A 114,458-nucleotide genomic window follows, 5' to 3' on the forward strand; every position below is an offset into this window, starting at 1 on the left:
ATATAAATACTGAGCTGGGACTGTGAAACCGAGGTTGTCTAGACAAACGATGCACTGAAATGGGATTTATTAAAACTGACAGTTGCACAAATGAACGATGGGGTGTGAAAATCAGTAATGTTCGCCATTGGAGCAACGCATGGATGTGTGTCGTGAGCTGTGGAGGTGTTGATGAGAAAGCTATGCATAGTTTGTGACTGCTCTATTGGAAAATACAGCGTGATCACATGGACCAGTGTGTGGAAGGCCAGCGTCCTGGTCCTGAATGTTCTCTGAAGAATAACCTTCTGTTTGCAGCTGTAACCTTGAGAGAAGCTTTGGGAACGTTCTGTGACAGTTACCCAAACACCACGATCACTGCAGCCATCAGCAAAATAAAAAATGAATCACATAGACAGAAGCTGAAGTAGGTGACCGCAGGTTCAGTAAATATTTTAGTAAAGAGCCATTGTTGTCAAGCTCACAGGCCTTGCTCAAGTTCCTGAGCATATGCAAGACTGCCCTCTGCTGGTTGATATAATGAACAGTCCGACACAATAAATATATATTTTTTTAAACAATGACTGAGGATGATCAAAGTCTCTTGAAAGGCCTTGCGGTCATAAAGTTGTATTAAAAATAGAGATAGTTATAGAACTCATGTGTAAAAAAAAAGATGTGTTCATGGCATATGTTCTAAAAAGGCATTTAAAACAAAGATACATATTATCTAACATAAATGAATATAAATCTTTTGGACATCATAGTCAAAAAAACTCAACATGCATGTGTCCAGTTGCTGTTCTCCAGGGAGCATATGACAACAAGTCCCAAGCATTTCCTGTTCATCATTTGTTCATTGGCAGAACTGAATGTGTGATCACATGAGAGAAATAGTTTATCGGCAGATTTAAAAGTCGAGATAAGACGAGCGTTTCACTCCCGAAGCTCGTTGAAAAGGAAATAAAACAAAGGAAAGGAACAGACTGTGGCCTATTAACGTATACATCTGTGTGACCTGAGGATGAACCTTTAACTGCAGTATAAAGTAGAAGAGGGGGTGAATGAAGCTTAATATATTATCCTTGTCTCCTACAGACCCTGATTGATAAAGCAGGGGCTCAAGTGAGTTGCAGTGACCTCAGTAGTGCTGGTGTTAAACCTCAAGTATCTGAATACTGAACATGATTTGATTCTATTCTACTTTAAATAAAAGTCACTGCAGGCTATAGGATATGGACAGCAACCATTGGATAAGCCAATATACATACTATGAAATTATCAGTAGGAATATCAGGAGAATTTATAGATCTGGCTTCAGTCTGATGCATATTTGTCCCCGGTTAAAAGTTGGGTGAGGAATGTTAAAGGTTAAATGATCCTGTAACCTTGTGTCATGATTGATCACTGGGAACTCAACCAAGGATGTTAAATATCAAAGCCCTAAATTAAAACACAGGCCCACTGAGGCCTTCTACGTGTCACTGATGACCATCTGACCTTTTCTGGTAACTCACAGGAGACAGCTGTCCTCTTGGGTGATGCAGGGAACAGCACTGCTGCAAGAACACCCCAGCAATAGAGTAGAATGGAATGGAATGGAATGGAATGGAATAGAATACTGGTCCTGTATCCAATCATGAACATCTCCAGTAGAATAACCAATATAACTTATATCTATATCAATAATTTTAATCTAGTTTGATATCTAGTCATGACCATAATTAACTGCCAGAATAGAGAAGATATATTACAAATGGTAAAAAAAACAAGAAGATCAGTAATAAAGAGAATAGATTGTAACATAATGACATTATAGTAAAATGTTATCAAGGACTCAAAGCAGAATAGAATACCTAATAAAACTATAATTGTATTGTGGTTTACTGTTATTAGAAAAACTGAAAACAACAGAACAGGTTATTTTATGAAATCATAATTACCTATTACTAGGGTAAAGCTGAACTGAATAGAACTTTAATAACATTATAATTATGATCGGGGACTGACTATGGTGATATTTGATATATTTGTATTGTCTTAAATATAAATAGTCCTCATCTCTTCTAGTTGAGCTGTAACATTTGATCAACAGTGAGATGTTCCTCATCTTCAGTGTGTGGATGTTCTTCATACTCAGTCTGTGGTTGTTATTCAAATTTAGTTTGTGGATGTTCTTCATACTCAGTCTGTGGTTGTTCTTCATATTCAGGATGTAAATGTTCCTCATAGTCAGTCTGTGGATGTTCTTCAAATTCAGTCTGTAGATTCTCCTCATATTCAGTCTGTAGATGTTCAGTCTGTGGATTTAGCACATATTCAGTCTTTAGATGTTCCTCATATTCAGTCTGTGGAGTTACCAAATATTCAGTCAGTAGATCTTCCTCATACTCAGTCTGTAGTTCTTCCTCATATTCAGACTGTAAATGTTCTTCTTACTCAGTCTGTAGATCTTCCTCATACTCAGTCTGTAGATGTTCTTCATATTCTTTCTGTAGATCTTCCTCATACTCAGTATGTTGATGTTCTTCATATTCTTTCTGTAGATCTTCCTCATATTCAGTCTGTAGATTCACCTCGTATTCAGTCTGTAGATCTTCCTCTTACTCAGTCTGTAGATCTTCTTCATACTCAGTCCGTAGATGTTCTTCATATTCACTCTGTAGATGTTCTTCATATTCACTCTGTAGATGTTCTTCATACTCAGTCTGTAGATCTTCCTCATACTCAGTCTGTGGTTCCTCCTCCTTCAGCCGCTGAGCTGTGAGAATGCGCCTCAACGCGGCGCATGCGCACTGCGCGACATGTTCAAGTCGCTTCTCCGGGGTGTTTGAACAGGAAGGCGGACATGTTGGTCGGGCTGTGGGAGAAAATCGGGCACCGTCTGCTGTTTTTTTTTTCTCTTCTCCGAAACAAATCAGAACCTGACCTGTGAGTGTTGGACCTGAGGGACCGAGCAGCTCGGAGGGGGAACCAGCCGACCACCGGGAACAGCGCCCGGGCAGCAGCGGGGGGAACAGCCGTCTAAACGCCGCTACGAGCCCTCGGTTACACCGATCGAAATTTTGGAAGAAGCAGAAGTTTTTTCCCCCGCAGCACTTCTACTTGTGAGCTGTCAGATTGGTTCGTGTGCAGCGGCCTGGCTCCGGGATGGGAACCGGCCCGGACTGACACAGCTCCTCGGAGGGGGGGCCGGACTAACTTTTTAACTGGCTTTTGTTCGGATGCAGCAACATTTGAAGCTCTGATCCCCGGTGGCATCCTGCGGAGGCTGACTAATCTGCCCTTCATCGTTTTTGCTTCTGAAGTTGTTTTGTCGCTCGTACCGGGGGTGTGGGAGGGTTTTTTGGTGGAGGAAAAACCCTCTTTTCGACGCCCAACATGTGGCTTTTGTATATTCAGCGCAACCTCCAGCGTTTCATCGTGTGTGCGAGCTCCGGGAGAACAATGTGTTTTCTGTGAAGCGGCGGAGCGAAGTTCACCCGAAGAAAAGGAACATTTGGCTAGCTAGCTACCGCTGGCTGCTAAAGCTAACGCTAGCTAGCCAGCCCTCTGCCTCGCCACCGGGCTGTGTTTGTTCGTGAGCACCCCCCCTAGAAAACAGACCGGGACTCAGGATGACAGCCAAAAAATCCCCCGGGGACAGTATGGAGGCTCGATTCGAGAAAATCGATGCCATGTTGAAGGACCCCAAGTCGGAAATAAACACGGATTGTCTTCTGGTAAGTTTGTTGCTTGCTAGCCGGCTAGGTAGCTAGCGAGGCAGCCATTCGGGGTCAGTCTACTCCTTGGAGCAGAGATTCTTTTTTCCGAGACCAACAAGTCGTTGTCACTGAAGACGTGTGTAAGACTCCCACAGGCCATTTTGGCTCACATGCTTAACTCCAGCTTCATGTATGTGTATAACATGTGAGGGTATGAGAACAGAACACAAGCATCACTTTGAAAAAAACTAATTTTCCATACAGTCAGATCCACTCACAGCCATAAACAATGAAACTGTAATTGCCAGCAATGGGCTTGTTATTCAACAACACTCATGTGCTGTCACTCCTTGAGAACCTGGCTGCACTTCAGGAGATTAACACATGTAGAAGCAGTGGTAACTGAATATGAAGGACAGATGGCAACCGTGCATCCCTTCTTCACACTGACACACACAGACACACACACACACACACACACACACACTTTGGTTCAGTCCAGGTAAAACAAATCGTGCCATGAAGTCTGATCAACTTCTGCCACTGATGAGGGCTTGTGTCGTCACTGATGTGGCTTTGCAGAAATAAGGAAGTGGGTGGTTAGGTGTGTTATTATGTCTACATTTTCTTATTGAAGCCTCATTTAAAACTAAAGGGCTGCCATGCCAGCCTGTTGTAGCCTGTACCCCCCCACCCACCCCAGCTGCATCAGTATACACCTGTTGGCTGGAGTCTGCTTCCTGTCTACAGACGGAAGAACTCACAAGTGACTCTCCTGTCTGAGGGAGGAGGGCTGCTCCTGCCACGTGCTAAACCCCCACAGCAACACCTTCATGGGTTTTATTTTACGCGGCGGTGGCGGCAATCCCAGGAACTGACTCACTGTGGAGTGGACGCCGAGGGGAATGTTGTTGTTGTGTCAAGTGTTTGTTGATATCATGAGCCTCTCAGCTTGGGCGACACTGCCACTGAGTGTTTTCTCAAGGATCGGGCTCCAAGTGACTCATCAGAGCGGTGGCTTGCTGATGTATTGGGTGATTAAGCCAAAAGGATGGATGGATAGGAAGTTATCTTTGGCATTTACATTTTACGTTTGCAGGTATGACTCAGTTTTCACCTGAGTTTCAATGCTCAAACACGGAAGGGATGTGATCTGTGTGTACAGTAGTTTCACTGTAATTGCTGGGTGTTGTGCACATAAGGTCATACTCCCTCAATTATTAATTCCTCTATCTTAACTGTATGGTATGGGACATGGTAGCAGGCAAAGGGATATTGGGATAGCAGTCTGTTTTGGGAAGGGGGCTTACCCTAAAACCCCACCCACCCACCCACCCAATGTGGAGTGTTTGTGTTTAGCTTCCTGGAGATAGCTGGCTTTTGAAAAGCAAAACTTGCTTAGTCTCCGTGACCTCCCATTCTGTTGCAGAAAAAGGTCCAATTAAACTCACCTAAAAGTGCACACGTTCTGCATTTTTAATGGCAAAAAGCTGTGGGGACTGTTCCTGTTGGCAGCCACACACACAAGGGTGTTGTTCCTCTCCCCCACCCCCCAACCCCCTCTCTGCAATCTCCCCCTGATCAATGAATGGAGGCCTTTTGCTGAGGCGCTCTCTGCCACCATGCAACCCCACCCACAGCTTAATAAAATTCCATGCTAATCAAATAACCTCTTGTCTTTGACCGGCCTGGAGTTCCATGTGTGTCCCAAAGCCATTCTGCACGTCTGGGGAGAGTTGAGAGCAGGCAGGCATCTCTGAGGTAGCTGGGTGTGGGCTCTGCTCTCTACCCATAAACCAAAATTATGTGGACTGAAGACTCATGTTTCTGAAGGCTATGAATCAGGACATTTAACTCATAAAGCAGCCAGCATGCTTGGCTATGAGTAATAGGTTCCATCAGAATGCACAATACAACCCTTTTACTGGCCATGTTTCTGTACCTGGGTCCCGAGCTGCCGATGCTTTGTGTCCTAAGTAAGGCACTGTTAGGGTTTACACTTTTTCCCACAGAACCCCGGCCTGTGTTGTGTGCCGGCGACACATGGCCTGCACCTTACCACTCAGCTGTGAGCTGGCCTATCGAGCACCGTATTCCAGCCCTGTCGCCCTTATCTGCACCCAGAGAATAAATCCTGCTGGTGGAGAAGAGTGCCTTATCTGGATGGGCTGCCCCTTCTCCAATCATTGGGCTCCAGACAGGCTTCTAAGAGCCAATCTGAACAGACAGAATTCCTGACATTGTGATGTGAATGCTCACTGACATAAAGGGACTGAGCGTTGCCCATGTATGTCTTACTGTTGGCAGCCGTCAGTAACCACCATCAAATAATTCTACCCATTGATGTGTCTGGAGTGAGCATGGTGGAAATGGTGCGCCGGCGAAAACACAGAACAGAATTTCCTGTTTGCGTTTTGCACTTGATCCTAATGTGGCACAGTCTGTTTATCATTTGGTAAATTAGCATGTTTGAGTTGATATGTTTGAACTTGTTTTGCAAGGGCTTTGCCTCCTATTTGAAAAAATATAAAGGCTTCCTGGCACAGTCTTTGTTCTTACTTTGACACTTGGGGTACATTAGTCTCTCTGGGTTTTGATCCCTCTTTCATCTGCTATTTGGACTCCGAATCTGTAATAAGGGTAATTACAGGAAACTGCAAGGCCAGTAAACCACATTTGTAGACAGTGATTGACTGTGTGAATGCTGCATTTACATGTTAGGGTGTGTAGTCTTATTATTGCTGAAATTGCAAAAAAGGCAAAATTAGTTATTACAGTTTCAAAGTTGTGAGTGGAAACAACTGTGCTATTAATGCATGTTTTGTAGGTCAACACATGCCAGTCATTACCACTCAGATGAGATTTCATCACACGCTATCTGTGGTGATTGATTGAAGTTCATTGCAGTACATTACAGTGTTTATGTGTTGCTAACAAATTAATGGTGCTGAGTGCCATTAAAATACTGTTGCGGTTGCATTTTACAGTTACGGTTATAAGAAGCTAATTTAGCTCAATTTTCAAGAGTTTCGATATTCAAAGGAAACCATCATGTAGCAAAACCAGGGTCTATAAATGTGACTGACAGGAAGAAGGGCAGTCTTCAGTCACTACTGCCTCGAATTCAGCCTTCAGATTGATCAATTCCTTTTTGACTTGCATATATTCATATTCAGTGTGCTAACAGTCAGAGTACAATCAATCCTCCGTTGCCTTTGTTGAGTCCCTGCCCTTGTGTCAGTGACCTTTGCCTTTACTGGAAAAGCCTTACCTGCTAGGTGTTGTCTGCACTTTAACAGCTATAGTGTATATATCCCTCTGCTGGAGCGAGTTATCTCAGTCAGTCAGGAGTGTTGACACTGCATCATATTTTACATCATGCATGCAGTAGTTTTGATATATAACCTACGTAAGATTTAATAAAGTCATATCGTATAATCTCATGTAGACATATTTGGTCATTAAGTTACCATGAGATGTGAAATTATTATTCTTTGAAGGACCACACTGGTGGGTTTCTATGTTAAAACTTGTATAGTTGTGTACTGCATAGAACTTCTCTACCATAGTCGTGTGATCTTTTAATAAAGCATGCCATACAATTTTAGGTGGATTTACCTTCCAGGGAGTTATGTCACTGCAGTCCATTCATCTCCTCCTCTATTTGTTCTTAATGAAAAAGACCATGACCTAAATGCTACGTTAAGGATTAGCATAGGTAGTTATTCACTCCGCTTGTGCACAGAGACAAATTTATGATAACTGAGATAAATAACCTTTGTAATAAAGCCAGGGGACACTGACTTGAAAGCTCAGTGGAATCTTGGATGCACCCAACAGGCCTTTCTCACAGCTACATCCTGCAAGACTAAAGTTACTCTGAAAAGTGCATATTCATTGTGTTGGATCATCTTCCTCGAAATGGGTTACAAGCTATGTATAATCTGTAGTTAACTGTCTTAAATATGAAACTCCCCAAGCATCTTGAGAGGAAATGTTTGTAGTCGGCATGTAGTAATTCCCTTTTGTCCAAAAGGTTTGGGCCTGCCAGTCGTTAAACCTCTCTCCTCAGCTATTCAGCTTTGAGAACAACAATTGGCCGAGTCGTTTGTAGCTCTGCGTTCCTTCAACTGACTGATTATGTGCAGGAATGCAAACAAGAAAATGATCAAGTCTTTTTATAGCTGAATGCTTTTTTCTTTGATTCACCAATTGACCTTTCCAGTCTCCTGCCCTTTTTTGTCTCATTTCTTAAGGGCTACAATGCCAGTTAGATTTGTCCCAATTACAGTCGACTCTGCGACCCCTGTCCAGTAAAGATGGTAGAAGTGAACTGGAGTCGAAGTTTTAATAAGATGCTCATTTGCAGGGGTGAGCTCATAAATCGTGGGCAGCGCAGGCAAGACAGCAAGAGTTTTTTTTTTTTTTCTCTAAACTTGAGAAGCCAGAGCTCAGTCAGTGGAAACACGTGAGTGCTCTCCGCTGTTGAAATAACTCAATTATATCCTGACATGAAAGCGTTTGTGACAGTGGCTCTCACTCACTGGGACTCAATGGAATGCCCTTGTTTTGCCACCCCTGGGTTCACTGTCACTGCCGCTTATCCAGTGGAGTTGTTAGTTATGAAGTCCTTCTAGGTAAGTGGGATTTCCTGTCAGTAGATATTATGTAGCACAGCAGGAGTGTGCAAAAGGAGTCTGGACCGATTGCTTAGTTACAGATACACAAGTGAAACCATCACTGGTGGCTTCCAGAATGTACCACATAAATAAATTCCAGAGCACATGGACATGTATTCCTCCTAGATTTCTACTTGTACCTAAAGTCGTCCATGAAAGTTAGTAGCGAGGAAGCAATGTGGTATTTCTGCTTTGAATGGCTTCATTGGTTTGTATGATCACATTTGCAGCCTTCCATGGACCTGCCTCTATTTGCATGGTGAACCGAACGGCTGTCTGCGCATTTGCTCACATGTGGAAAGCATATTGTCTTGAAGAGGTGGCAGAAGAGGAAGTGAGAAGTGGGGCTCGACTCAGGCCAGTCCACATGCCGTGTGCTGGCATGCAGAAAGGGATGATGTGGCTGAGACTCCCATGGAAATTTTAACTCAGACCTTTTAATGTCTGGAAAAGAGCTTGTGTGTTGTGTGGATTTCTCTCCACTGAAGTTTAAAGAAATAATTGCCGTATGTAATGTCAACCACTGGCTTTGTGTGTGTTGTGTAACTATACATTAAAACAAAAAAATATTTACCACATTTCATTAACGGGGGCGATGAGATGTTTTTTCAGGTTATTATTTAGTAATCCCTGGGATGTGTCGCCCTCTGCTTGAAGCAGCATCAGCAGAAATAGGATAACATGGAGCCCAGCGAGCTCTGGTTTGTTTTCACAGCTATTTTTTTCCCCAAGACTGCCACATAATGAAACATAGCCTGTGGACTGCTACCGCCCAGTGCTTGTTGCAATGAGTGAATCATATGCACGGTTTTACTCCTTCTCTCGTAAGTTGTGAGACTACTGTGTGCGTTCCTTGCTTATGCTGACTCTTTAAATTTGATAGACTGTCATATGCTCTCGCCTCATTGACTCGAGGCAAATTTAAATTGGAAGAGGTTATCTCATTGCCCAGAGATTAGAGCCACATGCATTCAGATTTAGATCATTGGTGGTTTTCTGCACTATTATTGCATTTTTCCATTTTCTTCTGCATATTTTAATCATTGATGCATTTTTTTTCTACTGTTTGTGTGGAAAACAGACTCAGACAAACCCCTGAGCCATTGGAAATTTCAGAGCTGCAGTAGAAATACGCATTAAGGAACAGTTTCACCTCTGGAAATATATCTCAATTACTTGCTGAGGAAGAACTTTGCAAGTGTCAGTTACTGACATATTTGTTAGCGTAGCCTGGGGCTGAGAGTGGTTTGATAGCTAAACCCAAACAGCTGCAATGATCGTAAATCAGTCACCAGAGGTAATGTACGTCTTTTATTGAATATGATGATCCTGCTTCTGTGTGTGCATATAGTGATTTAAACAAAGCAGATGTACAAACAAATAAAGGACACTCTTGACAATGCAGATACATATGTGTGAGGCATTCAGGTACACGTTACAGTTGTCTGAATTCAGTGAGCAATAAATTGGCATTTTGCATGAATCGTGGTCAGGTATACGTGCTGGATTTGGCCAAGAGGGACTCTCGAACTTGATCATTTTATCAGGATTATTTTTGTATATTTTACCATCACAAACATTATAGACAGTGTCTCAATCAGAGGATAGTATCTGTATTTTTCACTCCTACCACCTCTGTATCGCTTAACACAAATGTCCCTGTTATTTTCACGTGACCCCTGTTTCTAAAAGGATAGACACTATACACCACAACAGAGATGCACTGTTACTACTTTAAATTACTGATATAGTCTTCTATTTCTTCTTTCTGTTAACTTCTTTTCTCAGCTATGTCCTATTTTATGCAACACTGTGTTTTTTTTAAACACCTGGCTGTTTTGTAACACTTGTGTTTCAGCATGCGTTCCTTCCGAGCATCTTTGTTTTTTCCTTCATTTGTTCTACATTTGGACGAGCCAGCCCCACATGCACCCGCTCTCCACTCCCCTCTCCTTTCCGTCAGTGTTAACCACTGGTACTGATTGAAAATAAGTCTCACTATGTGTGACTCTGTACTTGGGATAGTTTTTTTTACTCTCCCTTCCTTCACTTTTTGTTGAGAACTTGTTTGGCCACATACCTAAAATAGCTCTCTGACGTGTACAGTCCTGTTAAGGAATGTTGCTGTGGCTGTCCAGAGTTCTCTGCGGCAGGAAGTTATGCAAACGTGCATTGCTGAGCACAGAGCCTTGTGATTAGGGTCCTGAAGGACTCGGTTCTTCAGCGTTTTTTTTTCCAGTGCAGGCTGGCTGGATACTGTGTGGCCAACAAGGCCCCTTTTCTCTCCCTGCACATGGTCTGTCTTGTGTAAATGCTCCCTCCTGAAAGTCAATTTAAAGTTTTTTTTTTCTTGTTTTCTTTCAAGCTGAGCAGATGATGGCTCTCAGCTCAGCAATCCTCTTATTCATTTTCCAAATTCTGTCTACTTGAATGTCTACATCGCTCTTGTTGTCCCACCAGCTATTCTTCACCTCCAATTTTTTACTTTGTTCCCTCCCACCTGCCTTTCCCCCCTAGTTCCACCCATCCCGGAGGGCGTCTGCTTCTTTCATGTCTCATAGAGGGGGGGGGGTTGTATGGTCCTGACCTCTGCTGAGCAGGAGCAGCAGAGTTACTTAAGAGGATTCCTCGCCTCGTCTGAGCTGCTGATTCACCATGTGTCAGCATTGTTTTGCTCAGAGATGCAAAAGAAACACGAGATTATTTCATAGATCATTCACAGTACAGGACTGACAGGATTCCAATAATAGTGAGGCAACACATGACGGCTGATGTCAACAAATGAAATACATTTTTCTTATGTAATTTATGGGTAACTTGAGTCATTTGTTTGGTAACTCAGCCATAGCAGGAGTCTTGAAGAAATCTGTAGGCTACTTGAAACAGAGTCAGAAATGCACATTTTCAACACGTAGCTCACTCCCACTTGAATCCATAACAGTATTTTAAGTTCAAGTGTTTGTGTGCCTGTCTTGTTTCAGCCATTCTGGATTATGGAAGATTATATTAAATCCTTACGCTCCTGCCTAGCCTGAGGCAAGATAGCTTGTACTATGTATGTTTGTTTACAAGTCTTGAAATGCCAGTAATGTAACTGTCATATGGGTATTTATGCATTGGCCCTTTTTCAGTTTCATTCAACAACACCATCATCCTTAACCCTGTTCTTACAGTTCACAGAGGAGGTACTGGTCCAGTCATGAAAGGGATTCAAATGAGGGTCAGACATTGTCAAGACGGGAGTAGCTCCTGTAACTGCAGTGGGTGTTGCAGCTGTGTATTGTAAAGTCACACAGTTGAGCTCACTGTATGGTTATTCTAAGGCACCACCCCGATGCCTCAGTCATCAAAAGCTACTTAGTTTCACCAGCTGCTTTTATTAGAAACTTTGAGACCAGGGTGGGAAACGCAGCGTCTCGTCATCCAGCCAGAATGACTGGTGGGTGTTTATAATCTTCCAGGGACAGAAAAAAAAACTGGAGCACTAATGTGAAGCAACCTCCTTTTCACAGTGTCCATGCTTTCCTACTGGATTCTTGGGTTTGTAGTAGTGTTGCTGATGGAATGCAGCTCTCAGTATCTGACTCAAGCACTGAAAAATCGATTTTTCTCAGCATACATGTGCTTTATGAGCCAACTTTTGCTGCTTTCAGACATACTACGCATATTTTCCTGAATGTATCAAGAGAACACAAAAGTCATTCTCTTCAGTATTACCTCTCAACCCCCCTTGTACAATGTCTGAGTGAGCCCATGTGATAATATACAGCTGAGCAGGAACATTTCTTGAGAAGTGGGTGTGTTGATGACGTTTCTTACTCGTGACATGCAAAACAGCTAAAACAAAAGAACACAAATATTTCAGGATTAAAAAGAGGAGCCATACACATAAAGGACTCGCATGAAGGTGTCAACTTGATGACGATGAGATTGAAGAGCTTTGGTGATGAGGGCAGCTGGCAATGTGTTGTAAACACAAACTCTACGCAGTGGAATTTTATGTTACGTATTTCCTTCGTCTGACGAATGTTCTGACCCAAATCTTTGGACATATTCACGTCTTAAAATCTCTCTTCAGAGTGCAGATATGTATTTCTATTATTGTTATATAGTAGATGCTTAAGTTTTCTTGCAGAAACACAGAAGAGTGCTTCAGATATCCCTTCAGCTTATTTAAGCTTTTTTAAATGTTACCATACATAAATCTTAGTGCTGTCCATGTCAGATGTCATGCTAGACATAATTTGAAGCTCATTTCAATAAACAACAAGGTTTTGAAAAATCCTTCAGTAGATCTGTTATTACTCACTTAAAAACCTGGCATGCTTACATTAGGACTAAAATCGGTGTATTTGTAATAAGCTAAAACCCTCCTAGTCTTTAGTAATGTAATCCAGGCTGGAGTCCCACAGCTCCATTTGTTTGAAAGTCTACACTCAGAGCGGTTCTACAGGGCACTGTTCATTTTACATGAAGTGTGGGATGAAGCTGGAGCAGCTTTGTTTATTAACCTTTCTCCTCTCCCCTCAGGACGGCTTGGATGCACTGGTGTATGACCTTGACTTTCCTGCCCTGAGGAAAAACAAGAGCATTGACAACTTCTTGAATAGATGTAAGTAGCTCACATGCTTTCTCCTTACGTCCTGATCTCGCCGTGTCTTTCACTTTTTAACCATTTGTGTTTGCAGACCCCTGTTACATGTGGGTGTAAGGCTAGGCTCAGAGAAGAAGGCCGTTTTGGGTCACTGCCTCTCTGTAGGCTTGGACACAATAGGTGTCTGCTGCTTAGTGTCCCCAACAAAGGGGCTTTCATAAATGGCTGGTGACCCACATGGTGCCTATCGCTATGGCTTCTCTTTTTCAGTGTCCACAGACGGGGAAACCCCCATAACTATGTTTTAGACAAAACAAAACGTATGATTTGACGACAGAGTGAGGGAAATCTATCTTTACATCACAGATCTTTGAAATTGAAACATTCTCTGCATGTCTGAGGTTGCGGCAAAGAGCTAGTGTTTTATCTCGACGATGTATGGATTTGATTTCCCCAAATTCCACATAGAAAACTTGAATAAACTAAACTGCCATTATGACATTAATATGAATCTTTGGGAGTCGAAGTTGATACTGATATTTGGGAGTAAAAATGTCCAGTACAGATATATATCGACCCTGATGATAAAAAAAGTGATTGAGCCTTGATATTTTATATAAAACTTTAGAATTAAGAAAATGAACCTAAATCTTGTAAAATAAGAAAATCTGTAAATCTCATAAAATAGATACACATCATTTCTGCATTGTCATATAAAACAGAGATGCTAATATGTCTGTTTTGGCCAATTTTCATTGGCCAACCGATTGATCAGTTGGGCTCCAGTGTGCATAATAACGGCAGATACACATTCAATTTATGAACATGCCTTTTGTAAACATGTATTTATTTGCTATACAATCCAGATTGTAATATGATAATATCATTTTATTTGGATTTGATTTATTTTTACCTTGTTATAATCATTTTATTAGTTGCAGGATAAAACTAAACCCCAGAGAGCTGTATCTGAAATATAATCTCAAGCTCCTAAACCTTTGGGCAAAAACTGCCATTAGGCATCTCCTCAATTTTCTGGCTAGTGAACTTTTGTGTGTAGCACCCACGTGTGATAAATGCATTGATGGATATGGACTAATGGACTGGCTTGTCCTGTGAGACACTGGACCTCAGTTGCATGCACAGCCCGAGGGGCTCTTCCGTCTCAATTCTTTACTCCATACATGCTTTGCACCCTGAATGTATCAGCTGATTGCTCTACTGTATATCTGCTGCGACCTGCTAGAAATAATCCTCCTCCACCCCCCACACACACACTAATACATGTACATACAGTATGTTATCTGAAAAAGCAACATGAAATCCCATTTGTACCATTTGTAAACAAGGGTTGTGTGTCTTTTCGGTCCTCTGGCATGATTTCAGTAGGGATCACGATCCCGGGAACCTCTGCACACAGTGGAAATGACTCACTCTCCAATGTTCTTATCCTAATAGCACATGGCTCGCTTTTTATTTTTAGATCAATTGAACTTGGATGCCCCCGCACAACTCCCCTTTTCCATGTTTTCCTGTGCCAGTTATGACCCATGTGAATCGAAAAATTATCCCTCTCATCCAGCTATGACCAAATTTGGGTGAACACTGAATAGTGTCTCCCCTCAGGGAACCAACATTGTTCAATCAGGGAGAGGCCAACTCTCAGCAAGAAACAAACTTTGCTTGAGCGACATTTCTCAGCTGTGCAGAGGCTCGGTCAGCTTTTTCTGTTTGCCAGCCTACTGGAAGTTCTTATGAAAGTCATCCTCTGCCACATGTTAGCATGACACCCTAATGTTAGATAATGAAAACAGGGTGGCAGTGAGTGAGAGTGATATTGCATTTAACAGATAACCCATAAACACTGTTAAAATGTAAATAAGAACAATCTGCAAGTTCCCTCAGGCATATTATGCTGTATCAACTGGATGTCATTGATTATTGTGAACTATAGCTGTGGCCGCGATGCTTCAGTGCACAAGACGTCTTTTAGAGGTCACAGCGTTGTTCCCTACATAAATTCAATTTTCTTTAACATCTGCCTTTGCTTGTTTTTTCTGCCATTTGTCAGATAAGGAAACTATAAGTAAAATCCGTGATCTACGCATGAAAGCTGTAGACTATGAGGTGGTTAAAGTTATTGGGAGAGGTGCGTTTGGAGAGGTGCAATTGGTAAGTAAGCCATATTTTGAATTTGGTTGTTTGTCAAATAACACTGCATCTATGGACTTCTAATGCACTTAATATATTTAAATTTCTGAAAAACAATATATTTCTTATTCTCTGCTCACCTTAAGTTTGTGAGAATATCTTGAGCAACACTGACTTGATTTGCGTTCTTTTCTTAGGTAAGACACAAAGCCACATGCAAAGTATACGCCATGAAGCTGCTCAGCAAGTTTGAGATGATCAAGAGATCGGATTCTGCTTTCTTCTGGGAGGAGAGGGACATCATGGCGTTCGCCAGCAGCGGATGGGTGGTGCAGGTAGGATTTGTTATTTTATGTGATGCAGCACACACACACACATTAATCCAGTTCCATGTGAGTTTACAGTTAAATGCTCGTTTGAGGTATGAATTGTTTTTCTCTAATAATATCTTCTTTTTTTTATTCCACAGCTCTTTTTTGCTTTCCAAGATGATCGCTACCTCTACATGGTTATGGAGTACATGCCCGGTGGCGATTTGGTTAACTTGATGAGCAACTATGACGTCCCCGAGAAGTGGGCCCGCTTTTACACAGCGGAGGTGGTGCTGGCTCTCGATGGAATCCACTCGATGGGATTTATTCACAGGTAATAATTCAACTTCTCCTTATCTGCAAGTGTGTCCTGCAGGATGTTTGTTTTTATACCTGGGTGGTGCACACATGTACGCCAGGAGTTCAGCTGAATATCAAAGAATTTGAGAGAGTTTGCGAGTCTACCTTTCTCTTGCCCCATGAAGCCGCTGAAAAATATATATATTCGAAAACTTCTGCCTATTTGTTGGCTAGTTCTTTAAATTGGCTGCAATCAATGTGATAAATTTCTACTAGAGCAGATGTGCTTTACCTCTGTCAGGCAATTCTTCAGTTTTTATTGTCTGTTTGGAACAGCTCCTGAAACCTTGTCCAAAGCAAATGTCTGGGATCATTTATCTGTTTTGGTCCTTGACAACTGTGAGATATGCAGTAGGATGTGGGTTTGGTGTTAACTTATTTAAAAACAGGAAGTAGTCCAGGGACAAAGACTTTAGCATTTATGCTAGCAGGTGGTGTACTGACTATTGTTCTCTACATTATAGCTTTTGTATGATACATTACTACTTTTCAAAACGGAGAATCCATCGACTTGAGCTATTTTTCTCAGAATTTGATTAACTAAAACAAAAAGGAAACACTTCTCCATTTGAATCTCAAACCAGTCGTAGGCTTTAAAATGAGTTGTAGTTCCTGTAAATGTTGATTTCTTTCAATAATGATTTTTAAGATTGAAATGGTCTATTAGAGTTGTTTCTGTTCAGCTTAGTTCCATGATGCTGACTCTAGATCTTTAATATCTCTGACCTGCTAGGGGAATAAATCTCTCTGCACTGGATGACGCCACTTTATTTCAATATACAACAGGGATACAATATTTTATTCCTTTTTTATTAAATGGTTACTAATATTATTCTTCACACTGAGTTCTTTGCACAGCTGCAGCGGTGGAAAACTCACACCGTGACAGATGTATTAAATAGTTCTCTGCTGTTTTCCCATTAGCTTGCCGAAAGTTGTTGCGAAAAGAAATTTCACAAAGACATAAATTCCCCTCGCTCAATTCCCAGCTCCTTTCATACCTCATTACATGTGACCTATCGCTGCAGTGTAGCACCTTCGCACAGTCATGATTTGGAGAGCTGCGTTTGTTTAATGGTTCCCTCAAGTCATTCTTAACTGCACACATACAAACCTGCATAGTACTTCAGTTTTCTTGTGATATGCTTGAGTTTGATGTATTTATATTCGTTCATCACTTTATTTTTTGCCTCTGCAGGGACGTGAAGCCTGATAACATGTTGCTGGACAAAGCAGGCCACTTGAAACTGGCGGACTTTGGGACCTGCATGAAAATGAACAAGGTATCACTATCAGTTTCCCTCACATTACATTGACGAAATATATTTAAAGTCCATGAATTCAAGTCATTATGATTAGGTTGCTTATCATTCATATTTTTCCTCTTTTTGAATGATTACATTGAGGGACTTGTATAAAGATCGTTTTGAATTTCTCTTCTTTCCTCAGGATGGAATGGTACGATGTGACACAGCAGTGGGAACTCCAGACTACATTTCCCCCGAGGTACTGAAATCCCAAGGAGGAGATGGATACTACGGCAGAGAGTGCGACTGGTGGTCGGTGGGAGTGTTCCTGTACGAAATGCTAGTTGGTAAGTATTTCCCGAAAAATGCAACGATTTGCGGTTATTAGAGCTCCACTGATGTATCGTTTGATATGAGCCTTCCTCAATCATATCAGTATCGCTGTTGATGTTTGATGATATGCAGTGATATGCAAAGTTTTATTTTATAAAATTAACAATTTGCCGAAAAGTTTACTAAGTCAGGAAAAAAAACATTTTCTAAATTAAAGTTCAATACATTTGGTTGTATTCGTTTTCTTTTTAGTTATTTTAGTAAAGTTAATGGTTAAATTGTAAAATATCAAGCCTCATTACATTTCTTTGTCATAAGGGTTTGATAACAACATCTTAAGAAGTATTGCCAAATTTTTTTAAACATAGATAGCGTTAGTGGAAATCATTTAACCCTTATAATCATGCTCAAGCTGTAGTTGTTATACCAATCATACATCTTACCCACAATATGAAGATTTGGTCTTTATAAATGATAAGTTTGTGCTTTATTGAATTTCCTGTAGAAACATCAGTAACCACTGGCTCTTGTTTATCTCATGCTGTGCACAGGCGACACACCATTCTATGCCGACTCACTGGTCGGGACCTACAGCAAAATTATGAACCACAAGAATGCCCTGACCTTCCCTGAAGTCAGCGACATCTCCAACGATGCCAAGAATCTCATCTGCGCTTTCCTGACTGACAGGTCAGAGAACCACAAAACCAGAAATGGATCATGAAGAGGGTCCTTATCTGTAAACCCTCTGTGGTCAAGTGTTTTCTGGTGTAGAGGAGTGTCTGTTGAAAGAATCTTGAAAGAAATATTCATACTACGATAGAAGCTGCTCCTTTTTCAATTTGTCCTCTTAACCCCTTTAGGGAAGTCCGGCTTGGCCGTAACGGTGTAGATGAGATCAAGAGGCATCCCTTCTTCAAGAATGACCAATGGACATGGGAGAACATCAGAGAGAGTAAGTTCCTTTTCACTGCTGAGATGACAGATTAATTTCACACCTTCCATTTCAGTTTGCAGTCTGCTCTTTGTTATTGCAACTGTGTAGCCAGCGACCATGTTTTCCATTTGACCTACTGCAGACAGTTGCAGGAAATTCTTGTAGACGAGCCATTCATTCAGCATCCTATCCAAGACTAAACGTGATTCCTGGCAGTGCAGCATTTTTGGGGCCAACAAAAGGGGAAGTAGCTCAATGCAAATGTTAATGCGCTGGGATTGACACTGGAGCAGAGAGAGAGAGATTAGAAATGCAGGGCTAAATCCAGTAGCAGGAGTCGGTCCTTCGGTGGCTTTATATTTAATACTCTACTAGGCTGAAGTCAGCACTTTGGTGTTCGCCCTCCTCCTGTTGTTCCACTGGCTGATCAGCTCTGCAAGCTGGCTGCCTTGCTTTGTTTTAAAGAGAGTTTCAAAAGAAATCTGTGATCCAATATAACTCACTGGATTCTGTCTTTCATTTCTGCCAGGTATGACCCTGAAAATAAAGCAAATATAATAAAAAGAGATGTGTGTTGGTGTGAGAGGAAAAAAAAGAAAACAAAAGCATTTAATGGCCTAATGTGACAATATAAGTTTAAATCTATGATTTTTAAAAGGTTGAGACTGATACATTTTGATAGTTAATTGATCTGATTTATATTATCGTCTCATTCTACTGCTGTTCTCACTCATTTGAGCCCTTTGACTTATGGACTGCGTCTTCACCACATAGTAACATGATGAAATGCGATGGCCCTTTTTACTGCATCATCATGAACCTACCATTTCCTTGTGCCACGTGCAGCGGCTGCTCCAGTGGTGCCTGAACTGAGCAGTGACGTTGACACCAGTAACTTTGATGACATTGAGGAGGATAGAGGAGAGGAGGAGACCTTTCCAATACCAAAGGCCTTTGTGGGCAACCAGCTCCCCTTTGTAGGCTTCACCTACTACAGCAATCAGCAGTAAGTCTGCCCCACTGCACTCTGTGTTCATGATTACGATACTTTTTAAATTTTTGTAGAAATAGTGTCAGTTTTAGGTTTTTACTTTGACAAAGAGTTTTAGTTTGATACCCATAAAAAGTGTTATTTTTTCAGCCTTTTGCGCGGCACCGCCACAAAGACCGGTGATAAACGTAGCAGCTCCACAAAGGAAGAGAAGGCGCATGTGAGTAGAAGACCACAATTTTTTTTTTTAAATAAATCTCAAAATACAGAAAATCTGCCAATTTTCCATCCCATCTCATGCATTCAAATGACATGTTTCTGTTTAGCTGGAAAACCTGCAGAAACGGATCTACCATCTGGAGGAGCAGCTCCACAGTGAGATGCAGCTGAAGGATGAGCTGGAGCAGAAGTGCAGGTATGAAACGTGTCATTTAATCATACACAAAAAACGCTGCTGATTACATAAACAAACAGCATATTCCCGGAGACAAGTTAAAACCAGACTTCTGCACGCAGCTATGTACATTATTTAAGTTCCATGTAACCTCTACAGTCTGTGGTGTGTGTGAAGAGACATTACATGTATTTAAATTTTTGTCTAACTCTGCTCTTCTTAGGACATCGAACACCAAGATCGAGAAGATCATGAAAGAACTGGATGAAGAGGTTAATTTGACACCATTTCTCTTTATGTCTTGATTATAATGTCATGACATTGGTTGCTTTACAGTTATATACATATCAAGTTTTTACGTTTTAGTAATGAAATTAAGTTGAATACGTTACAAATCAGAGGCCGGATTGAGGAGTGGTTTGTTCCTCTCATATGACAACTGCTCTGTCGTTTCTTCACCACAGGCAAACCAGAGGAAGAGTTCAGAGGCCGGCATTTCTCTGCTGGAGAAGGACAAGATCATGCTGCAGCACAGATTCACAGAGTACCAAAGAAAAGCTGACCAGGACGCAGAGAAGAGACGCAATTTGGAGAATGAGGGTAAAGATAATGAGGTGCCGCTGATTGATGATTCAGACACTTTGCAATTAAAGTGTAATTGCAGAGTGAAGCAGTGGTTCAGTCCATTTGATGTGGCCAAGATATTTGCCCCACATGGGTTATTGGGTATCCTGATGTGATTAGATTTCCCATTGACTTGCTACAGAAGTTAGCACTAAGTGGGATAACAGACTATAAACTGTTAGAATTGAAGACGTGATAATCTGTCACATAATATCAGGGATTTGTTGCTTTCCCTGTCTTATTAATTTCCTGTGTTTTTGAATAGTATCAACTTTGAAGGAGCAGCTCGAAGATATGAGGAAGATCAGCCAGAACTCGCAGGCCTCGAATGACAAGATCGCCCAGTTGCAGAGTCAGGTACAGCACACACTGAGACACACACACACAGACACACACACCATGGAGTAGGGGAGCACAAAACTTTATTTCCTCTGACTCTTTGTATTTGATTTGCAGCTGGAGGAGGCCAACGACCTGCTGCGTGCGGAGTCTGACACGGCGGCGAGGCTGAGGAAGAGCCACACCGAGGTGGCAAAGTCGATGAGCCAGCTGGAGAGTTTGAACCGTGATCTGCAGGAGAGGAGCCGCTCAGGGGACGGAGAGAAGGCGCAGCTGGAGAAGGAGCTCATGCTTCTTCAGAGCACGCTGGACTCTGAGAGGAGGAACTACAGCCAGGGGTCTGAGGAGATCAGGGAGCTGCAAGGTGACATATTGACACACAAAGGATGGCACTGACATATGTGATCTTAACATGTCAAAAACATTGGCTAAAAAACTAACAGTTGTAGGGTTTTATATTGTGAAATTTGATTTAATGTTGGTCACAACAGAGGGAAAGTGTAAAACCCAGACTCACTGAAAAAAGAGATGTATCAACCTTCAGGAAAAATGTTTTAAACCATTTCAGGCTTGTTCCAAATCACTCTTATAACCTCACCCTAATTCAGACATTTGAGAAAGCTGCACAAATTCCGTATATTGAAAATAAACCAGATTTCAATCTCCAGCGCTTGTCAGACAAGCACTGACAACACACGCCGCAGCCGAACCCATCTCTGATTTATCTGTCGGCCATTTAGCTTCTAAAGGGAAACAAGAGTTTGATAATACTATAATATAGAAAAGATCTAAGTATAATGGAGTAATTTTCCTTTATCAAACAGAATGTGAATTAAGTATGAGACACCTTTGAAATATCTGAATAGCTGGTTAAAACAAATAGATGCTCATATAGTGAAGACCATGATTCTGATTGTTTGTCTTTATCTTTCATTCAAAGCGAGGATGGCAGGACTGCAAGAGGATAACAGAAACTTGAAGCTCAGCGTCTCTAAAGTGGAGACAGAACGTAAACAGGCCCAAGAGAGGAGCAATAACCTGGAGAAGGTATACTTTACTACACGACTACACTAAAAGCATTAGTATTTATGCATTGTATAAACATGCTTCTACCCTGTACACTTGGTGTGCTGCCTTTGCTTCATGTTGTTTGCCTGGTTCTCGCCCTGCAGGAGAAGAACAACCTGGAGATCGAACTGAACTATAAACTCAAGACCTTGCAGCAGCGTCTGGAGCAGGAGCAGACTGAGCACCGGGTGACGCGAGCTCAGCTCACTGACAAATATGAGTCTATCGAAGAAGCCAAATCAGCTGCCATGAATGGTATGCCAGTCCGATGTCAGAGCATGCCCTACTCGCTGTTTTTACAACATGCTTTTTTCTCTACCATCCTGTTTTATCTTCTATCTCTTTTTTATTTTACTTTCCACCTTTCAGTTTATTCGACTTCTTCCTCACACCATCAGCCTCTTCCTGCCTTGTTTTTCTTTCCTGCACTTGCATCAGATTCCCCTCCAGGGGCGGTAGAGGTGCGAGGAATTCAAGTAGTCAGTCAGCATGTCAGGACACTGCCTCATTGCATATTAATGCTGGACTCTTTTTGACAATATAATGATGATCTGTCCAGGTGATTTCTTACTTTCCACTTAATGTTTGATGGAATCCAGGAGTCTTTGTCTGTGTACAGATTTCATCAGTAAATCTGGAATTATTTGAATGTTAAAACCAGGTTCTTTTGAAACAGAGCCCGGAATACACATGGTGGAAAAAAACCAAGTGAATTTTCTTTTTTACAAATTGTCACATAGTGTTCTTGCCCTTTCTTGTTCTTCGTTGTCAGATCTGTTACATATTAGAAAGATGCATTTTTGGGGCTGAATTCAGGTTTACCAAGTGTAGAGAGCATTGAAATGTTCATACGAGGTGTTAAATTTGCGTGATATTCTTTCAGCTGACAGCAGGAAAGAGTTGACTCTTTGTTTTTCATTTTGCTTCTCTAGCTGTCCAGGTGAAGATGTCTGAGGAGAATGGATCGAGAATGAGAGCTGAGAGCCGGGTAGTGGAGGTGGAGAAGCAGTGCTCAATGCTTGAGTTTGACCTTAAGCAGTCTGTGCAGAAGATGGAGCAGCTGATGAAGCAAAAGGAAAGGCTGGAAGATGATGTGAGTAATCCTTCTCAAACTAACAGTCCTTTTCTAATATTCAGTTAGATCAAATAAAGATGTGTGATTTGTGAAGCTTTGGTTTGCATGTGATATCTTACCTCTGTTTTGTTGTTTCTCCAGGTGAAGAATCTGCGGATGCAGGTAGAGCAGGAGTCGAGCAAACGTGTCCAAGCTCAGAACGAGTGGAAGAGCCGCATGCAGGATGTGGATCGCCTCAGGGTTTCAGAGAAGCAGCTCAAACAGGAGATCAACTCGGCCCTAGAGAGCAAACGCTCGCTGGAGTTCCAGCTGGCACAGTTGACCAAGTGAGTGATTTTGAATTAAATAGATCAAACAAATTCTAGTTAGATTCAATTAATTCGTATGGTCCCATTAAATACTGCACTTTATTGGCCATCCACTACTTACATCACTCAAGACAATGTCTTATGTGCATACAATAGACTAATACCTCATGTTGTGTTTTCTTGGAAAATAGGAACATTTGAAGCAGTTGTGCTTCTTAATTTTTACTCTCAAACAAACTAACAGTATCTGCAGCCAGGAATTATTACGCTTTGTTATCGTTGCACTGCCCAGTAATGCTCTTTGGAAGTCAAGGTGTAAATTGCCCTACAATTGCGTGTTATTTTCAAATAAGTGCTATTATTCCAGCTTAGGGGGTGACTATGCCAAAGCTGGTCTGTGACTGCGTTTACACCGCAGGATTAAGGTTTTTGAGTCCACTCCGTTGCTAATCCCCTGGCGAGCACAGCAGCCAGTGCTGCTTGTTGTGCTGCTTGTTGCATTTACTACAGAGGCTGACTTAGTAGCCAGCTCTGTTTGCCCGGATAAGAGTCTTGTTTTGGAAGTGGTCCTATTTATGAGTGTGTCAAATTAGCCAGAAACATGGATTTAATGAAGAAAAGAAAATTATGCACCTCCATGTTTTTGTTGATACAGACAATACAGAGGCAACGAGGGACAGATGAGGGAACTTCAGGACCAGCTGGAGGCCGAACAGTATTTTTCTGTGAGTATAAAACCCCACATCTGCCCTTTTCAGATATGAAACCTACACTTATTCAGTGTGAAATCCATGTTCTTATTTATCTCTGTCCTCTTTCAGACGCTTTACAAAACTCAGGTCAAGGAACTCAAAGAGGAGATTGAAGAAAGGAACCGGCAGGTACAAGACGCTCACAAAAAGGTGCAGGATCTGTGTGGTGAAAGGTAAGAAACTGAATTCTAAAGAATTAATTCCAGTATCCCAATATTGATTATTGACCAGCTAATGTGTTAATGTCGTGTTTTGTTCATGTATAATATCTCCTGTTTTATTTAACAAAATAAATCTCTCTTATCTTGCACAAAGGGACTCCCTGTCTGCCCAGCTAGATCTGACCGTGACCAAGGCCGAGTCAGAGCAGCTTGCCCGGGCTCTGCAGGAGGAACAGTACTTCGAGCTCAGTCAGGAGAACAAGAAGGCGTTGACCAGACATAAACAGGAGATTGTGGAAAAGGAGGGAACCATAACACGGGTGAGCGAAACCTAAAGTAGTTTATCGTCCCCCTTCACCATGACAACAATATTCTGTTCTTTGAGGTCAGATGAAATATTAATATATTTTTTTTTTCTACTTTCATGTTTCTGCGCAGCTTGAGGAATCCAATAAAACTCTGACCAAAGATGTGGAGCACCTCAGCAAAGAGAAGACTGATTTGAATGAGAAGCTTAGTACTCAGGAAGAAGGTACTTTCCCTTTGATACACAGAACACACACAGAAAATGTTTAATTCACCAATTAAAAATTATATTTTGTACTTAGTGGTTAAATGCCACTGTCTGAATTTTCATGATGTTTGCGTATTGAATTAGAGGGAATTGTTCAGAGATATTTCCTGACAAGTACTAGAATTTGATGTTAAAGAAGCAGTGGGAGCCCAGTGATTACCTTTTACGTCTTCCTGCCATGTTGTACTTGGCTGACTCCCTTTTCCTTCACAGAGTATGCAGCCCAGAAGGAGGAGATTACAATTACAATCAGGGCTAACTATGAGAAGGTGCTCAACACAGAGCGCACACTGAAGATTCAGGTAAAGATGAACCGTCTCACTCAGACGGGGAACACTGCTAACGCAAGTGGAGAATGGTGGCTGATATATCTACTTGAATCCATCAGGCGGTAAACAAGCTGGCAGAGATCCTGAATCGCAAGGACATGAAGCTGGACCAGAAGAAAAAGGGCAGTACTGCCGACCTGCGGAAGAAGGAGAAAGAGCACCGCAAACTCCAGGCGGAGCTTAGCCAGGAGAAGGACAAGTTCAACCACATGGCCATCAAGTATCAGAAGGAGTTGAGCGAGATGCAGGCGGTAAGTGAACATCTCAGGTTGCTGGTGGCTCCTGTCGGTTCTTTTTACATTCTTTACAACCCAAATATCTTCATCTCGCACCAACAGCAACTTGTAGAAGAATCTACGTATCGCAACGAGCTCCAGATGCAGTTGGACAGCAAGGAGAGCGATATCGAGCAGCTGAGGGAGAAACTGAACGACCTGCAACTGCGCATGGAAAACTCCAGTGTCACCAGTTTGCAAACAGATGAGACGGACAGCAACATCGCAGGTAAGGTCACAGCTCAGGCAAACTGCTTCTGGTATTAACACCAAAGACACAGGATTCCCCTTAATGTAGAAATAATTCATATTATTTTTTGTTTATTTTTAAAATATCGTACTTCATATGCCAGTTATATAGTCTGGTAAACTTTTATTTTGTTAGATCTTGATGTATTGAGTCTTGGTCAATGCAGGTTGTACTATATGCAAACAGGATAAAAGACAAACAAATCTTTAAGATGCTTCCTTTCGGTAAATATTCGCATTTTGAAAGCTGAGATGATCATAGATTTATTCAAGCCCAGCCGGTCTTCTTACTGCCATATGCACAAAACCCATGAGGGTAATTCCATCTTTTCCTAAAACAAAATCTAACTGAATATGAACGTATCTTGTTCTAGGTCTATTTTCATGTTTTGCTGCTGCTCTCTGTGGTTAAACAATTCTCTCTTTATTCCCCTCATGTCCAGTTGGTTCTCCTTGCTCTTCTTATCTTTGTAACTTCTATTCCTTTCCCTCTGTGAGTAACTGAGTGGACGAGCTCCGTTTGCCTGGCCTGTGCTGCAGCTGTCGTGTGTTCGTCTTTCTTTTTTGCCCCTGACTTTCCTTAGTTCTCTCTTTTTACCAGAGGTGACAGAAGCATCTCTGATCGGGGGGGGGGGATTCATGAAACACTTTTGAAAGAAGTCTTACAGAGTGACTCATAAATGATATTTAGAAGCTGCCGAAGCATTCTGATCCACCAAATTTATCCACTAACATTGACAGGATGTTAAATGACAAATGCTGGCGGTGAATTGGCTTCATGACAACTTCCGCCCTAACAGTGAAGTAACCACAGCAGATGAGCGGTTGCTGACTCCACCCTGTGTGAAGTTTAAAGCACATCACTCTCAGCGCCTTTCAAAACGTGTCTTGAAACTGAAAGTGTTTTTTTTTAATTCACGGCACTGTGTGCTTCAAACACTTAACACTCTTATTGTTTTTATATATCTGTCGGCATGTTCACCCGGAAGCGCTGCTCGTTTAGGAGAGCTCCCTCACAGCCTCACATTTAGCAGACAAGCCCCTGTTAGTTCACTGCTCCTGTTTAGCTTGTGTTGTTCCAGCTGCATGCATTTGGAAATTATAATTTAACACCAAATAATCTGTTTGTTTCTTTTGAAGGAGTGAGTGATCAAGCTTATCTGAAGATAATTGGCACAAATTCCTGCTGCTAAACTATTATAACACTTTTAACATGATTATGTTCGTATATAAGATTTCCCATGCTCTGTTAACATGCTGCAAGAAGTTGGATCTATGTCTAATATTCTCTAATATTTCCCTCCAGCATGGGGAGTGTGTAGTAGCAGCATCTAAATTCCTTTCTTGTCACCTACTCCAGTGCATTTTCCTTAACGCTGGCAGAACTCCATCAGGGATTCGCCTGGTGTTATGCAACAATTACTTTTGTCTACTTTTTTCCCTCCCCAGTTGAGTTTGGATTGAATCACTGCTTGGCCAGTGTTTTTTAATCACATTGCATTGATTTCTAACTGTTTCTACATCTGGGCTGCTTTTCAGAATCCAGACTGGAGGGTTGGCTGTCCATTCCTAATCGTGCTAATATCAAAAGATACGGATGGAAGAAACAGGTATATTGTGTTGATTTGACAGTTCATGTGTTATGTTATGTTGCTCTCGCCTTGGGCAATCTCAACCTTTTATTTTAATGTGCTTTAACCTTTGCAGTATGTGGTGGTGAGCAGTAAGAAGATTCTGTTCTACAATGACGAGCAGGATAAGGAGTTGTCCAACCCTTCGATGGTACTAGATATAGAGTAAGTATTTTTTGTTCCTGTCCTTGTCATATGCGTACCTCAACAAAACAAAGGTAATGTTTCACGGCCTGTCCTTACAGGTCAGAAGTTCTGACAGATTTTCTTATGTGTAATTGCTAATTATGTGTGTTCTTGTGCAGTAAACTATTTCATGTGAGACCAGTCACTCAAGGAGACGTGTACCGGGCTGAGACCGAAGAGATTCCAAGGATATTCCAGGTACGAGGCTCTTTCCTGTGCTGGTGTCGTCTCTCTGTCGTTTCTCTTTCCGCTACTAAATCTGATGTCCAATTTTCTTTCCGCTCAGCCTCAGAAAGGCATATTTAAAGTCCGGGTTTCTGACGAGCTGTCCTTTTTCTCTTGTCTGCAGATTCTGTATGCCAACGAGGGGGAGTGCAGGAAGGACGCGGAAATGGAGGCGGTCCCTCAGGGCGACAAGACCAACTGTTTCCCACACAAAGGTCACGAGTTCATCCCTACGCTATATCACTTCCCTTCAAACTGTGAGGCCTGCTCCAAGCCGCTGTGGCACGTCTTCAAGCCGCCTCCGGCCCTGGAGTGTCGCCGCTGCCACGTCAAGTGCCACAAGGACCATCTCGACAAAAAGGAGGATGTTATTGCTCCTTGCAAAGGTAAACAGCCGGCACTCTTGTCATTGAATATTAATGTTTAAGATTTCCTGCCGCTTTCAACATTGCTTAAATAATAGTTTTAAAATGTAAGATGTATGAATTATGCATTTATCTTCCACCTGTTGGGCATAAAATTAAGGCAGTTAGTTTGAGAAAGATGTTTTTTAAATTCAATTTAACTTAAACATGAATCCAACAAATTGTCAATAAGATCTTATATAATTCAATATATCCTGATAGGACATTTATAATTTGACCGTTTTTTGTTGCACAAATGAAAAAAATATATATACTGGTTCTTTTAATGTTTTAAACTAAAGATTGGACCAAAAAAAACACTGAAATGTATCAGTTTTGTTTGTTAGAGCTTTGATGTCATATCCGTGCTTTGACGTGTCTCCTCCACGTCACCTCCCCCCCCTCTACAGTAAACTACGATGTGACCTCTGCCCGGGACATGCTCCTGCTCGCCCTGACACAAGACGAGCAGAAGAAATGGATTGGTCACCTGGGAAAGAAGATTCCCAAGACCCCGCCATCTACTTTTTCAAGAGCCTCTCCTCGTTCCATGTCCACTCGCTCCGGACCAAACCAGTCCTTCCGCAGGAACCCTAAAAGCAATACAGGAAAGCTGAGGTAACTTGACAATTTCTGTGCTTTTGAACTGTCTCTAATTATATTTTCCCTCTGGTTACATATAAATATGTTTTTTTTTCAGTCTCTGTGTTCAAATAGCTGTAGCTAACTGCATGACCTACATACAAGCACTGTTATATTGGCCGTAGAGTGAGGGTGTGCTGAGGTCAGACATCTTATTCCGTCTGGAGGGCTGCGATGTGGTCGAGTCAGTCACATGACCTGCTGTTTGTCTCCTGTGTTGTAGCAGAGCGCAGTCCAGCCTCCAAGCAGCAGACACAACATCCAGCACTTGTTGACAGGAACTTCTTCAGAAAGTGTTGATCTTTTTTTTTCTTTTTTTTTACGACTTTTGTCTCCAGCATTAAACTTGTCTATTTATTAATTGTGTTGCCGGGTGCTTCTAACACGAGACACTTCCTGATTGGTTGGTTGGTTGGTTGGTTGACTCCTGGGTCCTTTCCAGGTGACACTGTGGATTCTTGTTTTTCTAATTGGCACTAATGTGTTGTTGGGTTCAGTAACTAACTATTTAGACTTACTGTACAATTCTGGTCAGAATGATCCACATTAAGGATTTTTTTAAAAACCTGTCGAACATGAAGCAAAGGTGTTAACGGTGTAGCTGTGTCTGTAAACGAGCTTTCCTGCTGTGTGGACTCAGATTGGGTTACTAACCGACTTTGAGATGTTTCTTTCTTCCTTTCACTGGACACCTGTCTCTATTCTTTCTTTCAGCTAACCATCTGAACCGTTCCTCATCCTCAAAAACGGAGAAACCTGTATTACGTAGAAAATTCATTAGAATGAAAAAAAGTATAAAAATAAAAAAAAACACAGCGCTGGAGAATTGCAACACATGTCAGTCAGACACAAGGCATCGTGGACATACAGAGGCCTTTCTTCAAGAGAAAACCCACCATCCAACTCAGCAAACTTGCAGCTCTCCATTCCTACCAGAAGATGGCACACTTGTCTGGAACTAAACGTGGACTGTGCAGCGATTTAGAGACGGACTCATGTCATTGGAGCCATTCTGTGTTTCATATCATATGACAGTTCTGATGGAAACCGGAAGGTAAACTGGGGGTTTTGCTGGGACTCCTGTGGTTGTGTGTTTGGTTTAAGGTACTGTCATACAGGGATTTCAGATCTGCAGTGAGAGGTTTGTGTCTCAGGGGTGGAAAATAAATATCTTATTTTGTGTAATTTCTTTCCCCACCTGACGGATACTCGAGCTAAATGCAAGCATACATCTGTTTTCAGCTTCAAGAAAAAAGAAATGAAAAGAAAAATGACCGATGCCTTCATCTAACGTCTCTGGCCCTTTTGCCTTTATTCTTATCACTCTGCGAGTCACTTATCAGGTTTGGGAGGGAGTATTGGGACACAAGTATTAGATGTTTTGAGTATTGAGTGAGGAGCATGCAAGATCATCATTTAAATCTATGCATTATTTTTATTATAATTATTTTTATTGCTCCAAGCCATAAGGAATATTCCATTGTAATGGCATATAGGAGTCCTGAAACTTAATTGATTTTTTTTGTTTATTTGGTACATTGTAATATTTTTTTTCCATTTTTTTTTTTTTTTTTTTTGTAATGTATTGCCTTACATTGATTCATAGATAAATGGTTCAAAAGGAAAACATTAAGTTAACAAATGTAAAACTGCACTGTTTGAATTGTAAATTATTTGTAGAAGACTAAACAGGTGTAGCATTTGGCCCACCTAGTGCCTTAACGTTTGGATATTGATTTTACTGCCATATCTGTTTGTTTGTTCATTTTCTTTCTCCAAAAACAAGACAAATCTTAACTCTTCCACCATCTGTTTTTTTAAGAAATCGCCACACATTTGTGGTTTTATCAGAATTCACTTTCTCTGGTTTAAGTATATGATATATATATATATATTAGATTACCTCTTTATGGACACACTGCAATAGAGCTAGTGTGTCAAAACGAAGTCCCCAAGACTGGGTTCATATCACATGACAAATTTTGGGATGGTGTACTCAAAGCGATTCTACCTGTGTCAATGATCGTCCTTGTTACAATTACAAGTTGTGTGTCTAACACGGTAATGTCCCGTTAATGCAGACCCCCACAGTGTATATAATAAGAGACATGAGGATTATGGAATACCTCCGCAATCTTTTCATCTGTAACGTTTTGTTCAGTTAAAAAAAAAAAAGCACTGGAACTATGATCTACTCTTGTCTTGGATAATTTGCATGGTTAATTGCATTGGAGTCCGCACTGATGGATATGTCAATAAACATATCTTTATCATTCATTGTTTACTAGTTTTCACTGCAGCTACCCATTAATGGCTTGTTTTTTTTATTAGGAGGCTAATACATTTTAATAGTCGATCACTAAATAAGCAAAGGGGTTCACTGCCCCAGGGACTCCACACTTACTACGTGCCATCTGGTTTGTATTTATATAACTTGAGAACTGGGAATATGTTGTGTAGATGTGCAGTACCTGACTTCAGGGGCCCTAATGTGGATTATCTTTATAAAAACATTGTTAAATCTTAAAGCCAGTTCTGAAAGAGGCTCTATTTGCCCATATTTACTTTTAAGGTTTTTGAATTACCTCCATCAAGGAAGTTGTGTTTTCACACGTCCCTTTATTTGCTGGTTAGTTTCATGGTAAGCAAGTTTACACAGCAAAAGTATCAAAACTTGGTGGAAGGATGAAGTGTTTGTCAGGGATGAACCCATTCATCCTTTGGTTTGTTTTTATCAGAAATATGAAAATGTTCTTGTCTACTCCAGCCTAGAACGATGGAGGACTGGGTGAAGTGTTTGAGTCCATAAAACACTTTTGGAGTTTCATGGTTAAACGGCGTTGCAGCCAAATCCAATAAGATTGAATTAAATGGTGACCACTTCTTCAAACTTATAAAATCAGCAGAATAAAAACGTATAAGAAGCCTCCTGCTGTCATCCAACCTTGGTGGAAATCAAATCTGGCCAATTCAGAGAAAATATATTTATGAGTTTGTGAAACTTGGTTAATCTTGAATATAGGTTAGTTCCAGTGTTGTGCATGAACAAAGTGGCTTCCTGTACAGTGTTGTGCATTTTGCGCATTTTTTAACGAATCACTTTTCATATAAAGAAAGAGACAAATATGTCTGTTCCCATCTCCTACATCTATAGTGGGTTCAACAAGCTTGAATACAGGAGTCATGTCAATGTCAATTTTTTTTATACAGCACATTTAAAACAACTTGGTTGACCAAAGTGCTTTACTGGTGAAGTGGTACGACAAAACGACAGTTGCAACGTAATACATTAAAGTTCAAGTAATACATTTAAACATACATTAAAGTTCAAGTATGAATAATTATGTTATTTTCTAAAAAAAAAAAGGAATACTTTATGCAGTGTCATAACTACATCTCTGACGTTTATAACAAACCAGATCGTTTAAAAATCGGTTGAAAATTGAGCAAGTTATGGATATTTACCAGTACCAAAACAATGTTATGGGTGAGCGGGATGCCCCGTAGCAAGATGGCCGCTATGTGCGGACGTCCGGCTCCGTCGAACGAGACATTTAGTCTTTATATATAAATCTATGGCCATGACGATGAGAGAACCGCCAAGGACGCGCAGTGGCGGGAAAAGGTGGGACTACCTTCCCAGGGCCCCAAGTGGGAGGGGGGCCCCATAAAAAGCCTGAATGATTTTTATTTATTAAAACATTTTAAATTAATCTTAAACATTTAAATTAAGTGTTTCATGTAATTGGCTAAAAATGGCGGAATAAGTCGATTGACTGACGGGAATTTGTATCCAAATAAGCTTCCTGATGACACCTGTCCCACCCCCACAATCAAATGGTTTAGTCTTTGTTCCAAGCGATGTATAAGCAGCCTACGCACTTTTCTTTCTTTCTTTTTTACCGTTGGGAAGAGAAGATGGCAGACGGGAATCTTTCCTTGTTTAATGTTCACTCTTTTGTTGGATAGATCTGAACTTGAATGTCCCTAATATCTGTCCAGCTGCATAAGGGGTTGGGTTTAGCCATGACTGGTTTGGGGTCCTCTCAGTTATGTGTGTGGGGATCCCCTCAACCAGCCGAAAATCAGATGAGGACGTCCCCCCATCTTAATTCTACTCCATTGACACATGCAGAGGGAGAGACACCAGGTAGAATGGCTCAGGTAAAGTGATTTTTCATGACTTTTAAATAAAGCAGTTGATTAAACAACAAAATATAAAGAGGATCAGTTAATCCACTTCCTTACCTATGCTTCAGTCTTATTCTATCACTCTTTAACTATGAAACTGATAAACCCCACAAACAAAAAATATGTCTGACACATGTACGATGTTCAGATTTTTTTTAACTTTATATCAAAGTTTTATGTGTGATCTGCCGGAAATATGTCCAATATAATAAGCAGTGACCGTCTGAAAGCTGATGTAAGTTGGATGTTAGGAGCGAGAGGTGCAAAGTAGATGCTACTGCATATGGAGGACCATTCATGACATAAGTATAAATAAATGTATAAATAAATGTGGAAGACATTTATTTAGACATTTCTGTTATTAACGTATTTGTTTATTTATTTCTGTATTAATTAATTAATTTCCTTTTTTATTTATTTATTTATTTATTTATTTCTGTATTTGTGCAGGTCTCGCTAGCGGGGTGCTAGCTATCCAGCCAGCTTAAACAATCAAAGAAGTCCACGGTGGGTATTTAGCGAACTTTAATGAAATTTGTAAAAAGAAAATGCGTTAGCCGCAGGAGGGCGATACAACTTAAGAGCTCCCGTCTATAAACAACACAGCAAGGTAAATTGCGTCACTTCCGGGGGAATCACTCCCTGACCCCCGGCACAACACACATCTGAACTGCCCCAAGGGGACGCTGTTGCAAGGATAAACATAGTTCACATTTGTGTGACAGAACAGTATTATTTCTACATTTATTAATTTATTTATACTTATGTCATGTATGGTCCTCCATAATAGCAAGGAGAGGCCATACAATAAACTTATTATACTTATACTCAGCAGCAGTACAACATTTAAGTTTTATAATAATGTAGCCTCGTCTTTCCTCTATAAGTCCATAAAAGTTATTTACTGACCAAAAATTCTGTTCATCCCATTCTGACATTATTTCCTTCACTTCAATACTATAACCAACTAATTTCCAACAGTGGTCATTGAAGAACCCTGTTATAATGATCCTGGTTACAGTGTTTATGTAAAGATGAGGGAACAGGATCATTTGCCAAATTTATGCACTCGTCTGAGTTCAGTTTTATTTTTATTTTTTCTGTTGGAAAGAGAAAAGCTGGCAGACGGTGGCAGCAGAGCGCTGTTGAATACTTTGTGATCAGTATCTTGTACAATGTTTTTGTATTTCCCTCACTAGATTCTCAGGATGGACCGGTCCAGCAGCTTGGGAATCTGCAGCAGCCGGGACCAGACCAGCAGCCTTGGACTAGGCGTGTCCACTTTTTATTCCTGGTCGCCGCAGGTGAGTCAGTGTCCATCATAAGTCACAAGTTCATTCATTCAGAGGAAATTACATTTCTTCTGTTCACACAGGAAATCTCTTTGCAGATTGTCAATGCCTTTGCATTAGGAGCTGGTCGTGAGAAAACGCAAGGGTCCTTGCTTCAAAATGACTGTCTGTCAGTACGGCTCCTGCCAAATTTCTCAAGAGGGGGCAATTGATGCAATGATGACTAAGGTTTTTCACCTTCTCTGAGCACTTTGAAGGAGTCAGAGAATTGTAACCAACTTAAACCAAATCTGACGGATGGCTGGACATTTGACAAGCAGGCAGAGAGAGAGAGAGACAGAAAGAGGTTGGAGGAGCAGAAGGAAGATGTGAGGGTGGCGAGGGAGCATCTGTTTGCTTAAGTGAACCTCGTCATTCCTCCTTTTTTGCAGTGCACAGGTGGCTTTGGGACTGATTTTTACTGAGGAACAGTTCCATTTTTACTAAATCATTATATTTGTATATAAGGGGAACTGCTCTGCTACTGAATCAAATTACATGTTTGAGAAATATTCTGCGTTTACAATTTTGCTCTTACTGTATGTTCCAGCTAGGACTGCGCACTCCCTGAAGAAACAAAGTTTGACTGTTTATGTTTTAATGTTTTATATTTAGCTTTTCTTCTGTTATTGTAATGTTTTGTTCAAAAAATAAATGTTTTTACTTGTTTTAAAATGTGTAGCTGTCTCTTATTTCTCACTCCTTGCACCATACAGTGAAGGAATATGTCTGTAGTCACACCTCTTACTGTCACTCAGTAGCTGATGGACCTGATCACAGCACCACATCCGGAGCACCCAGGTCCAGAGCTCCCAGTGTGGCTCTCTGTGATTAGCATGTTATATTTCACTCTAATTTACCCTCTGACCTTCTGTTTCCTGTCTCTTACAATAAACAAGTCAGTTGCATTTTCCTGGTTTCTTGTCCTTTGTATTCCATGCTGCGTTTGTAATGCAAAACAATAAGATTGTAAATCTGTCTGTGTTTGAAAACTTTGATGAAATATTCAGTCAGTAGATTCAACAACATAATCATTTTGGCTTCTATTTACATTTCAAAAAGGTCAAAACTATGTTTCTGATATATAGTTTTAAATATTGAAGATGAAGCATTGAGGCTTTCCATCCAATTGGTTCACTCGTGGGGGCAGAGCTCTATATGTGCAGTCAATGAGGCAGAGTGATAATAATGACACCATGGCTTTGAATTGAATAAATGATTGAATTATGTTTGTGACGCCAATACATAAATTATGGATTTATTAATCTGACACAGCAGTGTGGTCAAAAGGGAAAGTGGAAACAAATTGGGCAGAGGGTTGTGACGTGAATTTGCTTGTGTGACCAGGAACAACATGTAACACGTCAAATAGGGACAACATTTTATTCATTTTTAAATTAAAAATAACTTTTCCACTTTTATTTTTTTTGCAAACAAACGCAAAATAAAGTCCCAAGTCCACAAATTGTGAGGGGGGGGGGGGGGGATCCATTGCTTTGATCGTCACCACATACGTCATCAACACAAGCCTCGATACACAGAAATCTTCCTGGGTCACTCGACACACGCTTCACAGCCTCGACACCGGAGCACACATCACAAGCTGCAGCGTCATTGTGTTTGAATGAAGTTCAGACCGAGCATTAGCCAACAGGGACAAACAAAACAAGGAGTCGAGGAAGTAAAACGTTGCCAAACATGCCGGTGTTTACAGGTAGGACTTCACTGCTACACAACATGTGCACTGCCACGGAGAAACAGGAGAAAAACACGGATCCTTACACGTGTTTGTTAGTGCAGCCGCAGTGTACATTACATTAGCTTAGCTAGCGGCTAGCATGATGTGCAGCTAGCATGCTAACAGTGACGTGCAGCGAGCTTCTTTAGGCCAAATGTGGATTTTAATAACAAATAACATGTTGCCACAGCAGAGACACAAAACACCGCAACACTTTCCGCACCGTGTTGCTGTTTATTAGCGGGTTTACAGGACGTGTTGCGTGAAGCCGGCTATGCTAGCTGCTAATCTGACACAGCCCATAAAACAGCTAGCTAACTGTCAGCTAGCAGTGTTAGCCGAGGAGAGCATAAATAGCTACGGTGGTTTTTAATAGTTATGGAAAGTCGTCGTTTCCGGCCACAGCGAAGCTTCTCGAATTGTTTTCCTTGTCATTTTAATTCGAATATATAAACTTTTTTTTTACGCAGAGTGAAAATAACCGACTCACGCCTCTTAGCTCGGCTAGCATTGCTAACAAAGCTAGCTCGCTAAATCATGAGTGTACAGTTCAGGAGCTTTTCAATGCAGCCAGCTGGGAAACAATGCTGAAAAGATACGAGTTTGCTTTTTATTAAATTACAGTTCATGTGTGTTTTTTAGAGTCAAGTCCCATCGGGTCCTAAATATTCGGTGTTAAATCCTGTGTGTGTGTGTGTGTTAGCCTTCACTTTATTAGCATGTCAGCTCGTTAGCTGCTGTGTCGTACATGGCAGCAGGTTGACGGAGTTGGAAGTGACATGTGTGTGTTTGTGTTTCCACCGTCTCTGCACCAGTCAATGTGAAATGGGGCAAAGAGAAGTTTGACGCAGTGGAGCTGAACACCGAGGAGCCTCCCATGGTGTTCAAGGCTCAGCTCTTCGCCCTGACAGGAGTCCAGCCAGACAGACAGAAGGTCATGGTGAAGGGAGGCACCCTGAAGGTATCCACCCAAACAACACACAACAGTCTGGGCCTGAAGGGATCAAACACTGCGCCTAAGTTTGGCATTTTATCAATGTCAACAAATGCTGTGACAACACCCAAATCAACAATCATTCTAATAATGAATGATGCTTCTGAACAATTAAGGTTGTTATAGGACATTTCCGGTGTCCGAGTGAGCTCAACGCACTACAAATTAAGAAAATACGTGCAAATAGAACAGACGCGTGCAAATCAAGAACACAACGTCATCAATTTGACGACACATGCGCTGCAGAAAGTCACAACACATGCAAATACGACAGGGGAAATGTATCCAGGGGACCATAACAAATGATGAACCCGGCTGTAGTTCACTGCTTTGTGAAGTTACTGCACCACTGCCAAGCAGCAGACTTCAATAACCTCACCAAGAATTGAACTCCAGCCGGGTCCATCACTTTTATGAGTCCCCTGGAAACAGTTCTGGTGTTGTCATCCCACAATATGCATCAAATGAAAATAGTCCCTTTTCAAATGCACAATTTGATCTCAGCTGAATAGTGTTTGTTAAAAACTATGGTGTGGAGCTGCTGTTGGAATTGATTGAGAAATTAAACAGTTCATTTTTCACAACCTTAAAAGTAAACTAATGAACACAGATTTACGTATCAGTAGTAACGAATGGAGCTGATTGCTACAGACTGGTTAGGGAAGTTGGAAATTATTGAGGTGCGCATTAACACATTGTTGTTTTTGTTCTTTTTTTAAAATGAAATTTGATGACATCAAAATGAATAAAGTTTTACCGGAGCTAATCTGTGTGTTGATCTCAATTCCAGGATGATGAGTGGGGAAACATCAAACTGAAAAGTGTGAGTATTTAAGCTTAGGTTTGGAAGAATATAATGTAAAACACATTTTTTTGTAGGTAAAGCAGTTTAACAAATGCATCAGCAAGTTTCAGTGTGTTTCTAATGTGTTTACAGGGAATGACTCTGCTGATGATGGGCTCAGCAGAGGCTCTGCCTGAGGAGCCTGCTGTCAGGCCCATGTTTGTGGAGGACATGACTGAGGAGCAGCTGGCCTCAGCGGTGAGTAAGCCCCGAAATGACCAGTACGCCTAAAACCAATATGGTTGATTGTTGCTTTCTGCGCTAACATAGCTTTTTAAGTGTGTTTTCCGCAATATAAATTTTACCAAGTAGAGAACATAATAATATAGATATAGACTTATGTATGTTCCATCACCTAAGGATTGGTGTGCTTTCAGTGAAATATAGTCATTACACTTTGCATTGTTTACAGAATAGTTTACTGAAGAAACAAGTGGACCAACAGTCTCATCTGTTAGATAACATTTTTTGTCAAATGTCATATCAGAAACAGCCACATACGTTATACAAATGCATTAATGAAAGACTGCAATTCTCAGCCATTCCACGAATAAGCTTCATACAAAAGTAGTGGCCGTCTGTTCAGTCTTGTTTATGATGGCTATTGTGGTTGGGATGATCCTCTCTTTAGCCTCCGCTTGATGGGAGTAACTGGAAAGTTATGGAGTCTACTGTTAATTTTTACTGCTGGACAGTAAAGCTGTGTTTGGGTTTGAGTGGGGTCAGAGATTTTGGCTGCGTGCTTGATGATTTTCTATTTCTATTCTAGCCGATATCAAGCTCTAAAATATCCAGCTGAGTTCCTCTGAGCTGAAATGGAATGAGAGTCACTGATTTGATTACCTGTAGCAATGCCAGCATCTAAAGCAGCTTCAATGAAAGCTGCACAAATGTAATGGTTTGATTTATTAACATGTCCTTTTAGCAGAATGACTCACTGTTGCTACCCAGTACTAATGCGAGCTCTGGGACACTGGAAATATATCTGTTGATTAAGGATCTATTGTAAAAACCTGAGTTAACTAATAACAAACATTTTTTAAATTGCTGTGGCGTGGGAAGATTTTGCAGTATGAACTAATCAAGGGTGTGTTCAGGTCTTTTGTAAAAAAAAAAACAAGTGATGTTTACCTTCATCACTGAGAAAACCTAGCCTGCGCAATGAAGCTTGGTTTTATATTATGTGTTTTTCTCTCTGTATTTTGCAGTGGAACTTATTATTATCACGTATCCAACTGTTATTTTCAGATGGAGCTGCCTTGTGGGCTGACGAACTTGGGCAACACCTGCTACATGAACGCCACCGTGCAGTGCTTGCGTTCTGTGCCAGAGCTGAAAACTGCCCTCAGAAGGTGGGTTTTCTAATTGTGTTTATCTGCTATTTATTCAGTAGTTTGAGATGTTTAGATTTAGCTTTCTGTCTTCTTAGTGACTTTTTTTTTTGTGTTGTTATTTTGCAATTGTTCTCCTGCTGAACTCGTCTGTCTCCCTCTGCAGGTACTCAGGTGCTCTGCGATCCTCAGGGGCAAATGCACCATCACAGTATATCACAGCAGGTATGAGCCGTGGTGAATTGTTCACCGTGTGAAAGCACATGTTAACATTTAGGTCTTAAATTTACTAATGCACCTATAATATATATTTGCCTCCTCAGCCCTTCGTGACTTGTATGAGACCATGGAAAAGACCTCCTCCAGCCTCCCGCCTATTATTTTGCTGCAGTTCCTTCATATGGCCTTTCCACAGTTTGCTGAGAAGGGGGACCAGGGACAGTACCTCCAGCAGGTGAGGAGCTCTCATTACACGTTTCCTCTGCTTACGAGGGCTGGTGAGTTTACTGGTTCGTTCACTGGTGTCATGTTCTCCCATGACCTGGATTTTGCAGAACTGGGACTCCGGTGACAAACAAACACACACGCACTTGTTTTGGTTTTGGCTAAAACAGAGGGGAGACCTACCTTCCACAGCATCCGATGAACTGTCACATGCAGTAACTTATTCAACTTAATGTGGTGCTGACATTTTAAGCATGGTGGACTTAAAACAATGCATGATGTTTGTAAGTTTCTCGTGACCTGGCCTCCAAAATGTCACCAGGTCACTTAACATTAACACATGGCAGCGAGTCAACGAGAGCCGAGCGCTGCCGTTGCTCCTGAGCTGCTACGACAGGGAACCACGTCTGTGGCAACAGGACTTTGTCCTGATTGGCAAACGGCTTCACATGATGTCTGATTAAGTTTTTGTTGTTGTAAAACAAGTAATGCCCTTAATTTTATCTTTAATGAAATGCTGATTTATATTTTTCTTGTTTGATACTCGCACGTGGTCTGACTTTGTGTGTGTGTTCTCAGGATGCAAACGAGTGCTGGCTGCAGATGATGAGAGTGCTTCAACAGAAGTTGGAGCCACTAGAGCCCGAGACTTCCATGGAGGTAAAGCTTTTTTTTATTTAACCTAGTGTTTCTTTATAATCAAAAGATGTTAACGTTGTCTGTGTAACTGATGTGTTGAAAAGAAATTACTGCTAATTATTACCATGCTTCTTTCAATCTGAAGACTGACACTGAGAGCGGAGCCGCTTCCGCCTCTTCGAAGAAGAACTTCATCGACCAGTATTTTGGCGTCGAATTCGAGACTTCGTATCCTTGCAGTCGTAACGTTTCATTTCTTGGTTCAGTAGAGTTTTCATCTTTTAATTATGAATCATTAACGTCCATTTGTAGGAATGTAGTTGTGTGAAAAACACTGCATCACCATGACTCTGTCAGAATTTTTCTTTAACTCCCTGGATCAGCATGAAATGTGCAGAGGCTGAGGAGGAGGAGCCGGTTAAGGGCAAGGAAAATCAGCTCCAGCTCAGTTGCTTCATCAATCAAGAGGTTAAATACCTGGCAACCGGACTCAGGCTGGTATGTGTCAGAAAAACACTGACTGCTTTCTTCAGTGTCCAGACTTATGTGTGTTACCTTGCCATGCACCCTTCGTGTGTTGGATATTTAAACCTATGGATGTTGTGTTTGCCAATTATTAAGAATATAAACACCAAGTGGAACATGTGTCTTTGGGGTAAAGTCTATTGTGTCTGTGTGTTTTAACTTTGCAGAGACTGCAGGAAGAAATCACAAAAATGTCTCCATCCTTGGGAAGGAATGCCCTGTATATAAAATCTGTAAGTGCTTCTTCCCTTTGGAAATTTAAAAAAACTGTGATCCTGTGTCCTTTAGTGTTTTTTACCTTCTTCGTTTTCCCCCTCTCCCTCTAGTCTAAACTCAGCCGCCTCCCTGCCTACTTGACTGTTCAAATGGTCCGATTTTACTACAAAGAGAAAGAGTCTGTCAATGCAAAAGTCCTCAAGGTTTGTCTCTAGAATCTCTCGCAACAGAGTCATAGTAATTATCAGTGTCAATCTGAATCAACGCCACATTGTCTCTTCTTTTAAAGGATGTCAAGTTCCCACTGATGCTGGATGTGTATGAGCTGTGCACTGCCGAGGTCCAGGAGAAGATGCTGCCAATCAGGTCAAAGTTCAAGGAAGTTGAGGACAAAAAGTTAGAGCAACAGCAAAAGGTAAAGGACAATCTACAGTTTTGTATCTTATCAACTAGTTGACATGGGAGCAGAATATTTCCTGCTTCAGTGATATTGACGTGTCTATACAGTGTCTCACAATACTTTATCACAACAGGTGGTGAAGAAGCCAGATACAGTAAAGGAAGTGAAGTACGATCCCTTCTCGTTCACTGACGGTAAGTTTAGACACAACACTGACAGCCTCTGTCTATTCACTGAAAGACATTTAAATGAAAATGACACATGAGGTGAAACATGTTATTCAAGTATGGAGTAATACAAAATTATTTTAAAAATAAATTGACAATTTTCTTTTACTGACAAAACTGTTTTGAACCTGCACTTTACAAAGGTCATGATTACTGTAACAAAACATCCATACAATGCTAAGTATTCAACTTAAGTGTCTAGCTGAACACTTTCGGTCTCTGTGCTTTGTTTTCTGATGTGTGTCTTTATTAAAACTTGTACTCTACAGAAGAAACACTGCAGGAAAAGATTTGCATTAATGTTTAGATCTTCCATTAACAAATGAAATGTGAATTTTCTCCATTCACGCTCTATACATTTGATTGTATCTGATGTTGTTCTAGACCTTGGGTCCAACAACAGCGGCTACTACGACCTGCAGGGTGTGCTGACACACCAGGGCCGCTCCAGCTCATCAGGCCACTACTTGGGATGGGTCAAGAGGAAAGAAGGTAACCACCGTTGTTTCTTACTGCTGCACAGTCGCCATGTTTCTGCTGTCACTCAAGTTCAGATGTTCAGCAACGTGACCTGTTTCCTCTGACAGATGAGTGGGTGAAGTTCGATGACGACAAGGTGAGCGTGGTGTCTCCGGATGACATCCTGCGACTGTCTGGGGGCGGAGACTGGCATATAGCATATGTTCTACTGTACGGCCCCCGGCGGCTGGAACTACTTGAAGAGGATCAGTAGCTGTGTAAGATTTTTCCTAAAAGACAAAGACGACATCCAACACACACAAATTGCCATTTCCACGCACTGTCTGCATAGATGTGCAATAAAACTGGTGTCTTTAAAGATATGTTAATTTTTTCTTTCTCTTTTTTGTAACCAACACAGATGCTTGTAAAACAAATTCTGTTAACTGGTGTTAAATATTCAACCATGGCGAGCTATGACAATGGATTGACGAGAGCCAATCCCTGGCCTGGATCCTTGAATGAGGTTTCGCAGTCGAGCTCTGCAGTTTCATTAAATGTTTTATACACATTGTATATTTTTTAAAGCCTTTGATGAGGTGCTCATGTCATAATGCAAAAATATTCTCTTCAGTCATTTAATCAACGTGTACAAAAAATAAATGCCTCGGCGAGCTGTACTTGACATTCTGGCTTCTCTCTTCTCAGATGTATTCGGCCCTTAACAAATATTTGGTCTAACATCTTTTCTCAAGTGCTTCGCTCGTATCATCTGCCGGAGTCGTTGGCAGATGTTTCGACAGATGAGATTATTTCTGCCAAAAGAGTATGTGTGGAGAACTGTGTGCATTTAAAGATTTGAGATTTAACCGTGATGGTTTCACTCAACGAGCCTTGAACATTGTTCTCGCTGACACTGATTAGACTTTGACACTCTTAAAACGCTGTGCTTCACTTTGTTTCTCCGCATCCCGCCAGTGTGTAAGCCCCAACCATCAGCACTCTGTAATAAGTTATTGATTGATTGCTTTCCAGAGGTGATGAAAATAAACTGTTATACCAAAACATGTGACTGTTTTATGTGAGAATGGACCAAATAGTCAAAGTTTTTATTTAAAAAAAAAAACATTTATTGGCTTTTCTACAGTGTGAAAAAACAGTTTTCAACTTCAGCTACATACAAAAATTCCCATCACTGATTATTTTTGGTACAAAACGGAGCTGCAACAGTAAAACTCAAGTATTAATTGATTTATCTACGATCTACTTTAAGCCTCATTGAGGTTGTCTGCAATCTGAGAGAACCCTGCCGCATTCAGAGCAGAGCTCAGGTTCTCCACAGTAGCTTGTCCTCCCTCTCTGTCCTGCCAGGCGACCAGCAGCAGCTTGGCCTGCATGTCCACGTCTTCGCTGTCCGTCTCAATCTCCCGCAACTCGGCTGCCTTCATCTCCAGATGAGAAGCCAGCGTCTTCCACTGAGCGCCGAGTTTGGCTGCGATTTCGTCCATCTGCTGGTTGGTCACAATCTTGGTTTGTATGCTCGGACCTGGAAGAAAGACGGGGGAAACATGATTGGATCTAAAATGAAATTACTACAAGTGGATGAGGATTTGATTATAAGTACATCCTCAAACAAGGTCAATTAGCTGCAGATGCATGTTATGATGTTGAAATTGATTAAGAGGAATCGTGTTAAATGAGCAACAATTGTAACTCACTGTCGTTGCTGTCCTTGAGGAGATTGTCTCCATTATCGTCGTCATCCTCTTCTCCCGTCTTGATCTCTTCAGAAGGGATGTCCTTCTGCATGAACACAAGTCAGGATATTAGTCAACAGTAATTCTGGACATCACAGTGTTTGTGTAATAATAAATACAGTTTCTTTGTTGGTAAATAAATCCTCACCGGCAGCTCTTTGGCCAGTTTGCTGACCATGGTGTCCAGGTAGTCCGCCTGGCTCTTGAACTTCTGGTTAGTCGGTTGGAAGAAGTGCGGACTTCTCCTTGACAGCAGCCTCAGAGCGCGCCAGCCGTAGTTTGAGTTCCGAACAACCCTGCAAAGATTTACCAGAAGTGAGAAAGCTGAAAATAAAGCCCCAAAAGATAATGGACTGCTATAGGTCATTTAATCTAACGAACGTACTTGTACTCATCCTCCACCTGGTTGGTGGGGTCGGCCTGTTCAATGGCTTCTGCAAAGAATTCATCCAGCGATGGCATGAACTCCCTGAAAGAACAATAAAACAAAACATTGAATTCATACTGAAGCGTGAATGCAGATGTAGAGGAGAACTTCCACCTTGTTTTATAAGCCACTGACCTGCTGTCTGACTTGCAGGCTTCCATGTTGTCCAGGTTCAAATTCCAAAGTCGAGTCAACTCGTCACTGACAAAACAAAGAAGAGCTTCAGTTAATGAAGTAAACATGAGACCTAAGAAAAAAAATAACACTTCACTTCCTCCTGCTCTACTAAGCTCTGTTTTTAACAACATACTTTCCCATGAAGATCTTGCGGTCGGGTCCTTTTCCAAGGAAGTCTTCTGGTGCTTGTCTTTTCCTGGTGGGTCTTTTGGGTTTGTCATCTACTACCCTGTAAAAGTAATATAACATTTTTAATGCTACTCAACATTAAATTTAAGACCAAACTTGCGATGGAAATACACAACAAAAGTCCACTAGCAAGTTGAAAACGCAAGAGTTACTAAACCTAACCAGAAACATACTGAGACTCAAAATTTCCAATCTGAATTTAAGAGAATTTAATACTTTTTAAGGTCTTTTATTCATAAAACGGAAATTAAGACATTTTCAGAGTTTTTAAATGAGCCGTGTCCACGTGTATTATTATAAAATGTAATAATTATGTTGCCGTACCTTTCTTTTACAAAGCTTGGGCATCCCTCATTTTTCCAGGCGTTCCAGTTCTCCTCTGTGTTGAGGATGTGCTGTGAAAACACGAGACACATTTATAGAATCACTCCTGTAAGCGAACGCGTGATTTCATTCATCTGTTATCTCAGAACGTGACTTACCTCCAACATGGTGGCAAACTTGTCTCCATCTGGAGGGATCTCTTTTAGCAGCTACAAACAGAGTTAATAACTTATCAGTCAACAGATTGATACAGGTTGGCTTTCCTCTCTCTCTACATGCCAGTAGAAAAAGCAGAACGGACATAATAGCAGACATTGCAGAACCTGAACAGGTACATGAAAGACAGAGGCTTGTATATTTATGGATTACAATAGCTAATTGTGGGTATGATCTATGTCAATAAGATTCAGGACTGACCTGATAAACCAGTTTAGTTGTCTCCTCTATCCACGTGGCCTGGTCATCATTCAGCATACAGCTGGAGCTGCACGGCCACAGAGACACAGAATGTGAATCAACAACAACAGATGAATGTTTGTTCTTTTGTTAAACACACAAACTAAAGTGTGTTTAATGTCCAAAGTTAATGTATTAACGAATTTCTCACCTTTTGAACTTGACCTGACCCTTCAAGTACTGGAAGAGAATGAGGTACTGAAGCAGAATGTGTCGTCTAAAGTTACTGTCACTCAGCTGCAAGTCCATCAGCTGAGGAGAGAAGACAGGACCCATGTTAGTGAGAGATCTTCCTTCTTTACTTGTAAATACAGGTGAACATATTAAATACTGCTGCAATACTTAATAGTGACCATCAGATTTTAGCACAATGATATTTTGGTTTGCTCACGTTGGCTCGGACAACTACTGGATTTTTGTAATTGGGGAAAACACACAAAAAACACAATGTCTGTTGGTTAGTTTGCTTATTCAATAATTACACCCTAATGTGAATGTATTCATTTGACGAAGTTTGTGTTGTTGATATTAATATTTGGGATTGACAAATTCCCCATCGATTTGTACCCAACCTAAATAACTAGAATGTCTTTTTTCAAGTCGCAAGAAATGGTCACTACCTCCCCTTCTGTGTCTGAGTGATGCCGTTGAGTGAATGAGTGTTTTTACAGAACATTATGATGTCATAGTTACGTATGTCATCATTTTATCCTGTTTGACATTTTGTCATCATTGGTGAATGGGTTCTTGAGTTATGACCAAGGCTTTTCTCACCTTCTCGCTGGTGAGGAACTTGGCAAAGTAGACGTGTTCTCCTCCAGACGCTCGAAGCTCCTCCAGTTTCCTCTTAGACGCCTGCATGTCATCCAGCTTGAAGCTCTTGAATACTGCCAAGGTCTCGTCGGAGTACTGAGCAGGACACACAGAAGTTGACATCGGCAGTGAGTCACGATTGCTTCGGTGATATAATCTGACCGAGAGCCAGGGAGGAAAACCCTCTCACCTTGAGGAATGTCATCCACGAGAACTTTTCATAGCACTGCAGAGGGTTTCTGAAGTTGTCCTGCAGCGTCCAGAACTTCCTGTACAAGTTGTAGTCAATCGGAATGGAACTGAAAACAAAACGAGATTCAGTTTTAATTGACTTAAACCACAGACGCATTTTAGGGTGAACTTAAGAGACAGGCTTGAAGTTACCATGGTGCAGGAGCATCATCCTCTCCCATTTCTCCTTCCTCCACCTCCATGCCATCCTCCTTTTCTTCAGAGGGCTACAAACACGGAGCCATTAAATACGATTCAAGTGATTTTCAAGATAAGTTTCACAATGTTTACAATCACTGTCACATATTGACACTTTACCTTCTGGCCCAGAGTGCTTTCTTGTTCGTTTTTATTAAAAACAGTCACATTTTCCAGATTGAACTGGCTCTGTAGATTGAGACCTGGAAAAAAAACACAAACATGCACGTAAGAGAAGCTGAAAACTCGGTTACCAAACATTATTAACTATTCATTGTTAAAAGCTTTTGGTTGTGCTTGTTGTATTCATTCAAACACAAGATACAGATGTTGCTGTTTTTACCTGATTTCTCAGACAGGGGGAAGAGGCGTGCCAGGAAAAGCTGGATCCGACCACAGAACACTGTGTTCTGAGATTTGGAAAGCCTCCTCAAAAGATCTGCACAGGGGGAGAGGCGTGTCACAAATAGCTACATCATTTAAATACTAGGGATGGGGGGAAAACATTTTTTTTAAAAACATATTTATTGGTTTAGCCACTTAGGCTAAAAGTAGCCTAAGTGGCCTACATTTCTTAATCTGTGAGTTTGTGTGCAGTTGACAGGGGCTCTACAATAATAGGGCACATTTTTATTTCTTTTCTCTATTGGCTGCCCGGCAGTCATTAAGTTAATGTTGATATTTAATATAAAACTTGTAAAGTTGTAAAGCTCTAAGTGAATTTGACTGTTGTATTTGAAGGTATGATTCAACATTTTTCCATGGTCCAGTATTTAAAAAAAAATATAACCAAAAGAAATCCCGGGAAATTGTAATATCTTACAGAATCGCAATACATATCGTATAGCCACCTAAGTATCGTGATAGTATCGTATCGGGAGGTCCCTGCCGATTCCCGTCCCTATTAAATATACAAGTCTTTTTAATGAACAAGCGATTCATATGTTCCTTACCATTGCACATCCTCAACAAGTAGTTCTTCCCGGCCGAATAGAAGGAGTTCTAGGAGGAAGGAGAGAAGGTCATGATCAAATCCTCTGGTTTACGTTGGGAAAACAACTGAGAGGATGTAGCTCATTTACCGATTTCCAGGTGGAGACATTATCCTCCACAAAGGAGAAGATTTTGTCACACTGGTCGAGGGGGAGACAATCCAAAACGTCCCCTAGTAGAATGAAGGGTGTTGTAGCAGAGCAGATACCTGCAAAACAGAGGGACACCAAAGCTTGGTAAAGCTAGTTTTACTATAATGTGGCTTCAATACTCTGCCTTGGTTACTTGTGTCTTTAAATCACCTTATACTTAAAATATCTGTATTGTCAGTATCTCCATTAGCACACAGTTCTTTACAGTGACAGGTTTGCAGTAGTTCTGGTGTCTGGACTTTCATCTCACTGCAGTGAACCTATTATTGACCTACTTTGACCTTTTATTAGTCTTATTATTCTTATATTTACAAAACAATCATTGGGCTACTGTCACTATAACTCTCCTCTCTCATCAGCTGGAATTGTAATACCCACAATACCCGCTCCCAGAGCTGGCTTTCATTATATCTGCCTCGTGTTAACACTAACTTGGGGAAGACAGTTTCTGTTATAAGGCACCCTACATTTGGAATGAGGTCCAAAAATCTTTAAGGTTGTAGTCATTTGTTTCATTGAGGGAGTTCTCAAGTCTGGTCTCATGTACAGCTGACTTCTCCTGCAGTGATTGTAACTGCTAGTTGACTTGGCCATAGTATTTTATACTGACAAATTGTTTTATACCTTGTATTACTGTATATATATATATATATGCATATTTGTTTCATATTTATTCAATGTATTAACTCTTCAATGTATCAACTCTTTATTGTACCCTCGGCACCATTGTAAATGAGGGTCTTATCCCTCAATGTGTTTTCCGAGGCTTAAATAAATATTCATTCAAATTCTTATGCTCTCGTGTTTCACTGTGAGCTGCCGGATGCCTATATTTCCCTCTGGATCAATAAAGTATCTATCTCCAGTTCTGATTTGGTGTAAAGAGCGTTGCAGAGTACATGAAGTGCAGCGAGGATTTATCTTTCTTTGGAACATGAATGTCAGCTGCTTCGAGTCTTTATCCATCTCTGACTCTGGAGGAGGAACCTACCCTCCTTGACGCCATCGATGCTCAGGTCGATGAGGGACAGGTACTCATCGCAGATCGCCTTCCGCTCCACCTGCAGACAGAGACTCCATTCAGGCTCTCACGTTCCACACTAAGTCAGATGAACTGAAGTAAACAAACAGGGATGTTCTTACAATCTGATCCCCGAGGACTCCCCTCAGCGCCTGGTCCAGCGTGGTTTTCTTCTCCGTCTCACTGAAACATAACAGATAACAAATACGTGGTTGTTAGACAAACATGACTTTAATACTGTTATAAATCCATGACGTTTTAAAGAGCTGTTTTCATTACACGGTGATACAGATGCTAGCTACGCGTCACCCACCTGCCGGGGATCTGGTTGAAAGCGTTTACCAGCGGTTCACTGGTTTTACCAGTTAGAGCAAATCCGGCAGAAGCCTGAAGGAGAGAGAGAGAGAGAGAAGAAGAAACATGTTTAAGACGGGAAATCCATTGTAAACGAGCGAGGCTATAGCTTAGCTTAGCATCTGCTAATAACAGCAGGAGCTAGCATGGAGCTGTGGCGACGCTGTGTTTGTCTTCCGGTTGTGATTCAAACCACAGGATTCAATATACAATAAAAACAACGACAGGTCAGCGATTTCTCACCGTAAATTTGTCTTTAGCTTCGACAAAATTAAATAAAGACGTCGACATCTTTGCACAGTTACAACCGGAAGTGCCACTGAACCTTTTCCGGTTGGGACGGGTGCGTTCAGGCGCAGTCAGGAGAAATTAGATGCGTTTAGGCGCATTCAGGAGAATTCAAGATCATTGGATATTTAGAAACAGTGAGACCATGAATGTTTTATGAGACCTTGTGTTACATATAAACAGAAGCTGATAGCATGTTCCTTCAGAAAAAAAGTTTTAAGACTATAAAAACTGTTCTTGCACCATTTAGCCGGTTGTTGCAAAACTAAAAAAAAAAGTGAAATAATGTCTGTCAAAATTAAAATATAGCTCAGTGTGCAGACAAGACATGGATGAGAGGATAATGAGAATAAATTATAAACATGTTTTAAATGGTGACTGCCTTATAATAAAATCATCAAGATTAATTTTTAAGAATTAATGTTTCATATTTAATGATGTTTGTTGATGATACAACTGCAGATGTGACCATTAAAACGACTGTGAACTAACAGGCCTCATCCAGCTTAGACCAGAGGGCGTCAGTGTTGCACAATGTTTCCCCACTATAGTGAAAAGACGTGTGTGTGTGTGTGTGTGTGTGTGTGTGTGTGTGTGTGTGTGTGTGTGTGTGTGTGTGTGTGTGTGTGTGTGTGTGTGTGTGTGTGTGTGTGTGTGACTGTGTGTGTGTATATGAGAGAGAGAGAGAGAGAGAGTTCTGTACCATGGCAGGACAGACCAGAAATCTACCCTTTCCTCATATTAAACCCTGTAGCATTTTAAACTGTATGAAAATATAACTTCTGAATATATACGTGACAGGACGACCGTCTGTCTCACTTCTCCCACTCATTTGATATGTTTGTGTTCAATTTTGTTTTCACAATCTAGGAGAACATTTATTTTACTTCTGAATTATTGGTCTGATCGTGTTACTCTGTGTGTGTGTGTGTGTGTGTGTGTGTGTGTGTGTGTGTGTGTGTGTGTGTGTGTGTGTGTGTGTGTGTGTGTCCTTCGTGGTTATGACTCAACCAGTGTACAACCACTGAGCTGCAGAGCTGAATTTATAGATGGAATCTACTGTTCAACAATGTCACACAGCCCATAAAAACCAATGAGGCGTAACAATGTGACATCAATCATTAAAGGTCCAAGCGGTGAATTATTTTTTGACGTGAGTTCAAGGTCTATGCACCATGTGATTGATTTCATTATCATTAAGTGGGCCAATATGAAAATAGGACCCTGTGCTAAAGATGTATTTCCAAACATTACTTATGTAAACAAACCTTAAAACAATCTGGAGAGTGTTTATAGTGTTAATTTAGTTGTTTGGGCTTTTGATGGTGACACCTTGGTTTACATATGAATCCTGGACTGTACCTTTACCTTTGACAGAACCAGTGTGAACACTCTGGCCCAGTTTGATCCATGTTTAGAGGCAGTTTCACGGGTCAGGACCTCTGAATTACAGTTTGCACCAGTGGGATCCCTCAGCCTCTGCACCCTGTGACAACCGTTTATAGCCGCGCACTTACCACGGCTGTTAACTGAAGCTTAAGGTGTCGTGCTGATGTTTGGAGAAAAACATTAAACCTGTGAAAATACAGGCCAGTGCTGTCACGTAGAAAGAGCTGAGGGGTCGTTTTCGTCACGTCGGTGTGATCCCTGCGGTCTCAGAAAGGGGAAGCGAGAAGTGTTTCACTCTGCAGTTTAGACTGGCAACTCGGTTCTCGTACACACTGCTCAACCAGATATCTAACTGTGCTGCCCCCCCGCAGCTTCCCTCTTCTGACGCAGCACTCGCTGAACATTTGCCAAAACCTGACGAAAGGCAGACAGGGAGGCAGCGTGGTGGGTCGCTCTCGGGCTGCAGATAGGGGCCCCTGGTATCAGTCAGCATGTGCAGACGGGGTGAAGAGGGCCAGCGGCGGGGTAACGATTACGGTTAAAGGCAATTAGTCTTCCAGTTTGAGATGTTCCTCTCATGCTTTGCTTCTTCCAATGAAACTGGGAGTGTGACCTCATTTATTCCTGCTAATAACATTAACCTTCAAGAACAGGCCTCTGGTGGTATTTTTCTAAAAAAGGCTGAATTATTTCACGGTGCTTCTGAACTTCATCCGTCACATGTTTTGCTCCGTGCGATGAAAACAACAATAATATAATCTTTCTTTTTTTTAACTCCCCCCCTCCTTTATTCCTACTAATTGAATCTGGAGTGTTTACTGCAGATTGATTGGGTGTGATGTCATTCTGAGGGCAAAGCTCTGAGGTTTAATGGAATGCAGCAACATGTTTTCAACAAACATCTGTGGCTCAGAAAAACTTCATATCAGCTTTTGGCTCTACAGACAATATTTGACAGGAGTCATTAATGATTTTATGATGAGTATTGTAGACAGTAAAAATATTTAAAATACTGCCTTCCTCATTGTGGTTCTATAACTTTTAAAGGGAAACTTAATGACAGAACCGGACTCTTCCGAAGTCGTATTGAATAGAACATTTTTTTGAGATGAATATTACATGTCACTCTTAAATCACTTAAAAATCTAATGGGACCATAACTGTTTATTTTGTCTGAATAAATATAATGAGGGCACTGCGCTCCTGTGCCAAATCATGGAATAATCAAGCCTCAGCATGAGAGCCAAATAATTTGATGGAGGACACTCGCAGACAAAATGAGTGAGTGGCAACAAAAAGAGCATTGTCCGCTTTGACGAGGACAAACTTCAAAACAAGATGCGAAACACAATGCTCTGCCCTCTGAGGTTAAGCACACAAAGGAGGGAGATTGTTAGACCGGCCTCTGAGATTCCACCATAAAAAAATAAAAGAAATCATGTGAAGAAGTGTCGAGTCGGATAAGGGAGATCATCCCATCAGCTGTCACTCGTGGATACATCTAAACGTGCACCTGAGGAGCCACAAGGACCGAGCTGAGGCGACTTAAACCAGAGCAAAACAATATTCCTCCTTGAAGGGAAGATAGATTCGGAGAAAGACATATAGACTGAGTGTGAGAATGTTTTAATATGATCCAGCCATTTGCAATTAAAGAAATACTATGTTGATTTATTTCAGGCTCTCGGTTCATACAGCGGCTTCCCTTTGCTCACACCATCCCCATTTCAGCCTGTTGAATTAATAACCTCTGCCAATGAGCTTAGGTTTTCATTTGCGTTTGTGTGTTTGTCAGCATAATTTCTTAAAAAGGACGTAAACAAATTCCATGTAAGGGGTGGGAGCATGACCCAAAGAGGAACCCAATACAGTTTGGTGCGTTTCCAGACAACAGGGCGGTTCCAGGATTGTTTTTTTCACTTTTCTAGGGCGTGTTTCAAAACTTTCATTGATTTCTCAGATAATAATTCAAGGATCTTGATGAAAGCAGAAATCTGAGTTTGTGCAAACTGGTGCCAGTTTATCTGTGGGGCCTTGATGGAGGCATGAGGTCGACTGAGTACAATTCATACATATGGTTTATAATTAACTCTGGATGTGGCATTTTTGTTGATTTCTCAGCGAATAATTTGTGGATCTTCTCATGTTTAGGGAACTGATATTTATCTGTGTGTGCATTTAGATGCAAGTCCAAAAAGAATCCAGGTGTAGTGAATTTAGACCTGGTTTCATAATGGAACGGCTGTTCGATCCCAGTCTTCCCCATCTGCCTTCCTACGTGTCCTTGGGCATGATGCTGAACCCCAAATTGCCCCTGATAGAAAAAGTGCTGCTCATAGACAGAAAGGCACTAAATAAATACAGATCATTTCCCATTGACTCTAGTGTTGTGCTTCAGTAGATCAGAGCGATTATCCATCATGGATCTCACCTGTCTTCAGCTGTTGGGCAGCAAGTTGATGCTGGACGTGACAATATAATAACACACCTTTACTCCCTCCCTCACAGGCCATCGTAAAATTATTTGGAACACTGACATTTTGTTAATCATCTCACGCCCACGAGAATAATGGTCGACGCACAACAAGGTGATGTGCATCCAACCGCGCAGCCTCTGATTAGGTCACAATAACTTGCAAGTATACTTTCACAACCTTGGCTGGATTGCCCTCGGACCTGCAGCCTCTCTGTTGGGAAATGTTTGGTTGCCGGGTTTGAAGTCATCTGATGGTTATTCAATGATTAGCCGGGGGTTAGGGGGACCATCAAATGCTCATAAGCCATAAAACGGGATGTGAGACGGGCCGTGTGTGTAGATTGGAGGGACATTCTTGTGACACAGCCAAACAGGAAATCTCCACGATGGCCTCATCTTGTCTAATCATGCATTTTCTTAAAAAGAATCTAAAATGTTCTTGTGTAATTAGCTGATCCACATCCTCGTGTTGTTTTACAGTCGAGAGGTTTGGGACCGGTGCCAAACACCTTGAATAGAATGATAATGGACTCAGGTAATACCTTGTAAAGAATCCCATGTCAAGGTCATTCAGTTCTAAATGTATTTGTGTATTTGTGCAATAAAAAAAAAAGGATGTGTCAACTTTGATTTGACCTTCGCCATTTAGGAAATAGTTTAATAAGAAAACAAAGACATTGGAAGAAAAGGATGGAGCTTTATTATATGAAATGCACTGATCAGAAAATACACACTGCACAGTTAAAAAGGAAACCAGCCTTAACGTTAAAAGCAGCGTAGTTGTTTATTAATGTGCCGACAGCCAGAAAAGGAATAATGTTTCATGCTCTTCATTGTTTCGGCCACTGACTCGACCCCGGGCTGCCGTCGTCCTCCCCAGTTACTTCAGCTGCACGGGTTTCCTCTTGCGGACCATGAAGGAAGACGTTACTGCGAGTCCTCAAGTTAGGCGTCCGTGGGTACAGGAGGAAATCGTAGATAAGAGACGCTGCCATTCCTCCGCACATCGGGCCCAGCCAGTAAATCTAGAATGAAGGAAGTCACATTTGTCGTTTGACAGAATAAACTGCGGTAAAAAAAAAAAAGAAAGAAAGGGAAACCACAAAATGCTTCTCAAGTGTTTGCTGACATTACCCAGTGGTTCTTCATTTCACCTAGGATCACAGCCGGGCCAAAGGAGCGAGCAGGGTTGATGCCACATCCAGTGAAACTTATCTGTAAATTACATTAGTCAAAAAAGTAACTGACAGGAGAAATAAATGCAGAAATGCAGTTACCCCTTAGTACAGTCGTCTATCGTGAACTTTGTTTAATTTAGTTTTGGCACCAGTCATCTACTCCATCACTCAGTGCAGCTTTTCATATTTTGCCAAGAGAGCAGCTGCCAGACTTTTATCAAAGTTGAAGCTGCTAATTCGCATTTAACTTTATGACACTTGTGTAGCTGCCGTTGAAATTTTGATTTGTTGTACTCGCTTACTGAACTGCAGGCACATCAGCTGCATGCACACACAGCGAAATAATATAATGAGGGAGAAAACAAATAAGGTCTTGAATCATTACCAACAGCTTCTATACACAGGAAAACAGTGTCCTCAATAATATTTAGACTGAAGGGGATATTTTGTTCAACGTTGAAAAATTGAAAATTCTAGAAAACTCCTTAAAAATAAATAATTTCTCAAAGTTATTCTCATGAACCCTCTGCTATAAAAGTTTCTTGAAATAAGATAAATTTTACGATTAATCTGCACTTGGTCAAAATTGCTGCAACAAAAAAAATTCAACAGATTTAACCGAATTACAAGAGTGTGACTTCTTACAGCTGCAAAGTGGCCGAGCCCCACGGACAGCCCGATGGCCAGCGGTGCGAAGCCCTTCACATGACTCGCTTGTCGCTTATCAGTCACAGCGATCACACACAGCACCAGCTGAAGGGTGGCCAGGAACTCGATGGCAAAGCCTTGTCCTTTAGTCACATTGTTTAGCTGAAAAAGACAGATAACTACAGCTGAATGCAAAAAGTTAAGACCCAATCTGAATAAAATGATTGGTTTACATAAAACTCTGCCGTTCGGTCAAATGAGAGACAGGTGTTTACCTTGTTAACCCCAAGAGAATCTTTATGTCTGTATCCATTCACTATAGCGCTCGCTGTAACTGCCCCGAGCATCTGTGCCAGGACGTAGAAGACACACCTGAGGATGCTGATCTGGCAGCTGACCAGCAGGCCCAGTGTGACCGCAGGGTTCAGGTGAGCTCCACTGACGTGTCCCAGACTCTGAACCAGGGTGGCGATGGCCAGCGCGAAGGCCAGAGAGACCTTCAGCTCCTGAGCGAGCGTTTCTGTCTTAACGCCGCCCTCGCTCTTCCCGATGATGGCAGACAATCCGACAAATAGGAACAGCAACATACCGAGAAACTCTGCAGCCACGGCTCGCCAGAACACCCAGGTTCTCAGTTCCCTCATGTCTGCTCCTAACGCGTCTGCTGTGAAAAACCCCAACATGTCACCTACTTCAGCATTTATAGTGAAGGGGTTTGTGTGCAGAGGGGGGAGGAGAGAAGAGATGAACCAGGAAAAAGATGCACTAGAAGTTGGACAGAACTTGATTTTATGTGACTCAGATAAGCAGTACACAGCAATAAAGTCCTCTTCACACTTCAGCTGGCCTCCTTGACCAGTTCACAGCCTCAACGTTGTCCATGAGCGGCTCATGAGCGCCAGTGTCCGCTGAGGAGCTGATTCTGAACAGGTCTCTTGTTTTCTCACTGGAGGTCTGGTCTCTGGGGGTCAGGAGACGATGGTACAGAAGAGCTGCCACCACACCGGCACTCATCGGTCCCACCCAGAATACCTGGGAGAAGGAAGAGCAGGACAAGCGCGACCCGTTTCAATAACTGGTGAAAACAAAACCACTTTCTGATTTAAAGCTTCCCAACACGTACCCAATGATCATCAAAAGACTGCAGTATAACCGCCGGCCCGAAGGATCGAGCTGGATTCATCCCGCATCCTGTGTAGCGGACCTGTAAACCCATATCAGAGGAAAACACTGCTGGCCTCTCCTGGCTGTTCATCAGCAGATTACACACAAGCCTGATTTACCCTCGGTTCATCCTACGCACATCCATTGTGTCGGGCCACGGGAAGACTGAGAAACCCATCTAACAAATGAACGAGGAAGGGGAATGTTTTCATGCACTCACCCCGGTGAAGTGTCCCAGCCCCACGGAGAGTCCGATGGCCAGAGGTGCAAACCCACAGACGTTGCGTCTTTTGTCGCTGACTGCCAGCACGCACAAGACCAGCTGGAGCGTGAGCAGGAATTCAACGGCCAAGCCTTGACTTGGGGTGATGCCATTTAGCTGCAAAGAGGAAACACACCAGCTATTCACAGGCCACCGCTGTCCACAAGTAAACAGCTTTGCTTGGAAGATTTTTTTGCTTACATTTATGAAACTCTAGCACTATGAAAAATCACTTAAAATCCTAAAAATGGTGCGCGTCATGCAAGATAAAACTAAATGCAAACTACTGATGAGGATTTAAAACACTCCTGACAGAAAATGGGCCTTTGCCTTTGTTGCATGACAGCTACAAATCATTGATAATTAATATCTGACTTTCCAAATGAACAAGCTGTCCCTGGCAGTTTGCAAATGAGGAAGTCTTGGAGATAAGAAGAGAAAACTTCAGACAATGAGTGTCTGGCTTTCACAGACAATCTAGGTTAGGCTGCAGGCAATTCCCCGAACGCCACTCAAGTAGAGCACCAAATGTCACAGGAAAATATGCTAGCACACAAGGTTCCTCCTCACCTTGTTAACACCGAGGGAATCTGTGGTTCCCGGCACGATCCGGTACACAATAGCACTGCCGGCCACTGCTCCCAGAACCTGAGCTATCACGTAGAAAAAGGCACTGAGGAAACTCGTCTGACTGCTGACCAGGAGGCCCAGGGTGACGGCAGGATTCAGGTTAGCACCGCTAATGTGACCTATAAACTGTGCTATGGCGGCAAAGGCCAGACCAAAGGCAAACGCCACTTTTAGCTCCTGGTCAGGGGACGGATTATTCCTGGTCCCTATCACAGTTGAGAGGCCGAAAAATATGTAGATGATCATTCCCAGAGACTCGGCGAGGACGGCCCTCCAGAACACACAAGTCTTAATGTCCCACATGGCCACTCACATAACCTCATGCTAGCCAGCCGGTTGTTTTTGGGGGAGTCTGTTTAAACGGTACAAAATTCAGTTTTGCTGCACGAGCAGGCAAAGTGAAAGCGTAGTGAGTGACGCTCATAGAGGGAGTGCAGGCTTTAAAGAATCAGGCCTGATTAGAAGCAGCTGAGAGATGCGTGTTTCCACCAGTGAGAAGGACCTCCACCACCTCCACCACACCTCCACCAGGCCTCCTCCACCACCTCCACCACACCTCCACCAGGCCTCCTCCACCACCTCCACCAGGCCTCCTCCACCACCTCGACCACACCTCCACCAGGCCTCCTCTGCTCCTCTACTCCTCTGCTGCAACATAAAACCCTGGTGCTGATACTCTCATTCACTCTCATGGGAGACCACAACAAACAAAGTGTCAACTCAGTAGTTTAGAAAACATGTCCCATTGTAATGTGTTAAATGATGGAAGTGTGCTTTTAGAAATAGAAAAAACAGAGCAGGTTTTAGTGCATAAATTCACACAATTAAAGGTTCAGTGTTTAAAATGAAGGTGAACGGGATCTATTGGCAGAAATTGAATTTAAAATAATCCTATTGATGTTTTCACTAGTGTGGGATCATCTAAATTGTGCGAATTATTGTTTTCTTTACCCTCGAGTCGGCCCTTTATATTTACATCTGGAGCAGGTCTCCTCTACGGAGGCTGCCATGTTTTTTACAGTAGCCCAGACTGGACAAACTAAACACCTTTTGAGTTTTCAACTGAAGGCTGCCACCGGTTCTCTTTCACGTTTGGAAAGGGAGGTTGAGGTGAGGGATATTCACCACTAGATGACACTATATTCTACACACTGAACCTTTAACAGGAGGGTGGCTGCAGTTCAGTGGATCTAAGCAGCTGGTTCAATCACCAGCTCCAGAAAGTTCCCTGGACTCTGAATCCTAAAAAGGCCTCTGATCCCAAGGAAGTTATGTTTTTATCTGCATCTGATAGTTAGTAGGACCATCAACACCAAACCTGTTTGAAGGGGGAGTCAGTGAAGAACTCGTTGATGAAAGGTTATTTCCAACAATTTCTGTAATTTCTCAGAGAATAATTCATGGATCTTGATGATAAATTCAAAAGAAGAATAGTTTCATAAAGGAGCTGTTTCTAGTTTTATATGGAGTATAATCTATTATATGTTTTGCCATTATAAATTATCTTTTAATATTATTGCTCTAACATGAGCTCGAAAATATACATGCAGGGTTTTTGGTAAAGTAATCGAGGCAGAAAAGCTGCTGGACGTGTGAAGGACACTCACAGCCCTGCAGCTTTTAGCCCAAGTCTTTGTAAACAGTTTCCTTAACTTTCCCTCTACTCATCCCGTTCTGAGCATGTGTCACGCCGGGTCGGCTGCATTGAAGTGAACATCAGTCATCTGCCGCTGTAGGAAGGAAATTGGACTTTTTGAATTCACGACATGGAAACTGGTCTTTTCTCTCTGAAAGAGCTGACGGGTTAAAGGGCCCCGGTGCTTCTTCTCTTCTCTTCAGAAATAGCTAAAAGAGACTAGTCAAAGGTTCACTTCACACTAAACACATCTGCATTTCTTCTTATATCTTTTAGGACCTTTTTGCCAAATATTCCCAGATTTATTTAATTCAGTGCTTTTTCTATCATGTATCTGAAAGTCACACTAAAGTAATGCAGGAGTATAGAAACCATTTACAAGACAGAGATGACAGTGTAGCTGTGAGGAAAGGATTCGTTATTTCAGGAGAGCAGGATGGAGGAGGAGTAATGATGCAGAGAACCGACAGGAAGGACAAAGGTCATGTTTTCTAGCCTGCGAGCAGGAGCCGCTCCGTTGACCTTACAACTCACCAGTACAGCGCAACATTCATTTGTCGAAAAAGAAAATCACTTTTTCTTTTTAATTGACACATGCAAATCAGATACTCTAATCCTCTATTGACGACATCATTCGTCAGCCTCAGCTCCAAGTCGACTGGCCGGAGGATTTGTTTTGTTGAGCAATAAGGAATTATTACGAAATTCACAGATACTGAAAAACATGCAATTTCAAAACGTAAATGCTGTTCAGAGGTTGCATAAATAAAAAAATGACTTACTTCAACTAAGGGGCGTTTTGACACTTGATATTCTGGACTATGGTCTAGAATGTTTACATTTGATCAGCCTCAGCTCCAAGTCGACTGGCTCTCAGCAGCCAGAGGATTTGTTTTGTTGAGCAATGAGGAATTATTACGAAATTCACAGATACTGAAAAACATGCAATTTCCCAAAAAAACGTAAATGCTGTTCAGAGGTTGCATAAATAAAAAATGTACTTCAACTAAAAGCCGTTTTGACACTTGATATTCTGGACGATGGTCGAAACCAAGGTTTGTATCTCTGTTAGAATGTTTACATTTGAACAGGTTAGTTTTGGTTTCACATTGTAATTTAGGGAGAAGAAGACTTTTTCTGTGACATATGATTGAATGAAAAAAATTATTGAAGAAGAGTTAGCAATAGTTGCTGAAACTGCCAGATCACCACATTTCATCAGGCAGGTGGACTTATTTCAGACCAGAGGATTAGTCAGAGATAAAGAGAAGGCTTTCGATTATGGTTGAGGAAAGTCTTATAGATAGCAGCCCCCCCCTTGTTCCCCTTGTTCAGTAAGACCACCTCCTCACATGAGTGGCCTCTGCTCACCCATGATGCCCCCCCCCTTCCAGTCTTTCACGTGTAAATACAACGCAGTCATGACTCATCCCCCAAATCTCGTCTTCCTGCAGAGACACTAATAACACGGTGATGCAGGTGGCCCGTCGTGAGAGTATTGGACATTAATTCAACTCGAGAAAAATTATAGGAAGATCCCTTTATTCACGCAGAAATGGAAGCAAGTCAAGTATATGATCAACAGGTTTGCTGCTCGGTTAAGCCCAGTGAAATGGAACTCACAGCTTCAAAGGTTGTTCCCTTCCAGATGCTGGAGAAGAGTGAAAACATGAAATCGTATCACGGTGAAAAACAGAAAGCATGACCCCAGAAAAACATCAGAGATTGTCTGAATGGTGGTGAATGAGTTTTTTACTGAGTCCAGTTTGAATTAGTTCTCAGTCTATTTAAAAACAGTACAAATATTATTATCCGTAGGTCAAAGATGGATCAACACAGCAGCTATAAATACTCTACTTTTATTTGTACACCAGAGCTGATTCACACAGGTTCTATATATTCTAAAATAACTTGGCTTTAATATGAAATATGTTGGGATCTAACAGGCGTAAGAGAGGGAGGAGAAGCTGAAGCAAACCATTTAAAACACCATGAAATAAGGACATGACATTCTTTGAAAACTGCTGCTGCTATCTTGAAAAACAGGCTGAGCGCCAACGCAAACTTTGAAATACCTCATGATACCGAGAGTCACAGAAAACCGTTGCTCCTTTCTTCTTGGAAAACAAGTGTATCTGTTCTCACCCTGCAGAATGGGGAAATTTTCAATTTAACACTATATGGAAGGTGGATGAAGAACAAAACAAAACAAGTGAGAGGGAGAATAGATTGATAAAAAGCTGGGGAATATGTAAAAAATCAGGTTGAGTGAGAGTCTTTCAAGAAAGAGAAATCTTTATTGTCACTGTATAAGTACAATTAAATTTTGTTTAGAAGAATTGGTTAAACACAGGAATTAAGACTATAAAGTATCAAATAAACACAAAAAACAAGGAATTAACAGTAAAAAGTCAGAATAGGAAAAGACAAAAATATCAAAAAACACAAATGTTTATGTACTAAGAATTTAAGACAGACATAATATAAAACAGCCAAATAAAGTGACAAATCCTGTTATAATGTGACAGTATCGAGAACAAATTGTTAAATATGTCATTCTGTGGAGATCCTGGATGATGTGTGGTCCCTGATGTCCAGTTTGGTAAACAGATTCACAAGTTTGAAGATTTACCAGATACTGAAACACACGTGCAGTTGGTTACAACACTTTACAATCAGGCTTTACAATCCTGGGAAGTTATTATGGTGGCATCGCTTTGATCTTAGAGACGATTACAAGGTAGAAATTTTCCAATCCAAAGTCTTTACCAATCACTACTCAAGACCTTTTTGCTGGGATTCTGCTGTGGTGATCCAGTGATTCCAATATAGCTGTTGAAGTATCAGTATGTAAAAGGCCAAATGACCTTGGCCTCTCTGATTTTGATGAATCCAAAAACAACTTCCCTCTGAGGAAACCTGTCTTAAAAGGACACTTCCATCATCCCCTTTTGCCCTAATGTCACAACAAAGATGTATATTTGCAATTATGACTCATCGTCCTCCATAAAACCTTGATAGGACGTGGTGTCTCTCTCATAAGCCATCTCCTGTCCGCACCCTGCATGTGGGGGACGTGGCCTCCTTTTTTCATTTTTGCCGCTGCTCTTTCTGAGCCTGCTCCCCTTTGTGCAGCAGCTCCTGAAGTTCACGGGTGAGAACACTCTGCTCCTGAGCGGCAAAACATGATGGAGCCTTAATACCAGCACACTTCATCAAAGGATGAGAAAAAAGGCTGCAGGGTGGAAGCCCGGAAACGGTTCAGTCTTTTTCTGTCTTCCTCCGATGGCACGATGCCTCGAGCCGACCGTGGTAATCCGCAGGGGAGTGAGGGAGGAGAAGAGAGAGAGCCAGTGAGATTGTGAGTCAGAGAATTCTTGTGCATGAACAGTTTCTTGGCTGCTGTAATAAGGACACACTCACCAACCTGGCAACCTGGCACTGGACGCTTTACTGCACCCAGGACCAAAATATAAGCTCTTATTTCACATTAAACCATATTTAGTAGCAGATACGCACTAGAATTAAAGTTTATGCATGTTCAGGTTGGATGAGGGAGGCAGCCTGTTAAGATGAATATTAATTAGGCCCAAACCAGTAATTTACAAGCTATAAATTGTAGCTTTATACACAAAAGAGTTTGGATTACAGATGAAAAATATGACGAACACATTCAACATTTATGTTTATTAACTTAACATGCAGGTCTATGTTTTAAAGGGCCTAACTCCTGTGATTAAATCAACCTGTTAAAACAGAATTAGATGGATAGATTAATCCATCCCCAAAATAAAACTGTGGTCTTATAGCAGCAGTACAATTGATCAAATAAATGCACATCACAGAGACAACTATATATCCATTTATATATGCATACATAAAATAAAAATAAACAAAATACAAATTGAAGATGTTCATATAAAAAAGTTTTAAAATATTTGAAAAGAGCTTCAAATTAAAATTGTTATTATTATCATCACTATTGAGTTTAGTTTAGTTGATAAAAGCCCACAGATGAAACATGTTGACCAACATGTCAGACAATTTGGCTCCAGCTCTTCAGGAGACCTTGATTCACTTTGATCAGATACATCCAAGGCTAGATTCCCAGATTATGGTCTCTCAGGAGCCTAAGACCTTGAGATCACAGGTTTACTTCACAGGTTTACTTCACAGGTTTACTTCACAGGTATGTCAGAAACAAGAGGGTCGTAGTTATTCCACGACCTGCACATCTGTTGTTGTAATTTAAATCAAATTAAAGCACAACATCAACTAATATAGGCTGTGAATTATTCAGTTTCGTTCGGGGGTTCTGCATCAAACTTGACTTTGTGCTTTTTTTTTTACAATTTAAGTTTTATTAAACTAGTTTACACACAGTAAACGTGGGGCCATTACTAGTTTGTTGTTGACCTTGGGCCTTGAACTTGGAAGCAGCAGGGTGCACACACAAAGAACAAAGGACTGAATGTGGTGGGTGGGGGGGGACATTAGCATTTTTTTCCCTTTGCTTTGAAGCCCTGAAATGTTTGTCTGACCTTGTATGGATCTGTACATTTTCAATTAGGTTTTTGTCTTCTTTTAACAAACTAAAACTTAACTGGTATTGCTAATATTTTTAAATACATTATATTAAATGTTAAGGCTTTAATTTGCATAGAGGGAAAAAAACCATCTACTCTTTAATGACTTATACCAATATCTATTTATCTTTGATATAAGAACAACAAAAAAAAAACAGCTCAACAACAGCTAACAGCAAGTGTTTTATTTACTTACAAAAGTGAGAGACATTTCAAGAGTGCACACACAATACATCATCCATCAGAAACAAAAAGTGATACAAGAAAATAGAAATAAGTATACAAAAAAAACACAAATTGGCTCAACAGAGAATACTGATATGGGAAATAAATTCAACACACTGCTCCGTCAAGACGTTCCCCACCTCGACTCGTAAGTTTGATCTTCAGTTCGAATACAAATTGTGTGCCGGGTCAAACAATGGAGTGAATGACAGTGAGACGCCAACTGACCCGTGACCACAATCCTCATTGGTATTACAAACAAATAGAACACAACAACACCGGCTTCCTACATTAAATTCAAGAGCTTTTTACAGGAGTATGGACACGTGCAGCTGCACCGGGCGGTGGAGCGGCACTACTTGGATGTCATCTCCACGGTTGAGGTTTCGTTGCCTCCATTGACGTCGTAGTCGCCCACTGGGCCGCTGACCAGGACCTTCATGCGCTCGGGGAAGTCGTCATATTTGGGGGAGAGCAGGAAGTCGTAGATGAGAGCTGCTGCGACGCCGCCGCACATCGGCCCCACCCAGTAAACCTGCATGGAGAAAATAGGGTCAATCTCCGGGTCGGTATTTGCCGACATGAGTCATGGACAAACCGTTCTTATCAATAAATTCCTTTCCAGGCCATTTTTCAAAGTTTTACTTTTTTCAATACCTCAGCTGAAAAGACAATAGAAATACTATAACTGATTAACTCGGGGCAGAAGGTAAAGGAGTCATCGGTCTGTTATGGAATTTTTGGTGTTATTTAAGCTTGACATGCTCTGATGTGCCGTACAGAAAAAATGTAAGGCATGCGTTACATGCGTGTGCTCTTCTCTTTGACTTACCCAGTGGTTCTCAAAATTGTTCAGGATCAAAGCCGGACCAAAGGAGCGGGCCGGGTTGATTCCGCAGCCTGTGTAGCTGATCTGTAATTAACAACAAAGAGATGACATGAGCGGATATGTCCAGTGAACCGCTCTGGTGTTGTGATCGGGACTGGCAGGCGTGAGTGGGGGGGGCGGGGGGGGGGGGGCCTTATCTCCAACCACACAGAGCACTATCATGTCTGCTGCTGGCTTACATGGCCCGAGCTGAACCTGGATAAATACAATACACTGCTAAGGTGAAACTTACAGCTGCCAAGTGTCCCAGGCAGACCGAGAGGCCAATGGCCAAGGGTGCAGAGCCGGTGACATCACGCCGCCTTTTATCAGTGACTGCAATGACACACAGCACCAGCTGGAAGGTCGCCAGCAGCTCGATGCCCACGCCTTGGCTGGGAGTAACGCCGTTGAGCTGCGAGAGTCAAGAGAGGAATCCAAAAACAACAAGGGTCTGTCAGTGCGTGTCAGTTTAGATTGATCCTTTCCCACCACAGACACTTCCCACTTACAGCGGCCGCTAGCATCGCCCCGGACGTCTCACAGTCATTTGGCAGAGAGGGATCAGACAGCTCATTAATTTAGCATTTGTGCAACACTGTGTGTGTGTGTGTGTGAGAGAGTGTGTGTATGGGGTGGAGCAGTTTAACCACAGAGGGAGGATATCATTTCTCAACAGAATTTTGCTTTTCGGTAAGAAGATAACTGATATAACTTTACACAAAACTAAAGCATCTCTGGGATTTAGTGTGCAATGCATTAAATTTACCAAAACTGCAGAGGAGAAATGTCACTCTGTTGACACTGCTATTTTTTTTCTTGCAAATTCTTCAAAGCTGCAGTGTGGTACTGTGTGGTGTGTCATCACTATCCAATAACAAGCAATGACAGAATGTACAAAGGAACAACACAATCCAATTGTGTTAATTAAAGCGCTGACAAAAGTTTCAACTTCAGCCAAAAAAAAGGACGTTTACATGTCACATTTCTGAGCAGTGATGTTTCAGAGCTCCACACGTGATCACATGTTCTGTCAGCAGCAACATCATCTAAAGCTTTTACTCACAGTGTTGAGCCCCAGTGCAGCATTGGTGCTCGGACGGGCTCCGTACACGATGCCACAGGCCAGGGACGAGCCCAGCAGCTGGGCCACAATGTACATGACGGCCTTGAACACGCTGATCTGGCAGCTGGCGAGCATCCCCAGAGTGACCGCAGGATTCAGATGGGCTCCGCTGATGTGGCCTAAACTCTGGGCCAGCGTGGCGATGGCCAGTCCAAAGGCCAGGGACACCTTCACCTCCTGGTCCGGGTCGGTGTTGTTCGTGTTCCCGATGGCCGAGGAGATGCTGAGGAAAATGAAGAGGGTCATGCCGACCAGCTCGGCCAGAACGGCCCTCCAGAAGTCTTTGCTCTTGAACTCTCTCATGATGGTGGTTGTGTGGCCGTGGGTTCGAGCTGGTCCTCTCTAAAGTGTCTTGTACTCACAAACAACAGCAACAGGCTGCATATATAAGGCCTGGGCTGATAATGGTCAGTGGGCGGGCTTTCAAAAAAACTGAAAGAGAGGGCCACACTGAATTAATGAGAAATCCAAAAGACTGGTCTCTTGCTTCCCTCCCTCTGTTCCCTCACCCTCCTCCCTCCTCCTCCTCTCTCTGTCCTCCGGCCCCTCTCCCACTAACTCCATGTGCACCACTTTCTGGTCTTTGGACTTTTGTTAGTTAAAGAACTGGGTCCTAAAATAGCTGTAACCAAATGTACACTTTCCACTCAGTATTACTGCAATAACCTTTTTTTAATCTAGTTTTCAGTTGGAAAATATGTTTCAAGCATTTTGGATCTAATTTGTCCTTTTAATGTTTGTGGTTTAGCTGAAAAGTTTTTACAAGACCACCCAACTGACATCTCACATGAGGGGGACATACTTCGGCACAAAGAAAAGGCTTGAATGTATAAAAATTCAATGTAAAAATCTGTTTTTTGAATTGTAATAAAATTAAATTTGTAACTTTAAAGAAGGTAAAGGGAGACTAGATAGCAACATTTCAGAAACCTGTAATAAAATGTGTTGAATATGAGAAAAATAGAAAAGCACTGTTATTCTTTAATGTGCAAAAAGATTATGTTTTAGAAATAAGAGACATTTCCTATAGTGCAACAATAACTTATTACCTGAAGGGATGTTTGTTAAATAACTATTAAGATGTTCTAGTGAGTGAAAAATTGGCAGCAACGTAAAACATCAACTCTGAGAAGTGAGCTGCCCGCTCCACCTGGCCCGCGGCCCGGGGGGGTGTGCCAACAAACAGCAGACCATGTCCTGGAAGTTACTACTGTGATCTTTTCTCACAAGAGTCAGGTTATTATTTAACTCAAGTGTCTGATTCAACCTCAAATAAAACACAGATAGCCAGACCGAGATTCCCTTTGGTGTTGATCACAGTCATATACAATAAAGTAAAAATAAATTAAAGCTTTTATTGTGTCATTGGAACACGTATTTATCAAAGGGTTTTTAAATAGCATCACAAGACAAAGTGTTCCGTCCTTAAAGAAATGTTATGACCTTTTAATAATTAACTGTGCCAGTTTGTACTTTATGAGCTTATTGGGCTCATATTTGGAACATTCCTGCCGGTGACAGGGGTGTCGACATGGAGCAAAATTCTAATGCACAATGACTAACGCTCAAATACGTCTTAGGCTCCATGAATCTACTGAGCTCAGCACTGTGTCATCATTGAGCTTCCTTTTTTGTTTACATCATTTCATATTAGCTCAAGACAATGTGGTTTTCTGACGTGTTTGGAGCATGATGATGAATTTCTTTGTCGTTAAACTGACGCCATTAAGTCCTTTCCTTTAACTGCACATCATCCAAAATTCAACATATAGCCTTTTTCTGCTTATTGTGCATGTATTCTTTTTTTTTAATCTTCAATAAACTTTAAATTGTATTATATGTTGTATCTTTGAGCATAGAAAAATGAAATGAAACCTGTTCTGAGTCCTGGGATTATTTCAAGCTCAGTTATTTGTGTACGTTCCTTGACTGTGTGTTTCTGCTCAGGAAAAGGATGTAGATAAGGATCATATGTCAGAAGGAATAATGGAATATCCTCCTCACTCCTGCACAATATACAGATTCATTCAAACATAGTGGACATCCAGCAAAAACACTTCATTAGAAGTTAAGTACATGGGTTTATATTTATTTATTTATTATTATAAAGTTGATAATACAGTAATGGTTAATGAGGTAAATATGGTGAATATTATCAGCAAAAGTGTAATAAAACTATTAAAAGTTATTTGTTTCCAGCAGGACCGTCCCTGCAGAGGTATTATGAGGTTATTAGTACTGGTGATTAAACATCAACATGTTTAATCTCGAGAGGATGAAGCAGATTTTATTATTTTATGAACCACTGGGCAGTTTGTTCTGTGACAATTCACCATATTTCATAAACTAATCAGATGTTTTTTCTATTTAATCTTTATCTGCAAAGCAAATATAGATTTTATTTGTCAAACAAGTGTGACACTGTAGGCTGTAGATTCTGAGACAGTATCATCACTGCACACTCTGACTGTTGCCATGTTTTTATTACTGCAATGCAAACAGTAGCCTCCTAATGCTGTATTAAGACAAACGTATTGTAGATGTAGTTAATGTGAATAAATTGCTTAAAGTGATTGTGATTAAACTGCTCGCACTGTTTTCACAAAGTGTTGCAGTTTGTCTGTTTTATTTGATAATGAAGTTAATGTGTGGATGTGTGGTAGTGAGCAGGAAGTACCTTCACCCTGGTTAAGACCTTGAGTAACTAACTAACTAAGTTGTTAGAATGGAATCAACTGGTGAGGACTGATGCAACAACTCTAAGAAATCGGGGGGAACATTTCTCAGATCAGTTCTCGTGCAATAATCGTTCGGTTCAGATTTGGTCCCTGGTCTGCTCCTGATGTGTTGAAGTGAAACACCTATTTTTGACTCTTTGGATCTGAAGTTAAAGAGCAGCAGGAGCTAAAAGTTCCAGGACAGGTCTGCCCTGAAGACTTAGTCAAGGGTTGGTATCATAACGGAAACACATGATAAAGTGTTGGAGTGCAGGAGTGGTGAAAGTCTGGAATGCTCATGGTGCATGAGGAGTACGCGGCACAATCAGCCCACTCAGAAATAAGTTGAGGGTTTTGGGAAATTAGAGTAAACTGTCCAGACTGGCAACACTTGCAATCAATCATCTAAACTCAGCTCTTTCCTTTCAGGAGCAGCTCAGTGTCTGCTAACATTATAGATGACTTATATGTGTTGAATTTGTTGGTTGATAAAACCACTAATCTGGCAAATCATTCAAATATATACTCTGCCTTGGAAACAGAGAAAAGACAAACAGGGACAAGTTTCCGACACTGATCATTCAAAGGTATGAAGATAAGATAAAGATAAGATAAGATAAGATAAGATGAGATTCTCCTTTATTGGTCCCATTTAAGGGAACTTTACAACGGAGAATGACTGAATGATCAGTACAGGTCATAAATAAGTAAACATTCAATATAAACAAAAGGAAAAAATAATTAAATATAAATGTAAACAGAATGTATCTCATCTAACTGAATTGCACGGATAAAAAATGAGCATTGAACAATTTCTGAGATGATGGAGGTGGCTCGGTGAGCAGCTCCAGTTGGCCAGGTAGAGTTGAGTGAGACAGCTGAGAGTAGTTGACCAAAGAGCTCTGTCTGGATTCAAAAGGCAGCTGCAGACCGGCCAGGGGAGACGCACGAGGGACACACACGGTGAGAGACACTGAGCTGAAATAGCTGGAAAGTTTATGTAGGTATTCACCTGTGTGGATGGAATAAAAAAGTCTGAAAAGCAACATCTTTGTCTCTGGCTGTGAGTGGGAGAGATCACAGAGATCACTGCAGTTAAGGAACTGAAGATTCCGCAGATCATTTAAATGTATGGACACAAAGATGCAGCGAAGAAAGACACTTGTTTCAGTGGATAGTGTAGAAAAGTATTGTTGACTAAATCTTTATATTATTTTAAAAAGGCCTGATTACACATCCGTTTAAATAAACTTGTTTTTTATTAGACATCATCCCAATTTGAAGTAATTTGTAACAATAAGAAATAAAAACAAAGATCTGCCATATTCCGAAAAATCTAATTCTCTATTGTACTTTTTGTTACCATCTTAATTTTGTGGCATTGCATTCTAGTGAAAGATGAACATCAATAGTCGTCAGCAGTGGTCTGTTTTCACATTGGTTACGGTAAACGATTCATAAGTTTTTCACAGTTTATTTTTTATTGATATCTCTGCATCTTATCAGACTTTGAAACCACTCCTGCGTTGCCTCTGCTCCGACTTTCTCCAAAACAAACCTCCGAAGGGGACGACACATCAGATTGAGTTGTGAGGAGCAGGGTCTACTATTAAAAGGAATGTGGAGAATGCTTAAAAACACATAAAAGTATAAACACTTGTGTGCGTGATTTATGTAAGAGGTGAAACAAACCTTTAAAAATCTCCACCTAATGGAGCCCCCCTGCTATATCAAGAGCAGGAGGCGAATGTCAGGGGGAGGGGAAAGGTCATGGTGGGCTTGATAATCACATGACACGTTTGTTTAGTATTTGAGTTCAAAGGTGAGAAGAACCATAGGCAGAGGTTGCTGTTATTACCCCATAATCCAACCATGCATGCAGAACAACCATCCATGCAAAGTGAAACCCTCTCTAGCCTCGGGTCAAATCATTTTTTTCTCCCTCACAAAGGTATGTGTGTGTATTCAAGAGGAACCGTTCAAACCCTAAATTGTTGTGTAGATCTGCGTAATCATCTGAGACTCTTGTTTCAGCACTACACATTTTGACAGCAGTAAACATTAACTGTTGGTTGCATTTGAGGGGATGTAGTTCCTGTCTTTTTGATAAAAATCTGCACCGAAGCACTAGTTCATAAAGAAGACAAACGAGAATACATAGAAAGGTTATGAAAAAGTGTTGGAATGGAAAAGACTGGAGGATTGGAAAATTAAGACATAAAACAGTGAATGATGGATAAATTGTGTGTTTGTTTAGATTAATTTTGTTTGCTGTGAGTAGCAATCGCGAAGGTTCCTGGTTCAAATCCTAGAAATAAATGTCTTCTTCGTGGGTTTCTATGGGTCCTCCAGCTTCCTCACGCAATCCAAAGACATTGATGAATAACTCTAAGCCCCCAATACCACCCTGAAATAATAACAAATAGAGATAATGTAATGATGGAGAGATCAACTGTTACTATAAGGGATCCGGACAACATGAGACACAGAGGCAGGCCAGGCCAATTCCAGTTTTAACAGTAAATCTGATGATGGCACGTTGGCAGCATGAAGGACAACACACTGACACATGAGGTGACCTGGATGTTGGCAGGTTGAACAGGCTGGTTTGAATACCTGCTGAATAACTGGTTGAATGGAAGTAAGTGAGTCAGAGAGGAGGGAGGGGCATCTGCTTAAAGCTTTTTTTCATTGGTTGTAATAATAAGGCCACAGCGATTAAAAAAACAAACGTAATAGTCAGCATTTCATCGACAATCTTGCTTTCCTGCAACAGGATTCAAGGGATTCAAAGTGCTCCGATGCAGGGAAAACGGGAATCAAAGCGTAAACGTGCTGTCGGGAATACTGTCGGCTGGTGGTTAAACAAACAGACCGAGAGGTTAAAGGTGGTGGAGCGCGGAAAAAACACAGAAATCCGGTGACCCGCAAAACCGCCTGTGACAGTTAGGAACTCATTTTACTAATTGCTCAAACTTGGTTAATTGCAGTTTGATCACAAGGTATTTTGTGTCCAAAGGAAAAATCCCCACAGCAAAAACAGATATGGCACATTACACATCACCGCCTGCATGTCTTCAAAATGTCACCGTGTATAGTTTTTTGTTAAGAGCACAGGAGCTGATGAGGTTGATAAATTTGTTCCTGACCAGATGTTTCGATCGCCCTGGACACAGAGAGGTCGTTCTCCGATCTGACAAGAAAAGGAATTCAGCGACAGGCGTGTGAAAGCGGACAGAGACAAAAGAGCCAAATGACCAATCAGAGGGTTTGCCAGGGCTCAGATTCCTCACCATGTGTTCCACCGTCATTGTGCATTGCCCTGAAAAAACCCAGATAAACACACAGACAAAGACACACACACACACACCGATCATCACACCCCTGCGTACTGAAATTATCACCGGTGAGCAGCTTCCTTCAAAGGCTTCCATTCAACCCCAGGAGACAGTAGCATTAACTCGAAAGAATCACAGTCATGAGACGAAAGCCGCCTAAAGACTGCGAGCTGTTGAGCCTCAGGTGGTTCGGTTATGTAACGAATAAGAAGCATCTCAAAATAAAGAGGCTGGGATTAACCTATTATCCACTAATTATTCCCCATTGTTGGTGTTTCAAACAAAAGAATCAGCAGAAAAAAGATAAACACCAACAAATTCCTGCAGGGTTCTCAGGCGTGCTCTTTTTTTGTTGTTTTTGGCTTCGATTTTCTCGATTTGGGCGAAACAGCCTTGAGTCCAGAGGATGTTTGCAGGGACAGGTGACTTATGTCACCCCAGACGTTTCCTGCCGCCTCTTTTATTTGTTTATAAAATATCCAAGGTGTAACGTCTGGGGTGGCTCTTTCAGGATAGGAAACATTAGCAGGTCTAATGCCGCTCTAATGGTTTTTGGCTTATCTGACTTCCCCAGTGAGAGAGTAATTAGTGAGTTATAAGGTGAAAGTGTTTATTTTTTGCAGCAGCCACTATGGGATATCCTCTTATTCTGCAAGTGTCTCGTGGCTGTGGAGCAGTTATTTGTACGGCCAATCCACACCATCGATCACCGGTTTCTGGCAGGTCTTCATTACGTGGCTTCGTTTGGGCCCACTGGGGAGATCTGCTGTTTTGGTGCAACATCTGCTTGGAGAAATAAACACATTATAACTCATTCTAACACCTGGGTCGGGCGTTTATCGTCTTTATCTGTGCAAAGCAGAGAAATCTGAACCTCTTCAGTGCACACAATGAGTTTTTGTAGCTCCCACCGTGTTTCAATAGTTGCAACAGCTTCAAAGTGTCTTATCAGTGGTGGGTTCATATAACTTGAACCAGTAACTGATTAGTCTTTGGGAGGATCGCTGGATGAAATACAGATGCTCTTTAAACGTAGCAGACTGATCTAAACTCACTCGATTGGTTATTTTTGGAGATTGGTTGCATCACTTGGTTGATGCTTCTGTCTGTCCGTCTCAAAAGAGATTTATATTTCCACTCAGTGAGTTCTCTTGAGACTGGCAGACTTGCAAACCCATCAGGGGCCTTTTATTAGAGGGGATCAGTTCCCCTCGATTGTTACGTGTGACTCTCGGCTCTTTGCCTATTTATTAGCATTGTAAAGCCCCTTGCCTGTGTCCCCCACCTCTACAAAACCAATACAAAAACATTTCTGAAAGGCCCAGTCAGGGGTCCGCGATGCCATGACAACAGGTCCGACATCATAGACTTCTTCCCGCTTCGTGAACCATATCATGTTTTCTACGCATCTCTGTGGCGAGATCACCAAGGAGACCCTGCTGACTAACCACATTAGGATTTTGGGGGAGTTCGGAGGCTCAATGCTGAACAGCGGCGGTTGCCAAAAGGAAAACTGTGACCTGAAGTTGATCACTACATATTTCTGAAATGAGAAACCATATATCATGAAAGCTCACGTGTTTAAATAAACCGACTACGTGATGAACTGATGAACCGAATTTTACTCTTCACACTGCGTGGAACACAAAATTAAAGAATTCCTTTGAGTTTACTTTACCTAGTTCTCTCCTCTAGATAACACTGACCTTTATTGTGTCTTTATGATGAGCTGACACTCCGGATGCGTCGGGACAACATCAACTGTCTGGCCCGAAAACAAGTAAATAAAATAATAAAATGCAACGTTTCGGCTGATAAGGATCATGGACTTCATACTGTTGTCAAGCTCATCTCTGCATGTCCCAATAGAGATAGTGATAAACCATTAGCCCCAAACTGCCCCATGATAGTAAATGGGTAGGATCCACTTGTGTTTATTTACATTCCTTGGCATGTGACAGTCAGATTTAGGGCTGAAGGAGGAGATTGATTTTTATTTATCAGTATGGTTGATTTATAACGCTTTGCATTTCACATCTCAAAATTGAAATGAGTAGAAAATGATCGTGGAATTAGTGGTTTTCACATTTTATTTGACTCATACTTCATATCGAAACATTGATTAATTAAAGTTACTTGCTATTACATGGAATCCACCATAACAGGCCACACCAACCCTGAAAATAACACTGTACAGACATGGTTACAGTCTGAACACACAGGAAAATGACTGATACTCCCAACAAGAAATCCTGCAGTTTTAATGTAATGGTTTTATTTAATCATGCCAACTGAACTCTACTCTGCATTGGGCCTGGCACAGAGCTTGGGCAGGGACAACAGTTTAAGTATGAAGAGCCTGCTAAAAGTTTGCCTGCAGTGATTGATGTCATATAAAAGAGCAGCGAAATGTAAATACTCTCAATTTTATGTGAAGATAATAGTTTAGTTAAGTATAAGTTAGTACATTGTAAATTGTGAAAAAGGCCTCTCCCCTGTCACAGTGAGATTCTCTATTTACTGCAAACACTAAATCTCAGCGGCGGTGAAGCGGATGATTTATTCACCATTTATTACTACAAGCCAAAACTGTGAGTGCTTGAGATAAGAGATTAGAGTAACCGCTGGTACCAGTGCATGAGCCGAGTTTTTTTCATCCTATTAAGGCGGCATCAAATAATTATCCTTCACGTATCGGCATTTTACAGACATACTCACTGAGATAAAAACTATTCTGTGATAACTATAAATAAATCCCGTCTGAGTGCTTCCTAATAAAAAGTTTAATGGTGAAAGCATCACACGGCAGAAATAATCGGACTAAAACACAGAGACATTTCATTTGTCACCTGCAGAGCGAGATCATGAGTGTGTGTCTGAGGTATCACATTGAGCGTATACAGATGTATCTTATCGTACTGTATCATTTAGTATTGTACCTTATTGTATCGTATTGTACTTTATTGTATCATATCGCACTGTATTATATTCTACGGTATTGTTTCATACCGTATCTCATCGTACCGTATCGCATCATAACAAACGAAAAATGAAACTGCAGAGATGCTCCCATGTAGAAAATAGTACTTATCACTCCCTCCTGATCTCGATGAACATTTCACACAAATGTCAATGTGAGAAATAATTTAATATTATCGAGCTGAACAAAGCAATCGATAGTATTTTATCAGAGCAATCTTAGATACTAGAAAGAATTTCTCTGTCTGCATTTGTGGCCACAGTCTCAAACGTCCATGGGCTATTATCTGCTCTTATCTGTTCTCGAAAAAGGTTGCTCAACTGAAACTTTTGCTTATTATTGCTTCAGCCGTCATTCCACTCAAATGGAGCTTTTGTGATAACAACAGTGATGGTGTAATTATATGTCATTTGGCAGATGCTTTTATCAAAAGCGACTTGCAATTAGTGCATTTAACATCTATAAGGGCCCATTTAGGGGTTCCGTATGTTGCCCAAGGACACTTCAGCATGCGAGCAGGTGGGGAAGACTGAGGATTGATTTGCCGACCTTCTGGTTGAAGGATGACCGCTCTACGCCTCAGCCACAGCCGCCCAATAATCTGTAATCTTGGCTTGGTCACTGGTCAAAGACTTGTGTAATCAATAGAGCATTGACTCGACATGAGGGGGTCATGGGAGGTTTTTCCTCTGGGCTTTGTGGTGAAGGTTCCCGTCTTACTGTGACTCCTGCAGCTATGCCACTGTACAAAAGTGCCTCTTAGGAAATTGCTTTCGAAGTTGTTGTGATTCAGTCATCTGGGTTTCTCAGCCCCATCGTGCTAAATAAAATGATTACGCCTACCTAAAAAGACGATTTTTGGGAATAAAGTTGCTCATAATAAACTTGAAACACAATTTTCGTGAATGAAGTTAAAATGTTCAGATTAAGTCAACACGTCTGGTCCATCAAAACCAGCTAGAGGAGCGACTGGCGACTATACAAGCTGCCAGAACGTTGCATCCAGGGGTTGAATGGTTTAATCATTAATTTCCTTGCAATTGTCAATTACTGTACATGCCAATTCAGTTTGCATGAATGCGGCCAAATCTTCCAAGCTTGTGTGTCTTCTTCTTCTGAACAGATACAGTTCTGGGCACAATTTCTTCAAGGTCCTCAAACTGATTACCACAACCATTTCAACAATTTCCCATCTATAACACATATTTAACCCACATTCTTAAAAGTTCGACTCAAATCATGAAATCTCAAGTTCATTCTCAATATTTTGACTTTATTGTCAATATGACACGTGCAAAAAATCTTGCAATGCAAAATGGAAAAAGAAAATAATTTCTCCCTCTTCTCTTTTTGTTTCTCAGGCCCTTATACTCCGGGTTTATTAAAAACAGGAGACACCACATCTGATTTCCTCGGCTCAGTGGGAAGAGACAAATTCAAGCCTGTGTCTGAATGAAAGAAGGGTCACTAGGTCCAGCTTCACTACACGTGCAGCATATCTTATCAGTGGGTGTGTGTGCATGCATGGGTTTGTGAGGCCATCTGTTTTCACATTGAGGGGAACAATGAAACGGAATTAGACACTGTCCTAACACATTTAAATGGAGGCCAGAGACAATGAAAATAACATTGACTTCTTTACCATATAATAGTTCTCAATATACCACACATGCCGATGGGAGAGACATTGTGCTTTGTGTACAACTCTGTCTATATCTAATCAAGAAGGAACAGGAATCACTTCTATATGCTTCATTCTCCGCGTACACATACTTCATGCCCGGAAGTCGTCAGTGAGTGGTTGGAGGAACATTTGTCTGCAATACTCAGTAATGAGTCTTCAAATATCTTTTAATTGCACTTGTTGCTGAAGCTCAATCCGTCACACCCACCCAACACAATGGATCCATTTCTGTCCTTGTGGTCCCCAAGATGGGAACAGTTGTGTTGCAGTTATGGCTGTGGGATGAAACTGACACAAAAAGACTGAGAGTATTTAAACATCCTGTGGGTTCATGAGAATGGCAGAGTGTGTGTTTGAGTCCACAAAACAGGTTTCGGACGATATCTGCTTGCGAACACTTGGATGAAACCACAGGAGCGCTATGGAGGAATTTTCCTTCTCTTCCTGTTGTTTCATTAACGTTTGAAGAATCAATTACCATTAACTTCCAGTGTATTGGATTTTGCTGCAACGTTGTTTACCCCTGAAACTCCAAAAGTGTTTTTGGCACATCTCTCCGCTGGCAGCACTTACAGTTTATTGCACTATGCTTCATTTTAAATCCCAAAATGTTTTCGCTTGAGGTAATGAAAATGTAAACCGAGACACACAGGAAAGACGAAAATGGTTAGTTAAACACCAGACCTGGTTTTGCTTTATCTCTTGTGAGTGATGTTTTTTTGTGAACTACAGAGGACTTGGAAAAGGCTTGTGAGGAAAAGTTTGTGAAAGAGCCAAGTGCTTTTTAGAATTGACATGCTTTTCTTTATCTATCTATCTATCTATCTATCTATCTATCTATCTATCTATCTATCTATCTATCTATCTATCTATCTATCTATCTATCTATCTATCTATCTATCTATCTATCTATCTATCTATCTATCTATCTATCTATCTATCTATCTATCTATCTATCTATCTATCTATCTATCTATCTATCTATCTATCTATCTATCTATCTATCTATCTATCTATCTATCTATCTATCTATCTATCTATCTATCTATCTCTCTCTCTCTCTCTCTCTCTCTCTCTCTCTCTCTCTCTCTCTCTCTATCTATCTATCTATCTATCTATCTATCTATCTATCTATCTATCTATCTATCTATCTATCTATCTATCTATCTATCTATCTATCTATCTATCTATCTATCTATCTATCTATCTATCTATCTATCTATCTATCTATCTATCGTACATCATTACAAAGTATTCATGTGTTGAAATACTTGTTTCAAAACATTTGTCAAGTTTCTCATTTAGCAAGATGCATATTCTTATGCTTTTCGTCGACTTTGCACAAGTGCCCATGACAAAATCGAAGAATCATGTCAATGTTTTCGGACTTGAGGAGGAAGTTGGTACAATTCGTTGCAGCTCTAAGGCTGTTTTACCATTGTTGGTGTGACTATGGAAGGGGACTTTGCCGCCCTGATTAAAAGACAATACAAGGAATTGGGATGCAGATGTATCTGATCTGAAATGAGCTCTTTGTTATAGCGAGAGATCAGATAGCACAATGGCGAAATACGTCGAAGCGGTGTCTGTTTTCTGAAGGGAATTGGGGATTGCACGCACAGAACAAATCAAACCGGGAAGTGGAAGGTGCTACATCGCTGTGGGACAAGCAGTTCAAGGAAACAAGTACGAAGCAATGAACCCCTCAGGTGCCATTGCTGGTATTAAAGTAATTGTATTCGTTTAAAGTAAAACTACAGCTGTGTTTTGTCGCGTTGGTGTTTTGTCGCTTGTGCAATTTAAAGACTCATGTGTTCAAATGCATTGAAATCTTACCGATGTGTGTGTTTTATTTTTTTAAAGGAGCCACATCCAAACCAAAGGTACCCAACAGACAATGCTATCAGCTTTCTAAAGGACGAGCTGGACGGAGGCGCTCAGACAAACCGACCGACTCTCCGTCAGTCACCGCTGAAATACGCTCAATGACTAAGATGATTTGTTCGATGATCTTTAGTCTGTACATTTGAATAATGATAGAGAATATCAGGCAACATTAAGCCGACATATCGTCTGATCTGAATGACCCTTCATCTCAAGTTGTTGTTTACACCAAATGTGATCAAATCAGCCATTGTCTGCATGACTCCATTCACCTCTTCCTACCTACACAGACAATTCTGCGAGTTGCAAAATGAGAAAGCACCCCTCTTTCCCTTCCCATGCCCAACAGGTTCTCTAGTCCTCAAATGTGACGGATGTCAAAGCCTTTGATGTGATACAAATCAGCAGCTGGAACAGCGTGGGGGGGATGCTAGGCGACTGGCGTGTTGGACAGTGTCCCATGCTGTCTGCCAGGTCTTAGCAATGATCAATGGCTTCATTCTGAGTAGAAGCCCCCTCGGTGAGGAAGAGGGTCACATCAGGGAGTCAGGTTCCTCTTGGTGGCCTTGCTGTCAAAAGGAACTGTCCTTGAACCACCACATGGGGAAAGTGGCGGAATCATTTGTGTTAATCGGTGTCTGACATCCTCATGTGGCTTTAAACAAGGCCCCACATCCCTGCCAGCTCCTGACCTGACGTAAGTGCATACAAAGCTGCCCTATAGGGATTCATAAAATATTACAGTGAGCCATTATGTACAGTGACCCCATTGTATTTTTATGATGTAAAAATACTCACACGTGTCGTGTTGTCGCCCTGCTCAAAGTGCCTAAGATCCAGAGGAAATTATATGCATCCGTATTTCTGCAAAGTGAGTGCATTCAGCAAAGTGAAGCTATAGTTGGATGAAGAGATTGGTTTTGTTTGCAGGGTGGCGAGAGAAGTCTTGGGCTTTTTTAACAAATTTATTTTTCAATCTCTTGTCTTAATTGTTGTTGTTCAAAGATGAAACCTTCTGAATTGATGTTGGTTGGTCTGCATCATTTGTAAGTATATCTGTGTGCATTTATACAAAATATCGACCGATTCATCTCAAGAAGTCTTAAAAAAGAATCTACATTGCTCTCAGTACGAGGAGGTTATATGTGTTTTTGTCCATTCGACTCTTATGCAACCTGGGGGATTACCAAATGACCAGTCTGTAAAAACAAACAAGAAAATGAGTGCATTGATGTCCTCTGCATTCCACCCAAAAGCAAAGACAGACAATTACATCACATGGAAAGCATTTCCCTAGAAGCCTGTGTGTCAGCCTTAAATCTTACGTACAAAGCATTGTGCGCACAGAGGTGGAAATCATCGTGGGCTGATAATCAGCGTAGGTCAACTGGGAAACGAAATGGGAGTGCATGGGTGGCAACGGGGCAGGTGTTGGCTCCAAAGGCACAGGATCTTCTCACACAGTGCTGCTCCCCAGGGTGCAAAAAGGACTCTCCTGTCTCCTATTCTGTAGTAGCCACTGCCTTATCAAGGGAAGGAAGTAATCTGGGAGCTGCTTCCCTACATTGTGTTACTGTTCCCCCTAGTGAGAGGAGGCTGCATTAGTCAGCAGGAGTAAGATAACAGTTAGGGGAAGATTAACAGTAAGTTTGTTTAAGGTTTAAGCTTCTGAGGAATATCAGTTGTTTCGACTCGTAGGAAACAAACACAGAGGAAACTGTGAGATTATGAAGTAGCTGGTGTGGATGTATGGACTTTATATCAGACTGCTGATTAAAGAGGAAACTCATTGCCGATGCACATTGCAGCTTTCTCCCTGATGATTCACATGAATCTTCCTAAAAAGCTCATTGAGACAAAGTTTCCACATTTGGTGCTTTTAAATACAACAGGGTGCTTTTTTTTTTTAATCCGGCACTATAAGCGACTGTCTCTCCACCTGATAGCCGTTTAACAGCCGAGTTGTGTAGCTGCATAGCAAGAGGCCCGTTCTTTCTCTTCCTCTGGCAATCGGCTGTGCCAATAAACCCACTTTGCCAACTTGGTAGAGGAACAGAGGACGTACTTTTCCATTTTTTGGATGGATAACTACCCAGTAGGCAGCTTTTTATTATCTCCGACAATTTCAACTACCACTGACATCCGATGATATCCTCCAGTTACAGTCGTACTGATCCATATTTAAAAGCAGAAGAGAACAGACAGAGGATTCAATGCTTGGAGCCAAGCACCACGCTTTGCAAAGGTCTGAGGAGAGCTGTTGAAAGGTTGAATAGTGAAAGCTGTATTAGTCTTCTCTGGTTAATGACATCCTGCCATTGAGCAGCTCGGGCCGAGGAGTTCAAATTCACTCTTTGTAACTGGACCAACACTTTGAAAGCTTGATACTTTACCCAAATTTGATCAACAACAAAGAAAACGTTTTGGGAGTTCCTCTCTTGGGAGTGGTGCAAGTTCTCAGAATGAGGAACCTTTTGATGAGAGATTCTCAAATTTGTGATTCATATTTAAAACCACTCTAAAGCTATTTCTAATAGTGCTACCAACACCCAAGGATGTATATCTGCTGCTCTACAGTTATTCTCCAGCAATATGTCAGCGAGCCAATTGGAGTCAATCAAATGAAAAGCTAAAAAGCGCTTTGAGTGGTGATCAAGACAAGAAAAGCAAATAGAGACCATTTACATTAGAGGCTTTGAGGCTCACTACCTAATAGTGTGGTTTTCAAAGCTTATAGTATATATCGCTTGAGCTTCAGTCATTTGGCTGTACAAATCTTTCAACCAAATCAACTGTAGATTTGGAAAAGTCAGTTCTTCAAACTTGTGCAATGGGAGTGAACAATATCTCCTTGTGGCGTTTCAGCTGTCAAACTCCTCGGCCTTCATTGCTAACGTCATGTGACATTTAAGTCCCACAGACTTAAAAGTTCCTGGTGGTGACTCAGCCACTGTTATATTTGGGAGGCATATCCGTGCCATGCTGCTTTGGAAGCTTGACAGGTTTCGTGCGGGATCATTTAAAGATGTCACCCTAAACAAATGAAAAGACCTAGCAGCCAGAGCTTCTCACGCCTTACCTCTCCCTCCGGATAGTTTGAACAAATAGTCACATCTCTGTCTCGGCCCACAGGCTAAACGGTGTCAGAGAGGCGCACTCGTCGAGCCATTACTGTGAATGTCACAGCGACTGATCAACCTCCTCACATGTGAAGCCTGTGGTAATCACAGCCCTAATTTGGCAAATGATAAGAGATCATTTAAAGTGGCAGAGAACAAGGTTAGAAACTGCAATTGGCTAAGGTATAAAGAACTGTGACCGCTTTGGTCAGCCTGTACCTTTTTGAATGAGAAACTTCACAAAGTGTAATCACAGAATCCTTTGTCATTGAAAAGGTAATTTTCTTCTTTTTTTATCGAAACCACTGCTGGCTCTTTTCTTGCGCCACAGAAGTGAAAGGACCTGTGACCGTTTTTTTAAGCATTGGTTTCTGACCAAACTCCCATAGAGAGGAATAAAAGCTATTGAGGCAACTTGGGTGTAAGACCCCCTAGTTACAAATGGATCAAACGTGTTTGCAGAAGGCTGTTTCGGACCTGTATGTTAATGAGAGGGCACTGCCAAGAGGCTGTTTCTGCAGCAGCTCTGGATATGAACAAGATTTAGGCCTGAGTCACTTGGTTACAAGAAATCACAACACTATATGTTTCATACACGTCATTAATGGATGCAGTTATTCAGCATTGACGTACTGGACATGAAAAGGGGCTTTTTTCAATTGACCCACCTTCCTGGTTTTTTAAACTTTTCTTTGTCATATTTCCTTGACGATCCTTCCATCTACGCATGCACACGTAACACCACTGCTTTGATTAGACATCCCATCCCATCAGCTCACTGAGGCGGTTCAAGGGTCACTTCCAGTTACACACTACGTCTGCAGAGACCCGAAAGCGAAAGGGAAAACCCTGAATCCTGAACCCGGTGACAGACTCTCTTTGGCATTTTCTTTTCCCTGGAACATTTTGCACAGTGGATTACAGTAAGAATTGAGCAGATGTTGTCTTCAAATCCAAGTCCATCAGGCATGGGGCCAGTCATTGTGACAACCTTTCGCCAAGTTCAAAACGCGCCTGTGAGGCTGGACTGCTCGGCTTGTTTTCTCATACAGAGTCTGATAGGTCTGCTGCATCCTGTCTCAGTGGGCAGCTTGTGAGCTCCATCCACCAGCATGAGTATTTGTCACTTGTATATTTTACAGATGAGTTTTTATCCTCTGCAGAAACACCAAATATATCAACTTATTGAGCTAAATCTAAGCGGCCTAATGATATCACAAAATTCCTCGCGGATTTGGACCGGGAGCATATTGGAGGTCTTTAAAACAGAAATGCAGTCCAACTTTCTCTCACAAACTATAGGCTTTGTGTCACTGAATTTATTCTTTTGTCACCAGGCAACAGATAAAACATGCTTTCTTAAAATAACACCATTGGAGGCCAAGCACAACAGACCCGAGACAATCCAAACCCTCACATCAGATAAAGTGGTTGCGACTTTTTGGGGCACAATCCTGATGGAGGGCCCCGCCCCCCCCCTTGTTCCAAGCACCCATGAACAAGCCTGCATCATACTCCATATACATTCCATAAACCAGAGACCAAAATATAATAATATATATATATAACACAGTTTCAGATAACTATATGATCAGTTCAGTCAGTTATTTGGCTCAGTGGGCTGAACCTGCTCTCATCTCCATCACCTTTTCTCTTTCTTTTCCTTCTCGTCTTATCCCTTTTCTTACTTCCTCTGAGTATTTTCATTAATTTCAGCCACCATGCAGGGTAAAGCTTTAATAGTATTGTCAGTGATAGGAGAAAATCTGATTTTGACAGTCACTAGAACATCTTCAGTACTTCAGAATATTTATTTCAGGCGATTATTTAATTCATTATACACATTTTATATCATAAATAATAAAAGGTCTGGGATGTGTGGACCATTGGCAGTTTCTGGATCCTTTGCACATGGAAAATGAAATAACACTGAATCCTGAATAACTAGATAAACTCAGCACGGGTAAGTGTGACTTTAATAATATGCTCACTGTGCATACTATGATGTGGAATAAGCAATTATAGACTTATATAGTGATGATATTATATGGGGCACATGCTCTGAGCTCTTTTAATTAAAGGTGTGTGGCTAAGTGTTTTAAACTGCTGATTCCACACTCATCTCCTTCTTCCCCTGGCTTTGCAAAGAAACGCACATTCTAACAAAAAGCAAAGATAAACCAATCAACCAAACTCCTGATTTACTGCTCCTGTTGATGCCCCCCTGACATGAGCTTTTTCGAATGGTGCAGAACTGCAGTGTTCATAATGAGCTACGAGCTTTCTCGTGATAAGGTTAATTCAGGGAAAGTAAAACGGGAGGACAGGAAACGGCACTATTGACAATGTATTTGTACAAATATTAGGATAACACTCTGCTGAACTCAAAATAAGGAAGGTATGGGCTGCATGTTATTTCAGCACAATATCCTGCCATTGTAAGATGGGCTGTGGGGAGAGCACTGTTAGAATTACTAATCCCATGTAAATACTGAGAATTAGCTAATTTCAAGATTTCCATTAGATCATGCACATAAGAAACGATGGTTTTGAAAACGTTGATGAACCTGTGATCCTCTGAGGGGAGGAACTTATCTTTTGGATGGCTTTGTATACGACTCTGCCGTTCAGAGGAGCCTTCGCAGATTGCCTCACAGGTCAGCAGGGCCACATGAGGAGCTCTTTATCTCTGCAGCTATCAGGACATACCTTGCATCCACCATAACTCTGTAAGGCCCCACGCATAAAGTTCACCTCAGTGTTTTTTTCTTTCTCTGCCGTCGGTGAAAAGAACCTGCATCGCATGAATGAGGTCTGATTATTTATCAGTGTAAAGTGAAATGGAAAAGCTCAGTCATCACCCCCTTGTTATTTTGGGGGGTGAGACAGAGAGAATGTTCTGTCAGTTCCCTACTGCTGAGGTGAGCTTGGTTTTTAGTTTTCTTTTCTGAATGACAAGGCTGTTAACTTGTCTGCAGTCAGCGAGTAGATCACGTCTGCGATACGCTGACCAAGGAAAACGGAGAAAAATCCTTCATCGTTCTGAGTAATGCTGAGAGAAGTTGGACCACACGAGATCACACGCTGTTTCAGTTCAAGAGAGACGGATGTAACTTTAACTGCAAGTTTTCCTGAGAGCATCCTGGATAAGATTCCCAATGACAAATGACAGAGGTTGTTCTGTATTTACAATTTTCTTGTGTAACTCATCGGACCTCCTAAATTCCACACATTGTTGGGCATGGTCTATCAAACACTGCCTGTGGGAGTGTGGCTCAAAAACCCGCAAATGAAACTAGTGTGTTTATTATTTACGCCTCTGAAGATACAGTTCCTCCATGAGGTCGAACACCAGCTCTGAGTATCTCTCCGGGGTGGTCAGACCAACCTGACAAAACTGCCATGTTGTTGAGTAATATGCACTGGTTTGAGTTGCATAGGCTGACTTGTTGATTTTTACTCCCAAGTGTTTAATCATCATCTGATAATTTGGGAGTTGGGAGAACCCGCACACTGGGTTTGACTGTGGGAGTTACTGTGTGTTCTGTCCCGACCTTCGTCCACACATGCCCACGCATCTACCCTTGTGGAAAAGAAACAAAGTAAGTGAAATTATTTTTTATTTGTTGCCTTCCGAGGGACTGTCCCTTGACCTTGTGAAACGACACGCGGGGGAATAAGCAGAAGGGATTTGCTCCCCCAACTCCACCTCCACCAGATGGTGTAGCCATTGGAGTTCAGGGAGGCATTTATAGCAACAGGGTGGGGTCCGGCGTTTGACCGAGGTTACTCACACACACACACACACACACACACACACACACACACACACACACACACACACACACACACACACACACAGTGCTCGCTCCACGTGACACAGGTCAGATTGACTCCCATCTCCACTGAAATCAACATATCGCCCCAAACAATTTCCCCCTGAATAGATCTATTGTTTACCGCTGTGCAAAAACTTTAAATAGCTGAGAGCTTGAACTTCCTCTGCAGTATACCAATTGATTGCAAAACATGTGCATGGCTGTTTCCTAACAGGCATTTCTTTTTCTTTTTTTTTTTTTTTTTTTCCGAAAGCACAGCAATCAAGACGCCTTCACTTCCATCCAAGTTCCAATCATTCCTGATCCACCGTGAGATGCAAAATATTCTCCGTGTTCCTGCAACATGAGATAAAGGATCAGCACTTTTAAACAACCTCTGGGTGTCTGCTCTGAATCTCATTTCCCAGCCCCATCATTGCCCTCTAGTGAACACTAAATGAGACGGTTTTAATTAGTCTGTAGGCTGTTGGTTAAGGTTAGTGGAGTTTTAAGCATATTTAGCTGTGGAAGAACCGAAAGGGCTGCTCTGTTGCAGTGGTCGGGTCAAATTAACCCTGTTATTCATGGCAGTTGCATTTTTAATTCAACATTTTAATTTTCTAATATATAGATATTTAAATAAGTCACCTCTTTCTTATTCATTATCATGGTTTTTATTTTTGCTTTCAGTTGACACCATATGGATGCTCTATGTGCCCCCTAGCCTGAAACAGTATTATTTATGTTCTTTATATTTATGTTTTTATCAAATTAAAACAAAAGAACATTCAATTAAAAGATGCATTACAGTTTTTTTTTATTTTAAGCCACTAGTTCTGTAAACTCACCTCAGCTGTTGATGAAACCAGATATATATTTGGTCACTTTGTTCTTCTGGGTTGGAAAGTTATTCAGATTAAAAATGACAAAGCATTTGAACTGACCAACAAGTGGCGTTCAGTGTGTGCTATGGATATGGATTAACCCTTTAAAACTCATAAGGAAATAGTGTTGAAGCAGAAGATGACATTACAGCTGTTGACACACACACACAAGTTCCCCACCAGCCCACTGACGATTTCATTTTTTTCTTACAAAATTAAAACCCACAGATTATTCTTTAATGGGCAATCAAATCTGTCAAAATATCCCTTTTTCATTTTTTTTTTACGACATTTGTATTTACACTACCACAGTATATTTAACCTTGAGGGCTATTCATACATCATTGCTCCAAAATAGTACAAACAAACCAGTGTAATGAAGTAAATTGATTATCTCATCACGCATCCCTGAACATCTCTCCATCGGAGATTCTTTCCCTGCCGCTAGTTGAGCTGAGTGGTTCCAACAGCATCGTTTTGTATGGGCTTCACTGTGAAATGTATCTCTCTTGACTTCTGTCTGTCTGCATAGATTCTAAGTGACGGGCTTCCACGTCACTGAGCTGTAATGAGACAGAAGTGTGCCTGGAAGCCGGAAGCACAGGAACATGAACAAACACCTGGAGGCGAAGAAATCCCTGTGATTATTAAAAAGCATCAGACTGTACTGTATATGCAGCGTGAATTTACAGTTGTTCAGTTCTAGTCTTTCTTTTTCTTGCAACACTGCATTAGCTGATGACCTAAAGAGGACAGAGTATGAGTATTGAGTTTGACTGGGATTTATGACTCCCAATTTCCTAAGAACTCACTTTGACATTTCTATACTATCGCATAAAAAAAAAATCTGTCTCAGTGAGTGTGTGTGGGTGTGTGTGATTAATGTGCAACTTGACTCAGAGTCTGTGTCGTTGCTTCACAGAGGTTGTGACCAGTGTCCAGCAGAGGGCAACAATGGATCAATATTTTCTTTTGAAAATGTCTCCCCTCATATTTTCTGTTACATATTTTAATGTTTCCTTTATATATTTATGTATACCCTCCACCATGCTTTCCCATTTCTATTCTTTTCCTTCAGTGTGACCAATTCAAAATTCAGTTTTTAATTGACTTTTTGTAATAGAGGGTCGATTCATCATTGTACCCTCCTCTTGGGGAAGTGCAATTCAGAAAATGAGATTTCTTTTAACTAGTTGATATGAATACCTGTATGAATTATTATGAAATGCACAGGCACGACGACCTCAGGTGGGAAATCATTTTTATTCAGTAGGTTGTCTGAGATCAGAGGTGGTTTGGCAGAGGTGCTGGAAATGACTAAATATTAATATTATGATAATTAAGAATGTATAACCTGTGACCCCTGTGTGTGTCCATCCATCCATCACAGAGATACATCTTCCACTCAGGTCATGGTATCTTCAGGGGCTGCATATAGATCTGTAGAGGAAGCCCTCGAAACATCTGGCATCCACACTACTCCGGAGTATTAGAGCTGCAAAAAGGAAGAAGTTGGGAAATGTGGTTGACTTTAGTTTTAAAACTCTGGGGCAACATTTGAGTCTGGATGGGCTGAAAGAGATATGTTTGGAAACGATGACGTAGAGCCGCCGGCTGGTTGGGTCTTTTCAGTCACGACATGGCCTTCGCTGAACCTCAGGGTCAAATCACATGACCCTCTTCCTGAAGAAAACAACCGTCATTGCTGGTTTCGGTTGCTGCTGTTGAACGCAACACGGACAATCACAACTGTTTTCTTTGCTAACAGCTGTTGAGCATTTAAATTCTGCATTTAATAATGACATAATTGCTTATGCGTATAGGAAACAAGCTATTTCCAGTGTCCAGCAGGGTGTGCATGCCTTCCTGTTTACACTGGCACGTAGTCACATGACATAATACGTTTTCTGGCTTCTTAGTATGAGCAAGGATTAAAATAATACGATCTCCTTCAACATGAGCATTTCCGCTCCGTACACCAATCAGGTAGATCGCAGTGTGTATGTGTTTGTCTTTGTGTGTGTGTGTGTGTGTGTGTGTGTGTGTGTGTGTGTGTGTGTGTGTGTGTGTGTGTGTGTGTGTGTGTGTGTGTGTGTGTTGTGATGCAGATGCTGGATTGAAGATCTGATCCCTAACCCTGTTTGACACCAGAGGCAAACTTCCAACTTCAACGGATCCGCCTTCAGCCCGCTTTGACTCTCTCAGCGTTTCTGGGACTTAGCTGAGCTTTAAAGTTCAATTCCACACTCAGTAGTTTGTTGGAGTTCGGCTCTGGTTTCATTGAACCTCTAATCAGTTTGGTATATGTTGGATTCTTCTAAATCCTCCTGTTGGCGTCTCTCTCTCTCTCTGTGTGTGTCGACAACTTTCACACCAGTGAAGACTGCACGGTCTGATTCAATCCAATTTGAAAAAACCTAAAGAATTCTAAAGCACAGGGGAAAAGATGAGTTTCTTCTACACTGGGCAGATTACTGCAATTACACACACACACACACACTTTGGCCATGCAAGCACAGTCAAATACAAAAGCTGATGTGTCGCACTGTCTGGAGGACGTGAAGGAGAAATACATGGACAGCAATTCTCTTGATGGAACAGCAGGGAATCGTTCCCACTCTCTGCCTCACTGCAGACATGATTCACCACCCAGCAACTTTCCATGGTTACACAACGGAGACACATATCTGTACAAAAAGCAACTTTTGGAATTCGTCACTGTCTGTCACAGATGTACAATAAATAAATAAATAGATAGAAATAATTTCTAAGGTGATGCCCTGTCATTATATTTTTTGTAATCAGGCATTTTCTAATAAAAACATTATCATATTCATGTTATATTACTGTGATATTATAACACATGATATTATTAATAATTAATTAAATTAAACCCTACTTACCCATATTGATATCGTGTTTTCCTGCAGTTTATATTGTGAAATGTTTGATATACGTATAAATAGCTTAATGAAAGTTCAATCTTTTACTGAGAGGTTTCAGGCAATAGTCACAATAAAATAAAAACATTATTAGTGAGACTGTATTCATAGGAAAACAGCAATGCATTAAATTAAATGCTAATTTCGACGCTAACCTGCTGCATTTACTGATCAGCACCCTACACAAGGTACAGATGAGGTTGATTGGAATGTTCTGTATGAAATGTAATCATCCACCTGATGAGCATTTGAGAGATTTCAACAAATAACAAAAATGTCAACTTCATGGTGTCACTTGGGGAAGTCAGTACAGATAATCCTCTGGGGATCATGACAGTGTTGATGAGATATTTTAGTCTGCAGCTGAGTAGCGCATCAAACATAACTTGTTGATTTTTTTATTTAGCCGACATTACTGTTCTCATGAGACTCAGGTAAAAGCTTCATAACAGAGCAAGTGTTTCACCACAGGACTAATGAAATATGATGGTACTGAATGAACAAATAACAGGAAAAAAAGGCTTTTGTTCATTCTGCACAACAGTCGGCCTCTTGTTCCATTTGACGCCACACTGCAGGGCTCCATGTTTACCATTTCTCTTTAGAGATTGTTTATAATGCATTAAAAAAGCTCTAGAAAGCTACTTCACAGGCAGTGAGTGTGGACTCAGTGGCACTAAATATATGCACAAGAGGTTCTTCACCTACAACTGCGGGGAGATGGCGTCAGAACTCAGGAGTGGCGTGCATGATTAATGAAAATATCACACCTTTCATAATCACGCAGTGTGGGTTCTCAGTGTGGCAGTGGAAGTGTTATTGTCGTGAAAAGTGTTATTGTTATGTTAAACTCAAGCTGTTGTCGAGATCTGACGTCAGCTCCTTGGCTTGGTAGTTAGAGATTTTTTAAAAAGGTCAAACACTGATAAACACATTCAAAATTATACGGTAAGAGAAAAGATGACCGGAAGTTTATTGACACCTAAAAAGAAGAAAAATTGGCTTGCTATTCATTAGCCTTCCAATCATTGTCTACATCGCCTCATCGTTTGAGGGACGCGGGGGTGGAGCTAGAGCCAATCACAGATGACATGGGGCGAGAGGTGGGCTCCAGCCTGATCAGGTCACCAGCCGATCACTGAGACAACACACAGAGACAAACAAACATTCACACGCACATTCACAATTTAGACAGGTAGTGCAATGCCCACTGCAAACAGCCTGTGTTCAGAATTATTGCTCGTCATTAGTGAGTCCTCCTCAAACAGGCCTTCATATCACTTTCTTGTTGTTTGTGTGATGGACGTTGGGTGCAGAGGTTTGTATTTGCTCCACCATCCACCATTTTTGCAAAGCTACAGATGGTTAGAATTACACTGTGCAACAAATTGCACCATAATCTTAAATTAAAATTGTCTAAAACCCCCCAAATGTGCATCCTATTTGAAACAGAACCTAATAGCCCCTGTCCATCTTAATCTGATCAGTTATTAGAATCGACATTATTTACCGTGAGGAAATTGGAATATTAATTATTAAAATGGGCCATGTGATGACTTTTTGTCATTAAAATATAATCATAACACATCTAACAGCCTGATCAGCCTCAGCTCCACAAATGTGATCATCTCTGCTATTAAATAACTTCATCTTACTATAATGATGACACAGTCTGGGTCAGTGCAGTTTCCTCGTGGTACAGCACAGGATAATTAGTGTCATTTTTCACTGTCAACTAAATCTTATGCTCTCAGTTGAATAAAACTAATGCAGAATAATACAACCGGCCCACATAAAAGCCGACCTCCATGAACGCTGTGATTGTTTTAGATTCAATTGTGTGATCATTTCACAGGCTGTAGAAATGCATTACATCGACCAGAGAGGTGTTTCTGTTGTTTATCCTATACCCTCATTAATTTGAATGGTGTAGACGAGAACCAGTTTTGTTCCCTCTGCCAAGAAGGTGTTGTTTTCACTCTTTTCATTTATTTGTTTTCTTGGGATGTGACATTGCCTAAGGAAGAACCCCTTTCACATTTTGGCAGCGATCCTGGAAGAGGAAGTGGATTTTCTTATTACTTCCCTCAACATTACAAGATTTAAATTTTTTTCTACATTTTCATCAATTTCACAGCAAACAATCCTTCAATAATAATCTGATGTTCTTGTCGAATGTAATCACCCTAAACACTGTTCTAGTGATAGTAATGAATATATGTTATGACTCCAGAATTACCAATCGTCCAAAGAGCACATTGAGAACAATGCGTTATATCCACCTGTATTTTGTGTTCTTGGTGCAGCAGAGCTGATCAGCTGACTGTCTCATGAAGTTTGCCACACCGGATGCTCTGTGATTCATGTATCACTTATACACCGGATATAGACACTCAAACTGCAGGTGCTGCCTTAGCAAATACAGATGTGGGCCAGCCAGAGCACACCAGACCACCGCTCTCCTACTTTTTTCTCTTAGCAAGGATATCGATTTATCAACACTTTGCATAATCAGCTTAAAATTCATGTAAAGTGCTTGAAGATCAAATCACAACTTGAGTCTATAGAGAGCCGCTAAAAACAAATGGAATGGCCAAGTTGTTATATTGACATATTAAGTCGAAAAATATTCCATGTACCTTGCCAGCAGCAGAAGCCGGTACAGCCTCTTACCGGCACAATGAATTTAATTATTTTCTCTACCTAGCGATGATTTGCATTGTGGACCGAGATGGGTGCACGGCAGACTTTGAGGTGAGGAATGAAGAGGAATAATTGAAAGGGGAATGGAGGTGAAATGAGCCGGTAAAGGGCGGAGGGGCAGTGAGGAATGGCTTCGCAGGCCGGTGTAGGTCGGCTGAAGGAGGGAGAATTGGGCAGCAGAAAGGAAGTACAGCGGGCGGTCGTGGAACACCGGTAAGCAAACGGGTAGGCGAGGAGGCTGATGAGTAATGACCCTGGAGCACAGAAGAGAGAGATAACAATTAACTTGGAAGATACCACAAGGAAACAGATCACTGGTTCTCCACAGACGCCCGGAGCATTTATTACCACATTATCTGAGGCAACGCCCGGGTAAGAGCAGGAGGAGATACATTGCAGGTTGACAGAATGTAATCAGCACCGGGAGAATCAGAGAGATAGAGAGACAGAGAGACAGACAAAGGGAGCACAGGAGAAACAGGGGAGGAGGGAACCTAGAAAAGTAGTGAGACACAAAGCCAGCTTATAAAAGTTGGAAGACTTGAGCTGAATCCTCAGTGCCTGCTGGAAATGAAAGCTGCTCCGTTCCGTTTTCACATAGACAATTAGATGAGCTTGACCTCCGTCTGCACTGCAACTGCTCTGTCAAATTATTTATTTTATTCTATTCTTGTCTTCCTGATTTATTTTGTATATTGTGTTATGTCTCATTTCAGTTATGCAAGTGAAAATATATCTTCTAATTCAACACTAATTATAACCTACTATGTCCATGGTATCATCTAATACCTCTTAGCTAGTTTCTTGTCTGACTGGTGTTATATTCTCAACATGATGAAACTATTCATGACGTTAACATTGAATCATGTGGTAATTTATTGCTGACTAACTTATGTAAACTTTCCACTGTAGGAACAGCGGTTTCATCACCTGCACTTTAATCTTCACCGACACGCATGCCTGCACATTGTTGTGTAAACTCTGATGCTTAAACAAATAGCTGAACACTTTAAAGTCAGAACCAGATCACTGAGCCGAACCCCCTCATGGGTGTTGTAGATAATATGCAGCCGTGTGCTGATTGATCATTCGTCTAAGTGTTGATTGCTCAACACGAGTCCTGATTATCACAGAATGGAAACATGCAAACTTATTATAGGTGGCCTGAGGTAATTGCCCCCCCTCGTGATCTCATTTGAAATGGGAGATAATGAAACGCTCCATAAACTGGCATCCAATAAAAGCTGCATTGTCTCCAGGGATCACGATGACAATAGAACTGTAATTGCTCGACAGAAGCATTCAATCATAAATCCACCACGGTTTTTCCAACTGCTGCAAGTGTCAAATAGAATCAACAGTGAAGTGGATAAAAGACTTGATTGGAAATGAGTGACAAGTAAAAAAACAACAACCAAAAAACATGAAAACAACATCAACATGTAAAACTAAATTAATTCAGTTGTATTTGTATAGAGCCAAATCGTAACATGCATTACCTCAAGGTCTATAAATAGTAAGGTTGAGACCTTAATGTTAGATAAACTCAACGCTTCCCACATTGAGCAGCACTTTGGCGACTGTGGAGAGAAAAATCCCTCATTAACTGGAAGAAACCTCCAACTGAACCAGACTCAGTGTGGGCGGCCATCTGCCTCGACCGATTGGGGTGAGCAGAAAGAGAGAGTGAGAGAGAGAGAGAGAGAGAGAGACAGAGAGAGAGAGAGAGAGAGAGAGAGAGAGAGAGAGAGAGAGAGAGAGAGAGAGAGAGAGAGAGAGAGAGAGCAGGAAAAGACTAATGTTTATAATGAAAACAAAACAGGGGTGATATTAAATGTAAAGATGTTATTAATATGTGGCATCAACATTTGATCATGATTAACTAAAGAGTCACAGCAGCCTTTGAGCACCAAGTTGAAAATCTACGACATCACTTTTTTGTGATTATAAACTTGGAAGCACAACCATGTTTTACATTGGCCTCCATCCAGCTTCCTAGTCATTATTGTCTGAGGGCACAATCACATTTATCTTGCCTGGTCTGGACTTTTGAGTTTGGTTCACACCAAAGTAACAGGTGTGAGAGGAAGTCTCGGTCTGGATCATAAAAACAATGTCTCCGATCGTGAGCAATGTCAAAACAGTAATTTTCTCGTATAGTACAAACTTTTGGACCAATTGCAGTAAGTTGAGACATCATTAAACGACAGAAAAGGAAGTGGGTTTCAGGATAGCTTGTAGCCTTCACCTCCTATAATTGAATGAATGAAAACGATGATAACTTTGCTGGTAGTAGGAACATGATGCTATAAGGGTGCCAGCGAAATTGTCTAAATGAACTAGCTAATCTTCTTCATTCATAAAAAGAGACTGTTTTTTTCTATGCACTGTATTAAAAAAAGTAAGCGAATAAAATATTGAATTTCCGGCTCCAGACCAGTGAAGCATGGGCAGACACAACCAGTGATCACGTACTTGTGTCGATCCTTGAGATGATGTTAAAAATATCACTTAAGCAGGAGAATTTCACCAGACAGCAATCAGCATTCATACTGAGCACGTGAGCAGGAACAAGTGGTTCCTCCTCCTCCTCCTCCTCCTCCTCCTCCTCCTCCTCCTCCTCCTCCTCCTCCTCCTCCTCCTCCAGTCTCACGTTGCACTCAACTTCAATCTTCATCTGGCTGCAGACAGTTTGGAGAGCAGATTCTAATTACACAAAGGATTGCAGCATTAGCATAAATCCCTGCATTATTTTGTCATCAACAGTGATGACAAATTTGTAAAAGGACATGTTGTAACCATCCTTAAAGAGCTTGTCCTCCCTAATCCCCAAATTTAAGTCTTTAAATACCACTTTAAGTCACAATTCAGCACATGTGCATGTTTATATATGTATTATTTTTACTGTCATTTTGTTGTTGCCAAATATGATGATATCAGACATGTCTCCCTCTGTTCTCATGCTTTTTTCATTCTGGGGATAATTGGTTGTACTTTCATTCCTTTCAATTCTTGCCAATATAACATTGCTCTAAAAATACACATCTTTCAATTTGTAACGAGTCTATTACCCACTGATCCTCGATGACAGGTAACATCAGTATTGCAGACTGTTGTGAAGTAAAGCCGATGCAGTTGAGCTCCCTCTTTGCTGAGCATCATTAGCATTGCACATTTCTGTGTTCATGATATGTGCAGTGTAAACAATGAGGGTAATATATTATGTATACATACTGGGTAAACAGAAACACATTAGTGGATAGGTCGTATCCCAGAGTCGACCTCAGCACATACATGAGATGAACGTTTCGATTTTTTTTTTCTGTTACTATTATTAGCACCACCCTCACTGTTTTGGTTGAGAAAGTGAATCCTGGAGATTTCTCTATTATCTCACTATCTGCCCCAGTGGTGCAGTTTATCAATGGAGCTCAAATGACCTTAAATGTCTGGATTTCTGGATAATTTACGCTGTCACTGAAAATCGTGAATGAAAAGTGATAAGAAGGTCTTATCAAAGCTTGTTAGCATATTCATTAGATACTGAGCTGATAGAGAAGCTAAAGACACAGCTAGAGAGCTCTGTCCTTGTGGGTTTTAATCCATTTTCACTTTCTCTTTGGATATCTCTCGAAGCATCTCCTTCGATAATCTCAACACAGGTCCTCACGAAGTAGTAGTGCTCCTTATCGTACCAGTAAGCTAATTATTAGAGAGAATTTGATCAATGCTAATCCTCTCGTATCTTTATCTGGTGTTCGGCTGTGAAAATAGAAATAGGAAGACGAGCACAGCATTGAAACAATTCCACCAGATTCCCACAGTCAAGCATCTCATTTACGAGTATTGATTCCTCATCTGCATAACCTTTTTAAATAGCGTCACGGTGCCCATTGTTTTTGTCAAAACTGTCTCTTTTAATAAGCAGCAGCTGTTGAACGGCACGCTGGCCTCTGTGTGACTTGAACACCTGCAAAGGTTGGGAAATTGGATTTTAAACACCTTGAAAACGAAACAACAATTTCATAGATGAAAACGCTAACCTCTGTGTCAGTAGCCCTCTCTGGATCTATTGTGCTGCCACAAAGCATCAGAGAAAGACGGTGGCGGAAAGTTTGTTCAAGGTCACATTTGGAACAAGCCTGTTTGTTCCAGCTTCTTTTCAGATTTTTTTTTGTCCCCCATGTTGGGTGGCGGGGGAGATCGATGGCAAACAAAGTGGACAGGCGACCACAGAACTTTATCAGGATGTTCTGAACCGCTGTCTAGTGATACAAGTGAGAATATATGACTCCAATAGAGCTAGTTGTGTCTCTATGCTTTAAATGTACAAGTTTTGTTGTAATCCAAATTGTGGGGGTTCATTGTAAAGTACGTTTTAATTTAACATTGCATATTCTGTTATTCAGATCAAAGAAATTGAGCCAGGGATTTAATTGCACCCTCCAACCAGCCATAGAGAACAAATTTGATTCTGCATGTTCAAAGCACATTACAGGAGTCGTTAGTGCACTGAAAAGTTCTTTACTTTTTGGCTTTGGTTTATAATTAGTTTACATTAATAACCTCCTGGCAAAGGTTTGAAAGGAATGCAGTGAATTAGTGGCGTGGAGTCACCTCCTGTGTGCACTGCAGACTGAGACCACGTGACTTCAGAAAAAAAAGGAATCAGATTGACATGTTGTCTCTCGAGGCGTAAAAGCTGATTAGCAAGCCTCTTGTGACTGTTGTATACCAGAGTTGTAGATTTAGCATATACGCTCTTAATTGAATTTCCAAAATGAGGCGCCACTCTGCATACAAAATATGATCCGGGGGGAGGGGGGGGTTCAAGGGCAATGCTCATAAGTGCATCATTTCAATGCAAATTGTTCTAACACGAATGATGAAACAGCTAATGTGGTAATTATGGTTTGTGCATTGTGTTGAATGTCACAGAGGACGGAGGGATTTACTTCAGAGGGAAACATCCTGGCAACATGTGGCGATGGAGGTAATCATCAAAACATCAGAGTCGGGTTAGGAAAGGCAGCGGCAGGGAATGATTCGCCTCCTGCACAACAGGGTCAGTGCTGCAGCTACTGTACGTCTGTGAACAACACGGCTGCTTGCCAGGCTGAATGATAAGTGTAAATAGCCAAATGCAAATCCAGCAGCATGTCTGTTGTTGAGGGGGGGGGAACTGGCCAACAAAGCAGTCTCCATTCATCAGGGACATCAGAGTGCTGCATGTCAAATCTCTCATCAAAGGTAAAACTAAATTAAGTCCAGGGAATCAAGACATTAAATCTTAATCTCATTGACATGCACGATGCACTGAGAACAATTAGATTTGCGCTGTGGTTTGATTAGAGCTTTTACATGGATTCCACTAAGCCAATTTTACCGTCAAGTTTACGTGATCTGTTTGGATAGAAGGATGCACCAAGGAAAGTCATCTCATTTAAAAATAATTATTAAAAGAAGGAGAGAATATATTCCACTTGTGTGTGGCATTGTTTCCCTCCTGATCACAGCTGCTGTGTGGGAATCCGTTTGTCTTTCCTCTCCCTGGCTGCCACTTGTCTCCTGCCGGGAAGTCACTGAAGAGCAAAGTGAAGGAGACAGACGTGATCAGAAGCGGGACACCTGCTTGTTTAAATCCTCACAAAATGTCCATATTTGAAACTTAACTCAAATAGAAAACGGTTCCCTGCTCGTTTTTGAAGCGGCATCAGGTGAAGTTTTTAGGGAGTTGCCTATTTCACCTGCTTTTCCTATTTTCCTCTGGTGTTTCCTCCCTGTCGCCTCCTGATTAGCTGCTCCTGCCAGATCTTCTTCACAGCCAGCTCTCATCATCAGTCAACAAATCACCAGTCGCCAACTGAAGAGTCATCATCATCATCATTCAGTAATCAGTGTGGCAACATTACTGTCAATCTTTCATAAGATGTTCTGACAGTGAAGTGGTTTTCTGACATGAACTCTAGAAAATGAGCCTGAAGTCTGGTTCAGGGGTTTTCTGTCTTCAGTTTGTCTTTCATATGTGAAGAACGTAGCAGGAGAGTGTCTGAATCAGACGTGTTCTAATCAACAGGAAGATGTCCAGAACTTTCAGAGCTGTATTCTGACATTTTTCTGACAGCTCAGGACTGGGCAGGAAGAGTTCAGGTACATGTCCAAACACAAATGTTTATCAAGGCAGAGGGCGAGTCGCTGTACAGGTTTGAACTTGGGTGTTGGGAGGTTACTGTCCTTCATGGGCATGATGAGCCTGGAGCATATGACCATGTAAAGAACCCTGTAAAGTATCTACATCATCAGTTCAGCTCTGAAACCGAGCATAGCGCAGTGTGGATAGGGTTTGATTATACCGATTATTCACTAATATGTTCACTTCAATATCTGAAACTGTGGCCGCGTGCAGTATGAATACCAAAGATTGGAAGTATAATAGTTCTCCTTTTGTCTTGGTCTGACACTTGTGCCTTAGGGACTTGTGCCAGCCTCAGACAGTAACTGGTCGCATCCAATCTGGTCTTTGTCAGCCTGCCTCATTTGGGGAAACAATCTGGGAAACAGCTTTCCTGACCTGCTCTCCCACAAATCAATTCGCCCTGCTCGCCTTATTTCCAGACTGCTCTGATCTCCAGCCTGCCAGTATCCAATCCTGACCCTTTATCAAATAAAACCCTAAAGATTCATCCTGGTCTTGAGTCTGTGCTTTCTGCCTTTTATTGAGCTCAGTCAAGCCAATTAGGAAAAATAACATGCTGCAAAAACCTGCATAATTAGAGAGTTAAGAGACTGATCACATAATCCCACTTGGGGTCAAATTGAGTTTTGCCTTTACAGCTTGTTTATTTGCCATTCACTTTTCTTCCTGTAAATGTGAAAACATTACTCAGGCACGGCTGCTGCTGCTCATTAAAGTGAAAGAGTGTAAAAAGCACTGGTACAGAAGATGTGTGGTGGTGAAAAAGTCAGGTTGAGGTTATATTTTTGCCAAATCACATTTAACCCAATCACAAAGAAGGAGTTCACACTGAGTCGAGGAGATATTTTTTGGCAGCATGGGTTCAACTGATTGGATAATTAGAATACAAGGTTTATACGGAAGGCAGGTTGTCCAGCACGCCAACACCAAAACTGTAGAACTCTACAGACAAATAGAAAAACAAGTACAATTTTGTGGATTAACTTTTCACATTCCCTGTGTTTCCTATATTTTGTTTTTGCATTTAAAGCTTCATCAATCCAGTGTCACTACAGGGGGACATTAGAAATGCATTGAGTATTCTCAGTTTTTTACTCCAGGGGTTATACATGCACACATTGATATCAGGATTATTTTCTGTTGTGTCTGCCATTACTTTACATACCATAGCATAAATGTCCTTAACACTATGAAGGCAATGCATAGGAAGAAGGGGGAACTAATTGCCAGAATGACAGAATTTTAAATCCTGATATAGTAAAGATTGTAAATGTGCATGCATCTTTGATTCGCGGGGGGGGAATCAAAGATGCCCCCCCCCCCGCGAGGTTCTTCATGCCCTTACACTGTCACCTCCTCTTTGACAAACAAGAGGAGGTGACAGTGTAAGGGCATGAAGAACCTTAATTAGGTATTCAACAAAGCAGATTAGCTCAAAGACAAATATTCCACTGTCACGGACCCGAGTCTATCGGTAGACTGAGGGTAGAAAGGAATTTTTTTAAGTCTCCACGATAAATATCCAATTAAAACTTTTCTTTTTTTATGGAGCATGTACTTTGTACGCTTAAGAAAGAGACCAACGTTCATTCAAACTAGCTGAAGTGGAGCTACGGGTGCAGAGTGAGCATCTCTCTTCTGGTCCCAGGGGGGATTTCACTTTTCTCTCTCAGTGTCATTGTTAGCCACAGAAAAACGCCGGCCGCCTCAGAATGTATTTGTGTGCCATCAGACTTCCGGCAAAGGGAGGTTCAATAACTGACCCTTTTGAAGTCATTCTCCAAGCTTCACTCAGGGAGAGGTGGAATCTGAAACAGGTGCTGAGATAGATTATAGGGACGGCAGCTGAGTGTTAATGGACCGGGGCTCAGAGGGAAGATGGACAGTTTAAAGTATGAGCCTGACATACAATTGATGCCTTGGGAAAAGAGAAGAAATTGCTGGATGTTGGAGCCAAGTGGAGTTGGTGCAGGGGAGAAATTGGGAGCACTTAAGTGCTCAGCCTCACTTAAACTATGACCAGGAGCAGTGTAGCATTAAATACTTGTAGACAGGATATTGCAGGTGAATGGAAAGGTACTTAATTATGGATTGAAGTGAGCTAACTAACATGATTGTGCACGATACACATAATAATATAAATACTGGTTATGGCTCAGGGTTCTGCATGTTTGGTGGAAATTAGATTAATTGATTGCAGGTTGTAAAGCTAGAATTTTTTTTATTGACGCAGCAGACACAGTAAATTAACATTCATTTGCAATCATGTTTTTTATTTCATCTGATAAATGTACTTAAGAGAAAGAGTTAGTTCCCGTTTTCTCCCCCACCAGAAAATGATCTGGCTCTTTAGCTGCTGAATAGTTCAACAGCCAGTGAAGTGGGAAACTGTGCCAGTCAGCTATGTGTGTCAGGTAGAGAGCTGTGGGATTAATGTGGGTGAATCAAAACTTTGCAAACAGCAAAACCAAAAAGAGAAGAACAACATAGACGCTCCTCAGAGCTGAAGGAACCTGTGTGGATTTGTCTCTATGATCAAACCTTCAATAATACAAAAGTCATGTAATTAATTGTTAAAATAAAAGTAGTTTTTTGTCCAAACAATATTAGAAATTCTTGAGGAAATCATTAAAGGAAAAAAGTTGACATCTCTGTCTTTCTTTATTTTTTACAGAGGCACTGTTACTGTAGATGCTTCTGAGGCAGCACAATACAACAGTGGATAAACGTTGCTTTTGGTGTTTTTTTACTTTCCGTCCATCTCTCTATCCAGTCATGCATCCATCCATCACAGTCAGTGGATTGTTTGAATGTTTATAGAGGATATTATACTTTTCCAGTTCTTCTTTCACACTAATCTCTCTGTAAATCCCACATTCAGTACATTGAATGCGGCATATGGCGGATTTCACAGAGCCCATTTTTGAACCATGATATCATGGAGATTAATCCCTGTGGAAATGAGTGCCACAGTCACTTTGCACGAATTAAATATATTCAATTATATAAATTTGCATGCTGGAGCTTTTAAATTAATTTATTGCATTAACACTAATAGACAAATACTATTTTAAATGATGCGTCTATTTTTAATGTTTTCTAAATATTGATACAGTCAGATTACAGATTAACAGATCAAATTTAATTCTGGGGGTGAAAATGCAGATTAATGAAGGATTTACTGCAAATAACCATTAAAATGTGACAGGTCGTAGGTGGGGCGAAGGCGTGACCTACTTTTGCATCCAGGAGGGAGAATGACTATGACATTATTATATAACAGAGAGCTATTGCAGCGACAGTGAAATGAACTGTAGGCCTATTATTATCATCAGTGGACCAAGCTCAAATTATACATATATACAGAACAGGAAATGAAAACATAAATCTGACCCTGAAATGAAAGTCGACTAGCATATATTTATCATACTGATTCATATCTGAAGAACGTGAAAGAAAATAATACATGCATGTTTTCTCACAACAGATTGGTTTGTAACTGATGACCACAAAAAGAGATACAGCTTCTACCCTAGTGACTGAAATATCTTGAGCTGCTTTCAGACATGCAGTGAACTTTGCAGCTCCTCCATATTATCCAGAGGAGGTGCACGTGTGAATGCAATTGTCAGAACGAGATGCTCCGCAGTTTCTACAGATCATTCTGCCAGGTCTCCGAGTATAATGTCTCCAGAAATATAAAAGAAGCCAATTTGTGAACACAGCAGGGATGAAAAAGCATTGAAACACACATAGAAGAAACTGACTAAGACGTCTGGAGAGTTTGTGGCGATGAGAGCCGACACCGGGGTCTGTGTAAACTCCGTAGACAATTCTACAGATTTTACCCGCACATCTGAAAATGGCTTTGGAAAGTACAGCTGTTTAAAATGCAGCGTTTTAATTACCAGTCGGCTGCAATGTCAACTCACAGGTGCAGCCACCAGTTGCCAAATTGTGGAATTATCAATCAGAGTTGAGCACTGCAGTGAGAGGTGGGGAAGGGAGGATGATTAACAAGAAGACAAAGAGCATCCTGGTGTGGATCGATCATTACAAGCTTTATTTCCCATGTGGTTCAACCTGATCAGACCACTGTCATAATGTGGCAAAAAACTTGGTATTAAACACAACATGTAAACACTATAAGCAGGTCAGCCCTAACAATCCATTCCGATAAATATTTATTTACAACTGGTAACTTTTATATAATATAATATTTCTTATGCCATTCCATTCGTATCAGTTTTGTGGCATTGTTGCAGTGTGTTTGATTACAGATCATATATTGTCGTTGAATCGCGCCCCCTGGTGGCAGGCTGCTGTATCAACCATGAACCCTGTCTCCTCCACGTTTTTGTATGGGACATTAGGGACATGTGACAAAGAACTTCTTGATTTTTTCCCGTTTATAATGGTTACTGTCATTTTAGCATGAATGCACTGATGTATGTTCAAATGCTCACTTTTCTTGCAGGTTTGGTTTTAATTAGTTATTTGCAGGGAAATAAAGAGCCCATTGTCGATCTGTGCTCCTTTGGGTTATTTCTGCAGGGGAGTAATTACGTATCTGGTCATTCAGGCGGTTGGCCTTGTTGGTAAAGTACCTTATTATCTATTTTCATGCAAAGGAAACAAAGTAAAGTAACTGCAGTTTACTATTTATGTAAAAGTATGACTACTTTGAGTCTGCATAATGAAACAGGAAAATACTGGATATCGTTTTGTCAATTTATTGAATGTATTATGGACATTTTTCCTCTATTCATCACATTTAAAATGTTTGTGTTTATAGCTCCGTTTTGCCCGTAATCCATAAAGTCACCACATGGGACTAGAAGGCTATAGGAGAATGTGATCCTCGCCGCTGTCACCTAATGCTGTGTAAATTTAAATATTGACCTTGCAGACAATGGAGGCAGCTTGTGTTGTGTGAGGAAGAGTCCCAGGAGCCTCTATTGTGCCCGGGTATCTCAGAATTCCAGACGTCTACATTAAAACAAAATATCAGAGACACCTCATCCTTTTCTATGTTTCAAACACTGTCACCTTCCCTTTGATAAAGGATTTGACTCAGCCATAGAAAACTATTCTTCGCATACTCATAAATCACCCTGCTAAGGAATGTGTGAGTCAGAGCATTACTTTGATTTTAAATGAACATTCTCCTATTCCAGGCGTTCCTTTGGGTCAAGGTTATAATATTGTAGATATTTGCAAACAAACAATCACAATTAAATTCAGTTCCATTGGTTCTAATTAAGTCAATTAAGTGGGATTTCAGGAGAGCCTGGAAAAGAACAAACAAATATTAATCTTAGAGACCTTCAAGTATTTTCGATTGAGTCTGTTGTTTTTCCTTTTCATTGTATTGAATAATCAATGTGTCAACGTGAGTCAAGTTTGAACCAAAGTTGCTTTTTCTTGAAAAGAATCCATGCTTCTCTCTGTAGTATTTCTTATTCAGCAGATGCATTGTGTTGCTGCATGTCACATCAGGTTATGGTACAGAGCCCCAGCTCGTAGTGCAAAGGACGGTACAGCTCAGTGATATGTAAGGACACACGTATGAGAAATGGATGAGGAAGTGAATATAATAATCACAAACACACACACACACACACACACACACACACACACACACACACACACACACACACACACGCATACACACACACACACACAATCCAATAGGTAATAGTTATCTGTGACTCTGGATTTCTCTTGTTCTATTTAGAGACTGTTTGAAATTAATAAAAAATGTGAATGAACATTTATTGGGGCCTTTAAGCTAAATGAAAAATATATAATCTCTCCACCCAGTAATTGTCAGTCTCTGAACCATTCCATTTTAGAAGTTACTTTTTTATTCGCTCATTGGTAACTATCCATGATTCTGTTTCCCTTACTATAAAACTGTCTTTTCTCTGCCCCTACACAAACAGCCTTATGCTGTCACAATGTCGGAGACCAATGATTGACTGCAGGAAAACGTCTGTGGTGAGCATGTTACACATCCTGAGGGAAGCAATTCAGTACTATATGTCCTCGGCTGCATTCTGTTCATATAGCTTCTTCCTCCGACATGAGCCTGACATCTCTGGGGAAGCTGAAGCGTGAAGGCTGAGAGTTTTTGTTCCTCTGGAACCTTCGGCACATTCAAAACAGCACAGGGCAGATGGCAAGGGCTCACAATCCAATATACTGCATATCTGGGTCCACGCTTTATTTAAGCTTCCTTTCAGGATGTGTCAAAACTCAACTAATGTCTCCTTAATTGTTACAAATCCAAAGATAGAGTCAGCGGAGACTGTTCGATTATTATCTTAGACCCCTAATACATTCATGTTTTCTGGCCTGAACTTCATGCTCATAAATACAGTGTCTCCCTGGATACAAGGTTGAAATAAACAACACAAACTATTGCCATCATAATTCTTGGAGAGATATGCGGCTTCATGCAAACCAGTCTCCCACACTGACACACCTCACACTCAGTACCAGATCAAATGTGAATACAAATTTTTGACACCATGGCTTAGAAATTTTATCGAAACCAGGAATCTTAAGATGACACTTTAATGATATGTCGGATCAAATGTCACCGATTTTTATAAACTGCATTAAGAGAATAACCCAGAATATTACAAGACCTTGCCTTGATGCATTAAACAAAATTAAAGCTTATATACATACATATATATATATAAAAGGACTGTATCTATTTCAAGGTTTACGTTTTATTAAGAATAACACTCAATGCAATCAAATGTAAACCAGCTTATTATCATATATGCTAAACTATATAATTAAAAAATCAGGATTGAAGACTTTCTCATTGAATGAATGAATGATGCGATGTTGAGCCAGTGGAAATTGAGCTGAAATGTAAAGCCTGATTTATTCTGAGGATTTCAAATAATAACTTCTGATTAAATGCAGATTTTTCTCGTGTATATTACTGTGCAGTGGAGAATGCTCTCTAAAACGAACACCGAACAATGTGTATAATCAAACTCAAAGGAATCGAGAACAATGACACTAAGCAGGGAAGAATATTACTGTGCACAATGCAAATCACTGACAGACCTACATCGAGTCACATGTTCTCGCTCTTGTGATAAAAGACATGGTGTGAAAGACCTGGCGTCTTAAACTATAATCAGGTGGCACTGCTGTGTTTTTGGACATTTCTTCGACTCGTTCAGAAATCCTCTTTAGAGTTTGGGAGCTCTCCATGTCTTCAATTTCTTATGCGGCAGGTAAATCTCCTGGATAATGACATGTGGTCAAACGGAGAGGGAATGCAGAGACGCTTTGCCCATCACGTGACAGTTTGTGGCAGAAAGTATATCACCTCTATTATGATTCAGATGGCGAGGACCTCCGCTTCATTCGGTCGCATCTTCATTAAGGCGGTGCAGTAAATCCAGGTGATGATGCCTGATGTGAGTGCTACTCGGGGCACTGTGGGAGATTGGATTCCAGGAGTTATGCTCTTTACTTTCTATATTCACTTGTGAGGTAAACATTTAGTAACACCAGGGATGGGGACTGTGCTGAGTTGCTCTTCCACTTTGTCTGAAAAGATTTTGCAGGTGAATTTACATAATCTGTTTCCAGAACATATTTACCAAAATGCATCAGCTATTGGCTATTTAATTTCAATGCATCCAAAGGTAAATCGCTGCTACGATTTGGCAAAATGTCGTCCAGACCCACAACTTGTACACAACTTTGTGTGCATTTTGTGTAAAGAAAAGTTTGAATGGGACTGTAAACAGTTTCTGACAAATGCTAAACGGAGTCATGTCCCAGATACTGTCGACACCGGAAGCCCCAAAATATTGGCTGCTACCTCCAAAGGCAAATTCTCCATAAAGATGACAAACCTCTGAGACAATGGCACAGAACCAAACTGGATATATTCACACTTTCCCATATTCAAAATCATAACCCAATCTCTTAATATAAGTACATGACCTCAACTCAGTAGTTGAAGAAAAACTCACTCATTGTCATTGTTAAGGACTCATTCCCTCTCAGCTCTTGTTTTCTCCCAACGTCCTTACATAATCATGGTCACACCTCTGCAGGGCACAACATTCTGAGGGCAGCAAAAAAAGTAAAGAAGTCAGGCAATCACTTTCTATCGTTCAGCAACCATGATGTGAATTTATGCACCACCCGGCGCGACTCTGCGAACAGCGGGACACAGCGATAGGAGTTCATTACCTCGCTGACAAGTTGGAAGAGTGCATCCTGTTGCCGGCAGCTCTTCATCTACCAGCTCACCGGGGCCACTCCTGTTAAAGCCCCTGCAACATTTCAAACAGTCGGAAAAAGCTGAAAATGTTATTACCGATAACGATGGCTTAGCTCACTGACCGACGCTGTGTGACTATGAAAATGTTTTGCTTGTTGCTTATGTATTAACGTCTATTCTCATCCATCATTAGTTTAGTTAGGTTGCAGATTACACAAAGACTACTGGATTTCCACAAAACTTGGAGGATGGATGAGACATTCAAGTTTAGTCTCGGTCTTGTCAATGGGACTGATTTGTTCCTCTTTCTTTAACATTTTGGGATAGAGGCAGGTTTTATTTTACGTTTTCACAAATTTCCCAGGGAATGATTTTAATGAATGTTGATGAAAAGCAACAAGTTTGTGCAATTTGCTACATGTAAGAAGAGTGTGGGGCTTTAGTGAAATCCTCAATATCGCCACTATGATCCCGGATTGTAATACAAAGTTTATTTGTAATTTGAAATAATATATTATACATTTTCTAAATGAAAATTTGTCATTGAAAAATAAAAAAAATGTAAACTTCTTTCCATAGCTAAGCTAACTGGCTGCTAGCGGATGGCTGATCATATATGTGTATCATACAAATAAAACTGCTAATACAAATTCACCAAAATTATCACGTCTGTGAATTTCACTTCAGTTCAATAACGCACCAGTTTGCTCGTCAAGAAAGGAAAATCATTCAGACATTTGCTGTTGCCTGTCTACCAATCCATCAGAGGGAACATGAACATGAGGAGTCGCCTGATCCTCGTGGGGGTTTATGTTTGTCCTTCACTCTCCATTGATGATGAATGTGTAGTCAACTGTGCAAACATTTCTCCAGAATAAAACTCTGCCCTTGAGCGAAAATCAAGAAAACAGATCACCGCACCCCGCTATCAAGGACCAAATATTATCGTGAAGATCAATGGCCTCTCAGTGTTTAAATACACAGCATATATCTGTAGAAGTGCAAAAAATACAACTTGGCTCACAATAGTTTCAAGTGGAAGCTACTCAGAAGATAACCTGAGATTTATCTCCAGGGTGCCACTTGTGGAATTTCTCTGCTATTAACTCATAATGATATACCGGCTTAATTATATCTGCAGTGCTTTTACTCACGCCTGTGAACATCAAATAGCTTCGGTCTCATGGATACCGAATTGATAATTCTGAGGAATGTTTTATGTTTTAATGTGATCATATTATCGCGCCTCAATTTAGGCGCTGATGAGATGCAGATGTCTGGAGTCCTGAGAGCTCTGACAGCATCATGGTACAGCTTCATCTTCCAGTTTCATGCGACAACATTTCAGGACTGAATCTTCAGGTTAATGTTTGGCTTCACTATCGGAACAGGGGCGGATCCAGGGTTTGATCCAGGGGGGGGTTCCGGCCCAGGCTGAAATCTGAATGAACCCTGAAATTCCCCTCGCCTCTCAGTAGTATTTAAAAAAATAAGCTAGTTATTTACAAACAATACTGACAATAAATATGATTTATAACACATATAATAAGAGCTATAGAGCTTACAGTAAATTAGGAACGATTTACTGAAGCAATAGTTGTGCATTGATGTTGTACATACAATTGGTTATTTAGGGGCCCTGATTTATATAAATCCACCTCTGCCCAAGAAGGATCTGACACAGACATGTCATGCAACACCTCGGTACACTTTCAAACATTGGGACTTCTGTGGTTGTGTGCACCCCAATAGGTTTTAAAAAAGGCCTCAGAGCCAAAAGCATTTGACACAGTGTTAATCTGAGTCAGTGGGGGTGACACCCCAGAGGGCCGTGTCATCCCGCGAGGCAGCGCTCTTTGTCAGGTGATTTTACAAAGTCATCCAGGGCCTGGCAGTCTGGCTCGCAATATTATGATGAAGCTCATGGACAGAATCAGCCTCTGGGAAATAAAGTGGCTGCGCTCAACATATTTCTTCATCCTGCCGTGAGTAACTGTGGTGTCGGACATGCCAGCGCACACAAGCAGCTCGGAGTGGCACTTTTCTAATTATGCAATAAGAGCATTTTCCAACACAAGAGCATCGACTTCAGCCTGGGAGCTTTTGTTTATTGAAGCCATTCTGATAAGGGAAGAAATATAGTTTGGTTCCTTCCCTGGCAGCGAGCTACTCCTCCTCTCCACTTTAAAAACAACAACACACTCAGGAGGTTATTAAACAACAGCAAGCTGCAGGTTGCTATGAACTGACTATCAGTCTGTTAATGACACAAAGCTACATTTTACTCCCAGCTTTGCTTCTAAAACTGAGTCTCAGTGATAACTTCCTTTACTAAATTAACTTTGTTTTCCCTTCAGGGAAGAACAAACTCTGAGACCTTGTTTTTATCGCAGTTTTTTTGTATATTGGATGTTTCCTCGAGGTTTTAGAGAGCATCAACAAAGCAGGGGTTAGTCTAGTTCAATAAAACCAAACCTGTCCAAATATATGTAGTATTAATATTAGATGTAAAAACTAAATAATGAGGAGTTTTATGTACATTGTTCACCTAAAAAATTTATTTAAACCACATATAAAATACATGACTTTTGTCAACACTAAATCATGGAAACTCGGAGACGAGAACAGTAACTGTAGGTGTAAAATAATCTAAATAAACACCTACGTTTATTTACACTTAAGCGCTTAAGTCAAGCTTGGCACCACTTTACGACAGATGTAAATGGCCCTCTATGTCATTGTATTTTAAATATACCATATTTTATTCATTACCTTATTTTAAGTCATCCTTGAAACACCAGTGTGAAATATTTAGTTTGATAGAAATGTGCATTTTTTTCAGATGTGAAAATACGGTCTACACACACCAGTCTGATCATCGCGGTTAAACAAACTACCCACCAGTCATTTCAGATCATCCACATTATAAAAAAACAGACTTAGATTGTCCCCACAGCAGCAAAGAAACAAAACCCATGCAGATTCAGATACACAGAGCATGCACACACACACACAGACACACACAGACACACACACACACACAAACAAACAAACACATCAACTGGGATCAAAGTCAAAGCTCAAGCCGGACATTGAAGTGAATGTGCTGAGGTTAAAGCTGGAACAAGCTGGTGAATCTTCTCTCTCCACCCACACAGTTGGTCTGGTCTCATTATGGAACTGTCTGTTATACCTACACACACACACATGTTCCTTCTGAACCCTTTTCTTTACGTTGAACACGTGTTTCCTTTTTTCCTTCTTTTTTACAAATCTCACAATCTCAGGCCTGTTTCTATTTAGCCCAATTTGTGTTGCTAAACTGACAGAGACACATCTTCAGTCTTGACATGAATGTGATCTCCCGTGGTTGCACGACGCGCAAACCTGTACACACGCACATAGCACTTGGTGGTTAGCACTGTTGCTTCACAGCACTGTGTGGGTTATCTCCGGGTAAACATGCACAGTGGGGTTAATTAGAGACTCCTTATTGGCGTGAATGGTTGTTTGGAAACGCTGGGCACCACTGTCATGTGGAGTTGGCTCCTGCTGCCTCCCCATCCTCAAAGGACAAGTGGATTGGATGGAGGGATGGATGGAGCCCTACATACACTCAACAAAAAGACACACAAACACAAACACACACACACACACTCTAAATTCAACTGTCTCCCTCTATTTCTATAAACACACATGTACATTGAAGTAACGCTTTGTTCTGAAATTGTCATTCGTTATTTTTTGTCTTCTTGAATTTCACAAAAAAAAATACATGAATGTGGTGAAACTTTTTCATATCATCCCACAGCATCTAAATTTTTCATGATGCAAAACCTCAATGGGATTTAACTGTGTGAAATCTATAAATTGTTTTATTTATGATATTACACAACCTCCATCATTGTTATATGACAGTAGTACTTCTCCAGATTACCTAGAGAACATTTTCGTAAACAATGACCTCAACTATGAAAATAAACTCTGATTCATCAGCCTCGAAGTTGTTGCTCACATTGTGGCGCAGAGAAAAACATGGTGTACAACGAGAGGTGTGAGATTCAAACACAAAGCCTGCATGAGTCCCACAAAGCGATGTCGTTTATCAGTGTTGCCACAGCAGGATTTGCCTAACAATGATCGGCTCTGGCAAACAATGTGGGATTTCCATTTAACCCACATAAGGCACGGACAGTTCTCTCCTTGCGATAACACACTGCGTTTGTCCCGGCTCGGCAAGGGAAGCCGGGGTGAGCAGTGCCATGTGGGCATTCACAGAGATACCGCTGACAGCAGCTCATTTAGTTAGGCATTATTAATTACAGCACAGTTGCCAGCGAAGTCATTTACGGTCTTTTAACACAAGGGTCTTTTTAAACACGTGCACTGAACTAGGATGGGGATTTAACGGCTGCTGTGTATCAGAACTGCTGCTTGGTGCGGTCAGAGCACGCTGGTCAGAGGTCTTCATCCATGAGGGCATGTGTGTTCTGAATGGCGTTCCAGTGTTTTGAGGCGCAGTGACTCAGAGGAATCGGTCGCCGCCGGCATCAGCGGGACGTGAACTGACCGGAGTCGACTGCTCACATCCTCAGCCGAATGAACCGGCCTCCCAAGGCACAGGGCTTATCACTCGTGCCACCTGAGAGGGGCTCAGTGAGCGAATGCTGAGCCGCTCTGTCAAACAGCCTTAAAACTTTGATTAAGTCACCTTGATGCCTTTCCACTGTGCAGCAGCGTGTTCATTCTGCAGCTGTCATTTCACTGAGTGCAGTAAGTAGCTCCCACTAAACCCTGCAGTTATGTAAAGCTGACTCATGAGATCATCTTGCCCTTCCATACTGTGGGAGTCATGCTAAAGCTTAATCAGATCCTGTCCTATATGATGCATAGCTGCTGTTGCTGCTGCTGCTGGTGGCTTTGTATATTCTACACAATATATTATCTCTGTGAGTGACCTTTTGTTGTGTTTAGCTAATGGTGTTATTTCGTTGTCTCTCATTTAGAGGATTGCTTCGAGCCCAGAATGTTCCTCTGATGCTCCAAGGGTCATCGTCTGTCTGCAGTAACTTTCCTCAGGCGGTGCCCTTGCTCTGAGCCACACCTCCATGATCCTGTGACACCCGGCTCTTATATGCACATTCTCATTCTCTGCTGTCGGGCTCTGTGTGCTTTCATCAGCAAACTGAGAAAAAGGGCATTTTTTTTATTTATTTAGCGAAACAACTGCTTTGTGGAAATTATATTTGATTGAAACAGGCGTCGGGCCATTTCAATTTGTAGAACATCCTCTGTGCCCCATACTGAATTATTATTATAGACTCGAGATCTTGTTCAAAATCAAATTCTTTCTCGAGAAACTATGAGATCTCTTTGAATATCACTCTGTGGTCCTCTACCAAACACATATTTGTTTTCACAGTATTCCACCTTTATTTTATTACAATTAAAACTTTATTATTATAAATTCCCAACTTTTTTTAATATATCAACTTTTTTGAAATCTCCTAAAATGTGATTTACCGTAAGTGGCCCTTATACTCTGTAATATTAAAACTAACGACTCTAATGCCTTGACTGAAACTGCTTCTCTCTATTGAGGTGTCTGATATCTCACGATGATGCCTCCTGCAACTTTAAGCCAAAACAACTTACTCAAACTAATCACTCAGTCATTCCTCCCCCGTTTGAAACTCAGCTGTAATCCCCAGCACAGAAATTAGTGGGTAGATGATGATTGAAATGTTAGTTGCTTCATCGGAGGGACAGAGAGAGAAAGTCAGTGCGTTTACAGTATCTTGTGTCATATCAGTAATCTGCTTTGTAATGTTTCTTCGAGACAAACTGACACTTTTGAACAATTTCACTTTGTTTGGTTCCAGCAGCTCCGAAGCAGCAACACTGCCTCGCAGGCCAGATCAAATTGTCTCATATACGTCCCCGAAGGCCCACGATTCCCAATCCCAGCTTTACAATTAGGTCAATTACAATCAAGGGATGAGGAGATTCCTTTAATGAGCTTTCGTTATGCCAGCGGCAACAAACCTGACGGACACCAACAAGATTTTCACATGGTTTATTTGGTTTGACCATATTTCAAGTCTGAAAGAGCACAAGTAAAGAACAGCAATAAGCACAAGTTATATCTCTGCACGATGCATCTGATAAATTGTCCTCACCCAGATGAAATTGGCTCCATATCTGAAACCCATTCTTGCAATAAACCCATGAGTCATGAAACACCCAACATCCCAGAAACACCAGAGATAACCCACATAAAATCAATTACACACTGTGGTTGAGTTGAGTTTATGTGGGGTTTTACTTAAATGCCTTCAGGTCCCAGGATGTTCAAACTCAGGAGTACAGGATCTGAGGCTACAGCTTTGGTTCCACGCAGCCCTGATGAAATGTCTGATATGAATTCACTGTGAACACACCGTTGTTCAGACAGAGAGTATAGATTACTGAAAATCTGGAAACATACTGTAGGTTATCGTCTAAAATCCTTTCCCCTGGAAATACAAGTCTCTGCTGAGGCTGAAATCCTGGACAATGTGCTAGATTATACAACAAATGTGCTCCTTAAACATTTCATTATTGTAATTTACAGTCCCCAGGGGAATGCAATCATAAATTCAAAACAGGTGTATATCATTTTGCAAAGTTTGGCTGAATCATGCACTGATACAACCAAACTTGTCCAGTTTAAGTAGCAAAGCTTGTATTCATTTTCAGTGTGAAATATTTGTAGCAGAAAACATGGATGAAACTTTCATTTTGTGAATTGCGGTTTAAATAATAATTGTCATAAACTCATTTTATTCACAGACAGTTCGGCTCAGTCGCCCCCTATTCTGCCAAGGCTTAAACTCAATACAGCTGCACCAAACTTCCCACGATCAATTTCACGAATCATTTTTTTTCATGAAGATCCACGACTTATTCCCTGGGAGACAGCGAAATAATCAAAACTGCCCCATCTTGCCACGTTGAAGAAAGCAAAAACAAATCCCGGATCTGCCCCCTGATCCTGAAAGTTAATGGGGTTCTTCCCTGACTCATACGACTTAAAGAGGGTATAAACAACCTGTATTGAGAAACTGTCATGTATCACAATCTGAGGTGATGGGCACAGAAACCCTGGTTTCCCACCAAGCTCGACCGAGACACATGAATCAAGTCTGCGGGAGTCGGAGAGCATTCGGACAGATGATAAAACGTTTGATAATCAAGCTTTACTGAGAAGGATCCTGTGAAGAGCAAAAGCCTCAATACAAGAGGATGATGAATTTATTGCATCAAATGCATCACTCATCAGAAAAAGGTGATAACCAGCTCAGGCTTCCGACCTGTCTTGATCTCATGCAGAGCAGGGAGAGTGTGTGCTGATAAAAGATTACGTGTACAAGAAATATGCCCTTCTGATCGGCCGGTCACTGCCAGTAGCCTGGGGAAATGTTAAAGTGCAGGATGTGGCGAAATTATGAATTTGAAAATACCCCGAACAAATGAAAAGGCTGAAGGTTGAATGTGAAGTAACTGTAAATGTGAGGAGCTAGAAAAAAGCCCATCAACAAATAGGGTCGCCGAGGGAATGAAGGTGTTGGCAGACGAGTCAAGCCGAAGTCTTGTCTTATTTGTTGCCAGGTTCTCATAAATGGGGTCAGAGGAGGGCGGCCGAGGTTTAAATGAAAGACCGAGACATGCCAGAGCTTTTAAGGATGAGAAATAACAAGAATAAGCTTCTGGTCGAATCCACTTATTATCCATATCCAGGATCCAGAGTGTAATTTTCTGCATGTTAGCTTCCAGGTAATATGATTAGAAATCCAGTAGGCCAGGTACCTCTGATGCACAGGCTTTAAATTCATGGGGGTTACCTCTCCATATGACATACTTTAATAATTTTAACCAATCTGCAAAAAAGTGTTTGGGTAGAAAAACATGTAAAAAATTCAAATACATTTAAATATCCAGGGAGCATATAATTTTGGTGGATTACTCTCCTACCGGTTCCTCTGCAGGTCAGTTCTCACGTTAGCTGTTGGTGCAGTACAATTTTCCTCATGTCAGGAGTGGATGAAGCTGGTAATACTTATTCCTAATAATATTATAACACAATATAAGATAATATCTAGGTAATACTAGATTGGTCCCTGTGGCATCTGGCAAAACTTGTACCCTGAGAAAGTTCCTTAGTAGCTTTTTAAACACTATTTATTGGCTTTAGGTGCAATTGAGGTCAAATAGAAATGAGAAAAAGAGAAGGATCAGGCATCATCACTGAAAACGGTGGAAAAACATTAAAAAAACCTTCAACTCAGGAAATAAATTCAAATGGTTTTAATGAGAAGAAAAGATGAATTGAATGCTTTTTCTACAACAACCTCAGGAACTTAAAACATTTCAATGGACACATTTGTGTCAAACAAAAGGAGGCAAAAAGGAGGATGTCTGTATTTTTCTTTCAATCTTCTCTTTAAATATTTCCTGAA

General features: G+C 41.1%; 6 protein-coding genes across 7 annotated transcripts; 2 read left to right on the forward strand and 4 right to left on the reverse strand.

The window, feature by feature from the left end:
* Positions 1-2,814: 2,814 nt before the first annotated feature.
* Positions 2,815-30,797, forward strand: rock1 (Rho-associated, coiled-coil containing protein kinase 1). The gene is made up of 33 exons (XM_061084677.1): positions 2,815-3,701; positions 12,893-12,974; positions 15,028-15,128; positions 15,305-15,442; positions 15,577-15,752; positions 16,977-17,061; positions 17,228-17,372; positions 17,910-18,048; positions 18,222-18,313; positions 19,142-19,301; positions 19,437-19,506; positions 19,613-19,701; positions 19,904-19,952; positions 20,145-20,280; positions 20,570-20,661; positions 20,761-21,007; positions 21,584-21,690; positions 21,816-21,966; positions 22,644-22,804; positions 22,928-23,112; positions 23,750-23,819; positions 23,916-24,019; positions 24,162-24,327; positions 24,446-24,539; positions 24,795-24,883; positions 24,970-25,161; positions 25,249-25,414; positions 26,974-27,044; positions 27,142-27,230; positions 27,371-27,449; positions 27,601-27,862; positions 28,291-28,498; positions 29,237-30,797. Exons 1-33 carry the CDS (start codon positions 3,597-3,599, stop codon positions 29,238-29,240), a joined length of 4,104 nt encoding a protein of 1,367 aa, XP_060940660.1. The 5' UTR covers positions 2,815-3,596; the 3' UTR covers positions 29,241-30,797.
* Positions 30,798-35,579: 4,782 nt separating this feature from the next.
* Positions 35,580-42,926, forward strand: usp14 (ubiquitin specific peptidase 14 (tRNA-guanine transglycosylase)). Of its 2 annotated transcripts, XM_061083848.1 has the most exons (17): positions 35,580-35,758; positions 36,598-36,743; positions 37,567-37,599; positions 37,714-37,818; positions 38,869-38,972; positions 39,118-39,176; positions 39,275-39,405; positions 39,975-40,055; positions 40,180-40,262; positions 40,418-40,532; positions 40,727-40,792; positions 40,886-40,978; positions 41,065-41,190; positions 41,309-41,369; positions 41,787-41,894; positions 41,990-42,139; positions 42,283-42,926. In XM_061083848.1, the coding sequence occupies exons 1-16, from the start codon at positions 35,743-35,745 to the stop codon at positions 42,133-42,135; spliced, it is 1,473 nt and encodes a 490-aa protein (XP_060939831.1). In that variant the 5' UTR covers positions 35,580-35,742; the 3' UTR covers positions 42,136-42,139; positions 42,283-42,926. The 2 variants fall into 2 exon arrangements, with proteins under 2 accessions (XP_060939831.1, XP_060939830.1); XM_061083847.1 differs by having other exon boundaries at positions 41,990-42,926.
* Positions 42,927-42,967: 41 nt separating this feature from the next.
* thoc1 (THO complex 1) lies at positions 42,968-49,281 on the reverse strand. The gene is made up of 21 exons (XM_061084033.1): positions 49,197-49,281; positions 48,913-48,986; positions 48,722-48,782; positions 48,570-48,639; positions 47,516-47,634; positions 47,387-47,435; positions 46,777-46,872; positions 46,554-46,636; positions 46,389-46,462; positions 46,195-46,303; positions 45,966-46,100; positions 45,343-45,443; positions 45,153-45,219; positions 44,894-44,944; positions 44,736-44,806; positions 44,356-44,451; positions 44,181-44,246; positions 44,004-44,087; positions 43,767-43,914; positions 43,580-43,664; positions 42,968-43,407 (listed from the first exon to the last, which is right to left on the reverse strand). Exons 1-21 carry the CDS (start codon positions 49,242-49,244, stop codon positions 43,130-43,132), a joined length of 1,965 nt encoding a protein of 654 aa, XP_060940016.1. The 5' UTR covers positions 49,245-49,281; the 3' UTR covers positions 42,968-43,129.
* A 4,523-nt stretch (positions 49,282-53,804) lies between these two features.
* LOC133018570 (aquaporin-1-like) lies at positions 53,805-55,654 on the reverse strand. Its single transcript, XM_061084965.1, has 4 exons — positions 55,208-55,654; positions 54,930-55,094; positions 54,241-54,321; positions 53,805-54,131 (listed from the first exon to the last, which is right to left on the reverse strand). The coding sequence occupies exons 1-4, from the start codon at positions 55,613-55,615 to the stop codon at positions 53,937-53,939; spliced, it is 849 nt and encodes a 282-aa protein (XP_060940948.1). The 5' UTR covers positions 55,616-55,654; the 3' UTR covers positions 53,805-53,936.
* Positions 55,655-55,763: 109 nt separating this feature from the next.
* Positions 55,764-57,291, reverse strand: LOC133018571 (aquaporin-1-like). The gene is made up of 4 exons (XM_061084966.1): positions 56,929-57,291; positions 56,317-56,475; positions 56,056-56,136; positions 55,764-55,964 (listed from the first exon to the last, which is right to left on the reverse strand). The coding sequence occupies exons 1-4, from the start codon at positions 57,289-57,291 to the stop codon at positions 55,764-55,766; spliced, it is 804 nt and encodes a 267-aa protein (XP_060940949.1).
* Positions 57,292-63,380: 6,089 nt separating this feature from the next.
* LOC133018028 (aquaporin-1-like) lies at positions 63,381-65,881 on the reverse strand. Its single transcript, XM_061084306.1, has 4 exons — positions 65,370-65,881; positions 64,557-64,718; positions 64,268-64,348; positions 63,381-63,970 (listed from the first exon to the last, which is right to left on the reverse strand). The coding sequence occupies exons 1-4, from the start codon at positions 65,730-65,732 to the stop codon at positions 63,791-63,793; spliced, it is 786 nt and encodes a 261-aa protein (XP_060940289.1). The 5' UTR covers positions 65,733-65,881; the 3' UTR covers positions 63,381-63,790.
* Between the last annotated feature and the right edge of the window lie 48,577 nt (positions 65,882-114,458).

This window comes from Limanda limanda, chromosome 13 (genome assembly GCF_963576545.1).
Source record: "Limanda limanda chromosome 13, fLimLim1.1, whole genome shotgun sequence".
NCBI classification, from domain to species: Eukaryota; Metazoa; Chordata; class Actinopteri; order Pleuronectiformes; family Pleuronectidae; genus Limanda; species Limanda limanda.

What these genes read in the sequence shown, in the direction of transcription:
- rock1 (XM_061084677.1), top strand. Translation starts at nt 3,597, where the DNA reads ATGACAGCCAAAAAATCCCCCGGGGACAGTATGGAGGCTCGATTCGAG. An exon ending in GAGCTGGAGCAGAAGTGCAG is followed by an intron (nt 19,702 to 19,903) that starts GTATGAAACGTG and finishes TGCTCTTCTTAG; the next exon opens with GACATCGAACACCAAGATCG. An exon ending in GATACGGATGGAAGAAACAG is followed by an intron (nt 27,045 to 27,141) that starts GTATATTGTGTT and finishes TAACCTTTGCAG; the next exon opens with TATGTGGTGGTGAGCAGTAA.
- usp14 (XM_061083847.1), top strand. An exon ending in AGCCCGAGACTTCCATGGAG is followed by an intron (nt 40,056 to 40,179) that starts GTAAAGCTTTTT and finishes TTCAATCTGAAG; the next exon opens with ACTGACACTGAGAGCGGAGC. An exon ending in AGTTAGAGCAACAGCAAAAG is followed by an intron (nt 41,191 to 41,308) that starts GTAAAGGACAAT and finishes TTATCACAACAG; the next exon opens with GTGGTGAAGAAGCCAGATAC.
- thoc1 (XM_061084033.1), bottom strand. Translation starts at nt 49,244, where the DNA reads ATGTCGACGTCTTTATTTAATTTTGTCGAAGCTAAAGACAAATTTACG. An exon ending in CAGGTGGAGGATGAGTACAA is followed by an intron (nt 43,915 to 44,003) that starts GTACGTTCGTTA and finishes AAATCTTTGCAG; the next exon opens with GGTTGTTCGGAACTCAAACT. An exon ending in CCTCAAGGACAGCAACGACA is followed by an intron (nt 43,408 to 43,579) that starts GTGAGTTACAAT and finishes TCTTTCTTCCAG; the next exon opens with GTCCGAGCATACAAACCAAG.
- LOC133018570 (XM_061084965.1), bottom strand. Translation starts at nt 55,615, where the DNA reads ATGTTGGGGTTTTTCACAGCAGACGCGTTAGGAGCAGACATGAGGGAA. An exon ending in GGCTCGGCCACTTTGCAGCT is followed by an intron (nt 54,322 to 54,929) that starts GTAAGAAGTCAC and finishes TGTAATTTACAG; the next exon opens with ATAAGTTTCACTGGATGTGG. An exon ending in GTGAAATGAAGAACCACTGG is followed by an intron (nt 54,132 to 54,240) that starts GTAATGTCAGCA and finishes CCTTCATTCTAG; the next exon opens with ATTTACTGGCTGGGCCCGAT.
- LOC133018571 (XM_061084966.1), bottom strand. Translation starts at nt 57,291, where the DNA reads ATGTGGGACATTAAGACTTGTGTGTTCTGGAGGGCCGTCCTCGCCGAG. An exon ending in ATTCCCTCGGTGTTAACAAG is followed by an intron (nt 56,476 to 56,928) that starts GTGAGGAGGAAC and finishes TCCTCTTTGCAG; the next exon opens with CTAAATGGCATCACCCCAAG. An exon ending in GGCTGGGACACTTCACCGGG is followed by an intron (nt 56,137 to 56,316) that starts GTGAGTGCATGA and finishes ATGGGTTTACAG; the next exon opens with GTCCGCTACACAGGATGCGG.
- LOC133018028 (XM_061084306.1), bottom strand. Translation starts at nt 65,732, where the DNA reads ATGAGAGAGTTCAAGAGCAAAGACTTCTGGAGGGCCGTTCTGGCCGAG. An exon ending in CTGCACTGGGGCTCAACACT is followed by an intron (nt 64,719 to 65,369) that starts GTGAGTAAAAGC and finishes TGACTCTCGCAG; the next exon opens with CTCAACGGCGTTACTCCCAG. An exon ending in GCCTGGGACACTTGGCAGCT is followed by an intron (nt 64,349 to 64,556) that starts GTAAGTTTCACC and finishes TGTTAATTACAG; the next exon opens with ATCAGCTACACAGGCTGCGG.